Genomic DNA, 140164 nt, shown 5'->3' on the forward strand with positions numbered 1-140164 from the left:
TGTGTTCAACAAGGGCTCGAGTGTTTGGAACAACCTGGATGGCACTTATTTTTTCCGCCCTAATTTATATCCTCTTTTCCTTTTTCAATCTCCCCTACCGACCTTGTATTCTATTTTAAACGATTCATTTGTTCTTGTGACCTTCCCCGCTTCTTTTAGCTTAATGGGAAAAAAAAACTAGTAGTGATGAGAGAGCCCTGTTTATTATAAAGCCAGAGGGGTCTTATCGAGCTGCTGTGTGCAGTAATAGAAAACACTACACAGCGTTTAGTCGCAGACAGCTGCCGTGCCGGTGTGTCTACCTGTGTCGAGGTTTTCCATCTCTCTGTGTGCGAGTGAGGACTTCTGGTATTTCTCTCAGCTGTGTCCTTATCAGCTTATCTGACACTTTATTTGATGCTGGATCAGAGGACACTGCTCTGCATAACCTCACACACACTCAGGGCAAAAATAAAGTTGGTGTGTGTAAAGTGAACGAGAGTTACGTGCTTTCGTGTCAGATTTGTTGCAGTGTTGCTCAACTACTGCAAGTGCGTGTTAGTGTAAATGATTGACTTCAGACTATCCTCCCTTGTCTCTGACCACCCTGCTTTCCCACTTTATAAATGTGCGGTAAAAGCATTTCCACATTTTACACATTCTCCACAACCTTGACCTTTGTGTAGCTGCAAGAAACAGCCCTAACTGAAATACTTCCAAAGAAATTCAAGAAAGATTTCTTGTCCTCTGGTCATGACCTGGACTGAGATCTGTGAGAGGGCGTGCTTCTTTTCTGAGCCACAGGCTGCAGGGTAAGGGGCAGCCGGGTGGGGTAAGAAGGGCTAACATTCCTCACTAATTGTATGTGCTCTCTGTCCCTCCCTTTCCTCAGTATGTGTGTGTGTGTGTGTGTGTGTGTGTTTGTGCTTCATGGTGCAGGATAGTTTGGGAAATTTGCCGCCAAGACATGCATTTGTGAACTCGACCCTTGCAACATAAGATCAGAGCTGGGGTCAGGTTTTATGTTTCACAGGTTAGCTGTTAGGCTACATTAAGGCCAGGTCACGGGTCATAAGAGGAACATCTGTCCAACTGTGATTCAACTTCAAATGTAAGAATATATATTTCAAGATAATAATCTGTGACACTGCTCTTATGAATCACTGTTAGTTTTGCTCCATTGGCTCTATTGGAAAAAGATGAAGCGCTACATTGATTCAATCCATTCCCAGCTCAAAAAGAGATTTTACATTCGCCTGTCTTAGCCCTCTGGGGAGCGGCTCTTTTCAGGTAGAAATCCTTTGCTGCACAGGAAATTATGCATTTATCCGTGTAGTAGCGGCAGCTTGTTTAAAAAAGAAGAAGAAGAAGATGCTGGCTGTAAAGACAAAGTTGTTTATACTAATAAATCACATAAAAAGCCATCAGTATGAATGCAAAACGGATCATATTTAAGACACAACAAAGGCTTCAGTGGCACACAGAAAACGTTTAGATATGTTAAAGATACAACTCTCACTGATAAATAAAGGATTTAGTTGTTTATTTGACTTAAATTATCCTTTTCACAACAAGCATTACGTTTAGATGTATTTTAAACAACAAGAAGCAGCAGAGTCTGTTAGCTGCCCTGCTTAGAGATGTCCCGCACCTTAGCCTATAATATACTATGTGTTGGGGCGCTATCCAAATGAAGCACAATGTTACAAAGTGATGTCACTATGTTACGGAAGTAAACAAAGGAGTCCAATCGAGGCATTTCAGGCAGGGGGGGGAGTGTGCGGGAGAGAGACTCCAAAAAGGGCACCTTTAACAGTCAATAACCGGCTCCACGTTACTACTCACTTTTTTAAATGATTAACTCCCAAACTCCAAGAATTCCCAATATTATTTGCAACATATTCATTTCAAATCTCAGGAACCAAATCTGACATTCAAAACAAGACAACCTCCTCTGCACACAGATCATTCTGCCAGATGATTTATTGTTGATGCTTCACAGGCTATAACAAGACCACTGAGATGTGATACACCTTGACCAGCCAGCTGTTCACCAAACATACCTTTTGTCAACTCTCAGAAAAGCAGCACTGTCTGTGGCATTTTCATGACTTTTCTGCAGGCGGGGGGTTTCCAGGTGTGCAGTAATATATGAGTGTACTTCTCTCTCCCTGTGTGACACACCTATTATTCCCGGCTTAGTTTAGGGGAGTTTGTCAGGCTCACCTGGAGTTAGCGATGCAACATCTCTCTCTGCGTCTAGTTGTGTGTATTGAGAAACATACAGTATACATTCCATATTGCCAGATCAATGCCGTAAGCAGCAGCATTTTCCAACTGTGTATCCATTTGGGTAGGATTATGGGGTGTTTTTCTTTCTGTTTCCCTGAAGTAAAGTATGCCCCCAGGTGACACTTCTTTACTGCATTCCTCACACACTAACACTTTAGGACATGTTTATGTGCAGGAGAAAACCTGTTCTGGTATGTAGCTCGAGTGTTAACCACCCCATAGGGATCCCAGGTCTAACAGAGTAAAGAAAGATGCATTTTTTTCAAAATTACAGAGATGAAGCGGCGTGTATCCATGGTAACGGTGCCGGTCCATGGTGTTTTTAGAGAAGTGTGTGATGATTGCAAGAGAAGGCAAATGGATTCCCTGTGGGGTTTACCCCTTTGTAGCAGTGGCTCCTTTAAAAAAAAACATTGTGTGTGTGTGTGTGTGTGTGTGTGTGTGTGTGTGTGTGTGTGTATGTGTGTGTTTTCTCTCAATCCCACGTTTTTTTAAGCACAAAAGCACCATCACTTCCAAAGGTTGATTCCCATTCGAAACACAAAAATCAAGGTGTGCAAGAAATTGTGGCATGAAAGATTTTTTTTTTTAAAGTGGTGTTCCACTAGAGTAACCTCATCCCATGCTGAGCATTTTTTGAAACAGGGAGTGGGCCCTAAAGACAGTTTATTGCATGCGTTCTGCTATAAAACAGCAGAAAGGCTTCACTCCAGCATTGTCAAATCTCAAATACTTTTCGTAAAACATCAGCTGAATGATTTCTCAGCCGCCCTCCATCTTGGAATAATTCAGTTTCCTCTTCAGGATACATTCAACTAATTTAGAAATCTAGCTTAAGTTTTCAGTTGTTTTGCACTTTAAAGAATATAAAATCTATAAAGTAGAAATGGCTATAGTACAATGGATATTATTCTAATGTGTTATGTTAAACTGTGTCAGAGAGGGGTTGATGTTGTTGTTGCTCTATGCTAATTATTTCATCTGTAGATTAATATATATTGAGAGAAGCTATAGTGTGTAGTGTAAAATGTTCCCTTCATTGTGCCACCCCTCCTATATGTAAGCACTCATGCACTTTATAAGTGCATTTACTAAACAGCTTGGGTCCACTAAAGTGCACATGCTCATTTAAATTCACAGCAATTTCCAATATGAATGCATAATGCCTACCCCATCTCCATCTCTTTCTGTCTACCTCCCACACACACACACACACACACACACACACACACACACACACACACACACACACACACACACACACACACACACACACACACACACACACACACACACACACACACACACACACACACACACACACACACACACACACACACACACACTCTTAAAGGTTGGGCATGTCAGGTTACACACACAACCTGCTCAAATGTAGTGCTAATAATGATGATGTTGGAGAAAAGCAGTCTAAAACAGAATGTGTGTGGCTGATAGCCACAATAATAATGATCAGCTTCCATATAAACACATATGTTTTTTTTTTTTAAAAAGCATCATTTTAATTACATGTTCACTCACTCTCAGAGTCACATCCCACACCATTACCGTCAATGCGTCCCACATAGTTGCACAAACACGCACACATACAGCACACACTGCTGCCTCACAGTGCTATTAGGCTAGTATCGTTAAAGCTCTTGATTCTAATTATCTCCCCTGATCAGCCACAGGTCTCAATGGGCTGATGGGCAGAGATCTGGTGTGATTGACTTGGTTTGTGCTTTTCTCAATGAGCCATTAGCCCAGTGAACAGAAACACATACAGTATACACACACATACAGCACACACACACACACACACACACACACACACACACACACACACACACACACACACACACACACACACACACACACACACACACACACACACACACACACACACACACACACACACACACACACACACACACACACACACACACACACACACACACACACACACACACACACACACACACACACACACACACACACACACACACACACACGTAAGCCAGCTCCCCATATTCATTTACATCTCTGTGAAAAGACCTGTCAGTTATTGTGAAGACCAAGTGTGTGATGGAGGGATGTGTGTGTGTGTGTGTGCGATGTGCACTTTCTCTCTGTTTGTGAAGGTGCATTTGAGTGTGTGTTGGACACTTTTTCCTCTCTCTCATGAGCCAGGTGCCACAGGGGAATGCTGGGAATGTAAGCTGGTGATGAGTGATGGCGACAGTTTGCCAGAGAAACAGAGCGATGGAGGGAGGAGGCAGAAGGGAGGGAGATGCTTCGCGTTTACTCTACAGATATTGTACCAACCACTGATAAGCACTGTCGCACCGCATGAAAAATATTTCCCTCTATGGATCATTGTTCATTTTAATTCCCTCATTAATCAGTTCATGCCCCGGTGTTTGGGTGATCGGGGGTGATATTTGTTTTCCATGTGGGCCGGGCATGCATGAGTTATGAAAGTCTATACAGAAAGAAGGTTGAAGGGAGGACGTTTAGAAATTAGGAAATAATTTACAGTAAGTTGGAAGCAGGGAGTGAACCAGAAAGGAGAGGAGCGATGGTTAACCATTAATAAGTGTAAGCACATTATGACTAACCGGGCAGAGGGAGAGGATTTAACGGTTTCTATAGAAACAGTGATGCAGACGGATAGATCAGTTCAGATTGGTGGAGGGAATTTACTTCAGGGCATTGAAATCCCTCTGACCACAAAGGTCATCTTATCTTTACAACTTCTAATTATGTTGCTCCATTAAAGTGGGAGCTTAGGAAGATGCCTGTGGCCTCTACAGGTCCGGAAACAATGTCCAATTTAAAGGCTTCTGAGAAGAAACTATACTGCCTGTCAAGACATTCATCCGTTTCTATGATTTACCCATCCTAAAGAGCTTGGGACATATTTTTGGGCCAGAGAAATATTCAGCCAGGATCATTTAGACGACAATCCCTCTCGATGTAAGTTAGTCAATCTGTAGTAATTGTCAAACTAAGCGTAACTCCCTTTTCAAAAGCATTTATAACTAGTACAACTTTTTTAAATATAGCTTTTTAGCAGGCTGGCTCCTGGATGGCATGTCCCGCTGATGGTAGGTTCAAAGATTAGCTCCTGATTGAAATAGCTTAACAAACATGAGATTGGTTACATAAAATGTGGTACAGCCATTCATGGACCCCAGAAGATAAACCCTTAAGACTTCGATAGTCCCCTAACTTTTCCCATAACATCACCGTGTTGTCAAACTTCGGTATTTCCTTACCTTTTCTTCTTGTGCCATCATCTGGCGAAAACCCTTACGTTTAACGTTGTCATTGTGAGCATGTTAGCTTACTGACATTAGCATTTAGCAAGTGTCAACATCATCTTCACAGAGCCGCTAACTGTAAACTAACTGTCCTGGTGTCTGTTTCGCCTCTCCATCCAACGTTAATGTTTAACCTCAGCCGTGACTCGCTTTATTTGCAGAGGAAATTAAATGCTAAATTCCAGCGTACAAGAAGGAAATGGGCTGTTGTGTTTGCAGAAGCACATACGATAGCCCATTACTATCAACAGACAGCTTTGAGTGTAAATGATTAGGGAATTAGTCTAGATCTCCAAAGCAGCCTGGTAAATTAGAAACCACACCCTCAAATAACTAACTGCAGTCTTGGGATTCAGGTTACAATGAGACCGAGCATGTATTAAGGGGAAAACCCACATGATTTCAATCTTGTTGTAATGCTGCCTAAGGGAATGAGTAAGATATCTATTACAAAAAAGCTAGAAAATTACTCCCACAGTGGCCATTACGTAAAATTGGTTTAAGTCGACTCCCTCAGAAAAACAACAATGGCTATCCAAATGAAAAGGACAAACAAACAACAGCTAACACCTAACTAATATCACTGCTCTAAAGTGACGGTTACTAAAGTCGGCCCCCTGTGTCCGTCTCCCGCAGAGGTGGGAGAACGGGGGTTGAGGAGGAGAACCGGGAGAGAAATGCTGGGAACAGATGGTGGAGTGGCCCCTATGTTCAGCTGCCTGGGTGATTATGGACACAGCTGTCAGTCACTTTGCATGTACGTGTGTGTGTGTGTGTGTGTGTGTGTGTGCACATGTGTGTATTTGTTTTTGTGTATGTATGCAACGTCTGTGCGTTCAACTCCCCAATGTGTTCTCCAGCCTCTTTGTACTCACTGTGTCTCGGGGAAGTTGCATTCATTTTATGTGTTTATTGCTACGACATGTTTTCGGTGTCAGGGTGGAGATTAGAGCTCAAGATCTGAGGGTTCACACACAACCTCGCAAAGCATGCAAGGTTCATGTCACCTGTCCACGAGTGTCATGAGACCAAATCTCTCTCTATCTCCTCTCTCTAGCTCTATATCTTATGCTCTCTATCTCTCTCTCTCTCTAATATAGCTTCTCTCTCCGATCTCTCTCTATCTCTCTCTCTTCTACTCTCTTCTCTCTCTCTCTCTCTCTCTCTCTCTCCCTCTCTCTCTGGCACAATTTGTTTCTTTCTCATTGGGCTCTACCCCCATCTAGTGGTACTTTAGAGTATTGCTGCTCGCCCTTACTCTGGAAGCTTTTGCACCGTGCAGAATTCCCAGAAAAACCTCATCACTACTTTTTATATTCGACTTAATAGGACTACTTTTCTTAAATTAGTATGCAAGATATGATTTGTTAGTTTATAGCTTCTTGTTTACCAACTTTCTTACTCACTGTCAAACCGTTTGAAAATCTCACGACTACTTTTCCTTTTCATTCTCTAGTTTTTTTTTAATTATTTTAACTTATTATAGTTTATTTTTCTTATTGGGGGTATACATTTGTGTAATATATATTTTTGGGAAAAAAACAAATATATTAAATATATAGATACTTTAAGAAATATTATTATAATCTATCTTATTATCTATCTCGACAAAGTTGCCTAACAATGAAACATTACATTGCGTTACATTTCAAATGATTAAACCTGCACGTTGTTTCCTCTTAGGGACAGAAAAACAAGCTGTGATCTGATGAACTTCTGAGAGAGTAGTTGCTTATATACATCCAGGAAATGGAGCAACTATAATTAAATGCTGCTTAATAATGGTCTGCTGTTTGGGATTTGTTGCTGAAAACAGCTGCTTGCTAAGGGTGAAAATGACGCTTATGGGAGAGTGAATAAGTTAATATTAAATATAGGTCTGTAAAACAAAAAAAGTATCTTTAAAATATGCAAAAATGCGGGAGGGAATGTAGTCAATTGATCTATTGTAATATAAAAATGTTGATCAGAGCAGCTTTAATTACCCTTTTGTACATTATTTTAATTTAATGCTTTCCAGAAATACATCAACTTGTCTCACAAATTAGAAAACCTGCTAGTTATTTAATTGGTGGTCACATGCAGCATGTGTGAAATTATGATCTACTGCGAAAAAACATTCAGAGCTAATTAGCAGCAGCTATTAAGCAGCTGTGGAACGTTTTTTTACTGAGGCAAATGAGCAAAAGCAAATAACAGAGGCTGCACTAAAAATCATGAATAAAACATAGAGTCGCAACACTTGACATTTAATTTTTGTTTTGTTTTGTTTATACCTACAGTTTTGAGTATGCATACAGATTTCTGCTTTTGAGGCTGCTGCAGAATGTTTGTGAATACTTTTAGGTGTTTATGTCGGGTAATTTTACATATTTTCACTTTTGCAGAAGTGCTGTGTCATGCTCAATTGGCTGAAATGTCAACCCCTAAACTCTGGGCTAAAGCCTTTTTCACAACACAGAACTATCTCGGTAAAACAGTACAGTACATTACATTTAGCTGACTCTTTTATCCAAATCTACTCACAATAAGTGCACTTAACCATGAAGAAACAAACTAAATAAAGCAAGAATCCTGCAGGTGCATTAGCTATGCATAAGACAAACAATTGTCAGTGCTACTGCATTGGCTCCAAAGAGGCCAAAGTCTTCTAAGTGCTACGTACAGAACAGGAAATGATTATTATTTATGTTTCGGTCAAGGTGCGGTCAAAACAGGTGGATTTTCAGTCTGCGACGCACGGTAATCTCCTGATATCACAGAGCAATGTTTATTGGAGTGTTTCACAGTGTTTATATGATTCAGGGCTGTTAAAACATACTGATTTAATGGAATGACAGAATTTATTTATTGTGTACAGAGCAAAAAACGTAGTATTACAAGAAAATTACATAGAAGAAAATGTAACTTTAGGCATCAGTTTGCACAAACTATGTTAAAACAGAAGTATAAATCCGTAGCGTAGGTAAGAAATTTAAATTTTATACCAAATGATTTAAAGCAAATGTATAGAAAAACAATAGATGACAGGTAATTGATTTTGCTGATGGGAAATTGTTTTTTTTGTCACTATAAAAGTATGTTAAGCAACTGGCAGCAGTGATGACAGACCAGCTAATTTTGAGTAAGCAAGACTTTCTTCTCCCTGCTCCTTTCCATCATGGGCTTTATAAACTGCTCAATGTTTTGTGGATTATGTACCATGAGTGGAACAAAATAAATGAATTAATTAATTATTGTCCCTCTGCAGTCGTCATCCCTGGAGTGGTTTCGGTGGGCAGAGTGGACTCGTAGCGGTCCATCACATCGTTGATCCAGTCGTTGTACAGGCACAGCTTGGTGTAGACGCTGGGGTCGTCATGGTTACTGCAGCCGTGACTGAACCACTGAACCCCCTGCAGCCGGCCGTCACACACCATCACACTGCCTCTGTCCCCCTGGAGGGAGAGAGGGGAGAGAAAGGGAGACTGTGTCAGTGGTTTATGGGTAAATGTATGCAGAGGTGGGAAGTAGTGGAGTACAAATACTTTGTTACTGTACTTATACATTTTTCTGGTATTAGTTCTTTACTCCACTACTTATTTTTCTGAGGACTTTTTACTTTGACTTCTTACATTTTGAACACAAATACCTGAACTTTCTACTTCTTACATTTTCCAAACAGGCTGGTTACTTTAGTTTGAATGTGTGTTTGGTGGCGTGATCATTATTATTTAGAGTCATTGCGTGCCTATTGATTTGAACACGATCCGTGTATCCATCATCTCCTGGTCTTCTCTAAAGAAGAGGGACCAATGAAAACGTTGTCATGTTGCCGTTGTTCAGCATCGAAACATTCATTAGCTAACAATGACATTAGTGTTCTATTAATATAAAGGGAGGTCAGGTACTCTTTAAAACAGCTGCTAGTTATGGGTACTTTATACTTAAGTACATTTTGAAGCCTCTTTACTTTTACTTGAGTAAAGAAGTTTAGTCAGTACTTCTACTTTCACCAGAGTATTTTTAAACACGAGTATCTGTACTTCTACTTGAGTAAAGGATGTGTGTACGTTTGCCATCTCTGAATGTATGCGAGTCAGCAGGTAAGTTCAAACCAATAGTGGAATGTAATGAAGTACATTTACTGTCCGAGGTACAATTTTGAATTACTTTACCCGGGTATTTTGAATGTTATGCCACTTTTATTATATAATATCCTGCTTTACATTTTGTTTACTGTAAATTGGTATTTCAACATGTATATTTTTTACTTTTTTAATGCTTTTTTATTTCTATTTTGAGATGTTTGCATTTTAGAATTGTTTATTTATACCCTTTTAATTTCCCTTTTGTGCAATGCCTTGTCTTTGATGCTAATGCAACGCAAACATTTCCCAAATTGGGATCAATAAAGTACATCTTATCTTATCTTTACACTTCTATTCCTCCACTCATTTTGGAAGCCAATATTGTTCTTCTTTTTTAACCATACATTTGCTTAATAGCTTCCTAATAGCCGTAGCTTTTGTCACTTTACAGATTCAGATTAGTATCTAATATTGTTGGGAAAATACTGAATGTACTCTTCCAATATCAGAATAGCACATGATAACAAAGGCCCTACTTAGCTGTGTACATAACAGGATGTATGATTACCTAGAAGAGCATCAGGACTGTTTTAGGCATATGATAGCTATGTGATTAACATGATGATTCAGCCTCTATGGAGATAGACATATGACAAGCATGATCATTTCTGAGGTGGGCCTTAGCTAATCTGAAGTAAACATTGAATACTGCTTTGTATTCCTCCATCTTGTGACTGTGTAACTCCCTCTCTTGTATATCAGCATGTGAAGGACACTGTTCAGGAACTAGTTGATGCTCTGTATGTGATGACTACTTCCATTCTTGAGAGGATAATAAATACATGTATCCTGATATTGAAGCTCAAGCCGGTGACGAGTGATATTTTTCTATCAAATATCAATACAGTTTCTTCTTCCTCACCATGCAGTTGTCTGTGTTTGCTCGTCCAGCGCAGACCATGCCGAGGCTCCAGAACAGGAACTCTGGGAACGTGTTCATGCACGTCTGGTCATCCACAACAGGCACAGTTATACACTTCAGGTGTTGAGCTGGCTCATCTGTTTCCAAGAGAAAGAAGGCGGGTTATTACTCTGATTCAATCAAATGAAATACATCCAATTTCTCATCCCACTCTGTAACATAGGTACAAGTTTCCATTGTGATATATTCTGTCCCATCACTCGTCAATCCGCCACTCATTCCCTGACGAAACCTTTCCCCATTCCCCTCCTCAGGTTTATGGATTACTTCCCATTTGAATGCATTATCACTCCCAACACTGGAGCATTGAGGTCTAAACCTTGAGTAAATACTTCTTTCAAGGTCTAGCTCTTTTAATTAGTCCTGACTGAGCATTTTGACAAGCAATTAGAAACTCCACTGATTAAAAAAGAGAAGTTTTAGCCGTTATTAAAACAGAGTGTTCATGCCTTGTTAGCACTGCAATGACTAGAATATTGATGAGCTTTTCAGCAGGAACATACCCACCTGCTGATCACAAGCCAACATTTCCGTGACTCGCTGTGCAAATGTGCTTTTAATAGATGCACTTTTTGTATTTCTGTCTCTAAGCTCAAGTTTCCGATGGATGTTTCCTGCTGTGAAGTAAGTGGTTCCACTATTTCCATTGTTCCACTCTATTGGCATTTATTTGAAAGAACAATGTAAAAGCAATCAAAAGAAAATAAATAAGTATTTCAGCTTTCAATCAAGCACACACAAAGTAAATAACACTGCATTCATGCACTTCAGTCCAACTAAAATTAACTGTAGTTCTAAAAAACACCAGGACTAAAACACAGGATGTCAGTGTTTAGAAAACCACAACTCCAACTAATTAAAAATATGTGTTTTTGACAAGTTCATTTGGGGTATTATTTTGTTGTTAGACTTCATGCTTCGCAAATATTAACTTCTTTCCCCTCAAATATGTAATCTCTCCTCCCAGGCTTATTGAAGGGTCAGTTCACCTAAATTACTACTTAAATTACTTTTCTCTCTGTACCCTCTGGTGGTATTTATTAATGCAGATTGGTTGTTTTATGGTCATTCAAAAAAGGTTGGTGATAGTTTTCTTTCCTCCAAATATGGTAGGTTTGAAGATGACTGGAATATATTTTGTTGCACACACAATACAGTATAAGTAAAGGCTTTAAAAATAAACATATATTTTCGGAAAAACCCAAACCATTGGAGCAAAATAGATAATCCTCAAATGAACTGAATGATTTCTAATGAAGAAGCAGTCCTTATGAAACGGTCCACACTCAGGTCTGTGTAAAATTGCATCTCCATTGCATTGTAATTTATCTCTGTATTGCAAAGCAGGTTTCAGAAGATTCCAAAAAAGATTTAACAAATGAATTCAATGTTTTTCAGGCTTCATTTTGATGAGAAACACCAAACGTAGAACATCTGTTACAAAAAAGCTCTACATGAATCCTTTTGTTGGATCAGACATTTATATTTTAGAGTACAATAAGGGATAGTAGGATAGTGAAAATGTGTAGACTATATTAGGGAATGCTGGCTTTGCTTCAATTACATTCTAACATGGTGTCAATGAGTTAATGACAAGCAGGGCCATCCCTCCCTACAGGCCGATCATGCAGACTGCGTGGGGCCTCACCTTGCGGAAGGTGACAAGTTAATGATATATCTCTATATTGCAAAGCAGGTTTCACAAAATTCCAAAAAAGATTTAACAAATGAATTTAATTTTTTTTCAGGCTTCATTTTGATGAGAAACAGCAAACGTAAAGCATCTATTACAAAAATTAGTGAACATTTGTAGGCTTTGCTTTAATTACACTACATTCTAACATAGTGTTAATGAGTTAATGAGAAGTTAATGAGGTGTAAAAGCCACTGTCGCTCCTATAAATCCACTCACATTGATTTGGGACGGTGGACCCCCAGCCACTGACCTGGCAGGTCTCTCCGGGCCGGGGGCAGCGGACAGGCAGAGGGACGGGCTGCACGTCCTGGGTGAGGAGGGCGGGCTCAGCCAGGCGGACCATGGTGAGGCTGTGCAGGGGCGAGCGGTACGGACTGTGACGGATCACATCAGCAACGTAGATGTGTTGCTCGGTGCCCTCGTCCACCGTCACATCGTGCTCCCCAAGAGAGGCTACGGTCCTGTAGGATCTGCAGGGACAGAGTGAGAGAGACTTTCATTTATTAGATTTAATTTAGACTTTACAGAGCTCAGGCAGACACAGGTCCACGACAGAGGAACAGGAAGCTTTAATGAGAAATTAGCAGGTTATTGGATGAAGTTAAACAGGCCCTATTCTGATTTTTGGTGTTTTCCTTTTCCTGTAACGCCGCCCATGACACAGATCCTGTAGGTAGATCATTTGGACTTGGTCATTTTAAAAGTAGCTCCCTAGCTGAAAAAGTGTGGGCACCCCTGCTGTAGTGTGTTACATAGGTTTTTGTGCATGTAAATGGTCTACAAAGGCTAAAATCCCAAAGTTGTCCCCCCCCCCCCCCCTGCCTGAAACGCCTAAATTGGACTCCTTTGTTACTTCCGTAACATATTGACATCACTATGTAACACTAACACTTCTATTGGCTGGTTCTCCATAAAGCCTTTAAATCTTTAAATCTTGATATGATTCAAAATGCTAGCAAAGAAGGTCTAACCTACTCATGACCATCACTCATTTATTTCTTCAGGAAAATGCGCCAGATGTTGGGAAAGCTGAACACTGAAGGTCATACTGAAAAGGCGGCAGCAATTACATTTCAGGTAATGCTCTTTTTTAATTAAACACGTTTTATTCTAACAGAGCAGAAAGTATCCGGCACCTCAGCCAGGTTTTACCAAGCTTACATTTGATTTTACTGCTGATACTTTGGTGAAGTTGGATGCACAATAAATGTCAGTGTTTCTATTCGGATTCGGAACATACGGCATAACCAAAACAAATGCAGTTTTATCTTACATTACATTTTTAGTTTTGACCCTCAAAAGAGTCACTCTCAGGTCTTCTGCTTCCCTCCACCTCACTGCACCCCCCTTCCGTTTAACCACCATGGGGTCTAGACATAGACTGTATATATAAAGGTCTAGAGCAGGGCTTCTCAAACTCCGGACCAAGGTCCGGATCCGGACCGAACTGCAAATCAATCCGGACCAAACCCTGTGTCCCATTATAAAAATAAATTATTAAAAAAAAAAAAAAAAAAAAAATCTGATTCTGATAAATTAATGTACATCATCATGTACGCGCGTCTTGTGTCTGACGCGTTGTGAGAATGAACGTGCATATATATTTACTTGTGTGCGCGAGCGTGACACACATAGCAGACCGCAAGTTAACCGCAAGTTTACCTTGACATACTGGATGTATGTATTGAATGTGTGTGTGTATACAGGGGCGCCGTTTACCGACAGGCAAGGCAGGCAAGTGCTTGGACCAGAAGGGGGCCCCCAAAGAAGGTAGATTAACACTAGAACCGCCAATCGGGTCAATTTGACCCAGAGCTGTTTTTTATTGTGTGTAACTTTTTTTCAATAAAATATTAAAGTCTTCCAGTCCGTGACTTTTCCTGAAAGTGTGTTATGTAGCACCCTATGTTGTTAAAAATGGTCAATATGAAGTCAGATTGAAGAAATCGCCCCAAAAATTGCCATTTATACCTATTTCCGCCCAGCGGGTCATATTGACCCCACCCCTTTTCATATAAACATGACGTGTTGCTATAGCAACGCCTTTTGTCTACTGCGGTTCCTTATAGATTGAGAGATAGATTGAGAGAGAGATAGATGGATAGATATATTGATAGATAGTTATCTAGAGAGAGAGAGAGAGATAGAGACAGTCTGTAGTGAAGGAGTGCGCTCCCGCTCACGGGAGACTGCTCGCGCTGCGATCCGCAGCAAACAGCTGTGGGGCGAGTTGAAAGTACGTTATGCTGGCCGCGGTGTCTAAATAATGCTTCCGGGCCAGCGGGCCATTTATAATGTCGAGCCCTGTATGAAAAGCTGAGAGTCCACAGATTATATTGGTATACGTTTCATCCCTGTGCGATCAAAACTCACTGTTCAATAAAAGAACATTTTACCTTGAAAATCAATGCATTCTAATAGCGGGTCAATTTGACCCAGGTGGCGGTTTTAGGTATAAAAAATCTCTGGCGGTTCTAGTGTTAAGAAGGTCCACAGCAACGACAACATGAAACACCCTTTAATTTACTGCAACGACATGTCGGGAAACCCCCTCAAGGGGGCCCCATGCATAGAGCGCCAAGAAACTGCTTCTTAATTTCAGTTTCGTTTCTCCGCTCGGGGGACGACGACTTTACTGGCATTGATCCGGACCAGTGACCTTGTATAAAGTTCACAACTGGACCTTTAATAAAAAAGTTTGAGTACCCCTGGTCTAGAGCATGGATGTATAATAAGAACTGGATACAGCGTGGGAGGCGGGGCCTCATTCATTCCTATGAGAGTTGCTCATTCGCGCATGATGATAAAATGGCCCAACTTTTGAGAGAGAGAAACGTCACAGATTACCCGGCATGCCTGAGAAGTACCCGTATGTGCGCTCATAGCGCATGCGCAACTTTAACCATGCCCCCCAAAATGCTCGTTCACATCAAGCACGTCAATTTGCGTACACGTAACAGCACCGCACGTTCATGACAGCATGGTAATGGTTTGTTATTATGATAGATTTGATATTAACGAGGCGGCAGTTAGCAGCTAGCTTACCGTTGTCATACTTTATATATCTTAGCATATTAATACAACACACTGTTCATACTAGGCTAGGCTACTGTGTATATAGTGTATTCATACCCCTCACTGTTTATTCATCATTCAATTCATTCTATATTTTATTCTGTAGATTGTGTACATTACTTTTCACTTTACTGCTTTATGCACTCCTGGTTAGAAGCTAAACTGCATTTCGTTGTCTCAGTACCTGTAATCTGTGCAATAACAATAAAGTTGAATCTAATCTTGAGCAGGAACAAATGTATTTACTTAGTACATATCTGACATTAACGATTAAACACATTTGTCCATTCTTTATCAATCAATCAATCAATCAATGTTTATTTATATAGCCCAATATCACAAATGTTACAAAAAACCGAGAGAAGAAGAAGAAGAAGAAGAAGCCGACTCCGAGCTGTCCGACTTCAGGCGAGCTTTTTGAGACCTCCCCCGGCTGCGATCGGCTATTCTCGTCTACTTTCGAGGCGAGCCGCAGCTCGTCTCAAACAAGCCTATCGACTCTCTCCCCATTTTCAAATCACGTCTCAAAACATATCTCTTCACACTCGCATATCCACCCTGATCATTATCCATCACACATCCTCTGTTTTATTTGTCTTATTTTTTATATACTGCATTGTCTTGTTTAGGTTTCTTATGCTGGTGTTATGTATTGTGTATCTTGTTTTTTGTGTGTTTGTACGGCGACCTTGAGAGCCTTGAAACGCGCCTATATAAAATAAATGAATTATTATTATTAAAAATGTCCAATCACATTAAAACAAGAATTTATGCCAGTCGTACATTTTCATTCAGCACTAACTAGTACTTACTTGGGTGTACATTCAAAAGAGGTTACGATCCACCACGGGTCGATGAGCGCTCCGCTGCAGGACACTCCTCCCCCGTGCAGATACACCTGCCAGGGTCTGGAGTGAGGCTGGCATACCTTGAAGTCCTCCAGAGGAGACGCTCCTGTAACACATCAAGACCACAGAGAAACTGAACATCTACTCCAATGTTAATCTCTTTTATTTTACACACAACATAGTAAATATCTACCTGCGAGCCCCAAAGCAACCCCCAGTAGGAACAGATGCATGTTGTTTTTGTTGAGTTAGTCTGTATCTCTGACAGTGTGAGATCAGTCTGGTGTATTTATATCTACACACCTTTTTGAGGACAGTAGGAGGAACACACTGCTTTATTACTAACCAGCATAATTTCCAGTACAACCTTATCAGAGACAATTTGTACACGTCCGGTTAACACTATGTTATAGTGACACACCTTGTTTATAAGGAAGAAGAAAGACCCGTACTCATGGTACATAAAATAAATCGATTAGCCATAATAGATTGCATTTCACATTTTGGTGAAGTTCATTTCTTCTTAATCGCAAAAATCTGCTGTGCACAGATTCTTTTAGCTTTTTGGGATGTATTAAAGTTGTTATGGATAGTCTGTGCTAAGTAAGTGCACTTTATAATGAATGATTGTGTCATAGATACATGAACAAAGCTTTGTTGCACCACAAGTAGTAATGATGAAGAAGATAAGAGTGGAGATATTATACCCACTGCTGTTATAAAGTTAATATTTTACCATGATGCAATATTAAAGGCTTGTCTGAAAATATCACAGATTGCAAAGCTCTGCTGCTCTTTTGGGAAACCATAATATTTGATAATAGTATTCTCTTCCCCCCTCAACTGTTTAGGAAAATGTTTTCTTCCACTTTATAAATAATGACTTCTTGAATTATTATTCAGGCCAACATTTCACACGTTCAGTATTTTTATTGACTGAAGTACAAATGATGGTACTCAGATAGACCCTATCTATCTATCTATCTATCTATCTATCTACCTATCTATCTATCTATCTATCTATCTATCTATCTAGCTAGTCTATCTGATCTAGCGAGCTATCTAGCGAGCGATCGAGCGAGCTATCTAGCGAGCGAGCGAGCGAGCGAGCGCGAGCGAGCGAGCGAGCGAGCGAGCTGAGCGAGCGAGCGAGCGAGCGAGCGAGCGCGAGCGAGCGAGCGAGCGAGCGAGCGAGCGAGCGAGCGAGCGAGCGAGCGAGCGAGCGAGCGAGCTGAGCGAGCGAGCGAGCTAGCGAGAGCGAGCGAGCGAGCGATCGAGCGAGCGATGAGCGAGAGCGTAGCGAGCGAGCGACGAGCGAGCGAGCGATCTATCTATCTATCTATCTATCTATCTATCTATCTATCTATCTATCTATCTATCTTTATATAATATATCAAAAACTGTCCATAATCAAAGACTAATTTCCCTTCAGGTTGATAGCAAGCCACCCCAGATATTCATTCAGAGAATATTAGGACATTCTGATGTAGAGTTTCAAATAAAAGATCTTTGAAATCTCATAAATGAGTTATCTACATCGAAACAGCACATCAGAAAGTCCTTAATATGTTGATGTAAAATAGAGGGGACGTTCGCTCTTATATGAAATTTCAAAGATCAGAATGACCTGATACCTACCTTCCTAAAGATTCAGGTATACCAACAAATATTATTGTATACACACACTTCAAGTACCATCCATTTTAAGTGGGTAAGCTCTTAAAGGTGGGGTAGGTACGTTTGAGAAACCGGCTCGAGATACACTTTTTGTTATATTCCATGGAATGCTCTTAACATTCCGATAGCAATGAATATCTTAAGTGCTTTGACAAAAAATCCATACAAAAATGTCATCTGTGGAAGCCGTAGTACTGTAAAAAGCACGACCAATCATTTTAGCCGGTCCGGCTAAAATAACTGGATGGCCTACCTGCCTGTCAGCCTTCCATCTGTGCACAAACTTATCTCGTGCCCTGATTGGTCATGTGCGCGTTCGTGTGTGTTGGAGGAGGGGCTCTGTAAGGAAGTGGCAGATTTTTTCCGGCTGTGTATTTTCAAATTCTAGCGCACTCGAGCTGGTTTCTCCAAAATGACCTACCCCACCTTTAAAGTGTTAATTAATTATTAGAGACATAAATGCTCCCGAATCAAAACTGATAATATAATCAAATTAAACACATTTTGTAAAAAGCCAGACATGTTTAATGTTCTTCTCTTGCTGTATTATTTATGTGTGAATTTCTCTCTGTTTTGCAGCAGCTGCAGATGCCCTCAAATGAAATAACCTTAGTGTCAAAGCCAGATGGGATGGCAGTCAGCTGTTGATCAAAAACATTTTACACAAATACTGATATCAAGCAAACAGTACAATTTATCTCACTTTGATTTACATAACTACAGGGTCACTACACTATATCTGAATGATGATTATTAAATGAATTGTAAAGTAACAGTAGTAATGGTTTTTGTCCTATGTCTGTCTGAAACCATCATGTGGGGGAACAAATGAAAAAGATGGTGTTTTTAATCCTTTGTTGGTGTTGGTTGTAGCTTCAGACAAGCCACATGTTGCAGATGTATGCACTAATTAAAACATCACAGCAGTCCTGCATCACTACTTGTCAGAATCAACAGAAAGAAACCTCTCAGTCTTTGCTGTTTATGCATCTCTGTCAGTTTCTCCGCGCTCACATTTTACATGTTGTTCCTTTTCATCCATTATTAATTTGCAACACAAGCGTCTGTTCTGGTGCGGCCTCGGCTGATAAAAGCACTCATTGCAGATTTATTCAGACAAAATCACGTGATCCTTTCCATCAGTGAGATCAAAAGGAAAAGCCAGAGTGGGATATGAGAAATATGCACAATTTAAAACAGCAAAACAGTAAACCTAATTATCATTTATCCACAGGAGACACCAGTTTGTGTTGTATAAATATTTTATTTCAAGATATGACACTTTTTCAGAGGTGAAATAACTGAGAAGAAACCCATAGGTGGCGATATATTGTTGAATTATACGTGTTTGTTTTCCACCCAGGGAAAATGCTGTTGGTACAAGTTGACTCCAGATGCTCCAACTGGTTCTGTTCTTGTTCTTCTGTGCAAGCTGTTAGTTGTTTTCTCAAATGATTACATTCCTCTTTTGGTGGTTATCATCATATAGCAGCAGTACAGTGGCCCGAGTAAGCGCCACAGAGAGCAGGAAGTCAATTTTTGTACGTTTTTAGGCTTGTTTGAGATGTGAAAAAGCTTAAAATGTCAGATGAGGTTTTGACCTTTCTTGTGGAAAGTCCTCATGCTGTCAGAAATGCTACATGAGAAATCAGTTTCTGTTTACTTCTGGTACAGGCCGTGGTAAATCTGGTCTTGCATGATTCCAGCGTAGGTGGTCACGACGTTGGTGGTTTCAGTGTAAAGGGTCCTGTGGGAAACACAGTAACAGTTAGTTAACAGTTTTAACACACATGCCTGTACTTTCTACTTCTTACATTTTCAAAACAGGCTGGTTACTTTAGTTTGAATCTGCGTTTGGTGGGGTGATCATTATTATTTAGAGTCATTGGGTGCCTATTGATTTTAACACGATCCGTGTATTCGTCATTTCCTGGTCTTCTCTAAAGAAGAGGGACCAATGAAAACTCGGCTCGATTATTGTTCTATTTATATAAAGGGAGGTCAGTTACTCTATAAAACAGTTGGTACTATAGTTATGGGTACTTTTTACTTGAGTACATTTCGAGGCCCATACTTCTTTACTTTTACTTGAGTAAAGAAGTTTAGTCAGTACTTCTACTTTTACCAGAGTATTATTAAACACAAGTATCTGTACTTCTACTTGAGTAAAGGATGTGTGTACTTTTGCCATCTCTGCATTTAAAGGTCACCTATTGTGCAAAATCCACTTTTTCATGTCTTTTCTACATCAACATGTGTCCCCTCTGTGTAAAGAGATTCTGAAAGTTTCAGGAAGAAAGATTTGCTCACTTTTTGTCCTGATCCATTTATATAAAAACCTGTCTGAAAATGACTTTCACTTTATGATGTCATAACGATTTTTTGGCTTGTGTAACCATTAGCCAATAACCAACCAAGGTAACCCCCCCCCTTATCACCTGAATCTCCTCCTAGAGCACCATTGTGTTCTTTTTAATCTCTCTCAGAGGGGCGTGGGGAGTGGCTCCTTATTTTCATCTAAAGTAACAGAGAATCAGCACTTTTGAAACAGGGCTCAAACAGAGGGGATTATGGGATGCTGCAATGATCTGTTTGGTATTTCGAGCCAAACACTTCAGAGACATGTTCTGTATATATCTGAGACCTATATGGCTGAAAAACAGTATAATAGGGGACCTTTAAGATCTCTTACTTTGCTTTCTCCTCCAGCTTCATGCCCTTGATGTTCTCCAGGTATTCACTGGCTGTGTTGACAGCGTCGGAATAGTAGGTCTTGACGGAGTCTGTGAACTTGGCCAGACTGCCCTGCTCCTCCACTACCTCCGGCACCACCTCCGCCACCACCTCTGGCACCACCTCCACCTCTGGCACCACCTCCGGCACCACCTCCGGCACCACCTCCACCTCCGGCACCACCTCCGGCACCACCTCCACCTCCGGCACCACCTCCGCCTCTACCTCCGGCACCACCTCCGGCACCACCTCCTCCACCACTCCCTCAGTGTCCTCAGCCTGCCTCTTCACACGGAAGCTCTCAGCGTCTGCACAAAACAGAGGTGTCAAAGGGTGCCACATTTCATCAGGGAAGAAATACATCAATAACCTGTGTCACAGGCTCCTCCAACAGTGCAACACAATAACACAGATAATAGTACAAGTAAATAAATGAATAAAATATAATATAATATAAATAGTGCAGAATAGTCTATATATACAAGTAATTGGAATATTGATATATATAAGTTGCAAACAGATGAATGTTATGGATGTTCTTTCAAAAGTTCAGGTGTTCAACAGTCTTATGGCCTGTGGGATGAAACTGTCCATATTATCCATCTCAGATTCATCCTATTCTGACTTTAATTTAAAGATCTGATAAAAGGCTTACTGGGAGCAAGGAGTGCAACCAGCACGGTGATGACCAACAGCTTATTCATGGTGTCACTCGTAGCTGTGAGGGGAGAAGAAACGGGGTAAATCTTACAGCACTTTATCCACTAGGGTGAGACATTGTCATACATTTATCCATGTGTGTAATTAAGACTGTCTTTGAATGAAGCATCTTTTTCACTCTTCTAGCATAAGAATACAAGTTTTTTCCCATTAAAATCCTGTTGAACATGCATCTTATTCCTAAAACACTCAGTTGCCTTCAAAAATGTTCTCATATCTAACACAACATGCATGCTTTTCCAATACAGTTGCAGTCTATCCAATGTTTGAAGTGAAGTCAAAGTGTGGTTACTTACTGTATTCCTCTCCAGAAAACTGAGTAATAGGCTCCACTGTCCCAGCCTGTTTATATAGGAGCGTGAACGTGTCAACTTGTCGCTCCCGGAGCCAAAGTACACTCTGGGATAGATAAACGTGCGCGGTTGTCCGGAGTGTGTTTCTGGGACTTTGTGTGCCATTGTGTGTCTTGATTAATCAGACATCTGTGTTAACACAAGGATGTGAATAAAAGCATAGAAAGAGGCTTGAAACATAATCAAAAGCCACTGATTGGGTCTTATGAGCAAAGGGCCTGAAGGGGGGGGGGAGGTGGGGGGGGATCATCAGCTTTCATTTATTTTCATTTAATCGTTTATTTGACGAGGGACAGTGCACATTGATGAACATTTAAAACAAATAATGCTTTAAAAACGTAAACATGCCGGATTTTAGCTTTGAGCTAGTTTCCATCCGTAGTACCTCACATACAACATTTAAGAACATGACATTTATATACATAGCATATAATAAATACATGATATGCAGAAAGAGCATGAGCAGCATATAAGCATTTACCACATGGCAATACAATATAGCAGCTACGACATATAAAGTGCAGGAGAAGATAAAAGAGATACATAAAGTGCCAGAGGAGATACCCCTGTGTTAAAGTGCATCTTGCGGTGATTGCACGTCTGTTTGTTTCTCAACCATTCTTTGAGTTGACCTTTAAAACTATTCAAAGTGGGACAATCCCGTATCTCAGTTGGGAGGCTATTCCACAATGAGCTGATGATGACAATTGATAGAAAATGTTGACAGAAAGTGGCCCGTCTACGGTGGACTTCACAGTCTCCTCTGGTTTCTAACCTAGTGCAGCGTCCAGTGTATTTTCTGTGGATGAATTCTGGGGATGAATGCCCCCCCGCCAGTCCATGTAAAAATGTATTTAAAAAACACATACTTTTAAAAGACTTAAAATTGTCAAAACTCAAGAAATTGTGTTTTTCAAGGATGGTACAGTGGTGGTATGAATTTAGCTTTCTGTCAAACACCTTGATAGCTCTCTTGTATAGCTGTTCTATAAGTTTCAGGTTCCAAGTCACTGTGTGTGATGCAAACTTTGAATTCACTCAGATCAAATATTTCACATTGATTGCGTTAGTTCATCAAAGCAGCTTACACCTTGCCCTGTCAACAACCTCAGTGAGGAACTCTTGTGAGTTGCATAATGGTTACAATAGTCCTAAGTCCTATTAAGACGACCCTGAGTCTAAACTGTTGAACACGTCATCCTGCGACTTCAGGTTATGAAATATGTAGGCCAGATAGATTATCTTTATGTGTCTGCAGTTAAAAGACTCTGTTTCCTATCAGTGGGTTTTCTTAATGTAAAAACAACTGTTTGACCACATGATTTGTTAGAAAAGGGCGCCTAAAATGTTATGTTTTATATTACTATTATTTTTAATTCTGCTTGTGGTGTGGTCGTACAACTCTAATTTCGTTTTTAATAATTATAATACCTTGTTTTTCACACCATAACCAAAAAAAGAATTAATTTAATTTAATCTTTTATAGATTTTTCTGTTTTTTAGCCTTGAGGTTGGTCGATATTGTTGGCTGTTGTTAAAGGTGGAGTCATAGGTTTTGGAAACGATTGTAGATATTTCAACTGAACTCTCAGTTCAAATACAAATAAATAGATTTACCATCTCTGATGCTTCTCTCTTTGTACATCCTTGGCCTTTACCCCTGTTCTGTGTAGGAGTATTACGCCACCTGTAGCTGATTGGCTGATATAGAGAGTTGTCTAGCTCCGTCTGGCTTCATTTGTTTCATATTTCCAGAGCTAGGTCTCCAGTATTTTTAATTGTTCGTAGCACACTCAAACGAAAAGACAGTGGGACGTGAGGAAATATTATCTGAATTTGTCAAAGTGTATTGCATTTGATTTGATCACTTCACTTACAGTATGCCGTTTGCCGCAAAACATTTGTTCACAATGTAGTTCCAAAAAAGCAGACATTGTTTTATATACAGACAATGTTGGAAAGAAACTAAGTACATTTACTCAAGTTCTTCACTTAAGTACATTTTTTAAGGGTACTTGTATTTTACTTGAGTATTTTTATTTTATTCTACTACACACTTATAATCCACAAAAAATGTGGAAGAAAATATTGTGCTTTTTACTCACTCACACAATTTATTTGACAAGGTTTGCTTCTTGTGACTTTGAAAGTTCATTTTAAGAATCTCTAAAGTCTCTAAAGGTATCCCCAACAGATACAGATGATGTCCATATTACACAATGGATCGTTAATTAGAATCCAGCAATATAATATTAAGATAAGATATTATTCTTAAAAAAGGCCAATCTGCATAATGAGTACTTTTCAACAACTGTTTGACCACATGATTTGTTAGAAAAGGGCGCCTAAAATGTTATGTTTTATATTACTATTATTTTTAATTGTGCTTGTGGTGTGGTCGTACAACTCTAATTTCGTTTTTATTAATTATAATACCTTGTTTTTCACACCATAACCAAAACATTTTTTTATTTCATATAATAGATATTATTCTTAAAAAAGACCAATCTGCATAATGAGTACTTTTCAGTTTTGGTACTTTAAGTTCATTTTCATTGTTATACTTTTGTACTTAAGTAACATTCGAATGCCAGACTCTTGCTTGTCACAGAGTATTTCTACACCGTGATATTTTTACTTGAATAAAATATCTGAGTACTTCTTCCACCTCTGGACCACAAGTTTACAAAAGTCTTATATAATTTGTCTGTGAATTAAGAACATTTTTTTATCCTCTAATCAACAAACTTCCAAACCAGCATTGTTCTCTTTATTGCATCTCTTATTACAAAGACAGTGAAGTCTCAGCTTTGATCTCACGTTTTGGGTTTTAAGACCTCATTTTCTCTGTGAAGTCTACGTGTTGATCCAGGCCTGAGTAAACATGTCATGTTTGCCGTGGACCTGGGGACCCGGGGCGCTTTGAGGACAGCTGACAGTGGGATTCAAACTGTTCGAGAGATTGTGGTTTTGATTGAATCCAGCTCATTTAATGCTGTGATGAATGTACTCCGCTACGGTTGATATTAAGCTCCAAAATGACACTGCCGACAATGACAGTGTGTGGTGTCATGTCTTGAAATCTGTAGGGATATATCTATATCCAATAAAAAAATGGTCTGAGACATGAGATGAAAAATAAGAATGAGTTCATTCTGCTGCTCTCACTAAACAGGCCATTCACTGTAATCACACTGATCAATTGTCTTCAACACTTTCTTCCTATGTTAATAATAATCTGTGTGGTTTTGTTGTTTGATCATAAACATGTTGCTGATTTTCAAAATTCTGGAATCACAGTTTGCCTAAATTTGCCCAAAACTGAGCCTGAGCTACCTGTTCGAAATACAGTTCAAAGTGTGAGACAACTTTATCTCATCATTCATTGTATATGACAGTACCAATAGTATCGAACTGGCAGCTGATGATATAAACAAAACAGCTCCATAATGTTTGATTGAATGATCTTCATGTATGTAGCAATATATGTAATTGTTTCATTTGAAATAAAATGCATAGTACAACCCCGTGATTAGTGGAGTCTAAAACAATTCTTCTACTCTTAAAATAATATATTATAGCTCACGCCACAAACTAGGGTTCGGTATTGAAAACCATTTTGCTCTGTATCTGAACTATGTTAAAATGCTTCGTCCCTATGAACAAAATACATGATATTCAAAGTGAAGCTGTATGATATCAACTGTGAAAGTAAACGTTGCATGTCATGATGAAGAAGCACACTTTGCATAGTTTCCAGTTCATTTTAATGAACACACTCACACATATGCATACACAGTCAGACAGACACGTTGGTCAGTGTATCAAACACAAAATACTTTACATGCACAGTTGACATAGGGGATGTTCGCCTTGTTTGAAACACAAAAAGATAGTATTTTTTTTGCATTGTGCATTGCTCTTCTCAGCCTAAACGTGTGTTTGTTTCTATGATCTATCATCTCTAACAGGCTGCTGACACGAGGCTAGCTGCAGTTGGTCTTCTTTACTCTGCGGGCAAGTATTTGTCCAGGAAGACCTTGATGTTGTCGATGGCTTCGCTCAGCTGGTTTCCAACTTGGGGGCGCACGTGGTGTTCGTACAGACCCAGTAGTCCGGAACGGGCCTCGTCCACAATGGGAGATACCCCCTGTGCCAAGGCACTGCAAGTCAGGGAAGACATATTATTTAAAGAAAACTCATAAGAAGAGACATTCAGTATCTTAGTAGAGAAATCTCATTTTGGAATTCACTGCATATTTGTAGTGGATATGGATTTTAAACTAAAAGCAGTACAGAAAAGCTGTCCTTTTTTTGGTTAATAATGCAGGGTCTTCACAGGAAGCAAATTCCTTGTTGAAAACTTACGTGGCAACGTTAACGACGGCTTGAAACTCGGGCTTGGTCTGCAGGACCTCGATGTAGTCCTTGGCAGCCTGGCCACGCTCACTGGTTCCGGCATTCTCCACCATGGGAGCAGCGACAGCCTGCACTTTGCTGAAAGCGTTCAGCAGCCTCTGGTAGAAGACAGATCTCATGGCATCATACTTGTCAACAAGTTCCTGGGATGGTTGGGCAACCTCACACAGGCTCATGGAGACTGGAAGGAAATCAGAATGGTTGGACTGTTATGATAGGACCAGTGTTGCCAAAATCAAAACCAGATGAATTTAAGTCAAAAGAGCATCAAGAGATACTAAGTTGAAAAGTATATTCAGGAATCCTGCTTTGGAGGAACTATCGAAGAACCAACGAAGAGCTGCTTTGCATATCTTGGCTTTTCCCTTTTTGGCAATTCAATGACAGATTTCTTTGACTATTCAGTGTGTTGTTTTAAAAATCAATCTTTATCTTGCATGTACAGATAAATCAGAGCAGCAGCAAGCCATGCAAAAGTGTCTTTTTAAGTACTGCAACACAACACAATTACATGCACAATGCAAGAAAAGCAGAAGCATTTTCATCGCTTCAAATCTTTCTCTGTGTTTTAGTTGATATGTTCTACTTTACATGGTCACATAGTGGTTAAGCTTCAGTTAAAACATCGAATCCATACACTACAATTCTTCAGATCACATTGGTATTTGTGCCTTACCCTGCAGAGCCAGGATCAGTGCCAAAGTGTATTTTGCATTCATGTCTGAAACAAAAGAGAAAAATAAAACAATTAACTCTGTTTTGTCAATCAATATAAAACTGAATGCAAAAGTCAGATACCTAAATGTAGTACAGAATAAAAGCTGCAGTAAAAAGAGACGTTACCTGCGGTTGGGTTGGATGTACAAGTCCAAGAAGTGACAGTGTTCTCTGAAAGCGAGTTGTCTGTAACTGGGAGCTCACATCTGGACAGGATAATATAGGGGGGGACTGCAAACAAACGTCATCTGATGAGCATACACACACCTACACACACATGCGTGCACATGAGCACTCACACAAACACACATGTTCACCTACACAAAGTCCATTGTACATGATATTCCCCTTAAAAATCATATGTTGAAATATGAGTCAGTGGTTATGCAATGTTTCTCCAGTGTACGTTCATGTGTTCATGTGGCATGCACTTGGAGCCCTGCTGATAATACTGCATTAGTGGAGTGTTTGCGAAACCTCATGGTGCATGTGAGTCAAAATCGACGAAACACTTTTAAGGCAGCTTATGTATTGTTGCCAGCTGCAAAGAAATATATTTTTTAGTAAATTAACTCGAGCTAACCAACATTTTTTCACTTTAAAATGCCTGCTCAGATATAGATCAGAGTGAAATGGTCAGCAGGTCAATCAACCAGGACAGGTCTAGACACACTGTACTGTACCCAGAGCAATGCATGCTGGGATTACTGCCTTCACCTTTCACCTTAATTCCCTGAAATCGACTCCATGCAGAGTGATTTTAGGGACCGTTTTTATAATGGTTGATAGCTTTTTTATTCTGTATTTATTTATTACCTCTCTTTCTTTGCATATTTTTCCAGAACATTAAATCCTGCGACTTTAAATAAGTGCAATAAAACCATAACAAACAAACATCTGCAGTTCATTCACTTCAAGAAAGGCTTACATTCTTTGGTGCTGGTGCATTAGCTTTAAATGGGCTATACCTTTTAAATGCTACATTTATGTTTTGTGTAATGGCCAAGGTGCATTTTTGCATGACAAACTGTGTCCATACAGCACAATATACTCTTAAACAACATGTCTATATTGGACAGAACCAAATCTGTTCAGGATCAAGTGGTAAGAAATACAAATTCGTAATGTGGTAAGAATATTCATTTATTGCCAGATATTAGTTAGTTTTCCCGGGGTATCCATTGGATTAACTGCTTGCTCAATGGTTGTCTGGATCTTCTCCCACACGGAGCTCTTGACGCTAGAGGCCCATTGAAAGAAGCTGTCAGTCACTGGTTGGATGTGGTCTTCGTAGTAAGCGTAAAGAAAGCCCAGCAGTGGACGCCCATAACCCTGGATATTAGCGTTGACTTCCCTATGAGATGCACGAGTACACAGAGACCATGAAAAATGTTAACAATTCAGATATTATCTTTAAAATGGGTCCAAATTGCTTGCATTCATGACGGTGAGAGTGAGGATGATACCTGGCTTTCTGCGTCAGCCACTCCAGTAATCCTGGAGGGTTGGGTTGTCTTGGAGCCTTTGTCTCTACCAAAAGAGGTCCACATGCTGCAGAGGAGGATGTTTGTCAGTGCGGGAGGACAAGCTCAGAAATAAAAGGACTGAATGACTAGAAGAATTACTTTTAAAGTCATACCTTGCATTAGTAAGATGAGACCGAACACAAGCTCTTTGGTATGCATCTGTCATGAGGAACACAACCGTCAGAAGGCGTAATATAATTTCAATAATGCTGAAATGGTCAAGTTCAAATCTCAATCTTTATTTATTTATATAGCACATTGAAACAACCTCAAATAACATGTCACAACTACAAACGTTTTGTTATGAGCACATTATGTTAAAAAAGGTTTGCTCCTTTTTAAGCAACAAAACGTCAATTTATCAAATTGAATTCCCGATTTTAACGCTAATTGTTCGAATAATCATCGCAGCAAAGTACAAATGAGTGACAAAGTGTATCTTTACCTTTCCTTTGGCTCTGGTCAACAGAAGTTGAATCATACAAGTGCTATCAAGCCATTTTATGTGTATTAGGTCACCGCAACCGCATGTACGTTGGCCAGAGCGAATAATAATTCAACACGTTGTTTTTGTCTTTTTATTGACAGAATCTGAGAGATAGCAAAGCAACACTGAAGTGTTTCCAACAAACGCAAAGGGATTTATCTTTGTGTCTCTAAGACTGTAATCAAATAACAAAAAGCATTATTATATACATGCGAAGATAAATGGATTAAAAAAATGTAAAGAGAGAGAATTTAATTATGTAATCTTTTGCAAACATACATGATTTCATTGAAACCTAGATCACATACTTGCCATTGGTTCAGAGTGTCTCTTTTCACCGCTAAATGTTATTTGTGTTACAAAGTTAATGTGAACTCTTGGTGTCTTTTCAAGATCAACATTAGCTGAGTTCACTAACTGTCCGAGCGCCCTTTGGATCAGATATCTCAACACACTTATGTATACAGGCCAGTCAAAGTCTCTGTCTCTGATAAAAGTTTGTTTAGCCAAGCCAATGATCTGTTGGGCAGAGTCCACCTCAAAGTCAATGTAATCCTCTCATTACTCCGCTCTGTGCTCGCTGCGTGTTATGAATGAAAACAAATCAACACTAGTGTCGACATTAGAGTTCATAACTAGAATTACAAACCTGATCCCGCAGCTGTGTAAACAAATCTGAGTTTTGACCTGTTATTGGGTTGTGTGTTATGTTTTTGAACATCTGTGCTTTGCTGTACACTGCAAAAATGTAAAATCTTTCCAAGTATATTTGTCAAATGTCAGAATATGTCGTTACCCTTGATATAAGACTTAATAACTTAAGTCTTGTTTTTAGACAAGGCATCTTTTTAAGTCAAAGTCTCTTAAAAACATCTTATTTTATAGGAAATCTCCAACTAACATCAGAAAACTGTAAATGTCTAAACATTTCTGGCTTTTTTTGTTACAAATCCCCAAATTCTGGTCAAATATAGTTCAAAATAAGTTTCCCCAGCTAAATACAAGATCTCATTTATCTAATTATCCCATCTTTACTTCAAGAAATCTTACCAAGCTATTTTGTACTTGTTCTATTGACAGATTTGTTTACTTATTAAAAGCGAAAACACCTTGTTTTTATTATATATTTACTTGTTTTTGGAGAAGCATTTTTTCCAGTGTATATTTGTGAGTTTAAAAAGAGCATCTTTCCATTATGCAACAAATCATTTTAGAATGACAAACAAAAGTATATACACTTACATTTTAAAAATAATAATAACAATGAACATATATAGCTTCTTTCAGACTGAGTTACTTAACTGCTTTCACATGACTTATTAATATAAATACGGTATATGCACAGTCTGCCCCTCCATGTGAGGTTGGCCCAGACCCTAGGGGTCTTCACTGAAGACACACTTCTTCTCTCTGGCCTTCTAGTCAGAGCTGAGCATAACACCTGACATTTCTCTGTGTTTTGTCTTTATATTTCTGTTGTAAATTATTGTCTTTTCTATTTTTTTTTATTATGTTATTGTAGTGTGCTTTTATTACATGCATTTTGCTTTAATCAGTTTACACAGTCGATTTGTTACACCAAACGATCCACCATTTGAAGAGCAAACTTTTCTTAACAAGTCTATTCTCTGACCAAGAAGTCATTAAAACAAATTGACCCCAAAGGGATTTCAAGTAGATTTCCTCCCACTCATCTGATGCAATATGATCATAATCTGTGACCTCTGTTCTGCAGCTGCTGACCTCTATCACTCTGTTCTCTTCACAGGAACAGGATTCGTTGAACTGGGACAACTGGTGGATCATTAACCCGGCATAAACAGTGACTTTAGCCCGGGAGTTGTGAAATGCCTGAAAAGCAGCCATGTTGGCACTTGCCCTTTGGTACCAGATATTGACACAAATCAACTCTTACCTACCAGAAGCTTCTGTTGGTTAAGTAATCGGCTTCAGGGATGATATTGACTTTAGGATTAAGTAATCAAATTAATTATTAATCTAAGTTATTCATTATTTTAATTGGTCAAACGTTAAATCCTGTTGTGATCAGAAAGTGGACTGATGAATCTGTTTTTTAAGAATTCATGAGTTTTTTATCATATATGTCTCTAGATGTGACAAAATAAATTAACTTTTGCTACGGCTAATTTGCAAAGACTTCTACTTTATCAATATCCATTTACAGCTTTGGGTTGTCAACAAGAAAGTAATATCTTACATGTCAGCACTTTTCTCATAAAATGAAGAAACAAATCTCATTCATATTAGACTTTAATATCATTATAGATCAAATAATGATCTAGTGCCATACAAAACGTATGAATCTAGGTTTCATATAACACTGTCCTCTGATTACATGTCTAGGTGATTGACTGCAAGCCTGGAAACTGTTTACATCTGAATCCAGCCAAGGCCTCTTTTTATTTGTGATTATTCCAACTGTTTTTACATTGCCATTAGATTCGATGGTTTTCCCCAATTTGATAATCATTAACATTTGTGTTTGATAGCCTTTATATCATGTAAATATGGACTGTTTATTCAGTAATGTAAGAGTTTAGTTTAAAAACAGCTTTTATTCAAACAGCATGCTCTGTCTGTAAAAAGTAATATTTCAAATAAATACAGAAATAAATCTGACAAGTGTTTTGTGTTGTACGTCTGCCATAAGGTTTACAATGTCTAAAGATTAAAAATGTGTATCTATATAATTAGAAAACTGAGATCTTTTTCTAAAAATAATTGAGTCAGGTCATTTGAGTATAACCCTAGCCCCTCAATGAGTTGTTTCCCCTTATTATAAATGTAGAAATAAGTATATAACGATCTCATAAATCTGAAAACAATTAGAAATGACTTGCAGTGTTCTGTATAACATAAGGCGGCCACTCTGTGTGACACCACAACAACTGCTCATTTATTACACAGTTCAGTACATCTATTCCTATAGAAAACTACTAACGCTTAAACAGAAGATGTGAAAATTAAAGCACAGCTTTATTTTTTTTCCCAGTGTCTTTATTTGCAACTTTTCACAGTGGTTCTTCAAAAAGATTACATTGAAATTATTAAAAAAAAACATCTCTTTACAGAGAGGCAACATAGATATTGTGTCTGGTCAGCAGAGCAATGTGTGTCTTAGGATGGAGACAGGGACCATTTTACTGGGTGATTTCACTGATCTTCTGCTTCACTTTTTCCAACTGCTGCTCCAACCAGGCCCTGAGGAGGATACAAAAAAAACGAGCGTTACACGTGTGTGTGTGTGTGTTTGTGTGTGTGTGTGTGTGTGTGTGTGTGTGTGTGTGTGAGATCGCGTGTGTGTGAGAGAGAGAGAGCGCGTGCATGCGTGCGTGCATGCGTGCGTGCATGCGTGCGTGCATGCGTGCGTGCATGCGTGCGTGCGTGCTTACTGTGAGTTGGATACGATGTCGCTGTTCCTGATGACTTCTAAGGTTGCCTGGGCCTTGTCTGCCAGGTTCTTGCCCATCTCTGCCATCCCAGAGGCGGCCGCCTCCGCCTCCGCCTCCTGAGCCTCTGCAGGTTTGGAACAGAAACAGAACAAGTTACACAGCATGAACGGAAACGTAGCTTGGAGTTTATTTTCTTAAATTAACCCGAGACATACGTGTGAATGCGGCCAAAGCCAGCACCAGCATGGCAACTACGAGGTACAGTCTCATCTTGGCTGTGAATTTCTGAATGGGGGAAGAAAAAGACAGGCTACGGGTTATAAGAATTTCTTTTTTTTTTAAAGTGTAATGAGTCAAGGATACTAAATGACTCATTTCTTGTCTCAAAAAGCAGCGCATTCCCATCAGCACCACGGCGGCTGGATAGCTCCATTTACGTGCCGTTACGATGTAATGATTAACAACTACAAATACAATTATCCAGACTTAAGGTACAAAATTACACTTTTAACCATATTTACTCCGTGTAACACTCAGTCGTCAATATTAACAAACAAATCCCCTTAGGTATCAGCAAGGGTTTGCATAGAAACTTGAGGACGGTTTTTTAAAAGTGTTATCGTCCGTGTCCTGTAGTTTAGAAGCATGCAGCTATTTTTGTATGATTCTACCAGTGATGCAAATTAAATGTCAGACATACCTGTTGTTCGTCTCAGAGGAGGGAAACAATTGTGTTATTGAGAGTCTATGTGAGTTCCTCTTTATAAGCCCGCTGCGCTCTTGGAGGGTGACGCAGAAACAACAGACTTCAGTCACCATGTACACGTGGAGACCTTGCGGTGCCACTGCCCCCTTTGTTGACCAGCAGCGTGCAATTGCATTAAAAGATAGATGACTGATTATAGCCTACTGCATCATGATTATGTTATATGCAGCACACTGAAAAGGTAGATCAAGTCATCACTTTGTGCAGGATCTAATCATTATTGCAAAAAATGGGTCGTTAATCAGAGACTGTAGCGATCTATATGTGGAGGTATGGTGTGGACAAAGACCAGGAGAAATATGGGTTAATTTGATATGTAAATGATGATGTGATCAGTCTCCCCCTGCCACAAAGTGTGTCAAAGATGAGATGTGATGCAGGGGAACATAGTTCAGCCCTGATAGCATTACCTCCAACTGGTCTGAGCTCCTTTGGACCTTTAGTGTTGGCCATGCATGCCCCCTGTGTCAAAAAAAGGGTTGCATTTATTGGTCATAATGGCTAATTAAGATTTATAATACCATACCAAGCAACTGTACTGCTTGAAAATTGGATTTGTAAAGGCATGACCAAATAAAAGGTCGTTTTGTGAGGATGATGCACATTTTTCCCCAATTTGATAATCATTAACATTTGTGTTTGATAGCCTTTATATCATGTAAATATGGACTGTTTATTCAGTAATGTAAGAGTTTAGTTTAAAAACAGCTTTTATTCAAACAGCATGCTCTGTCTGTAAAAAGTAATATTTCAAATAAATACAGAAATAAATCTGACAAGTGTTTTGTGTTGTACGTCTGCCATAAGGTTTACAATGTCTAAAGATTAAAAATGTGTATCTATATAATTAGAAAACTGAGATCTTTTTCTAAAAATAATTGAGTCAGGTCATTTGAGTATAACCCTAGCCCCTCAATGAGTTGTTTCCCCTTATTATAAATGTAGAAATAAGTATATAACGATCTCATAAATCTGAAAACAATTAGAAATGACTTGCAGTGTTCTGTATAACATAAGGCGGCCACTCTGTGTGACACCACAACAACTGCTCATTTATTACACAGTTCAGTACATCTATTCCTATAGAAAACTACTAACGCTTAAACAGAAGATGTGAAAATTAAAGCACAGCTTTATTTTTTTTCCCAGTGTCTTTATTTGCAACTTTTCACAGTGGTTCTTCAAAAAGATTACATTGAAATTATTAAAAAAAAAACATCTCTTTACAGAGAGGCAACATAGATATTGTGTCTGGTCAGCAGAGCAATGTGTGTCTTAGGATGGAGACAGGGACCATTTTACTGGGTGATTTCACTGATCTTCTGCTTCACTTTTTCCAACTGCTGCTCCAACCAGGTCCTGAGGAGGATACAAAAAAAACGAGCGTTACGTGTGTGTGTGTGTGTGTGTGTGTGTGTGTGTGTGTGTGTGTGTGTGTGTGTGTGTGTGTGTGTGTGTGTGTGTGTGTGTGTGTGTGTGTGTGTGTGTGTGTGTGTGCAGTGTGTGTGTGAGATCGCGTGTGTGAGAGAGAGAGAGCGCGTGCGTGCGTGCGTGCGTGCTTACTGTGAGTTGGATACGATGTCGCTGTTCCTGATGACTTCTAAGGTTGCCTGGGCCTTGTCTGCCAGGTTCTTGCCCATCTCTCCGATCCCAGAGGCGGCCGCCTCCGCCTCCGCCTCCTGAGCCTCTGCAGGTTTGGAACAGAAACAGAACAAGTTACACAGCATGAACGGAAACGTAGCTTGGAGTTTACTTAAATTAACCCGAGACATACGTGTGAATGCGGCCAAAGCCAGCACCAGCATGGCAACTACGAGGTACAGTCTCATCTTGGCTGTGAATTTCTGAATGGGGTAAGAAAAAGACAGGCTACGGGTTATAAGAATTTCTTTTTTTTTTAAAGTGTAATGAGTCAAGGATACTAAATGACTAATTTCTTGTCTCAAAAAGCAGCGCATTCCCATCAGCACCACGGCGGCTGGATAGCTCCATTTACGTGCCGTTACGATGTAATGATTAACAACTACAAATACAATTATCCAGACTTAAGGTACAAAATTACACTTTTAACCATATTTACTCCGTGTAACACTCAGTCGTCAATATTAACAAACAAATCCCCTTAGGTATCAGCAAGGGTTTGCATAGAAACTTGAGGACGGTTTTTTAAAAGTGTTATCGTCCGTGTCCTGTAGTTTAGAAGCATGCAGCTATTTTTGTATGATTCTACCAGTGATGCAAATTAAATGTCAGACATACCTGTTGTTCTTCTCAGAGGAGGGAAAAAATTGTGTTATTGAGAGTCTATGTGAGTTCCTCTTTATAAGCCCGCTGCGCTGTTGGAGGGTGACGCAGAAACAACAGACTTCAGTCAACATGTACACGTGGAGACCTTGCGGTGCCACTGCCCCCTTTGTTGACCAGCAGCGTGCAATTGCATTAAAAGATAGATGACTGATTATAGCCTACTGCATCATGATTATGTTATATGCAGCACACTGAAAAGGTAGATCAAGTCATCACTTTGTGCAGGATCTAATCATTATTGCAAAAAATGGGTCGTTAATCAGAGACTGTAGCGATCTATATGTGGAGGTATGGTGTGGACAAAGACCAGGAGAAATATGGGTTAATTTGATATGTAAATGATGATGTGATCAGTCTCCCCCTGCCACAAAGTGTGTCAAAGATGAGATGTGATGCAGGGGAACATAGTTCAGCCCTGATAGCATTACCTCCAACTGGTCTGAGCTCCTTTGGACCTTTAGTGTTGGCCATGCATGCCCTCTGTGTCAAAAAAAGGGTTGCATTTATTGGTCATAATGGCTAATTAAGATTTATAATACCAAGCAACTGTACTGCTTGAAAATTGGATTTGTAAAGGCATGACCAAATAAAAGGTCGTTTTGTGAGGATGATGCACATCTGTTATGTATCAATTACATTTTTCTAAAACGTTTTTCACGTCTTGAATACCTTTGCATTACATAGTGGGATACTACACTTAAAACAATAATGATATATTGAACATTGCTTTAAACGTTGAGGGGGGAAATATCTCAATAGTGACAGTATACTTTAAAATCAGATAATTACAGTTCACAGTTAAAATGCAAAACAAATAAGTGAATTTGTACAAACATAAAATAGAAATAACATAAAAACTACTAGCATTGACAGAACCATTAATACAAATAAATAAATAAAATACATTGTGTACAGTGTAAAAATAAAATACAGAGTGCAAAATAGACGTGTGAATTAAAATAATATATATATAATAAAAATAAAAACGTGTAGCATTGACATTAATAATGAAAAGTGAAATTATGTGGTAACAATTTACAGTAAAAAGACAATAATGCATTTTTTTTTTTTTAAAGGGAGGTGGGGTAAGACAGATCTGTGTCACAATCCTAGTTTTCTGTCACATCTTAGTTGTCTGTCTTGTCATGATTTTATGTTGAAATTCTGTTCTCCCTGTGTCTTGTCTTCCTTCCTGTGTTTTCCCTCCTGTGTCTGATTGTCTGATTGTGTTCACCTGTTGCCCTTGTGTTTCTTCCTCCCCTGCCCAGCTGTGTCTTGTCCTGTGATTACCCCTCTTTGTATTTAGTCTTGTCTTCCCCTGTGTTCCTTGTCAGTTCATTTTCTTTCCTGTCTCCCTCCATGTTGGTCACGGTCAGTTTTTGCTTTGTTGCAACATGTGCTACCTGTTTGTTTCATGCCATGATTTGTTCATCAGCTTTTTTTTTTTAAATAAAGCTCGCTTTTTGTTCCTAGACCTTTTTACCTTTTTTGTATTCTGCATTTGGGTCCTACCTTTTTCCTCGAATCATAACAATCTGAGCCATTTGGAAGCTCCTTTGGACCTTTAGTGTTGGCCATGCATGCCCTCTGTGTCAATAAAAGGGTTGCATTTATTGGTCATAATGGCTAATTAAGATTTATAATACCATACCAAGCAACTGTACTGCTTGAAAATTGGATTTGTAAAGGCATGACCAAATAAAAGGTCGTTTTGTGAGGATGATGCACATTTTTCCCCAATTTGATAATCATTAACATTTGTGTTTGATAGCCTTTATATCATGTAAATATGGACTGTTTATTCAGTAATGTAAGAGTTTAGTTTAAAAACAGCTTTTATTCAAACAGCATGCTCTGTCTGTAGAAAGTAATATTTCAAATAAATACAGAAATAAATCTGACAAGTGTTTTGTGTTGTACGTCTGCCATAAGGTTTACAATGTCTAAAGATTAAAAATGTGTATCTATATAATTAGAAAACTGAGATCTTTTTCTAAAAATAATTGAGTCAGGTCATTTGAGTATAACCCTAGCCCCTCAATGAGTTGTTTCCCCTTATTATAAATGTAGACATAAGTATATAACGATCTCATAAATCTGAAAACAATTAGAAATGACTTGCAGTGTTCTGTATAACATAAGGCGGCCACTCTGTGTGACACCACAACAACTGCTCATTTATTACACAGTTCAGTACATCTATTCCTATAGAAAACTACTAACGCTTAAACAGAAGATGTGAAAATTAAAGCACAGCTTTATTTTTTTTCCCAGTGTCTTTATTTGCAACTTTTCACAGTGGTTCTTCAAAAAGATTACATTGAAATTATTAAAAAAAAAACATCTCTTTACAGAGAGGCAACATAGATATTGTGTCTGGTCAGCAGAGCAATGTGTGTCTTAGGATGGAGACAGGGACCATTTTACTGGGTGATTTCACTGATCTTCTGCTTCACTTTTTCCAACTGCTGCTCCAACCAGGTCCTGAGGAGGATACAAAAAAAACGAGCGTTACATGTGTGTGTGTGTGTGAGATCGCGTGTGTGAGAGAGAGAGAGCGTGTGTGTGTGTGCTTACTGTGAGCTGGCAACGAATTTGCTGTTTCTGATGTCTTTAAAGGTTGTCTGGGCCTTGTCTGCCAGGTTCTTGCCCAGCTCACCCATCTGGTTTGTGAACACAGCAAATTTCTCCTCCACGGTCGCCTGTGTGTGTGTGTGTGTGTGTGTGTGTGTGTGTGTGTGTGTGTGTGTGGTGTGTGTGTGTGTGTGTGTGTGTGTGTGTGTGTGTGTGTGTGTGTGTGTGTGTGTGTGTGTGTGTGTGTGTGTGTGTGTGTGTGTGTGTGTGTGTGTGTGTGTGTGTGTGTGTGTGTGTGTGTGTGTGTGTGTGGTGTGTGTGTGTGTGGTGTGTGTGTGTGTGTGTGTGTGTGTGTGTGTGTGTGTGCAGTGTGTGTGTGAGATCGAGCGTGTGTGTGAGAGAGAGAGAGCACGTGCGTGCATGCGTGCGTGCGTGCTTACTGTGAGTTGGATACGATGTCTGCCAGGTTCTTGCCCATCTCTCCGATCCCAGAGGCGGCCGCCTCCGCCTCCGCCTCCTGAGCCTCTGCAGGTTTGGAACAGAAACAGAACAAGTTACACAGCATGAACGGAAACGTAGCTTGGAGTTTACTTAAATTAATCCGAGACATACGTGTGAATGCGGCCAAAGCCAGCACCAGCATGGCAACTACGAGGTACAGTCTCATCTTGGCTGTGAATTTCTGAATGGGGGAAGAAAAAGACAGGCTACGGGTTATAAGAATTTCTTCTTTTTTTTAAAGTGTAATGAGTCAAGGATACTAAATGACTAATTTCTTGTCTCAAAAAGCAGCGCATTCCCATCAGCACCACGGCGGCTGGATAGCTCCATTTACGTGCCGTTACGATGTAATGATTAACAACTACAAATACAATTATCCAGACTTAAGGTACAAAATTACACTTTTAACCATATTTACTCCGTGTAACACTCAGTCGTCAATATTAACAAACAAATCCCCTTAGGTATCAGAAAGGGTTTGCATAGAAACTTGAGGACAGTTTTTTAAAAGTGTTATCGTCCGTGTCCTGTAGTTTAGAAGCATGCAGCTATTTTTGTTTGATTCTACCAGTGATGCAAATTAAATGTCAGACATACCTGTTGTTCGTCTCAGAGGAGGGAAACAATTGTGTTATTGAGAGTCTATGTGAGTTCCTCTTTATAAGCCCGCTGCGCTGTTGGAGGGTGACGCAGAAACAACAGACTTCAGTCACCATGTACACGTGGAGACCTTGCGGTGCCACTGCCCCCTTTGTTGACCAGTAGCGTGCAATTGCATTAAAAGATAGATGACTGATTATAGCCTACTGCATCATGATTATGTTATATGCAGCACACTGAAAAGGTAGATCAAGTCATCACTTTGTGCAGGATCTAATCATTATTGCAAAAAATGGGTGGTTAATCAGAGACTGTAGCGATCTATATGTGGAGGTATGGTGTGGACAAAGACCAGGAGAAATATGGGTTAATTTGATATGTAAATGATGATGTGATCAGTCTCCCCCTGCCACAAAGTGTGTCAAAGATGAGATGTGATGCAGGGGAACATAGTTCAGCCCTGATAGCATTACCTCCAACTGGTCTGAGCTCCTTTGGACCTTTAGTGTTGGCCATGCATGCCCTCTGTGTCAAAAAAAGGGTTGCATTTATTGGTCATAATGGCTAATTAAGATTTATAATACCAAGCAACTGTACTGCTTGAAAATTGGATTTGTAAAGGCATGACCAAATAAAAGGTCGTTTTGTGAGGATGATGCACATCTGTTATGTATCAATTACATTTTTCTAAAACGTTTTTCACGTCTTGAATACCTTTGCATTACATAGTGGGATACTACACTTAAAACAATAATGATATATTGAACATTGCTTTAAACGTTGAGGGGGGAAATATCTCAATAGTGACAGTATACTTTAAAATCAGATAATTACAGTTCACAGTTAAAATGCAAAACAAATAAGTGAATTTGTACAAACATAAAATAGAAATAACATAAAAACTACTAGCATTGACAGAACCATTAATACAAATAAATAAATAAAATACATTGTGTACAGTGTAAAAATAAAATACAGAGTGCAAAATAGACGTGTGAATTAAAATAATATATATATAATAAAAATAAAAACGTGTAGCATTGACATTAATAATGAAAAGTGAAATTATGTGGTAACAATTTACAGTAAAAAGACAATAATGCATTTTTTTTTTTTTTAAAGGGAGGTGGGGTAAGACAGATCTGTGTCACAATCCTAGTTTTCTGTCACATCTTAGTTGTCTGTCTTGTCATGATTTTATGTTGAAATTCTGTTCTCCCTGTGTCTTGTCTTCCTTCCTGTGTTTTCCCTCCTGTGTCTGATTGTCTGATTGTGTTCACCTGTTGCCCTTGTGTTTCTGCCTCCCCTGCCCAGCTGTGTCTTGTCCTGTGATTACCCCTCTTTGTATTTAGTCTTGTCTTCCCCTGTGTTCCTTGTCGGTTCATTTTCTTTCCTGTCTCCCTCCATGTTGGTCACGGTCAGTTTTTGCTTTGTTGCAACATGTGCTACCTGTTTGTTTCATGCCATGATTTGTTCATCAGCTTTTTTTTTTTAAATAAAGCTCGCTTTTTGTTCCTAGACCTTTTTACCTTTTTTGTATTCTACATTTGGGTCCTACCTTTTTCCTCGAATCGTAACAATCTGAGCCATTTGGAAGCTCCTTTGGACCTTTAGTGTTGGCCATGCATGCCCTCTGTGTCAATAAAAGGGTTGCATTTATTGGTCATAATGGCTAATTAAGATTTATAATACCATACCAAGCAACTGTACTGCTTGAAAATTGGATTTGTAAAGGCATGACCAAATAAAAGGTCGTTTTGTGAGGATGATGCACATTTTTCCCCAATTTGATAATCATTAACATTTGTGTTTGATAGCCTTTATATCATGTAAATATGGACTGTTTATTCAGTAATGTAAGAGTTTAGTTTAAAAACAGCTTTTATTCAAACAGCATGCTCTGTCTGTAAAAAGTAATATTTCAAATAAATACAGAAATAAATCTGACAAGTGTTTTGTGTTGTACGTCTGCCATAAGGTTTACAATGTCTAAAGATTAAAAATGTGTATTTATATAATTAGAAAACTGAGATCTTTTTCTAAAAATAATTGAGTCAGGTCATTTGAGTATAACCCTAGCCCCTCAATGAGTTGTTTCCCCTTATTATAAATGTAGACATAAGTATATAACGATCTCATAAATCTGAAAACAATTAGAAATGACTTGCAGTGTTCTGTATAACATAAGGCGGCCACTCTGTGTGACACCACAACAACTGCTCATTTATTACACAGTTCAGTACATCTATTCCTATAGAAAACTACTAACGCTTAAACAGAAGATGTGAAAATTAAAGCACAGCTTTATTTTTTTTCCCAGTGTTTTTATTGCAACTTTTCACAGTGGTTCTTCAAAAAGATTACATTGAAATTATAAAAAAAAAACATCTCTTTACAGAGAGGCAACATAGATATTGTGTCTGGTCAGTAGAGCAATGTGTGAAGAGGTCAGAGGTGAGGGGGTGGGGGTCTTAGGATGGCGATAGGGACCATTTTACTGGCTGATTTCACTGAACTTCTGCTTCATCTTTTCCAACTGCTGCTCGAACCAGCTCCTGAGGAGGATAACAAAAAAAAGAGCGTTACGTGTGTGTGTGTGTGTGTGTGTGTTTGTGCGTGAGATTGCGTGCGAGAGAGAGAGAGCGCGTGCGTGCTTACTGTGAGCTGGCAACGAATTCGCTGCTTCTGATTTCTTCAAAGGTTGTCTGGGCCTTGTCTGCCAGGTTCTTGCCCATCTCACCCATCTGGTTTGTGAACACAGCGAATTTCTCCTCCACGGTCGCCTCCGCCTCTGCCTCCTGAGCCTCTGCAGGTTTGGAACAGAAACAGAAAAAGTTACACAGCATGAACGGAAACGTAGCTTGGAGTTTACTTAAATTAACCCGAGACATACGTGTGAATGCGGCCAAAGCCAGCACCAGCATGGCAACTACGAGGTACAGTCTCATCTTGGCTGTGAATTTCTGAATGGGAGAAGAAAAAGACAGGCTACGGGTTATAAGAATTTCTTTTTTTTTTAAAGTGTAATGAGTCAAGGATACTAAATGACCCATTTCTTGTCTCAAAAAGCAGCGCATTCCCATCAGCACCACGGCGGCTGGATAGCTCCATTTACGTGCCGTTACGATGTAATGATTAACAACTACAAATACAATTATCCAGACTTAAGGTACAAAATTACACTTTTAACCATATTTACTCCGTGTAACACTCAGTCGTCAATATTAACAAACAAATCCCCTTAGGTATCAGCAAGGGTTTGCATAGAAACTTGAGGACAGTTTTTTAAAAGTGTTATCGTCCGTGTCCTGTAGTTTAGAAGCATGCAGCTATTTTTGTATGATTCTACCAGTGATGCAAATTAAATGTCAGACATACCTGTTGTTCGTCTCAGAGGAGGGAAAAAATGGTGTGTTTGAGAGTCTATGTGAGTTCCTCTTTATAAGCCCGCTGCGCTGTTGGAGGGTGACGCAGAAACAACAGACTTCAGTCAACATGTACACGTGGAGACCTTGCGGTGCCACTGCCCCCTTTGTTGACCAGCAGCGTGCAATTGCATTAAAAGATAGATGACTGATTATAGCCTACTGCATCATGATTATGTTATATGCAGCACACTGAAAAGGTAGATCAAGTCATCACTTTGTGCAGGATCTAATCATTATTGCAAACAATGGGTCGTTAATCAGAGATTGTAGCGATCTATATGTGGAGGTATGGTGTGGACAAAGACCAGGAGAAATATTGGTTAATTTCATATGTAAATGATGATGTGATCAGTCTCCCCCTGCCACAAAGTGTGTCAAAGATGAGATGTGATGCAGGGGAACATAGTTCAGCCCTGATAGCATTACCTCCAACTGGTCTGAGCTCCTTTGGACCTTTAGTGTTGGCCATGCATGCCCTCTGTGTCAAAAAAAGGGTTGCATTTATTGGTCATAATGGCTAATTAAGATTTATAATACCAAGCAACTGTACTGCTTGAAAATTGGATTTGTAAAGGCATGACCAAATAAAAGGTCGTTTTGTGAGGATGATGCACATCTGTTATGTATCAATTACATTTTTCTAAAACGTTTTTCACGTCTTGAATACCTTTGCATTACATAGTGGGATACTACACTTAAAACAATAATGATATATTGAACATTGCTTTAAACGTTGAGGGGGGAAATATCTCAATAGTGACAGTATACTTTAAAATATGATATGGTATTATCTGCTGATTAAACATCACTGATTTACTAAACATTTCTAAATAAGTGAATAGGGCAGAGGCCTCTGATCTGAAGCAGACTGCAACGTCCCATTGTGTTTTGGTGTGTTTTTCCATTTACTGCTCTACTGAAATAGTCCCTTGCCTAATTGATGTGTCTTTTATCCATAACCTTCCCTTTCTTAGAGGGGAAGTAAGTCTGACAAAGCCTCATGTGGTCTATCTTGCACGTTAGCATGCAATGGAAAACAGTACAGTCAGTTGAACTGCAGTAACCCCTCATTATGACTGTGACCTGAGATAGAGCCAGGAAGTCTGTGCGTGAGGTTTGAAGGCTTCATCACTGCTTAACATATCAGCTCTCACACCAAGTGGTCTGCTGCAAAGGGCCAAATGCCCATTTGTTGCTGATGACTTGGCCTATGAAGGCTATTGCTGTGGATGTAAAGCCAGTTAAATAAGCCTTCACTTGCCTCAACACCCACACATTACCTCTCCATCTTTTGTCATGAAGTGGCCAGTCGGTTTATGTATGAGCTTGTGCTTGCGTGCATTTAAGCTCCTCTTGAATAATTGCAGGAGACATAGGGCGTGAAAGTGCACGTCTTGCATGCTCCCAATTTGCAATAACAAGCTTACAAAAAGACTGTTTTTGTGTTTGGCCAAGTGTTCCTGTGGTGACTGATTGTGTGTGCCAGTTCTGAAGGGGAGGGACATGATGGGAAGAAGAGAGGGGGTTGTAATAGGAGGTAAAATCTCTGCATGTGGTGGTTTTGGAGGGGTTACTTGCAGTCACAGACAAGCTAACACCTGCTAGTTTGCTGGGACTTTTTTCTGTTGCAGGGCAGTACTCAGAGTGCAGCCTTCCTATAGGAGTAGACGGAGCAGAAGTGCTGAACGGGCAGAATGCTTGTGGTTTTCCTGTTTTTACCATCAGTGACTGATCGTTGCAACAATGGACAGTTTAATATAGAGTTTCGCTTGTCTGCTTTTTTCTAAATAAACACAGGTTCCTGAAAGGAGTGATATCATAGGAGACAAACACATAGTCATGGTGTTAGTCATTCTTTCACTTTGCATGCAATGCCCTTTAACACAGATAGAAAGGGTAAACATGTTTTCTTATAACACAAAGAGATCGTTTTGTAAATAATGAAAGCTTATATAACCAAATGTTGACCTTTCAGAGATATAACCCATGCACGTATTTGGTGTGTTTTGCATGTGTTTTAATTTTACAAATCGCCAAGAGATGTGTTAACAGCTCTTTCACTAACATACATCTCAGAAAGATGTGTGTTCTGCTCCCTAACTCAGAGGGAGTGTGTTTCTTTGTGAAAAGAAAACACAGCTGAATCTTCGTGCAGCACAAACTCAAGCAAAGGGTCAGACAAGAGGAGAGGAACAAGGGACAAATGGTGTCCTCTACTGGCCCCTGCTGAGGTTCATGAGCATAAGACTTTTTGAAAGTTTATATAGGAAAAGTGTGACCAACCTCAGTTTGGGTCAATGATGACCACGATAGGCAATAGTTGGTACACTTTCTGATAGGGACAGTTGCCTTTCTCAGGGGTTAGGTCATTTAACATATAAATAATGAACTAAATTGGCCTTTTTTAAAACAGCTGACAATGTGGAAACAGATAGGAAACATGGGGAAAAAGAGGGGTAAGACATGCATAAATGATCCTTTGTCAGAAACATTTTATTGATATGCATCTTACCCACTAGGCCACCTTGATGCACATGCTTGCAAAACACATACTGTACGCGCATGTTGGCACAAACAGTATCTGGCCCTGTTTGAATATCTCTTTTGGGCCAATCTGAGAAAACACATGTATAAAAAGTCACTAATGCATGGTTATAATTGTCTTGCACTAGTTTTTTGTGATTTATCTGTTCTATGTCCTATGTATATGTTGCACTGTTGGAGGAGCCTGTGACCTACGTTTTTCATTGCCATCTACACTGTATCTAATGTGCAAATGACAATAAAGCCTTGAAACTTGAAACTATATGTTAATATGAGCACAAACTAAAGTAGACATGATAGTGCAGCCTTTAAACGATACTATCAATGGCACAACATGTTCCCAAATACCGGTTTGGATGGAGAGAAAGGAACCTGGGATCAGATCTGAACAAGTCTGGACTTGCAGGGGTTGCTCTAATGGCAGGGCAAGAGAAGGGTGGAGAATTGGGGTAGCGTGCATGTGCAGAGAGAAGACTTTAAGATGTATTTCTTGTGGAGAATTTGATATAAGGCACCAATCAGCAAAGAAGTTAATCAGGTTGATAATCTTAGCACAACAGGGGTCCCTTTAAAACTGTATTAGGTTTTTATTTTTAAATAATCACCACTTTATTCAAACTGCTATACTGGTTAAATGTGTAATACTTATACAGTACATGTAATTTCAAGTTACTGAACCCTTGTCCTAATGATTGATTACTCTTTTATCAGAGAAGAACTCAATGGAAACAAAACACATTTTCTAAGTTCTTTATTTTCTCTCAGCACTGTTCAGCACACAGTGCACTTACAGTGAGCAGCATGGTGGGAACTACATCAGAGTAAAGAACGGACAGCGTTACACTCACTGATTATCAGAAAAGCATCAATTCATTTTTCATCCCACTTCTCTGTGAAGCACAACAACAAATACAGATAATACAGAAGGGCACTTTAGTGGTTCACTATCTTCTGATCATCATAACTCAGTGCATTATTTGAAATGAAAGACACGTGGGTGTGTATTTAGAGATGATACGGGTTAACGAAATGTACAAAACCTTGGGAGGACAGACAGAGCAGTTAAAAAAAATGAAGCATATAACAAAACTGTTATGAGTATTAATGGCAGTTATCGACCGGGGTGCTGGTGTTCAATGGTTAAGGGAGTTGATAAGATAAGAAGGGGTGACTATGCAGAAGAACTAACAGATGTGTATCTGCTGACTGTTCTGTATAGACAACCTCATCTTCCTTCATCTCTTCCACCCCCCTCACCCTGAACAAAAACACCCCAAAATGAAGATATGAACAGTAACTCTCAATTCCCCGCCTTCCTCCATCTTTGCCAGGGTATTAAGAAGTCTTTATGCAGAGGCCTCCTTGACCTTCCCCATGATGTTCTCAATCTGCTCACGGATCTGGGCGGCGTAGGGGGAGATCATCTCGGTCAGCTCGTCGATCTTGCTGTCCAGGGAGGTGCGCAGCTGCTGGGCGGTGTTCTCCAGCTGGGTTTTGATGCCCGCGGCCTGGGTCTCCAGCTGCTCGGTCAAGGTATCGGCCTGGCTCTTCAGGATGGTGGAGATGTCGCTCAGCTTCTTGCCTGCGACCTCGCTGGCCTGCTGGACGTAGGGCTCAACATTCTCCTTCACTGTCTCCAGGTTCTGGGAGGTGCGGGACTGGATCTCACCCATGTAGGTGGCGACGGTGCTTGGGTGGGGAAAGAAGAAGAAGAAAACATTTAGATTTCAAGAAAACAAAGACAAGAAATGGGTACGTTGGAGACCCTCCACCCTACTTACTTGCGGATCTCATCAGTGTCCTTGTTCAGGCGCTTCTTCAGCTTGTGGCTGTAGGAGCTGATGCGACCGCGAACGTCATCTGTGTTCTGCACCATCATGGTCTTCAGCTCGCCCAGGTACTCAGTGCTGCGCTCCTTGGCGTCCAGCATGTCCTTCTGGAGCTTGTTGGTCAGCAGCTGCAGATCCTCAGACATCTGGCCGGTGGAGCTTTCGGTGAAGGGAGCAAGTTTGGACTGGATGCTTTCTCTGTATACGGTCAACTCTGCCATGCTGTCTGAGATCAGAGTGCTGGATGGACAAGAAATTACAAATTAGGATTGGAGGCATAGGATGAGGTTACAGAGATGTATGAACAAGTAAGGAATTTAACTGAGAGGATTTGAAGTTTCAACAAAATATAAATGATTATGGTCCACTTACTCTAGCTCCCTGCTGAGCTGGGAGACCTTGATGTCCTGCACGACTCCATCAGCTTTCTCGTTCAGGTCAGAGACATACTGCCAGAAACGATCCACAGTTTCTTCCCAGTTTTGTGGGGTGGCATCAGCCTGGCGCACAACACGGGCATTGCAGCCTAATTTGAACAAAGGTGACAGGTTAGATAAATATACAACCATACAAAAACATTTTTAAATACTGGACCAGAGTTGCACATACCGGCGATGACTGCCAGAGCGAAGATCAGAGCTACAGCCTTCATGGTTGTTGGACAGATAGATACACCTAAGAAATAAAAAGAAGAAAACATGAGTATCAACAATGTATTGTTAACAAGCACAAATACTGCCCAGATGTTAAGCTCATATGCTAAGAGTTAAGAAAAACCACTTAAAAAAAGTCAGAAATACATTGAATGCATCCCAGCGTCCTTCCACTCACCTGAGGGGTTGAGATTCCTCCTTACTCCTGCACGGGGACTGAGGGTTTTTATACAGAGACAGTAGGCTGCTGCTGGGCGTGTTCGCGCGCGGGGGAGGGGGGCGCGTTCACATGCTAATGTTGATTTGTCTGCACAGATTCCTGTTTACCTCCACGCAACGTGCCACCAATACCGCGTCCGAAGTTCTCAAAGGTTTGCATTGTGTGAGGGGGGTTGAGCAATCCGTCGGTCACGAGAATAACGGGAGAAAATGCACATGTTCACTGACTTAAAAAATACGTTTCTACAGTAAGGTAGAAAGAAGCAAGTTCCATTTGCTAAGGAAGTTTTTCAATGCGCAACTTCTGTTCAAACTCAATTCATACCAAAATAATTGTATATGTGTACAAAATACCCCCCTTCTATTGGCAGAACACACATGTGAGTTAATAATGACATCGAACAAAGTTTCTGTCGGTTACGTTTTCTTTCAAAATTATGTGAATCTACTATAATCCCCTTTACTACACATGACACTTTATTCAATCATCTTCATAGTAGAAGTAGCCCCACTACAAAAATTAAATAATCCACTACAAGTAGGTTAGAAAACAGTAAACCGGTATGAAACAGTAAGCCAATTGCATTTTTTTTACATCTTAAAATTAACTAGTAAACATTGCTGCCAAATAAAGCAACAACGAATATGATTGGATTGTATAGCACAATATTTGCTTTTGAAACTAGTTGAGAAACGAAATAGCAGTAGAAGTAGAAATTGAACATTCAAATAAACTACAAGTAGCAATACATTAAACATGTACTTTGCTAAAATACTTGGGTAGACGTACACAGATATATTCCAGCAATACAACATTGTAATTTATATACTTTACATAGCTACAATTTGATTATTTTACTATACAAACTTAAGCTTTACTATTTTTAAAGTGGTGTTCCTACTTTAACTCAAGTTACTGATTTTAGTATGCACTGGTTATTGCCCGTTTGCTGTTAAATTACAACTTTGCAGCTTTTCCTTTGATTGTTATCAGCAAGTGGTCTCATCTGGATATAAATTCTCCTAGCACCAGGATGTAAATACGTCTTTCACACATGCACAGCAATCTCAATGGTCTGGTAGTGCTGACCATTGACTCCCCTGCAGACACACACATGGCAGCTTTGCATGTCAATGTCTTCAAGTGGAGAATGTAGGATGCTTGGATTCTTTTGTATAAAAAATGCATGCACCAAGTTGTATTTTCTATGTGCTGTACTGGCTGTTTTGTGTTGCTTCATTATGTAGAGCTGTAGATTAGTAAGGGCCTGTAATGCAAATAAAGCATCTGCACTACATGCTGGGCATGTTTGGGCTTGGGGGACACTCAGTTAAAGTGGGTCCACTTTACAAAAGCAGGATTAGAGGTAATACAATACAGAGAAAATAAACTATTTTATTACCTGCAGCTGGATAAAGAAAATTACACAGGAAACTAAGAGGAATAAAGACTGAAATCATATCTGTTTTCATGTTGGAGACATTTGAAGTGTTTTGCAATTGGAACAGGAAAGAGGATGTTTCATATGGATTGTTTTATATATCAGTTTATTGAGCAACTAAAATATGTATTAAGAGTCCAAACATAACTGTCAGGAACCCTGAAGTCACACAATCTTATGACAAATGGTGTAGTTGCATTGGCAAGAAAATAGAACTTCCCTATTCCCAGAAAAAGCATACCTCTAATCCATGTTGCTAAACATTGCTTGCTACATATAAAAATCAGTAGACATTGTTGATGCAGACATGACATTGTTGATTGTATTTATTTGTTGTTATGTTGTGGCGTGGTATTGACTCTTTATTTAATATGTTACTGTACTTTTGTTTTCTGCTTCTTGTTGCTCTGCATTGCTTCGGTATTGTCCTGAGAACGTCCGTATTTAGTTTCTGTCATTGTCTTTTTTGTGTTTTGAAGTCCTCTGTCTGTAAATCACTGGTTTTGATACATCAAATGCTCGGCTTACACTGTCACATTTACAGAAATGAAAATTAATACATGTTGTCATTTCCTTGTATTTTAGGTAGTTATAATTTAAATAAAACACTGTGCTTTTACAAAAAAAATATGCACTGCTACCAGTAATGACATATCAGTGTTTGTTTTAGCTGGCATTAGTTATGATGAAACACAAGTGTCATCACTGCCCTTTGCCCTTTAGGACGTGGCCTGGTTCTTGTCAATAAAAGAGTCCTATTTTCCACAGAAAATCCACTTTACACAGGAACAAAGTTTGAAGTGTTGTCCTGGTCAGATAAGTAGTGTGAGAACATGATAACATTAGTGTGTGATAACCCAAAAGGGTCAACTGTGTGTTGAGTAATTGGGAGACTGTACATAAATTATTAGATCAGCTGTCTTGTTTTGGTTAAAAATGTTATTTTCTCTGATGAAATGGAAATCCATTAGATGAAACAAGTTGATGCAATTTCAAGTACAGGCTGAGGTGTCACTTTTCTGTTAAAATACAAAAGACCTTTAACCTTGATATTCCACGACAGTAGCCGGTAGTGTGTCACTGCTGGAGGTGTGTCACACACAGACATATAATGCAGTTCAGTTAGATAGCAAGTCCAGTCCAGTTCAAACACAAACAAATCAAGATTCAAAATATAATCCTACCATTCTGCGTATAAAAAATGTCACGCAATTTCTGTTTTGTTTTAGGAACATGTCTAATCTTGTGTGACAATCAACCAAATAAGCTACTAAGATGCAGTTCCATTACAGACATAAATGATATATTTTGTGTTTATGTATTGCAGACGTGATGGACCACAGTGACCAAACTACACACATGTACCAACTAAGGTCACAGGCTGCAAAACCCCAAAATGCTGAGCCTCTCTTTGCTGAACCTCCAGGGTAAAGAGGCAGAGGAAGGACGGGGAAGTGAAACAGAGATTCAACTAGAAGCATGAGGTAATACAGTAAACTATCTGACACAACAGAGGAAGAGGTCATGTCTTATGTCTGTAAGGAGCCACTGTGACAGAGGGCATCTTCAGATGCTGTGAACGAAAGTGACCCCTGCCCCATTGTTGTTGTTCCCTGGAAAATGTCTTTGGTTAAGTTTGTATGATCTCATCCCTCCTAACAGGCAAACATCTGTTCAGACGAGTCAGCGAGGTTACTGCCGTTTGTCTGTGGGTCAACATTTGTTGAACTGGGAAGTGGAGTACACCATGGAGTGTTTTTCCTGCAACGTAACAACCATCACCTAGTTCTGAGTCAGAGTGCTATCAGCTGATGGATGATATATTGCCAACAGAGCCAGATGTCTGAGTTTATAGGCCTGTCTCAATATAATGAAGGAGTCAGGTTTTATAGCTTATGCATGTCCATCAACAAAAACAGCCGAGTGTCACATCCCCCTTTACCAAGCTCTGGGTAAAAGGTCATCGTATATTTTAAGGTTAAATGTCAAAAGCCTGATGAAGGAGTTTAAGCTGTGCAGAAAGTTGATTGGTTGTGAAAACAAGCTCCTAACTTAAGGATTAGCTTCACATGTTTAGAAGTATGTTTGTTGACACTCTTGCAGATGTATAAATAAAAAGATTGAGTAGTCTCAGACGCAGCCCTTTGTAGCCTTCTGTAGTAAACACAACTTGACATTTTTACAACTTGTTTATTTATACAGATCTAACCATCTTGATCCAACTTGTGTTGTTGGTTCCACTTGTGGACAGAGCCTGGCTAGCTGTGTCCTGTCTTCATATTTATTTGTGTTATAGATCCTCATGTAACCAGTTAGACGAGGCATTACTGCAAACGTACTGTATCTTCAGACAGATGAAAATATTTTATAAAGTTTGATTGATTCATGGGGAGATACAGAGCGACTCATTTATGAAAAACATGCCTGTCTCCTTTAGTATGTTCTTCTTTTAAAAATAACTTTCCGTTAATACATTCATAAATTGTTCAGAATGATGTCTGACAAATATATAACTGTAGATTATTTTGTTTATAAATACAATCATGAGTAAGAATGCATATTACACAACGTTTCTTCAGGACACTTTAGTCACCAAATGTTTTCACCTGCTTTGCTTTCACGAGTAATGATAGGGGATGCACAGTAAACTCATGAGCGTCAGTGCAGCTCATAATGTGTTTGCTGCTTCAATTTGCCTTTCTTCATTTTCCATGTCCACTTTCCCCAGTCTGATTGTACAATGCAGAAAAACATCAGTTTTTTTGCTTTTCAGAATCTATCAATCTATGTTCCCTTTTCATTAATTTACTAACAAAGTTAATCATGATTATTGACCCAGATTGATTTTGATTTGAAATACACACAAAACCTTCCAATTTAACTTCATTATAAATCAGGGCTGTGTGTGAGCTTGGATGGTTAACGGTGAGTGTGTGACAGCTGGGGGCAAAACACAGGAATGTTGTTTGCCGCGGGGTAAGGCAGCGTGGGAGCGACCTGGCAACAGGGATGGAGGCACAAAAGGAAAACTAAAAAACAAGGTGGAAGCACGAGGAGTTTCAGACTTACAGAGACAAATCTGAACATGCCCTCTCCCAGACCCATAACTGAATCTTACAAGGGTGTGGAAGGGGGAGCTAGATTTTGCAACCAGATACTGAACAAAGAAAGAAAGAAAGGATTTATTCTCCACTCTTTTTTATGTGGAGCTTATAGAGAAAGTCCCTCTTTATAACTGTCAAAAGTGAAATTCATGCATTAAAAAAGGCTGCTGTCCTGCATACATCTGTACAAGATAACATGCTGTGACTCTATATGTTCAGCAGGTGGCACTAATTCTCTTCAAAGAATAATTCTGAAGTAATACAAAAAGTCTATATAATGGCATGGAGAACCACCATGATACTTGTTTTAAAGTTGATTCATATAATCAAACCACATTAGGGTGGGTGAGAGTAACGACATTCGGCACATCGTTTCTATTTCCATTAAAACATTTAAACAGTCTTATTGTTGTGTTTTATTTTTTAGTTAAATATGAAGTAGATCAATTGTGGGTACTTGCCTTGGTTTGCAAGAAAACATTTTACATCATCAAACCTTACAGAAACTAATTTCACATCTTTGCAAAGAACACAAAAGACTTGCAAGTTTATGTTTCAAATGTTAACATTATTTCCATAAAATAGGAAGAGAACACAGTGTGTGGTCACAGACAACACTTAATATGACGTATTTATATTTTTAACATAATGTACTTCATATACTTAAAACATTTATAACTGGTTAGCTTGTGTTGTCGTTTTGTTCATTTTGTGTGCTAGGGTCAGATTATTGTGTTTCTGTTGATGCAGTTACTTTCCCTTTAAGGTGAGGGGGAGGTTGACTTATGTTGATTTGGCGCAGGCCTCGTAGAGGGAGGTGAGGCGGGCCTGGAGGTCTTCGGCGTAGGGCTCCAGCTTTACTTTCAGATCCTCAACGTATGGGGCGGCCATTTCTTGCACCTGATTGGCTCTCTGAATCAGCTGACGGTGAACCTGCAGGTCCTTCACACTCTGCTTCAGCTCCTCGCTCTTCTGCTCCAGGGTGGCTCTCAGGGCCTCGGTGTCAAGGGACTCAGCATAAGGGGCCAGCTCCTGTTTGAGCTGCTCCACTCTCTGATGGATCTGGACCGCCACACGCCCGATCTCTATGTCGACATAGTGGATGATGCCTGTAGGGGCAAGCTGGTGAAACACGGCGGAGGCAAAATCCGAGGCCGCCCTGTACCCGTATCCCAGAAGGTCACTAGAAAGGAGCGAGAACAATGGGATGTTACCTTTAATTCGAATTCAGTGAGGAGAAATTGCATATCAGTTTGCAATATACGTTTTTTTGTTTGCATCATTAGAATTTCGACAATGGTAACAATGGTCTTGTCTAGACTTACTTGACATGCTTGCCAAACTGTGATTTCTCGATCATCTGGAAGGTGTCATCAGCTGTCTCTTTTGCCTTTGCGACATAGTCATGGAAGGCTTCAGTCAGCAATTCAATCTGTGGCTTGGGTGCATCAGCATATAAGATGTTGGCATTGCAGCCTGTTGAACAGAGAGAAAAACATTTTGAAGAACAGTTGGAAGGTTAAAAATACTTCAGAGTTTTCAGGTATTTTAACCCAACAAATATTCCGAAGGAGGCAAAGTGGCACTATACTGAACTTCCAAATCCAAGAGGCATGTGTGGGTGCGTGTGAATGAGCATTAGGTTAGATGGTGAGCAGTCTGGCTCCTTATATGGTCACCATAGACTGTATATATAAATGGACGTAGGGTCCGTGACGTCACCCATAGGATTCTGCAGAGTGGCCGAGAAGCCCTTAGTAGGCGGAGTCGGCCACTAGCGGCTCGACAGTGATGTCAGAGTCTAACTCCCGCCTGCTCCAGCCTGATCCAAATAAGGGCAAAAAGGCGGAGCCGAGGCGGGACCTGCTGCTGAAGCACAAGGCGGGGCTCCAAGCTCCCGATCTAGCTGAAGCTACCAAGCTAGGCTAACATGCTCACATGCTCATGCTCACTTAATAAGCCTTGTTCAACATCATTTCTTTAGCTAATACTACAGCGGGCTGCAGGCGAACCAAGTCCGCGTTTCGTTGCATTCCTTGATCTCCAGTTATAACGCCGGACTCCACTGGGATAATTGGGTCCCCTTTTAACATTTGCTCCCGTTTAGCATTATGGGCGTCATAGCCATAGGCTATAAAAGTCTTACCCAAGGCTGAATCATAAACTAAACTGTATATATATATATATATATATATATATATATATATATATATATATATAACATGTATAAAGGGTTATGTCCTTAGCTGGCTAATAAACTATATAACAAGCTAAGCTAACAAGCACACAAACACCTGCTAACGGGGTTAACATGTATACTATTATCATTTTAGACTTCTTGGAAGTTCTGTTAGTACATTCAACCGCACAGCACAACATTTTAATTGTCTGGTATTTGTAACAACATTCCCTAAAAGGCACAATCAACACGAACACGGCTAAAGGGTCAAGTACAGTAACTACAACTAGCTAACGTTGTAGCCTAGCAGAGTGGACCAGTTGCTGTTAGCTGACAGTGAGGCACGTACCTGTCCATCAAAGTGACCACGCCCTAATTTATGCAAACACGTTAAGACCTAATATAAATAAAAGGGTTGCGTTATAAAACAATTCACTCAACAATTAATAATCCTTAAGGTGGAATCTAAATATATCCCGAATAATTTTTATTGCATCCAGGGGTAGAAACATGTTTATTTCTGCTGTAAAGTTGGGCATTTTAACATGGGGGTCTATGGAAATTCATCCTTTCTGCAGTCATCGCCTATCGGCCAATTGATGAACTGCAGTTTGTGGCACTTCCTTATTGGCGTCCCGGCTCTGCCCGAGATGTTTGCCGCTTGATGGTCACCCATACAAGGTCCATATCAGTACACATGTATTAATGTGTGTGTGAATCGGTTAATTTCACATCCAAGGAATTTCTGGGTGTTATTTAAAAGTGATTTGAGTGGTCCAAGAATCTCATAGCAATTCTATATTTGTCCTTGAAGTCTTTTGACTTGAGCGTCACGCTTCAAAACAAATAGGGATATTTTTCCACCATACTCACCAGTGAAAACGGCAAGGGCGAGCACAACAAGGACCTTCATGGCTCTTATATCTTAATAACAAGGAGATACAAAGTTAGCAAAGCATGTTCACTAAGATTTAGTTTAAAAAGAAAAAATACAGAAGCTACTCCGAGTCAATCCTTCATCCTCTCACCTGAGTTTGTTGTTGTATCTGCAAATCCACTTGGCACTGCTTGTGTTGAGCTGGTGAGGTTCTGCAGTTTATAAAGCAATCCGGACTCTAATGATCCCAAAGTACAGTGGCAAGTGTCTTGCTGTCACCTTGCCTCACCCTGCTATCCTCACATACACCCAGTGCCAGGCACCACGCAGCAATCATGCACAACTCCATATTGTTGCACCAATGCACAGACACACACCAAGCAAATCATTTATTTTAAACAGTTTCATATGTCAGTTATCATCTACCAAACAGTATTGATTTAGTTATGTGCCTTTTTATATTTATTTGGCCTAATTATGTGTGATTCCTCTGTGTTAGATTGTGACTTAATCCTCAGTAACCTTAAATGGACCTTGTCCTCAAAAGCCCTCCTGTCCTCAAAGGTATGTCAGTGACACAGCTCTTGCCTGGTTCGAGTCCTATCTCTCAAACCGGAAACACTTTGTCACCATCAGTGACTGCAGTTCCCCATCGACCCCAGTCAACCAAGGTGTACCTCAAGGCTCTGTGCTTGGACCCCTCCTCTTCACCATTTACATGCTCCCACTTGGTCAAATCATCTGCCACCATGGTCTCAGCTTTCACTCATATGCTGATGACACACAGCTCTATCTCTGCACCAAACCATCCACTCAGCTCCCCCTTCAATCCCTTGTCAACTGCCTACAGGACATAAAAAACTGGATGTCATCAAACCTGCTCAAACTAAACAGCAATATAACAGAGCTCATGATTGTGGTTCCCAAGGCGTGTGTGTGAATGAGCTCCGGAAGGTTGGAGATCTGCTCCTCTCCATTGACGGCTGCTCCATCTCTCCGTCCACTGAAGTCCTCAACCTGAGAGTCATCCTGGACACCACCCTCTCCTTCCAGGCTCACATCAAATCTGTCACCAAATCTGTTTTCTACCACCTCAAAAACATTTCCAGACTTCACGGCCTTCACTCTCTGACTCCGTGGCAGAAACACTCATACGTGCTTTCATCACCTCCCGCCTCGACTATTGCAATGGAGTCCAGTCCGTGGTTCCCATCAAAGCCCTGGAGAGGCTCCAATACGTCCATAACTCTGCCGCCAGGCTTCTCACCCGCACCAAGCCCTGGCAACACATCACCCCCACCCTCATCCACCTTCACTGGCTGCCGGTCAAGTCCCGGATTCAGTACAAAACACTCCTCCTCATTACATTACATTGCATTTAGCTGACGCTTTTATCCGAAGCGACTTACAATAGAGCATTCGACCAACAAGATACAAACTTGAGGAAAACAGAATCATATAAGTACATCAGGTTTCATAGAGCTAAAACATTTCAAGTGCTACTCAACTGGCTTTAGATAAGCCAGTCCTTTATTAGTATATAAGTGCTTTGTTTGTAATTCTTTGTTAGTAATTCTATCGCTCGAAGTGGAGTCGAAAGAGATGAGTTTTCAGTCTGTGCTGGAAGATGTGCAAGCTATCTGCTGTCCTGATTTCAATGGGGAGCTCATTCCACCATTTTGGAGGCAGGATAGCAAACCGACGTGTTTTTGCTGATGGGAACTTGGGTCCCCCTCGCAGTGCTGGTGCAGCGAGCCGTTTGGCTGATGCAGAGCGGAGTGCACGTGCTGGGGTGTAGAGTTTAACCTGTTAAGCCCCAAGCCTGTTTTTCAGGTCTCAGGCTCGAAAATGACATTCCCAGAACAAATGACCATATCTTCCCTTCTAAAAGGGGAAAATTAATAATCTTTTTTCTCAAAGTAATGATAAACCTGTGAGTTGGATGTAGAAAAGTCAGAATCAATATAGATGTTTTTTATTTTAAAGAAAATTCAGATTGAACATAGTAAAAAACTGTAAATGATAGTGTCCGTCCACAAATTCTTTTTTACTTATAGTGAAAACCACCCTTAAATGATGGTATGGTAGACTAAAAGCTTTAGGAATCCAAAGTACAACATATAATGTACCCTGTATCAAGATTGATGCAAAACAAGTGACATTTGACCTTTTTACAGAGGTTTAGCAAAACAAACTCCACCTCTGGTGTCATTTGGGTGGAAATGGGCGTTTTTGCCGTTTCTCTGGAACCCATTGGTCGATTTTGATGATTGACATCTCTTTTTAACCGTTAGAGCCAATAGAATCGAAGGGGCATTTCCACATACACACCAACGTTACTATTGAGAAGTGGGGACTATGCGCAGGCAGTTTGCCCAAAACGAAAGCTGTCTTACGCTCTGAAATCTGAAAACTGAAAACTAGTTTTTATTGCTGATGGATTATCAGAAATCATTTCAAAGTGACACAGACACATTGGATTAACCTATGGATTAACCTTCAGCAGCGTATTTATCGTTTTAATGCCATTGAAGACAACTTTTGATCAGACAACGACAAAGGTAAGACATATTGCCGTTTTGGCTACCTAATGCCACGTGTTGTGATGTCTGTTTTTGTTTATAATGTCGCGAGTTCTGATCATGGAGTGATGCTATGGATACCTATCGATTCTGTGTACTCTCACAATGCTAATCGATATGTTGGATGTGCAGTTACGATAAGTAATAAGGGTGTTATACCGTGTGTTCTGTGCTAACGGAGTTAGCATTTTTTCGCTCAGGGCTAATTCAGAGGCTCAGTGTTAGCCTTGTGTTTTGTTTTGCTAAAAATTGTTCATATCATCAGTTAGCTGAGTTTCTTCCCGTTACATGGATATGAAACATTTATAGTTGATTAAATATTAAGAAGCCCTCAGACGCTGTTTCCTGCAGATGATGCATTTTCCCGCCCGTTCAACAGGTTAACCATGTCCCGGATGTAGGAAGGGCCAGATCCATTCGCAGCATGGTACGCAAGTACCATTGTCTTGAACTCACTTACAAGTCTCTCCATGCCCTCGCCCCCCAGTACTTATTGGACCTCCTCCATCCCTACACCCCTTCCCGGAGTCTGCGGTCCTCAGACATTGCTCTCCATTCCCCGCTCTCGGCTCCGAACTGTTGGTGACCGGGCGTTCAGTGTTGCGGCCCCCACCATCTGGAATGCACTTCCTGCCGAGATCCGCAATGCTGCTTCCCTGGACATCTTCAAGTCATCATTAAAAACTCACCTGTTCACCATGGCCTTTGACCCCTAACCCATCACAGTCCCCCTGCTTCCACTCCTACTGCTATTTAATTCATTTAAAAGGTTTTACTTTATTATTTGCCCCTTTTGTTTGTTTGTTTGTTTGTTTGTTCACCTTGTAAAGCGGCATTGGGTCCCTTGAAAGGCACTATACAAATTGAATCTATTATTATTATTATTATTGTAATCACTTTTATGTTATTTCTGCGTCGCCACAGATAACACTTTGCCAAGAATGGCAAAATCCCTCTCCTTATGTCTCTGATGTCCAGCTCTGATTAGATTTACAGTGGTTGATTTATTGTCACTATTAGCTTGCCATGTTGGCAACCAACGTCACAGTAGTTTATGGTTCTAGTCTGTGTCATGCTATGAGTCCAATGAGTCAGTTTGGCCAAAGGTCTGCAGACGCCAACACCGTCAGCTTTCAGAGGACAAAGTAGCCTCAGTTTCACACAAGGCATACTATATATGCAACATTTTAGTTTCATCTATTTTTTCTATAGACAGGATAAGGTCCTACTCACAATGACTAAGACTTGAAAATGTAACATTTTAATGAAACGATTGTTATCATTTTGCCATGACAGTATTCTAAGACTTTTATACAAGTGGGCTAAACTTGATATGTATATATCTTCTGCTTCTTTTGGTATTCAAAATATGTATAGTGCCCATGCAAAACCGGCCTTAGTCTATATAATTGCTGCTTGAACAACTCGTAGAAACAACTTAACCCTCGACACTGCCTTCTTTTTGAGTCCTTATTATAAGTTGTGGCTTTTTGCATTTCTAAATGAATGTTTGTATCGGGTTCCAAAAAGAGATAGACACTGGCTTTGAGATAACTGGTTATAAGGTAAATCAAGAATTTAATTAGCTTGCACATTTTGCCTTTAGAAATGCCCTTACTTTTGGTCCATCGTCTCAACGCTGCTGCACATATTTGAAACACATTCCCGTATCAATGTTGATGTCATATCTCGTTGTCTAAAAACTCAAACTTCATGGGAAATAAAGTATTTTGTTCATAGTGTAATAGGTTAGAACAGCAAACTTGTGAAGTTGGGTTGTAATATTTGTATATCCAGCAGCTATTGTGACTGAACTAGGTGGGTAATAGCCTGCTGCAGACGCGATGACATGATCATCAAGAAAATTGAACTACAATTTCCCTATTCCCAGTAAAAGCTTACCACTTTATCTAAAACTGGCTCTAATCCATGTTGCCTGGCTGTGTTGTGTTGCTAAACATTGCTTGCGACATGTAGAAATTAGAAGACATTGTTGATGCAGAGGTGACATTGTTGATTGTATTTATTTGTTTTAATGTTGTGGCCTGGTATTGACTCTTTATTTAATATGTTACTGTACTTTTGTTTTCTGCTTCTTGTTGCTCTGCATTGCTTCGGTATTGTCCTGAGAACGTCCGTATTAGGTTTTTGTCATTGTCTTGTTTGTGTCTTGAAGTCCTCTGTCTGTAAATCACTGGTTTTGATACATCAAATGCTCAGCTTACACTGTCACATTTACAGAAATGGTAATTAATACATGTTGTCATTTCCTTGTATTTGAGGTAGTTTTAATTTAAATAAAACAATGTGCTTTTACAAAACAAATATGAATTGCTACCGGTAATGACATAATCTAAGGATTAGCTGCACATGTTTAGAAGTACGTTGGTTAGCACTCTTGCATATATATAAATAAGAAGATTAATACCACTCTCATCATGCATGGGTTTTAAAATGATGCTACAGTACAAAGTCTGAAATCAGGGATAAGAACTATCCTGGCTCCGTCAAGACTTTAAAAAACAATACCTACCAGAAACTCTAAACCTTGCTAATTAAGTCTCAGACAAAACCCATTGTAGCCCTCTGTAGTAAACACAACTTGATATTTGTACAACGTCTTTATTTATACAATCTTGATCCAACGTGTTGAGTATGTGTTGGTTTCACTTGTGGAAAGGAGATACAGAGTGACTAATTTATGAAAAACATGCCAGTCTCCTTTAGTATGTTCTTCTTTTAAAAATAACTCTCTTTTCATACATTCATAAATTATTCAGAATGATGTGTGACAAATGTATAACTGCAGATTCTTTTTTTTATAAATACAATCATGAGTTTCTTACTTAAAGCTCCCATGTCATGCTTTTCCGGTTATTACCCGTCCCCTTGTGTGTTATGAAGGTTGTTATGCATGTAAACGGTGTGCAGAGTCAAAACCCTCAAAGTACACCCTGTAGCGAGTAAAACTCTAACACAGAAAATACCTTCCCAAAACGCCTCGTTGGAGATACGTCACTGCCCATTTGAGTCTTCCATTTAGTTCCGGGTACGGCCTGATGTCATGCGGTACCCGGAACGAAATGGACCAATCCCGAAGAGCTATGGTCACACCCAGCGGCGCTGGCCGCACCCTCTGCCAGCCTAACATTTACTGTTGGAAGCTCTGGTTCAGTTCACAATCATCCAGTCATACCACTGCCAAGGACCTGTTTCCTGAAATGTGAGGAGAAATCTGAGCTGTTTGTCCTACAGACGGAAGAACCACGACGAAGTCAGTGGTTGAAATTTCTTTTTAACACTGTTCCTTCAGAGGTTCGAAGAAACGGCATTTCACAGACGAAAGCTTCCAAAACATTGCCCAGTTTGAGGCCGGATATGCACAGCTTGTTTGGACCGTTTGGAGCAGGGGAGATCCGGGTACACAACCTGTAAGTTTGCATTGTTATTTGTGTATTTATCAAACAAGACTGTTTAAATGTGTAAACTGTGTTGGACTGCTAAGCCATTGACACAGTGCTAACTGTGCTAACTAAGTTGCTAGCGTTTCCATATATCAACTCTAATATCAGCAGATGGCCTTGCATACATGTATCTCATAGCAGAAGAATGTCTGCATTCACACACAAAATACCTATTGACAGTATACTCCGGGTGATTTGCCGTGCGGTCAGTCGCGAAACGTAATTACATTATAGCTGGCGTAGCGTGTATGCTACCGATCTAACCCACGGAGCTAGACCTAAGGTTTGGTCGGAAAAACATTTTTGTTATGCTACGTTGCTAGCGTTTAAATATATCAACTACAATGTCAGCAGATGGCCTTACATCAGGGCTATTCAATTAGTTTGGAATGGGGGCCGGTTGATGAAAATGATCCAAAGCAAGGGGCCGGGAAAAAGATGGCTTGAAATATGAGCAATCATATTTAAGAGCTTCAGATACAGTAAATACTACAACAGCATAGTGGAGTGCATATATTGTGTTCAATTCAATCAAACAACATAGCCCCAAGGCCTTTATAGATCTAAATGGCAAGTTCAGAACTCAGTAGGCCTACATGTTTCATTTGATTTCATTTAGGTGAAATGATCTAATCATTCACGCAGAGATACAATCAATGACAGGAGTTGTCACTACAGTATAGGTGGGTTCGAAACCCGAGCCCGTCGAAGTTTTCAGGCATTGTCTACCCCTCTATCTCTCAATGTAACACCCTCTCAGGAATAAAGGCACTATGGCACAAAAAAAAAAAAAAATAAATAAAAAAAAAAAAAAATTGATGACTTTTTAACATTATACTCAAAGGGCCAGTAAATATCACCCCGGGGCCGGATTTGGCCCGCGGGCCGCCAATTGAATAGCCCTGCCTTACATGTTTGTCATGGCAGGAGAATGTCTGCAGTCACACACACGGAATACTCATACAGTATACTCCGGGTGATTTACCGTACATTGTGACAGTACATATACTGCATGTATAGCTAACGAGGCTAGCTGTATGCTAGCGCAAAACAATGTATTCATGCAAGTTACATTGTATGACCGAACGTAGCAGAATACCCGTATACGATTGCAATTATAAACACGTTATTGCTAGCCTAATATGAACCACTAGCTTTTGTTCATAGTAGTTTTATTACACTGCATTATAGTTGCCGTTCCTCCAAGCTAACGTTCATATCGTGTTAGCTACCAAGGTAAACAAAGCTAGGTTAGCATATTAGCAGGCAAGCTGTTCATTACACTCCTACCACAACTACTACTAACGAATCTAAAACAACTAAGTTTCTCTAATATTTTGTGATTTGCATTTGATTTCGTCCAGCCAGATCCTGGCGGACAATCCATGACGGGGACGGGACTTCTACTACTACTGAGGCCTCGTGCTAAAAGGCACCGGCTGCGCCCAGGCAAGATGCGGGGAGGAATGGATGATATACCGTGTATATATGTATATTTATGTTCATTTTGTACATTTCTAAAAATAAAGTTTAATGGAAATACTTAGTAGGCCTATCCTTTCTTCCCTGAATGATTTGTTCCTATAACGTATCATTCATATATAGCAAACCATGATTTGATTTCTCATCAAACAGTAGTAGTTTATTACAGGTAAAAATAACTTACTCTTTGTTATGACCGGCTCGTAGGCCACAACGGAAAGGCAAGGAGACATACACGAGTTTACAAAACCACGGCACATTTATTGTGGTAAATGCAGAGATAGGTGTTCGGGGAGAGAATCGCCGGGCCGCTGGGATTAATAGCACCGGCTACGGAGGTGTCCGTGATCGCGCTGATTACCCTCTTCAGCTCCACCCCACCGTAAGACCTGCAACACACCTGCACAAAGGCCCTGGGGCCGTCACACTCTTCTATAACAACAGTTGTAGGTTCAGTTCGGTTAGTTAGCGTATAAAATATCAGCTGTACCGACGCCATTATTACACTGATGTTCCCCGAAAAAAGCGGGCGGAGCCTCTCTGGTGGTTGACTAATCAGAACAGAGTGGCCGAGCTGACCAATCGGAGCACACTAGGCTCACAGGGAGGGGGGGGCAAGAGCTCCAACAAGTCGTTTAGTGGAGAGAGTGAATACTGCTGAATACACATGCTTGACAGAGATGCTGTATGCGAAACCAATGTGAGTTTGGAAAATTGCACAGTATAAATCTATTTTAGTATACCTCAACAATGTAATTATGATCAGTGGAAATGGCCATGACATGGGCCCTTTAAGAATGCATATTACACAACATTTCTTCAGGACACTTTAGTTACCAAATGTTTTCACCTGTCTTGCTTTCACGAGTGATTATAGGTGATGCACAGTAAACTCATGAGCTTCAGTGCAGCTCATAATGTGTTTGCTGCTTCAATTTGTCTTTTTAGTTTTTCATGTCCACTTTCCCCAGTCTGATTTCACAATGCAGAAAAAACATCTGTTTTTCTGATTTTCAGAATCTACCAAGGTATGTTCCCTTTTCATTAATTTACTAACACAGTCATTAACCCCCAAGTCATTATTTTCTTAAAACATTTATAACTGGTTAGCTTGTGTTGTCGTTTTGTTCATTTTGTGTGCCGGGGTCAGATTATTGTGTTTCTGTTGATGCAGTTACTTTCCCTTTAAGGTGAGGGGGAGGTTGACTTATGTTGATTTGGCGTAGGCCTCGTAGAGGGAGGTGAGGCGGGCCTGGAGGACCTGGGCGTAGAACTCCAGTTTTACTTTCAGATCCTCAACGTATGGGGCGGCCATTTCTTGCACCTGATTGGCTCTCTGAATCAGCTGACGGTGAACCTTCTCGGTCACCGGGGCCACGCGCTCCTGGAAGTCCTGCAGGTGCTGGTCCACCTTCAGCTTCAGGTCATCGGTGTAGGGCCCGAGCTGAGTCTGCAGGTCCTTCACACTCTGCTTCAGCTCCTCGCTCTTCTGCTCCAGGGTGGCTCTCAGGGCCTCGGTGTCAAGGGACTCAGCGTAGGGGGCCAGCTCCTGTTTGAGCTGCTCCACTCTCTGCTGGATCTGGACCTTCATGTTAACGGTGTAGGGCTTCAGGGCAGCGGTCAGCTCCCTTTCCACACGCATGGTCTCTCTGTTGACTTTGTGGATCATGTCCTTAGCTGTAGGGGGAAGCTGGTCCTGCACGGCGGAGGCAAAATAGAAGGTAGCCATGAACGCGCCTCCCAGACGGTCACTAGAAAGGAGCGAGAACAATGGGATGTTACCTTTAATTCGAATTCAGTGAGGAGAAATTGCATATCAGTTTGCAATATACGTTTTTTTGTTTGCATCATTAGAATTTCGACAATGGTAACAATGGTCTTGTCTAGACTTACTTGACATGCTTGCCAAACTGTGATTTCTTGACCATCTGGAGGGTGTCATCAGCTGTGTCTTTTGCCTTTGCGACATAGTCATGGAAGGCTTCAGTCAGCAATTCAATCTGTGGCTTGGGTGCATCAGCATATAAGATGTTGGCATTGCAGCCTGTTGAACAGACAGAAAAAACATTTTGAAGAACAGTTGGAAGGTTCAAAATACTTCAGAGTTTTCAGGTATTTTAACCCAACAAATATTCCGAAGGAGGTAAAGTGGCACTATACTGAACTTCGAAATCCAAGAGGCATATGTGGGTGCGTGTGAATGAGCATTAGGTTAGATGATGAGCAGCCTGGCTCCTTATATGGTCACCCATACAAGGTTCCATATCAGTACACACCAGTGTATTAATGTGTGTGTGAATCGGTTAATTTCACATCCAAGGAATTTCTGGGTGTTATTTAAAAGTGATTTGAGTGGTCCAAAAATATCATTGCAATTCTATATTTGTCCTTAAAGTCTTTTGACTTGAGCGTCACGCTCCAAAACAAATAGGGATATTTTTCCACCATACTCACCAGTGAAAACGGCAAGGGCGAGCACAACAAGGACCTTCATGGCTCTTATATCTTAATAACAAGGAGATACAAAGTTAGCAAAGCATGTTCACTAAGATTTAGTTTAAAAAGAAAAAATAAAGAAGCTACTCTGAGCGAATCCTTCATCATCTCACCTGAGTTTGTTGTTGTATCTGCAAATCCACTTGGCACTGCTTGTGTTGAGCTGGTGAGGTTTTGCAGCTTATAAAGCAAGCCGGACTCTAATGATCCCAAAGTACAGGGTCTAGTGTCTTGCTGTCACCTTGCCTCACCCTGCTATCCTCACAGACACCCAGTGCCAGGCACCACGCAGCAATCATGCACAACTCCATATTGTTGCACCAATGCACACACACACACCAAGCAAATCATTTATTTTAAACAGTTTCATATGTCAGTTATCATCTACCAAACAGTATTGATTTAGTTATGTGCCTTTTTATATTTATTTGGTCTAAATATGTGTGATTCCTCTGTGTTAGAGTGTGACTAAATCCTCAAGTGTAACCTTAAATGGACCTTGTCCTCAAAAGCCCTCCTGTCCTCAAAGGTATGTCAGTGACACAGCTCGAGTCCTACCTCTCAAACTGGAAACACTTTGTCACCATCAATGACTGCAGTTCCCCATCGACCCCAGTCAACCAAGGTGTACCTCAAGGCTCTGTGCTTGGACCCCTCCTCTTCACCATTTACATGCTCCCACTTGGTCAAATCATCCGCCACCATGGTCTCAGCTTTCACTCATATGCTGATGACACACAGCTCTATCTCTGCACCAAACCATCCACTCAGCTCCCCCTTCAATCCCTTGTCAACTGCCTACAGGACATAAAAAACTGGATGTCATCAAACCTGCTCGAACTAAACAGCAATATAACAGAGCTCATGATTGTGGCTCCCAAGGTGCAGCTCTTGACGGCTGCTCCATCTCTCCGTCCACTGAAGTCCGCAACCTGAGAGTCATCCTGGACACCACCCTCTCCTGCCAGGCTCACATCAAATCTGTCACCAAATCTGCTTTCTACCACCTCAAAAACATTTCCAGACTTCACAGCCTTCACTCATACGCGCTTTCATCACCTTTTTTGCACGTCTGTCCGTCCTGTGAGAGGGATCCCTCCTCTGTTGCTCTCCCTGAGGTTTCTCCCATTTTCCCCTTTAAACTGTGGGTTTTTCTCTGGAAGTTTTTCCTTGTACGATGTGAGGGTCTAAGGACAGAGGGTGTCATATTGTCATACTGATATTCTGTACAAACTGTGAAGTCCACTGAGACAAATGTAACATTTGTGATATTGGGCTATATAAATAAACATTGATTGATTGATTGATCACCTCCCACCTCGACTATTGCAATGGAGTCCAGTCCGGGGTTCTCAGCAAAGCCCTGGAGAGGCTCCAATACGTCCAGAACTCTGCCGCCAGGCTTCTCACCCGCACCAAGCCCTGGCGACAAATCACTCCCACCCTCCTCCACCTTCACTGGCTGCCGGTCAAGTCCCGGATTCAGTACAAAACACTACTCCTCACCTACACGTCTCTCCATGCCCTCGCCCCCCAGTACTTATAGGATCTCCTCCTTCCCTACACCCCTTCTCGGAGTCTGCGGTCCTCAGACACTGCTCTCCATTCCCCTCTGAACTGTTGGTGACCGGGCGTTCAGTGTTGCAGCCCCCACCATCTGGAATGCACTTCCTGTAGAGATCTGCAATGCTGCTTCCCTGGACATCTTCAAGTCATCATTAAAAACTCACCTGTTCACCTGGCCTTTGACCCCTAACCCATCACAGTCCCCCTGCTTCCACTCCTACTGCTATTTATTTAATTTAAATTGTTTTACTTTATTATTTGCCCCTTTTGTTTGTTTGTTTGTTTGTTTGTTTGTTCACCATGTAAAGCGGTATAGAAATTGAATCTATTATTACTATTATTATTATTATTGTAATCACTTTTATGTTATTTCTGCGTCGCCACAGATAACGCTTTGCCAAGAATGGCAAAATCCCTCTCCTTATGTCTCTGATGTCCAGCTTTGATTAGATTTACAGTGGTTGATTTATTGTCACAATTAGCTTGCCATGTTGCCAACCAACGTCACAGTAGCTTATGGTTCTAGTCTGTGTCATGCTATGAGTCCAATGAGTCAGTTTGGCCAAAGGTCTGCAGACACCAACACCGTCAGCTTTCAGAGGACAAAGTAGCCTCAGTTTCACACAAGGCATACTATATTATGCAACATTTTAGTTTCATCCATGTTTTCTATAGACAGGATAAGGTCCTACTCACAATGACTAAGACTTGAAAATGTAACATTTTAATGAAACGATTGTTATCATTTTGCCATGACAGTATTTTAAGACTTTTATACAAGTGGGCTAAACTTGATATGTATATATCTTCTGCTTCTTTTGATATTCAAAATATGTATAGTGCCCATGCAAAACCGGCCTTAGTCTATATAATTGCTGCTTGAACAACTCGTAGAAACAACTTAACCCTCGACACTGCCTTCTTTTTGAGTCCTTATTATAAGTTGTGGCTTTTTGCATTTCTAAATGATTGTATGTATCGGGTTCCAAAAAGAGATAGACACTGGCTTTGAGATAACTGGTTATAAGGTAAATCAAGAATTTAATTAACTTGAACATTTTGCCTTTAGAAATGCCCTTACTTTAGGTCCATCGTCTCAACGCTGCTGCACCTATTTGAAACACATTCCCGTATCAATGTTGATGGCATATCTCTTTGTCTAAAAACTCAAACTTCATGGGAGATGCAGTATTTTGTTCATAGTGTAATAGGTTAGAACAGCAAACTTGTGAAGTTGGGTTGTAATATTTGTATATCCAGCAGCTATTGTGACTGAACTGGGCGGGTAATAGCCTGCTGCAGACGTGATGACATGATCATCAAGAAAATGTAACTACAATTTCCCTATTCCCAGTAAAAGCTTACCACTTTATCTAAATCTAGCTCTAATCCATGTTTTGCCTGGCTGTGTTGTGTTGCTAAACATTGCTTGCTACATGTAGAAATTAGTAGACATTGTTGATGCAGAGGTGACATTGTTGATTGTATTTATTTGTTTTAATGTTGTGGCGTGGTATTGACTCTTTATTTAATATGTTACTGTACTTTTGTTTTCTGCTTCTTGTTCAAATCAAATCAAATCAAATCAAATCAGGTTTTATTTATATAGCACATTTAAAAGCGATTTTTGGTCGAGCCAAAGTGCTGTACATGTAATAAAAACACATTACTACAATCACAATAAACGACAATAAATTACAACAGATATATCTTAAAAACAAAATAAAAATAAAACACATGGAAAAGTCGGGAGTCGTGCTCCGCTCTAACTAGAAAGCCAGAGAGAAGAAGTGTGTTTTTAGTTTAGATTTAAAAACCCCTAGGGTCTGGGCCGACCTCACATGGAGGGGCAGAGTGTTCCAGAGCCTAGGGCCAGCTGCTGCGAAGGCTCGGTGCCCTCTGGTTTTTAGCCTGGTCTTGGGCACTACCAGCAGCAGCTGGTCAGCAGACCTTAAAGCTCTGGCTGGGTGTAGCGCTGGAGCAGTTCAGCTATATAGGCCGGAGCCAGCCCATTTAGTGCTTTAAAAACAAATAAAAGGATTTTAAAATCAATTCTGAACCGAACTGGAAGCCAGTGTAGTGAGGCCAGAATAGGGGTGATGTGGTCACGCTTTTTGTGGCCAGTCAGCAAACGTGCAGCAGCGTTTTGGACTAGCTGTAGGCGTTTAATTGAGGCCTGGTCCATACCCACATACAGAGCGTTACAATAGTCCAGTCTCGAGGTTACAAAGGCGTTAATAACCCTTTCTAAGTCATTAAAAGATAAATACGACTTGGTTTTGGCCAATAGTCTTATTTTAAAAAAGCAGGATTTTACTACGGTGCTGACCTGCTTGTCGAATTTAAAAGTGCTAGTGAAGGTCACTCCAAGGTTCATGACCGAGGGGAGGATGTTTTTTTTGATAGAGCCCAGAATATCAACCGGAGAGGCTGGAGGTTGCGGTCCAAAAAAGATGACCTCAGTCTTGCTCTCGTTGAGGTTGAGAAAGTTTTTGCTCAGCCAGGATTTTATCTCTGCTAAGCAGTCCATCAACTGCTGTAGTGAGTGTTTGACATTTGCTTTGAGAGGCAGATAGATCTGTACATCGTCGGCGTAGCAGTGGAAGGGAATGTTATGTTTTGTGAGATTTGAACCTAGGGGCAGTATGTACAGTAGAAAAAGGATGGGGCCCAGAATCGAGCCTTGGGGAACCCCACAGGTAAGAGGGGCTTTGGCAGAGGAGAAGGCACCTAGCTGCACTGAGAAGCTACGGTCTGTCAGGTAGGACCTGAACCATGCAAAGGCAGAGCCTGTGATGCCAGCGGACTGTTCAAGCCATGACAGCAGGATGCTATGGTCCACAGTGTCAAAGGCAGCTGTCAGGTCTAACAGCACCAAGACAGCTGGGCTACCTGAGTCGGCGGCTAGGAGCAGATCATTAAAAACTCTTAAAAGGGCTGTTTCAGTGCTGTGCATGGGTTTGAAGCCAGACTGAAACTTTTCATGGATTCCATGGATGGTTAAAAAAGACTGCAGCTGGGCGTAGACTACTCGCTCCAGGGCTTTTGATAAAAAAGGTAGCTGGGAGATGGGCCTAAAATTTGCGAGAATGGAGGGGTCGAGATTTTTCTTTTTAAGGAGTGGCTTAACCACGGCATGTTTGAAGGCAGCTGGGACACATCCTGAGGTAAGAGAGGTGTTTAAAAGTAATAAAATACTTGCTCCAACTGAATCAAAAACATCTCTGAGAAGGCGAGAGGGAATGCTGTCTGACGTGCAGTTTGTCGGCCGCAGGTGCTTGACCACATCCGAGAGAGAAGAGAGGGATACAGGCTCAAAGTGGTCGAGGACAGCAGGGCACAGAAAAGGAGCAGGATCTGGGGTAGCACTAGTGTGGGCTAGCCTAAGAGCAGATACCTTTTCAATAAAAAATGTAAAAAACTTATCACAGAGAGTAGTCGATGGGACAATAGAAGAAACATCACAGGGATTAATGATAGAGTTGAGGACATTAAAAAGAACCTGAGGTTTATGGCTGTTTTTGGAGATTAACAGAGAAATGTGCTCTGTTTTGGCTGCTTTGACTGCCGTCTGGTAGTCAGAAAGGCAAGCACGAAGGATTTCTAGGGAGACATGGAGTTTATCCTTTTTCCATTTTCTCTCTGCACGCCTGCAAGCGCGTCTGAGAGCACGAGTACAGTCATTGAGACACGGCTCTGATAGAACTTTGGTGCATCTAAGCGTAAAAGGAGCAACAGAATCCAGTATTAGTGTGCATGTCGAGTCAAACATGGAGATAAGCTCATCAGCATTAAAAGCACAGTTCACATCTAATTTACAGATCGGAGAAGCATTAAAAACATCAGAGAACTGTGAGGCAGTCAAGGGGTTAATCGAACGCAGACGACGCGCCGGGGCACGTGATTCGACTCCTGCGGAAGGGATGGAGGTTGTAAACAGAACCGGTAAATGGTCTGAGATACGCGTTGCTGCACATATTTCATCCACAGATACAGACAGTCCAAACGATAATACTAAGTCCAAAGTGTGTCCTTTTTCGTGTGTTGGGCCAGCCACGGACTGAACAAGACCAAAGAATCAAGGAGATTTAAAAAGTCCCTAACCAGAGGTTTGGACTCGCAACACACATGGACATTGAAGTCTCCGGAGATCAAAACACGATCATATTTCACCATGATCCCGGACAGAAAGTCAGAAAAGTCATTTATGAAATCCTTATTACACTTTGGCGGACGATACACGACTGCGCAGAGTATAGGCGAGGCCGGGTTCAGTTCAAAAAGCTGCAACTCAAAGCTGGCATAGCTAGTTACAGGGTGAAGCAATCGGCATTGGAGGCTAGCTCTAAACACTGATGCTATGCCCCCACCATGGCCAGTGGCACGGGGGGAGCTGAAGAATGTACAGTCAGGAGGAAGAAGTTCAGAGAACGGTGTATACTCGCCAGCGTGGACCCAGGTCTCCGTCAGGAACATAAAATCCAGTTCACGAGAGGTGAAGAAGTCGTTTAGCAGGAACGTTTTGTTTGCTATCGACCTAGCATTTAGCAAAGCCATGCAAAGTTTTCGCTCCGGGCTTGCCGAAGGTGTAGTGCGTCTCAGCTGACGAAGATGTGCGTGTTGAACGCCGCGCGGGCCGGGAGCAGTCAGTCGGGCAGGAGGAGCTGCCAGCGGGCCCATCAGAGTCCGCAACTCCGGAAAAACGGGGCGAATCCACCGATCCCTCACATGGCGTGCAGCGGGAGGGCCATGACATCCGAGGCGTGGATAATTCACAGAAGAAGCCGTCAGGTATGCCTTAAGATGGACCAGTGCACCACCACGCTTTCCCCGTCGTCGAAAGCGCTTTCGGCGAGGCAGGATGCAGGGCGACCGGCGCAGGTAGGTGGGAATATCCGACAGTAGAGGGGGGTGGGACGATTTATGGTTGCCAGATGTAGGTTTGGGCAGCAATATCAACTCCAGTGAGGGTCTGAGGTGGAGGAGAGCTTGGCGATCATAAACGAGCAGAGCAGAGACATTCTGACAAACATAAAACAAAAACAGGATAGCTAAAGGTAGAGAGCTGAGCGAGCGGCGAGCCGACACAAGCGCTATTGAATCACGTCACGTCACTTGATTTTTCCCTACCTCCAGGCCTGAAGGATCCAGTCTGTCAAACAGTCCTCTGTGATGAAGCCAACATTCATCATGAACTTGTTGCTCTGCATTGCTTCGGTATTGTCCTGAGAACGTCCGTATTTAGTTTCTGTCATTGTCTTTTTTGTGTCTTGAAGTCCTCTGTCTGTAAATCACTGGTTTTGATACGTCAAATGCTCGGCTTACACTGTCACATTTACAGAAATGGTAATTAATACATGTTGTCATTTCCTTGTATTTGAGGTAGTTTTAATTTAAATAAAACAATGTGCTTTTACAAAACAAATATGAATTGCTACCGGTAATGACATCTAAGGATTAGCTGCACATGTTTAGAAGTACGTTGGTTAGCACTCTTGCATATATATAAATAAGAAGATTAATACCACTCTCATCATGCATGGGTTTTTAAATGATGCTGCAGTACAAAGTCTGAAATCAGGGATCAGAACTATCCTGGCTCCGTCAAGACTTTGAAAAACAATACAGAACCTCTAAACCTTGCTAATTAAATCTCAGACAAAACCCTTTGTAGCCCTCTGTAGTAAACACAACTTGATATTTGTACAACGTCTTTATTTATACAATCTTGATCCAACGTGTTGAGTACGTGTTGGTTTCACTTGTGGACAGGAGAGAGTGACTAATTTATGAAAAACATGCCAGTCTCCTTTAGTATGTTCTTCTTTTAAAAATAACTCTCTTTTCATACATTCATAAATTATTCAGAATGATGTGTGACAAATATATAACTGTAGTTTCTTTTTTTTATAAATACAATCATTAGTTTCTTACTTAAGAATGCATATTACACAACATTTCTTCAGTACACTTTAGTTACCAAATGTTTTCACCTGTCTTGCTTTCACGAGTGATTATAGGTGATGCACAGTAAACTCATGAGCTTCAGTGCAGCTCATAATGTGTTTGCTGCTTCAATTTGTCTTTTTAGTTTTTCATGTCCACTTTCCCCAGTCTGATTTCACAATGCAGAAAAAACATCTGTTTTTCAGATTTTCAGAATCTACCAAGGTATGTTCCCTTTTCATTAATTTACTAACACAGTCATTAACCCCCAAGTCATTATTTTCTTAAAACATTTATAACTGGTTAGCTTGTGTTGTCGTTTTGTTCATTTTGTGTGCCGGGGTCAGATTATTGTGTTTCTGTTGATGCAGTTACTTTCCCTTTAAGGTGAGGGGGAGGTTGACTTATGTTGATTTGGCGTAGGCCTCGTAGAGGGAGGTGAGGCGGGCCTGGAGGTCCTGGGCGTAGGGCTCCAGTTTTACTTTCAGATCCTCAACGTATGGGGCGGCCATTTCTTGCACCTGATCGGCTCTCTGCATCAGCTGATGGTAAACCTTCTCGGTCACCGGGGCCACACGCTCCTGGAAGTCCTGCAGGTGCTGGTCCACCTTCAGCTTCAGGTCATCGGTGTAGGGCCCGAGCTGAACCTGCAGGTCCTTCACACTCTGCTTCAGCTCCTCGCTCTTCTGCTCCAGGGTGGCTCTCAGGGCCTCAGTGTCAAGGGACTCAGCGTAGGGGGCCAGCTCCTGTTTGAGCTGCTCCACTCTCTGCTGGATCTGGACCTCCATGTTGTCGGTGTCGGGCTTCAGGGCAGCGGCCAGCTCCCTTACCACACGCCCGGTCTCTCTGTTGAGTTTGTGGATCATGTCCTTAGCTGTAGGGGGAAGCTGGTCATGCACGTCGGAGGCAAAATAGAAGGTAGCCATGAACCCGTATCCCAGAAGGTCACTAGAAAGGAGCGAGAACAATGGGATGTTACCTTTAATTCGAATTCAGTGAGGAGAAATTGCATATCAGTTTGCAATATACGTTTTTTTGTTTGCATCATTCGAATTTCGACAATGGTAACAATGGTCTTGTCTAGACTTACTTGACATGCTTGCCAAACTGTGATTTCTCGATCATCTGGAGGGTGTCATCAGCTGTCTCTTTTGCCTTTGCGACATAGTCATGGAAGGCTTCAGTCAGCAATTCAATCTGTGGCTTGGGTGCATCAGCATATAAGATGTTGGCATTGCAGCCTGTTGAATAGACAGAAAAAACATTTTGAAGAACAGTTGGAAGGTTCAAAATACTTCAGAGTTTTCAGGTATTTTAACCCAACAAATATTCCGAAGGAGGTAAAGTGGCACTATACTGAACTTCAAAATCCAAGAGGCATGTGTGAGTGCGTGTGAATGAGCATTAGGTTAGATGATGAGCAGTCTGGCTCCTTATATGGTCACCCATACAAGGTTCCATATCAGTACACACCAGTGTATTAATGTGTGTGTGAATCGGTTAATTTCACATTCAAGGAATTTCTGGGTGTTATTTAAAAGTGATTTGAGTGGTCCAATAATCTCATTGCAATTCTATATTTGTCCTTGAAGTCTTTGACTTGAGCGTCACGCTCCAAAACAAATAGGGATATTTTTCCACCATACTCACCAGTGAAAAGGGCAAGGACGAGCACAACAAGGACCTTCATGGCTCTTATATCTTAATAACAAGGAGATACAAAGTTAGCAAAGCCTGTTCACTAAGATTTAGATTAAAAAGAAAAAATAAAGAAGCTACTCTGAGCGAATCCTTCATCATCTCACCTGAGTTTGTTGTTGTATCTGCAAATCCACTTGGCACTGCTTGTGTTGAGCTGGTGAGGTTTTGCAGCTTATAAAGCAATCCGGACTCTAATGATCCCAAAGTACAAGGTCTAGTGTCATGCTGTCACCTTGCCTCACCCTGCTATCCTCACAGACACCCAGTGCCAGGCACCACGCAGCAATCATGCACAACTCCATATTGTTGCACCAATGCACACACACACACCAAGCAAATCATTTATTTTAAACAGTTTCATATGTCAGTTATCATCTACCAAACAGTATTGATTTAGTTATGTGCCTTTTTATATTTATTTGGCCTAAATATGTGTGATTCCTCTGTGTTAGAGTGTGACTAAATCCTCAAGTGTAACCTTAAATGGACCTTGTCCTCAAATGCCCTCCTGTCCTCAAAGGTATGTCAGTGACACAGCTCGAGTCCTACCTCTCAAACCGGAAACACTTTGTCACCATCAATGACTGCAGTTCCCCATCGACCCCAGTCAACCAAGGTGTACCTCAAGGCTCTGTGCTTGGACCCCTCCTCTTCACCATTTACATTCTCCCACTTGGTCAAATCATCCGCCACCATGGTCTCAGCTTTCACTCATACGCTGATGACACACAGCTCTATCTCTGCACCAAACCATCCACTCAGCTCCCCCTTCAATCCCTTGTCAACTGCCTACAGGACATAAAAAACTGGATGTCATAAAACCTGCTCAAACTAAACAGCAATATAACAGAGCTCATGATTGTGGCTCCCAAGGTCCAGCTCTTGACGGCTGCTCCATCTCTCCGTCCACTGAAGTCCGCAAACTGAGAGTCATCCTGGACACCACCCTCTCCTTCCAGGCTCACATCAAATCTGTCACCAAATCTGCTTTCTACCACCTCAAAAACATGGCCTTCACTCATACGCGCTTTCATCACCTTTTTTGCACGTCTGTCCGTCCTGGGAGAGGGATCCCTCCTCTGTTGCTCTCCCTGAGGTTTCTCCCATTTTCCCCTTTAAACTGTGGGTTTTTCTCTGGAAGTTTTTCCTTGTACGATGTGAGGGTCTAAGGACAGAGGGTGTCATATTGTCATACTGATATTCTGTACAAACTGTGAAGTCCACTAAGACAAATGTAACATTTGTGATATTGGGCTATATAAATAAACATTGATTGATTGATTGATCACCTCCCACCTCGACTATTGCAATGGAGTCCAGTCCGGGGTTCTCAGCAAAGCCCTGGAGAGGCTCCAATACTTCCAGAACTCTGCCGACAGGCTTCTCACCCGCACCAAGCCCTGGCGACAAATCACTCCCACCCTCCTCCACCTTCACTGGCTGCCGGTCAAGTCCCGGATTCAGTACAAAACACTCCTCCTCACCTACACATCTCTCCATGCCCTCGCCCCCCATTACTTATCGGACCTCCTCCTTCCCTACACCCCTTCTCGGAGTCTGCGGTCCTCAGACACTGCTCTCCATTCCCCTCTGAACTGTTGGTGACAGGGGGTTCAGTGTTGTGGCCCCCACCATCTGGAATGCACTTCCTGCAGAGATCTGCAATGCTGCTTCCCTGGACATCTTCAAGTCATCATTAAAAACTCACCTGTTTACCATGGCCTTTGACCCCTAACCCATCACAGTCCCCCTGCTTCCACTCCTACTGCTATTTATTTAATTTAAATTGTTTTACTTCATTATTTGCCCCTTTTTTTTGTTTGTTTGTTTGTTGACCATGTAAAGCGCTATACAAATTGAATCTATTATTATTATTATTATTATTATTGTAATCACTTTTATGTTAGCTCTGCGTCGCCACAGATAACGCTTTGCCAAGAATGGCAAAATCCCTCTCCTTATGTCTCTGATGTCCAGCTTTGATTAGATTTACAGTGGTTGATTTATTGTCACAATTAGCTTGCCATGTTGCCAACCAACGTCACGGTAGCTTATGGTTCTAGTCTGTGTCATGCTATGAGTCAGAGATGGAGTACTCGAGTCCTGGACTCTGACTCGAGTCGGACTCCAGTGTCGATTTTCGGGACTCGTGACTCGACTCGGACTCGCGCACTGATTGACGCGACTCGGACTTGGACTCGTGAATTCTCGCGCACAATGACTTGGACTCGGACTCGGACTCGTGAATTCTGGCGTACGATGACTTGGACTCGGACTCGTGAATTTTTCCCCCCACGATGACTCGGACTCGACTTGTACATTGACGCTCCGACTTGGACTCGGACTCGAGCAAGTTTTCTCTGGAGTCTGATGTCCTCTATCCTGGCGTGTGCACCTCGAGGCGAGTTCACGTTCTGGGCCCCGCTATTCCAGTCTAAAGATGTCTAGAGACACACCCCGCATCGTGCTGTATGCTTTCACACATTCTGCTTCCACATTGGAAAAGAGCAGCGCAAAATGCTCGTTATGTGGAAAAAATATTGAAGAGAAGGATCGAGTTCAGACATATAGGCTGTCTTGAACACTATCATCAGAGTAACGTGATCTAATCAATAAATAAAGATTCAGCCGATAACACAAAAACACATGGCTACTTTTGCATGCTAAGTAGCCATGTGCTTTCTGGGGCTTAATCTTCATCAGTTCACCGATTTAACCGGTAAAAGTTCCTTCAAAATAAGAGTCCCGATCTTATTACTATCAAAATAAAAGTGCAAAACGAAAACTTTACCTTAGGAAAATATTGGCATACAAATATAATCACTTCTCTAAAAGGTTACTCATTTTAAATATAGTTAGACATATTATAGGTCATTTACAATAATAATAATAATAATATTAATATTAGTAATAAGCTTTATATTTGTATAGCACCTATTACAAGAATTGTAGCCAAACTCGCTTCACAGCAGTTCAATAGACAGATTAGTATAAAAGCAATGTAGAGGAGCAGCTACATTACAACACCTATATCCACAAAGATTAATACATGAAGACTTGTGACTCGGACTTGACTTGGACTCTTCTTAGGTGACTCGGACTTGGACTCGGACTCGAGCACAGGTAATGATGACTCGGACTCGGACTCGACTCGGACACTCCTTGGGTGACTCGGACTCGACTACGACTCTCCCTTGGTGACTCGGACTTGGACTCGGACTCGAAGAGTGGTGACTCGAGAGTGACTTGGACTCGTGAATTGGTGACTTGATTACAACACTGCTATGAGTCCTATGAGTCAGTTTGGCCAAAGGTCAGCAGACACCAACACCGTCAGCTTTCAGAGGACAAAGTAGCCTCAGTTTCACACAAGGCATACTATATATGCAACATTTTAATTTCATCCATTTTTTCTATAAACAGGATAAGGTCCTACTCACAATGGCTAAGACTTGAAAATGTAACATTGTAATGAAACGATTGTTATCCTTTTGTCATGACAGTATTCTAAGACTTGTATACAAGTGGGCTTAACTTGTATATATATATATATATATTGTACATATCTTCTGCTTCTTTTGGTATTCAAAATATGTATAGTGCCCATGCATAACCGCCCTTAGTCTATAGAATTTCTGCTTGAACAACTCGTAGAAACAACTTAACCCTTGACACTGCCGTCTCTTTGAGTCCTTATGATAAGTTGTGGCTTTTTGCATTTCTAAATGAATGTATGTATCGGGTTCCAATAATACCCCATTCACACCAACGGTGTTTCGGGGCCGGTTCGGTGCTGGTGCTTGAAAAGCACCGGGTTTTCCTGTTCGCACCGCAGCGGAGCAGCCTCTAAACTCCGGAATCCGATTCGTTTCGAGCACCAAAAAGTTGTCCGTCTAGAAGCAAGAACCGCATACGTCACGCTTACGTCGGAGGGGGGCGAGATTAACCTGAGCTAACAGTTAAGGCGAGTACGGCAAATAAAAGTTGTAACAAGCAGTAGTGCTGAGCAAAGTGACTAGAACGCAACCACACACTTGTTAAAAAAAAACACACTTTATAAAGTCAGGCAACACTAACCAGGCTTTGTGTGATTCTGTTTATTTGTAACTTACTTTGACCATCCGTTCGCTGTTATTGATCATTGTGGAGAGCAGGCAGACGTTTTGTTTGTTATTATAGCAGCTATCGGATGGAATCAATACATGGGCTGCACAGGTTGTCATGTCCGACTATCACAAGTAGAATCATAATGAAAAATACGTCGGTAAAAAGTGGCTGGAGAAAACGGCTTAGCAAGTAGTCAGTTTAGGTTGCTATGCTAACATCACCCATGTTATACCAGAGAAACTTTCATAACAGCGTTGTGATGCCAAACAGCGTCAATTCAGACTGACACACATTCACTTAACTATATATGTCAATTTATTGAACATGTCAGAAACAAAACATACATCAATACTAATAATAATATATATTGCTTCTTCCTTTTCTTCCTTCTCACTCATAATAATAATAATTATACCAAAGTACAATAAAATAAATAATAATGATAATGCAAAAAAAAATAAAATAAAAAGAAACAACAACAATAAATCTTAAATTAGTCTCTGTCGTGTTCAACAGGGGCAAGAAGAAGCTTAAAAAACTTTTCTGGTCCTACCCCTTCTAGCGTACATTTTCCTTCCAGTATAAATGAAGTAATTAGGTCATCGTCATCAGCGACATGTTTGTCTTGATACTTTTTTACAAAAACAATCAGGAAGTAATTACTTTTACAATTACAGGAAATAACAAAAGAATTTTTACAGGTACTGTTCATAACCACTAATGGTTTGGCTCTTGAATAATACTTTCATTTTATATAAAGTTGTACAATTTTTTAGTGCATCACTACATTTATTCCACAGACTAACACCTTTTGATGAGATGCAATGAAGTTTGGCATTTGTACGTACGGGTGGTTTTTTGAAAATGCAGTTTCCTCTCAACATGTGCATGCCTTCTCTCCGTGTAAAAAGTCCCTGGACACCATGAGGCAAATGATGATTTGCGGCCTTGTACATAATTTGAATGGTTTTATAGTCAACCAGGTCTTGTAGTTTTAGTGTTTTTAGTTTGATAAATAATTTATTTGTTGGTTCTCTGTACGAAGTTTTGTGTATAACTCGTATTGCTCTTTTTTGCAAAGGGAACTGGGGATATGTATCAGCTGCTTGTGTGACAGTCAGACAGTGAATACTTTAGAGCCGTGTGAGCTAACCCGGAGCTAACGGGAGAATACACTCGTGGAAGAGCAGCAGCACTGCAGCGGTCGGTAAATGCCGCTGAAACACATTAATAAACAATGAACCACGGCACTCTGGAGAAAAGTATAAGGTTGGAGAAGTCGTTATTTAATTTAATCTGGCTTCGTATGATTAAAAGCAACGCAGTCCCCGGCCCGTTGTTGTTGTGAGGTGAGCTCCGTTGGGGAGAAAATCAGCGACGTAAACTGTGACGTCATGACGCAGCAGCGGCAGCACCAGTCGGGCTCTGAGCGGTGTGAAAAGAGCCGGAGCTAAACCGAAGTACCGGTTCTGAACCTGAAAAGCTCTAGCACGGAGCTTGAACCGGAGTTGCGTTGGTGTGAAAGGGGTATAAGAGATAGACAATGGCTTTGAGATAACCGGTTATAAGGTAAATCAAGGATTTAATTGGCTTGAACATTTTGCCTTTAGAAATGCCCTTAGTTTAAGTCGATCGTCTCAAGGTCTGCTGCACCTATTTGCAACACATTCCCGTATCAATGTCGATGTCATATCTCTTTGTCAAAAAACTCAAACTTCATGGGAGATAAAGTATTTTGTTCATAGTGTAATAGGTTAGAACAGCAAACTTTCCGAAGTTGGGTTGTAATGTTTGTATATCCAGCAGCTATTGTGACTGAAGTACGTTGGTTAGCACTCTTGCATATATATTAGGGCTGTCAGTCGATTAAAATATTTAATCGCGATTAATCGCATGATTGTCCATAGTTAATCGCGATTAATCGCAAATTAATCGCACATTTTTTATCTGTTCTAAATGTACCTTAGAGGGATATCTTTCAAGTTTTTAATACTCTTATCAACATATGAGTGGACAAATATGCTTTATATGTTTGTTTATTATCATTTGAACAATGACAAATATTCTCATGAATATTAAACACAACAACCTCTGAACATTACAAATATTCGCCTCAATTCAACCTGGAACCTCTCTCATACAATAATACTGTGTGTGTGTGTGTGTGTGTGTGTGTGTGTGTGTGTGTGTGTGTGTGTGTGTGTGTGTGTGTGTGTGTGTGTGTGTGTGTGTGTGTGTGTGTGTGTGTGTGTGTGGAGACACTGTGATGGATCGTTGAGCTATGTGCAGCTCAAGGCAGATATGCTCGAATGGGAGCTGCCTGGACGCTGCAATAATGTTGCGCGTACTATCCGTGCTGAGTGCGCTGACTTTTCGTACAATGTCCCACTGTCTGGCTAACTGCATAAAGTCAAGTGCTCGGCGCAGTTGTCGGCAAAATGTCATTGAAACAGCTCCTTATATCCGTTAGCGCAGCTAGCTAGCACCAGATGCTAACAACAACAACACGTAAGGTGTGCCTCGCTCGCGCGAGTCGCGCCACACATACACACTCCCTCCCGGTCCTCCCGATGGCCAGTCCGGGCCTGCCAGTGAGCGTGGAAGTGTGGTCTGCCACAAGCGGGCGGCAGGAGCGGGGCTGTCAGCATCAGCTTGTCGATGGTATTTTACACTCGATGCGCTCTGAAACTACGGCGGCCGAGGACAAAAAATACACATGCGTTAATCGCGTTAAAATAATTAGTGGCGTTAATTTTTTTTTGCGTTAATTATTATTATAACGCGTTAACTTGACAGCCCTAATATATATAAATAAGAAGATTAATACCACTCTCATCATGCATGGGTTTTAAAATGATGCTACAGTACAAAGTCTGAAATCAGGGATCAGAACTATCCTGGCTCCGTCAAGACTTTACAAAACAATACCTACCAGAAACTCTAAACCTTGCTAATTAAGTCTCAGACAAAACCCATTGTAGCCCTCTGTAGTAAACACAACTTGATATTTGTACAACGTCTTTATTTATACAATCTTGATCCAACGTGTTGAGTACGTGTTGGTTTCACTTGTGGAAAGGAGATACAGAGTGACTAAGTTATGAAAAACATGCCAGTCTCCTTTAGTATGTTCTTCTTTTAAAAATACCTCTCTTTTCAAACATTCATAAATTATTCAGAATGATGTGTGACAAATGTATAACTGTAGTTTCTTTTTTCTATATATACAATAATTAGTTTCTTACTTAAGAATGCATATTACACAACATTTCTTCAGTACACTTTAGTTACCAAATGTTTTCACCTGTCTTGCTTTCACGAGTGATTATAGGTGATGCACAGTAAACTCATGAGCTTCAGTGCAGCTCATAATGTGTTTGCTGCTTCAATTTGTCTTTTTAGTTTTTCATGTCCACTTTCCCCAGTCTGATTTCACAATGCAGAAAAAACATCTGTTTTTCTGATTTTCAGAATCTACTAAGGTATGTTCCCTTTTCATTAATTTACTAACACAGTCATTAACCCCCAAGTCATTATTTTCTTAAAACATTTATAACTGGTTAGCTTGTGTTGTCGTTTTGTTCATTTTGTGTCCCGGGGTCAGATTATTGTGTTTCTGTTGATGCAGTTACTTTCCCTTTAAGGTGAGGGGGAGGTTGATTTATTTGGATTGGGCTAGGCCTCGTAGAGGGAGGTGAGGCGGGCCCGGAGGTCCTGGGCGTAGGGGTCCAGCTTTACTCTCAGATCCTCAACGTATAGGGCGGCCATTGGATGTTGTCGGTGTATTGCTTCAGGGCAGCTGCCAGCTCCGTTTCCACACGCCAGGTCTCTCTGCTGACTTTTTGGATCATGTCCTTAGCTGCAGGGGGAAGCTGGTCGTGCACGGCTTCGGAAAAATTGAAGGCCTGGTCTTGCACTTCAAAGGCAAAATAGAAGGCCGCCTTTAACCCGTCTCCCAGACGGGCACTAGAAAGGAGCGAGAACAATGAGATGTTACCTTTAATTAGAATTCAGTGAGGAGAAATTGCATATCAGTTTGCAGTATACTTATTTTTGTTTGCATCATTAGAATGTCGACAATGGTAACAATGGTCTTGTCTAGACTTACTTGACACCCTGGACAAACGGTGATTTGCTGATCATCTGGAGGGTGTCATCAGCTGTCTCTTTTGCCTTGGCGACATAGTCCCAGAAGGCCTCATTCAGCAATTCTATCTGTGGCTTGGGTGGGGCCATTTCTTGAACCTTCAGCTTCAGGTCATCGGTGTAGGGCCCGAGCTGAGCCTGCAGGTCCTTCACACTCTGCTTCAGCTCCTCGCTCTTCTGCTCCAGGGTGGCTCTCATGGCCTCTGTGTCAAGGGACTCAGCATAAGGGGCCAGCTCCTGTTTGAGCTGCTCCACTCTCTGCTGGATCTGGACCTTCATGTTGTCGGTGTAGGGCTTCAGGACTTCCTGGGCAGCGGCTAGCTCCCTTTCCACACGCCCCTTCAGCTCTTCGGCCTCTGTGATTACTTTGTGGATCATGTCCTTAGTTGCAGGGCGAAGCTGCTCGTGCATGGTGAGCGCAGAATGGGCGGCCACATATTTAGTTTGATCCAGACGGGCACTAGAAAGGAGCGAGAACAATGGGATGTTACCTTTAATTCGAATTCTTTGAGGAGAAATTGCATATCAGTTTGCAGTATTCTTTTTTTAGTTTGCATCATTAGAATGTCGACAATGGTAACAATGGACAATGGTCTGGCTAGACTTACTTGACACCCTGGCCAAACGGTGATTTCTTGATCATCTGGAGGGTGTCATCAGCTGTCTCTGTTGCCTTGGCGACATAGTCCCAGAAGGCCTCAGTCAGCAACTCCATCTGGGGCTTGGGTGCATCAGCAAAGAAGATGTTGGCATTGCAGCCTGTTGAACAGACAGAAAAACATTTTGAAGAACAGTTGGAAGGTTAAAAATATTTCAGAGTTTTCAGGTATTTTAACCCAAAAAATATTCCAAAGGAGGCAAAGTGGCACTATACTGAACTGCCAAATCCCAGAGGCATGCGTGAGTATGTGTGAATGAGCATTAGGTTAGATGATGAGCAGTCTGGCTCCTTATATGGTCTCCCATACAAGGTTCCATATCAGTACACACCAGTGTATTAATGTGTGTGTGAATCGGTTAATTTCACATCCAAGGAATTGCTGGGTGGACCAATAATTTGAGTGGTCCAAAAATCTCAATGCAATTCTATATTTGTCCTTGAAGTCTTTTGACTTGAGTGTATCAGTTGATGTCACGCTCCAAAACAAATAGGAATATTTTCCCACCATACTCACCAGTGAAAACGGCAAGGACGAGCACAACAAGGACCTTCATGGCTCTTATATCTTAATAACAAGGAGATACAAAGATAGTTAGCAAAGTATGTTCACTAAGATTTAGTTTAAAAAGAAAAAATACAGAAGCTACTCCGAGCCAATCCTTCATCATCTCACCTGAGTTTGTTGTTGTATCTACAAATCCACTTGGCACTGCTTGTGAGGTTCTGCAGCTTATAAAGCAATCCGGACTCTAATGATCCCAAAGTCCAGGGGCGAGTGTCTTGCTGTCACCTTGCCTCACCCTGCTATCCTCACAGACAGCCAGTGCCAAACACCACGCAGCAATCATGCACAACCCCATATTGTTGCACCAATGCATAGACACACCAAGCAAATCAGTTATTTTAAACATATTCATTTGTCAGTTATCATATACCAAACATTATTGATTTAGTTATGTGCCTTTTTATATTTATTTGGCCTAATTATATGTGATTCCTCTGTGTTAGAGTGTAACTAAATCCTCAAGTGTAACCTTAAATGGACCTTGTCCTCAAAAGCCCTCCTGTCCTCAAAGGTATGTCAGTCACAAAGCTCGAGTCCTACCTCTCAAAACGGAAACACTTTGTCAGCATCAGTGACTGCAGTTCCTCATCAGCCCCAGTCAACCAAGGTGTACCTCAAGGCTCTGTGCTTAGGCCCCTCCTCTTCACCATTTACATGCTCACACTTGGTCAAATCATCCGCCACCATGGTCTCAGCTTTCACTCATACGCTGATGACACACAGCTCTATCTCTGCACCAAACCATCCACTCAGCTCCCCCTTCAATCCCTTGTCAACTGCCTACAGGACATAAAAAACTGGATGTCATAAAACCTGCTAAAAATAAACAGCAATATAACAGAGCTCATGATTGTGGCTCCCAAGGTGCAGCTCTTGACGGCTGCTCCATCTCTCCGTCCACTGAAGTGCGCAACTTGAGAGTCATCCTGGACACAGCCCTCTCCTTCCAGGCTAACATCAAATCTGTCACCAAATCTGCTTTCTACCTCCTCAAAAACATTTCCAGACTTCACGGCCTTCACTCTCTGACTGCGTGGCAGAAACACTCATAGGCGCTTTCATCACCTCCCGCCTCGACTATTGCAATTGAGTCCAGTCCGGGGTTCCCAGCAAAGCCCTGGAGAGGCTCCAATATGTCCAGAACTCTGCCACCAGGCTTCTCACGCGCACCAAGCCCTGGCAACACATCACCCCCACCCTAATCCACCTTCACTTGCTGCCGGTCAAGTCCCGGATTCAGTACAAAACACTCCTCCTCAATTACAAGTCTCTCCATGCCCTCGCCCCCCAGTACTTATCGGATCTCCTCCATCCCTACACCCCTTCTCGGAGTCTGCGGTCCTCAGACATTGCTCTCCATTCCCTTCTGAACTGTTGGTGACCGGGCGTTCAGTGTTGCGGCCCCCACCATCTGGAATGCACTTCCTGCAGAGATCCGCAATGCTGCTTCCCTGGACATCTTCAAGTCATCATTAAAAACTCACCTGTTCACCTGGTCTTTGAACCCTAACCCATCACAGTCCCCCTGCTTCCACTCCTACTGCTATTTATTTAATTTTAATTGTTTTACTTTATTATTTGCCCCTTTTGTTTGTTTGTTTGTTTGTTTGTTTGTTTGTTCACCATGTAAAGCGCTTTAGAAATGTAATCTATTATTACTATTATTATTATTATTGTAATCACTTTTATGTTAGCTCTGCGTCGCCACAGATAACGCTTTGCCAAGAATGGCAAAATCCCTCTCCTTATGTCTCTGATGTCCAGCTCTGATTAGATTTACAGTGGTTGATTTATTGTCACAATTAGCTTGCCATGTTGCCAACCAACGTCACGGTAGCTTATGGTTCTAGTCTGTGTCATGCTATGAGTCCTATGAGTCAGTTTGGCCAAAGGTCTGCAGACACCAACACCGTCAGCTTTCAGAGGACAAAGTAGCCTCAGTTTCACACAAGGCATACTATATATGCAACATTTTAGTTTCATCAATTTTTTCTATAGACAGGATAAGGTCCTACTCACAATGGCTAAGACTTGAAAATGTAACATTTTAATTAAACGATTGTTATCATTTTGCCATGACAGTATTCTAAGACTTTTATACAAGTGGGCTTAACTTGTATATATATATATATTGTACATATCTTCTGCTTCTTTTGGTATTCAAAATATGTATAGTGCCCATGCAAAACCGGCCTTAGTCTATAGAATTGCTGCTTGAACAACTCGTAGAAACAACTTAACCCTCGACACTGCCTTCTCTTTGAGTCCTTATGATAAGTTGTGGCTTTTTGCATTTCTAAATTAATGTTTGTATCGGGTTCCAATAAGAGATAGACACTGGCTTTGAGATAACCGGTTATAAGGTAAATCATGGATTTAATTGGCTTGAACATTTTGCCTTTAGAAATGCCCTTAGTTTAAGTCGATCGTCTCAAGGTCTGCTTCACCTATTTGAAACACATTCCCGCATCAATGTTGATGGCATATATCTTCGTCAAAAAACTCAAACTTCATGGGAGATAAAGTATTTTGTTCATAGTGTAATAGGTTAGAACAGCAAACTTGTGAAGTTGGGTTGTAATGTGTGTATATCCAGCAGCTATTGTGACTGAACTGGGTGAGTAATAGCCTGCTGCAGACGTGATGACATGATCATCAAGAAAATGGAACTACAACTTCCCTATTCCCAGTAAAAGCTTACCACTTTATCTAAAACTGGCTCTAATCCATGTTTTGCCTGGCTGTATTTAATATGTTACTGTACTTTTGTTTTCTGCTTCTTGTTGCTCTGCATTGCTTCGGTATTGTCCTGAGAACGTCCGTATTAGGTTTTTGTCATTGTCTTTTTTGTGTCTTGAAGTCCTCTGTCTGTAAATCACTGGTTTTGATACATCAAATGCTCGGCTTACACTGTCACATTTACAGAAATGGTAATTAATACATGTTGTAATTTCCTTGTATTATAGATAGTTTTAATTTAAATAAAACAATGTGCTTTTACAAAACAAATATTCATTGCTACCAGTAATGACATAATCTAAGGATTAGCTGCACATGTTTAGAAGTACGTTGGTTAGCACTCTTGCATATATATAAATAAGAAGATTAATACCACTCTCATAATGCATGGGTTTTAAAATGATGCTACAGTACAAAGTCTGAAATCAGGGATCAGAACTATCCTGGCTCCGTCAAGACTTTAAAAAACAATACCTACCAGAACCTCTAAACCTTGCTAATTAAGTCTCAGACAAAACCCTTTGTAGCCCTCTGTAGTAAACACAACTTAATATTTTTAAAACTTGTTTATTTATACATTCTCGATCCAACGTGTTGAGTACGTGTTGGTTTCACTTGTGGAAAGGAGATACAGAGTGACTAAGTTATGAAAAACATGCCAGTCTCCTTTAGTATGTTCTTCTTTTAAAAATAACTTTCTTTTCATACATTCATAAATTGTTCAGAATGATGTGTGACAAATATATAACTGTAGATTCTTTTTTTTATAAATACAATCATTAGTTTCTTACTTAAGAATGCATATTACAGAACATTTCTTCAGTACATTTTAGTTACCAAATGTTTTCACCTGTCTTGCTTTCACGAGTGATTATAGGTGATGCACAGTAAACTCATGAGCTTCAGTGCAGCTCATAATGTGTTTGCTGCTTCAATTTGTCTTTTTAGTTTTTCATGTCCACTTTCCCCAGTCTGATTTCACAATGCAGAAAAAACATCTGTTTTTCAGAATCTACCAATCTATGTTCCCTTTTCATTAATTTACTAACACAGTTCGTAACCCCCAAATCATTATTTTCTTAAAACATCTATAACTGGTTAGCTTGTGTTGTCGTTTTGTTCATTTTGTGTCCCGCGGTCAGATTATTGTGTTTCTGTTGATGCAGTTACTTTCCCTTTAAGGTGAGGGGGTGGTTGACTTGTGTTGATTTGGCGTAGGCCTCGTAGAGGGAGGTGAGGCGGGCCTGGTGGTCTTCGGCGTAGGGGTTCAGCTTTACTCTCAGATCCTCAACGTATGGGGCGGCCATATCTCGAACCTGAATGGCTCTCTGAATCAGCTGATCTTGAACCCGCTCGGTCACGGGGGCCACACGCTCCTGGAAGTCCTGCAGGTGCTGGTCCACCTTCAGCTTCAGGTCATCGGTGTAGGGTCCGAGCTGAGTCTGCAGGTCCTTCACACTCTGCTTCAGCTCCTCGCTCTTCTGCTCTAGGGTGGCTCTCAGGGCCTCGGTGTCAAGGGACTCAGCATAAGGGGCCAGCTCCTGTTTGAGCTGATCCACTCTCTGCTGGATCTGGACCTTCATGTTGTCGGTGTAGGGCTTCAGGACGTCCTTGGCAACAGCCAGCTCCCTTTCCACACGCCCCTTCAGCTCTTCGGCCTCTGTGATGACTTTGTGGATCATGTCCTTAGTTGCAGGGGGAAGCTGCTCGTGCATGGCGAGCAAAGAATGGGCGGCCACATATCTAGTTCCTTCCAGACGGTCACTAGAAAGGAGCGAGAACAATGGGATGTTACCTTTAATTAGAATTCAGTGAGGAGAAATTGCATATCAGTTTGCAGTTTACTTTTTTTTGTTTGCATCATTAGAATGTCGACAATGGTAACAATGGTCTTGTCTAGACTTACTTGACACCCTGGCCAAACGGTGATTTCTTGATCATCTGGAGGGTGTCATCAGCTGTCTCTGTTGCCTTGGCGACATAGTCCCAGAAGGCCTCAGTCAGCAATTCTATCTGTGGCTTGGGTGCATCAGCATAGAAGATGTTGGCATTGCAGCCTGTTGAACAGACAGAAAAAACATTTTGAAGAACAGTTGGAAGGTTCAAAATACTTCAGAGTTTTCAGGTATTTTAACCCAAACAATATTCCAAAGGAGGCAAAGTGGCACTATACTTAACTTCCAAATCCAAGAGGCATGTGTGAGTGCGTGTGAATGAGCATTAGGTTAGATGATGAGCAGTCTGGCTCCTTATATGGTCTCCCATACAAGGTTCCATATCAGTACACACCAGTGTATGAATGTGTGTGTGAATCGGTTAATTTCACATCCAAGGAATTGTTGGGTGTTATTTAAAAGTGATTTGAGTGGTCCAATAATCTCATTGCAATTCTATATTTGTCCTTGAAGTCTTTTGACTTGAGCGTCACGCTCCAAAACAAATAGGGATATTTTTCCACCATACTCACCAGTGAAAACGGCAAGGACGAGCACAACAAGGACCTTCATGGCTCTTATATCTTAATAACAAGGAAATACAAAGTTAGCAAAGTATGTTCACTAAGATTTAGTTTAAAAAGAAAAATACAGAAGCTACTCCTAGCGAATCCTTCATCATCTCACCTGAGTTTGTTGTTGTATCTGCAAATCCACTTGGCACTGCTTGTGTTGAGCTGGTGAGGTTCTGCAGCTTATAAAGCAAGCCGGACTCTAATGATCCCAAAGTCCAGGGGCGAGTGTCTTGCTGTCACCTTGCCTCACCCTGCTATCCTCACAGACACCCAGTGCCAGGCACCACGCAGCTTTCACTCATGCGCCGATGACACACAGCTCTATCTCTGCACCAAACCGTCGACTCAGCTCCCCCTTCAATCCCTTGTCAATTGCCTCCAGACATAAAAAACTGAATGTCATCAAACCTGCTCAAACTAAACAGCAATATAACAGAGCTCATGATTGTGCCTCCCAAGGTGCAGATCCGGAAGGTTGGAGATCTGCTCCTCTCCATTGACGTCTCCTCCATCTCTCCGTCCACTGAAGTCCGCAACCTGAGAGTCATCCTGGACACCACCCTCTCCTTCCAGGCCAACATCAAATCTGTCACCAAATCTGCTTTCTACCACCTCAAAAACATTTCCAGACTCCGGCCTTCACTCTCTGACTCCGTGGCAGATACACTCATACACGCTTTCATCACCTCCCGCCTCGACTATTGCAATGGAGTCCAGTCCGGGGTTCTCAGCAAAGCCCTGGAGAGGCTCCAGTACATCCAGAACTCTGCCGACAGGCTTCTCACGCGCACCAAGCCCTGGCAACACATCACCCCCACCCTAATCCACCTTCACTGGCTGCCGGTCAAGTCCCGGATTCAGTACAAAACCCTCCTCCTCACCTACACGTCTCTCCATGCCCTCGCCCCCCAGTACTTATCGGACCTCCTCCACCCCTACACCCCTTCTCTGAGTCTGCGGTCCTCAGACACGGGCCTGCTCTCCATTCCCCGCTCTCGCCTCCGAACTGTTGGCGACCGGGCGTTCAGTGTTGTGGCCCCCACCATCTGGAATGCACTTCCTGCAGAGATCCGTAATGCTGCTTCCCTGGACATCTTCAAGTCATCATTAAAAACTCACCTGTTCACCATGCCCTTTGACCCCTAACCCATCACAGTCCCCCTGCTTCCACTCCTACTGCTATTTATTTAATTTAAAAGGTTTTACTTTATTATTTGCCCCTTTTGTTTGTTTGTTTGTTCACCATGTAAAGCGGCCTTGGGTCCCTTGAAAGGCGCTATACAAATTGATTCTATTATTATTATTGTAATCACTTTTATGTTATTTCTGCATCGCCACAGATAACGCTTTGCCAAGAATGGCAAAATCCCTCTCCTTATGTCTCTGATGTCCAGCTTTGATTAGATTTACAGTGGTTGATTTATTGTCACCATTAGCTTGCCATGTTGCCAACCAACGTCACGGTAGCTTATGGTTCTAGTCTGTGTCATGCTATGAGTCCTATGAGTCAGTTTGGCCAAAGGTCTGCAGACACCAACACCGTCAGCTTTCAGAGGACAAAGTAGCCTCAGTTTCACACAAGGCATACTATATATGCAACATTTTAGTTTCATCCATTTTTTCTATAGACAGGATAAGGTCCTACTCACAATGGCTAAGACTTGAAAATGTAACATTTTAATGAAACGATTGGTATCATTTTGCCATGACAGTATTCTAAGACTTTTATACAAGTGGGCTAAACTTGATATGTATATATCTTCTGCTTCTTTTGGTATTCAAAATATGTATAGTGCCCATGCATAACCGCCCTTAGTCTATATAATTGCTGCTTGAACAACTCGTAGAAACAACTTAACCCTCGACACTGCCTTCTCTTTGAGTCCTTATGATAAATTGTGGCTTTTTGCATTTCTAAATGTATGTATGTATCGGGTTCCAAGAAGAGATAGACAATGGCTTTGAGATAACCGGTTATAAGATAAATCAAGGATTTAACTTAGTTTAAGTCAATCGTCTCAAGGTCTGCTGCACCTATTTGCAACACATTCCCATATCAATGTTGATGGCATATCTCTTTGTCACAAAACTCAAACTTCATGGGAGATGCAGTATTTTGTTCATAGTGTAATAGGTTATAACAGCAAACTTGTGAAGTTGGGTTGTAATATTTGTATATCCAGCAGCTATTGTGACTGAACTGGGTGGGTAATAGCCTGCTGCAGACGTGATGACATGATCATCAAGAAAATGGAACTACAACTTCCCTATTCCCAGTAAAAGCTTACCACTTTATCTAAAACTGGCTCTAATCCATGTTGCCTGGCTGTGTTGTGTTGCTAAACATTGCTTGCTACATGTAGAAATTAGTAGACATTGTTGATGCAGAGGTGACATTGTTGATTGTATTTATTTGTTTTAATGTTGTGGCGTGGTATTGACTCTTTATTTAATATATTACTGTACTTTTGTTTTCTGCTTCTTGTTGCTCTGCATTGCTTCGGTATTGTCCTGAGAACGTCCGTATTTAGTTTCTGTCATTGTCTTTTTTGGGTCTTGAAGTCCTCTGTCTGTAAATCACTGGTTTTGATACATCAAATGCTCGGCTTACACTGTCACATTTACAGAAATGGTAATGTATACATGTTGTCATTTCCTTGTATTTTAGGTAGTTATAATTAAAATAAACACTGTGCTTTTACAAAACAAATATGAATTGCTACCAGTAATGACATATCAGCGTTTGTTTAAGCTGCCATTAGTTATGATGCTTCAACAAGCTTCATCACTGCCCTTTGCCCTTTAGGACGTGGCCTGGTTCTTGTCAATCAAAGTCCTTTTTTCCTCAGAAAATCCACTTTACACAGGAACACAGTTTGAAGTGTTGTTCTGGTCAGATAAGTAGTGTGAGAACATGATAACATTAGTGTGTGATAACCCAAAAGGGTCAACTGTGTTTTGAGTGATTGAGAGACTGTACATACATGAGTAGATCAGCTGTCTTGTTGTGGTTAAAAATGTTATTTTCTCTGATACAATGGTAATCCATTAGATTAAACAAGTTGAAGCAATTTCAAGTACAGGCTGAGGTGTCACTTTTTTGTTTTGTTTTAGGAACATGTCTAATCTTGTGTGACAATCAACCAAATAAGCTACTAAAATGCAGTTCCATTACAGACATAAATGATATATTTTGTGTTTATGTATTGCAGACGTGATGGGCCACAGTGACCAAACTACACACATGTACCAACTAAGGTCACAGGCTGCAAAAACCCAAAATGCTGAGCCTCTCTTTGCTGAACCTCCAGGGTAAAGAGGCAGAGGACGGACGTGGAAGTGAAACAGAGATTCAACTCGAAGCATGAGGTAATACAGTAAACTATCTGACACAACAGAGGAAGAGGTCATGTCTTATGTCTGTAAGGAGCCACTGTGACAGAGGGCATCTTCAGATGCTTTGAATGAAAGTGACCCCTGCCCCATTGTTGTTGTTCCCTGGAAGATTTCTTTGGTTAAGTTTGTATGATCTCATCCCTCCTAACAGGCAAACATCTGTTCAGACGAGTCAGCGAGGTTACTGCCGTTTGTCTGTTGGTCAACATTTGTTGAACTGGGAAGTGGAGTACACCATGGAGTGTTTTTCCTGCAACGTAACAACCATCACCTAGTTCTGATGGATGAGGTTTTGCCAACAGAGCTAGATGTCTGAGTTTATAGGCCTGTCTCAATATAATGAAGGAGTCAGGTTTTATAGTTTATGCATGTCCATCAACAAAAACAGCCGAGTGTCACATCCCCCTTTACCAAGCTCTGGGTAAAAGGGTATCGTATATTTTAAGGTTAAATGTCAAAAGCCTGTTGAAGGGGTTTAAGCTGTGCAGAAAGTTGATAATGCCTAAATTACATCTAATCTAAGGATTAGCTGCACATGTTTAGAAGTACGTTGGTTAGCACTCTTGCATATATATAAATAGGAAGATTAATACCACTCTCATCATGCATGGGTTTTAAAATGATGCTACAGTACAAAGTCTGAAATCAGGGATAAGAACTATCCTGGCTCCGTCAAGACTTTGAAAAACAATACAGAACCTCTAAACCTTGCTAATTAAGTCCCAGACAAAACCCATTGTAGCCCTCTGTAGTAAACACAACTTAATATTTGTACAACTTGTTTATTTATACATTCTCGATCCAACGTGTTGAGTACGTGTTGGTTTCACTTGTGGAAAGGAGATACAGAGTGACTAAGTTATGAAAAACATGCCAGTCTCCTTTAGTATGTTCTTCTTTTAAAAATAACTTTCTTTTCATACATTCATAAATTATTCAGAATGATGTGTGACAAATATATAACTGTAGATTCTTTTTTTTATAAATACAATCATTAGTTTCTTACTTAAGAATGCATATTACACAACATTTCTTCAGTACACTTTAGTTACCAAATGTTTTCACCTGTCTTGCTTTCACGAGTGATTATAGGTGATGCACAGTAAACTCATGAGCTTCAGTGCAGCTCATAATGTGTTTGCTGCTTCAATTTGTCTTTTTAGTTTTTCATGTCCACTTTCCAGTCTGATTTCACAATGCAGAAAAAACATCTGTTTTTCTGATTTTCAGAATCTACCAAGGTATGTTCCCTTTTCATTAATTTACTAACACAGTCATTAACCCCCAAGTCATTATTGTCTTAAAACATTTATAACTGGTTAGCTTGTGTTGTCGTTTTGTGTCCCGGGGTCAGATTATTGTGTTTCTGTTGAAGCAGTTACTTTCCCTTTAAGGTGAGGGGGAGGTTGACTTATGTTGATTTGGCGTAGGCCTCGTAGAGGGAGGTGAGGCGGGCCCGGAGGTCTTCGGCGTAGGGGTTCAGCTTTACTCTCAGATCCTCAACGTATGGGGCGGCCATTTCTTGAACCTGATTGGCTCTCTGAATCAGCTCCACCTGGGCCTTCTCGGTCACGGGGGCCACACGCTCCTGGAAGTCCTGCAGGTGCTGGTCCACCTTCAGCTTCAGGTCATCGGTGTAGGGTCCGAGCTGAGCCTGCAGGTCCTTCACACTCTGCTTCAGCTCCTCGCTCTTCTGCTCCAGGGTGGCTCTCAGGGCCTCGGTGTCAAGGGACTCAGCATAGGGGGCCAGCTCCTGTTTGAGCTGCTCCACTCTCTGCTGGATCTGGACCTTCATGTTGTCGGTGTAGGGCTTCAGGACGTCCTGGGCAGCGGCCAGCTCCCTTTCCACACGCCCCATCAGCTCTTCGGTCTCTGTGGTGACTTTTCTGATCATGTCCTTAGCTGCAGGGGGAAGCTGCTCCTGCACGGCGACGGAATAATGGGCAGCCACAAACATAGTTTCTTCCAGACGGGCACTAGAAAGGAGCGAGAACAATGGGATGTTACCTTTAATTAGAATTCAGTGAGGAGAAATTCCATATCAGTTTGCAGTATACTTTTTTTTGTTTGCATCATTAGAATGTCGACAATGGTAACAATGGTCTTGTCTAGACTTACTTGACACCCTGGCCAAACGGTGATTTCTTGATCACCTGGAGGGTGTCATCAGCTGTCTCTGTTGCCTTGGCGACATAGTCCCAGAAGGCCTCAGTCATCAACTCCATCTGGGGCTTGGGTGCATCAGCATAGAAGATGTTGGCATTGCAGCCTGTTGAACAGACAGAAAAAACATTTTGAAGAACAGTTGGAAGGTTCAAAATATTTCAGAGTGTTTTCAGGTATTTTAACCCAAAAAATATGCCGAAGGAGGTAAAGTGGCACTATACTTAACTTCCAAATCCCAGAGGCATGTGTGAGTGCGTGGGAATGAGCATTAGGTTAGATGATGAGCAGTCTGGCTCCTTATATGGTCTCCCATACAAGGTTCCATATCAGTACACACCAGTGTATTAATGTGTGTGTGAATCGGTTAATTTCACATCCAAGGAATTTCTGGGTGTTATTTAAAAGTGATTTGAGTGGTCCAATAATCTCATTGCAATTCTATATTTGTCCTTGAAGTCTTTTGACTTGAGTGTATCAGTTGATGTCACGCTCCAAAACAAATAGGGATATTTTTCCACCATACTCACCAGTGAAAACGGCAAGGGCGAGCACAACAAGGACCTTCATGGCTCTTATATCTTAATAACGAGATACAAAGATAGTTAGTAAAACATTCACTAAGTTTAGTTTTAAAAGAAAAAATACAGAAGCTACTCCGAGCCAATCCTTCATCCTCTCACCTGAGTTTGCTGTTGTATCTGCAAATCCACTTGGCACTGCTTGTGTTGAGCTGGTGAGGTTTTGCAGCTTATAAAGCAAGCCGGACTCTAATGATCCTAAAGTCCAGGGTCTAGTGTCTTGCTGTCACCTTGCCTCACCCTGCTATCCTCACAGACACCCAGTACCAGACACCACGCAACAATCATGCACAACTCCATATTGTTGCACCAATGCACAGACACACCAAGCAAATCATTTATTTTAAACAGTTTCATATGTCAGTTATCATCTACCAAACAGTATTGATTTAGTTATGTGCCTTTTTATATTTATTTTGCCTAATTATGTGTGATTCCTCTGTGTTAGAGTGTGACTAAATCCTCAAGTGTAACCTTAAATGGACCTTGTCCTCAAAAGCCCTCCTGTCCTCAAAGGTATGTCTGTAATCACTTTTATGCTAGCTCTGCATCGCCAGAGATAACACTTTGCCAGGAATGGCAAAATCCCTCTTCTTAGCTTCCAGCTCCCTCTTCAAAGCTGGACAAAGCTGATGTCCAGCTTTGATTAGATTTACAGTGGTTGATTTATTGTCACTATTAGCTTGCCATGTTGCCAACCAACTTCACCGTAGCTTGTGGTTCTAGTCTGTGTCATGCTATGAGTCCTATGAGTCAGTTTGGCCAAAGGTCAGCAGACACCAACACCGTCAGCTTTCGGAGGACAAAGTAGCCTCAGTTTCACACAAGCCAAACCATAGTATCAGCATTTTTTTTTCTTCCATTTTTTCTATAGACAGTGTCCAACTCACAATGTCTTAGACTTGAACATGTAGCATTTTATAGAAACGATTATTCTCATTTTACCATGATAGTATTCTAAGACTTTTATACAAGTGGGCTAAACTTGATATGTATATATCTTCTACTTCTTTTGGTATTCAAAATATGTATAGTGCCCATGCAAAACCGGCCTTAGTCTATAGAATTGCTGCTTGAACAACTCGTAGAAACAACTTAACCCTCGACACTGCCTTCTTTTTGAGTCCTTATGATAAGTTGTGGCTTTTTGCATTTCTCAATGTATGTATGTATCAGGTTCCAAAATGAGACAGACACTGGCTTTGAGATAACCGGTTATACTGTAAGGTAAATCAAGGATTTAATTAGCTTGAACATTTTGCCTTTAGAAATGCCCTTAGATTAAGTCAATTGTCTCAAGGTCTGCTTCACCTATTTGAAACACATTCCCGTATCCATGTTGATGGCATATGTCTTTGTCAAAAAACAAAGTTCATAGTCTAATAGGTTAGAACAGCAAACGTGAGAAGTTGGGTTGTAATGTTTGAATACCCAGCAGCAATTGTGACTGAACTGGGTGGGTAATAGCCTGCTGCAGACATGATGACATGATCAACTCAGTATTCAGAGCCCTGAACTCCTGACCTGCTCCGGCCCAGAGTCCTGTTCATTTGTTTGTTTTCTATAATATTGGACATGTCCTATTTGACCCTCTTCGACACTTTACAATCCGAAGCATTACATCTGTAAAGTGTGAAGAAGGTCAGATAAACTGTTCTTGAGGAATGGGAAAGAATACCAACATACAGATCCCTTGCTTTATATTTACAACGCATTTTAAGAGGCAGTTTGGTACATTTATTACAAACTACTTATTCCAATTATTCCCCTCTGTCAGTTTAAAGCATTTTTTAAAAGGCCACAATTTGATTTAAAGCTAACTTAAATCACCTCAACCGCATTACCAAGGAAAATTGATACCAAGATGACTTTGGATATTTTGGCTTCTCACTATGCATATTTTATTCACGTTGCTTGCCCCTAACACAAAGTCCACCAGTCCAAGCATATTGAGGTTATCTGGAGTTATCTGAGGACACTTTTACCACTGGACAACGTGGACAGTTACTATTTCCTAGATGCTTTCTAAAAAGGGGTCAAACAAGAACTATTGCAATATTCATGGTCAGGTACATTGGTTTTATTGTTCCAAAAGCCATATTGCCTGTGAAAACTGTAAAGGTTGTGTCAGTGCGCCTGCGTTGGAGGCTCATTAGCTCATGTGATAGTAGTGCGGAAGCAGAGGAGTCAGGAGGAGAGTCATTGTGACAACATGGAACTTGACTCCTGGACTTTGAGCTCTTGACTACAACTGTTCTGTGCTTCAGTATATATATACATGGAAGCGCCAGTCTGTCATTCACAAACACGCTTAACTCTGAGAGAGGCACAAGCCAAAAGCAGGTGAGAATTACACTACATTTCAATACATCACATGACACAATAATGCAGTCTGAAAGCTAACAATCTCATAACTGTCTTTCAGCAATCATGAAGGTATTCCTTGTACTCGCCATTGCCGTACTGTCTGGTAAGTTGTTTTTGCTTTCTCAAGTGTCTTTTCTACATCACTCAGTATGGTTTACCCAACTAAGAGCTATTAATATGAACTGCATTTATAAAGCTACTTCTGTGTCCGTCCAACAGGCTGCAATGCCAACATCTTTTATGCTGATGCACCCAAGCCACAGCTTGAAGTGCTGACTGATGCTTTCTGGGACTACATTGGGAAGGCCACCCAAACAGCTGATGACACCCTCCAGATGATCAGGAAATCAGAGTTTGGACATGAAGTCAAGTAAGTAGTGTGAAACACAGGAACCATGGTGACTATTAGTGGCATGTGTGGTTGGCATGGTATTACACAAAAACGTCTGATTGTCTAACCTTCACCCTGCGTGTCTTCCAGTGCCCGCCTGGCCGACAGCACTGACATTGCCAGCCAGTATGCCGTCTCCCTGCAGGAGCAGCTCCCCCCTGCCGCCCAAGACCTGATGACCAAGATCACTGCAGAGGCTGATGTGCTGAGAAATGTTCTGACCAAGGAGCTGAGCACTGTCAGGGGCAAGCTGGAGCCCTACACCGACGACATGAAGGTCCAGATCCAGCAGAGAGTGGAGCAGCTCAAACAGGAGCTGGCCCCCTACGCTGAGTCCCTTGACACCGAGGCCCTGAGAGCCACCCTGGAGCAGAAGAGCGAGGAGCTGAAGCAGAGTGTGAAGGACCTGCAGGCTCAGTTCGGGCCCTACACCGACGACCTGAAGCTGAAGGTGGACCAGCACCTGCAGGACTTCCAGGAGCGCGTGGCCCCCGTGACGGAGAAGGTCCAGGTGGAGCTGATGCAGAGAGCCAAGCTGGTGAAACAGATGGTGGCCCCCTATGCTGAGGACCTGAAGGAAAAGTTGGACCCGTACGCCCAGGACCTCCAGGCCCAGCTCACGTCCCTCTACGAGTCCTTTATCAAGGGCAACTAAGTCCACCTCCACACCTGCTCCATCGTTCATCAGGATGCCGACCTCTGTTGGAAGCATGTAATATACTGTAAACCAAATTAAACTAATATTTATTACAAGTTGCAAAGCTCTGCACTTGGCGAAATTGTAAATATTTGTGATTTGAAGTTGGAAACTGTGACTTTTTTGTAATCTCTGTTAAGTTATCAAAAATAAATACTTGCATCTGCAAACAATACTTTTGTATTTCTAGTCGATTACAGATTATGTAAATCTACAATAAATCTAATCCTAAAAAAACCATTAAATATATATTTTGTATTTACGCTGTTTTAGAGCATACAGTGAATTATCAAAACATCTCTAAAACAAACAAATGGTTACTACATAAACATAAACAGGGACTGCTGTGGTCACAGTGGGGCATGTGCTGCTTTTTTCATAGGAGGTAACTTGTATTTATTCCATGTCTTAACATGTCCTGGCTCCTGTCACAGTTTCGTCTCAATCTTTATCCAGAGGCAGAATTATTTTCCTATTCAGATACTTGTCAATGCTTGCAATGAAACTGCACCTTCCTGTTTTCAATACTCAAATTGGGAAATGTTTTCAAAAACATGGATGACCAAGGTACTGTGAGAGAGGCCTAGATAAGTCAGGTATTGATTTATCCCATTAGATTTAATTTTTTTAAAAGCCCTAAAAATCATGTGAATCTGCATTTTATTCAATTTTATTTTAATGCTACTTTGGAAACAACAAAAATACTTCCAGGGTGGAAAAAATTGTGCAATGTCTTATAGTTGTAAATATCCAAAACAAAGCGTTATCCACCTCTAGTGACGCTGCCGGCATCCAACGTGGAGGTCCAGAGTCCAAATACAATACTAACTTTACACTCATACACATGACACACAAGCAATGCACATTGTTCCCAGGTGAATAACGTGGAAAAGTGTGTTATTGAGTTATCTAGATATATCAGGCCAAATCATTAATTACAAACATCACCCTTGAAGATTAAATACCTTTATTTTGACAGGGAAATAACTTGTTTCTGACTGATTCTTTATGAAGCTTCAGTGAGTAAATGCACTTATAGCATGAGGCCAAAGTTTATACTTATTTTCTCAAACTGTGAGTCCCACAAAATATATCTGCCCTAATTGTAACTGCAGAACTTCTAAGTGTAACATTCATTACGACTATTCAAACTACTGCAAAGCTCTATAAAACTTTACAAATGCAAATCTGATGTTCATGCTCCAGCCTGTTTTTACACCTGATTAGCATTTGTGCTGGCCCCAAGCAGAGCCATTCACACTCCATTATCAGTCAAAACAGCCAAAAGGCACCATTAAGGTCTTGATCCTAATGGCTACTTCCTAAAGATACGAAGTCTGTCTGTCTGTCTCACTCCACTCTACGACGCAGCCCATTGAGAGGAGGAGGGAGGTGTTGTTTGACACACACAAGTTTCTTTGAACAAGACACATCTTGCCTTTACGACCTTGGTTACAAACAGAGGTTCACAGTTGTTTTGATGTAGATAGGAGGTTGTTACTAGACTCTTGCTGCTGGTTTGATAAGCAGATAGGTGCCTGTGGAGATGAGAAGATGGCTGTCTCCTGTCGTTTGGTCATTGTAAATGCTATCAGAGCAGGCTTTGTTGTTTGCTCCAGCTTGTTGTCCACTATCAGCTGGTCTGGTTTTAGAGCAGGATGGTCATGAGGAGGACAACTTGAATATAATACAATCCAATGATGCTGTAAGAAATATGAGAAGCTGCTGTTTAAACTGTGTGAACTTAGTCTCTTTCTTTACACTGATTTCCTCAAAATGGTATACATTTAATCAAAAGCTTGAGATTGACTTCTGTAAGTTTACAAATGTAATATTACTTTAAGAGCATATGTATTTGACTGCACAAGAAATAAGGCAAAATGTATCTGTTTTTCAGGTGAAAAGTAAGAAAGCATTTCATATCAAAAATGGCTTTGGTGAACCCACTTCAGTCATTGTCTTTTAATTGGAAAGTGACTATGTTTGGAGTACTTCTATTTTATGCTAATTTATACTTCTACTCCATCACATTTCAGAGGGAGTAGCATTAACGTCGCTACATTTTATTAACATCTATTCTTTCTTTTATATTAAGACTTAACATACTTAATGATCAGTCAGTATAATATATGTTAAATGTTTTAGAATAGCTATTATTAGGAATCAGTGAAAATTAGCTTCACCCTGACCAAGTATATTTTAAATGTTAAATGTTAATGCATATGAATAATCCCTTTATAACACGAATACTAATAATGCGTTGTTAATATTTATAATAATGTGTAGCAAATACTTCCAATTTTACAACTTAAGTAAATGGTTTTGCGAGTAATATTAGCACAGCTTTGTTGCTAATTTTACTTTTTAAAGTAAAGGAATTGGTTTTAGACCTAGAGACAGAAGCCTTTGATAAATCGTCGTCAATACAATTGTTAGTTTTATTTTATGTTACTTTAGATTCTCCTCACAGTCACCAATATAGTGAAGAGGATGTTGTGTTGTAGATTTAACTACTTAAAAGTATTTAATGCACATGGCATTGATATACTTTTTGCATACATTACATTACATGTCACTTGTTAGATGCTTTTATCCAAAGCGTCTTACATACACAATACTGTGGACAATCCCCACAGGAGCAATTTGGGGTGAAGTGTCTTGCCCAGGGACACAACGACATGCTGACTGCAGTGGGGTTTGAACCTGTGCTCCCCTGATCTGAACACCAACGCACAACCCACTGCACCACACGCCTCCAATGATATAATGATGAAATAGTGACGGGCCCTTCTGACCAATGATTACTTTTTAATATCATTTTGAGTACAGAATGCTTTTTGCTTAGACTTGTGGATTTTAAGTGAAACCTTGAATTCAGTACTTTTAGTATTTTTATTGTAAGCTTTCACTAGTTTAATTTAAGTAAATGACTTGTTTTTTTTAAACCACCACTCAGTGATGCATCATGCAACTCAGGGGTGTCATAGTCGCTTTGCCGATAGAAAAGTCTACACTACCACCAAGTGGTGAAACTGAGCCTAATGTGTGTGTGAGGGATTCAGGGAACTGTAGACACATCAAGTGGGTAAAGGGTCAGTTCACCTGTTCGTCCACTTCAACAAGTCACGTGATAGTTTGTGCAATAACATGTCCTGTATTGTGATTATTCAAGCTCACTATAGCCACTTGGCCACCTTGTTGAAATGATGGCGTGTGGTGCAGTGGATATAGCCTTGGTGTTGGGATCAGGGGGTCACAGGTTCAAACCCCACTGCAGTCAGCATGTCGTTGTGTCCCTGAGACACTTCACCCCAAATTGCTCCTGTGGGGATTGCCCACAGTATTGCAAACATGTAAGTCGCTTTGGATAAAAGCATCTAACAAGTAACATGTAATGTAATGTAATGTAATGTTATATGGTACTTTATTGATATTGTACTGAAGAAACATCCCACAAAATAAATATCGAATCATAATGTATTTGTAAAGATCATTCTGATATAAATCTTTTTGTTTTACTGTCTTTCACTTGTATCTTGATACCAAGGAAAATTGATAAATGAGCCTTAAACTAGTGTGGTAAAATATAAAGAATAGTACATTTAATTATTTATTCAGCTCACTTATTGCATTACTTTGATTTAGATAAAAACATTAAAATACATGTCATCATAATTTCAAATGTTTTACTGTTTCTATCTTGTCATAGAACATCTTTATGAGCTTTGTCATATGTTTTACTTTGAACCTTTGCACATTTCTCCAATCATTGTGCACATTTGTGCCCAAAATTACAACAACATTTACATAAAGATGTATAAAGGTTTTAATAATATATAACTCTCTGAATAAATATTAAATAAGTAATAGGAATGTGTGACTGCAAGGACGTTACTATATCTCCAAGGAGACAAGTTGATCTTACAGTGTTTCCTATTTTCAAGAAATTAAGGTGAATCACGACACATTTCTCAGTTTGATGTTTCGGAAACAATCAATCAAGTTTTATTTATAGAGCACATTGAAAACCGATTTTTGGTCGAGCCAAAGTGCTGTACATGTAATAAAAGCACAGTACAATAACATAAGAAAGAAAAGACAAGAATTTACAACAGAAATATAAAAACAAAACACAGGGAAATGTCAGGTGTCGTTTGACAATGGCACAACAGTTTGCAAAAGACAAAACAATAGTCTCAAAGGTGGAAATGTCAGTATGATTAAATGAACAAAAGACGTGTGTGATAACATATGTCTAACACGTTAAGTCTAATTAGCATTCACATTCTCACGCCTGTCAAACCGGGCTCCTGTCAAAGTGCAAATGTCAAGCAAACAAAAATAGTTTTATGTAAATTCCATTTACTGATCCTATCTTTTGTGAATGTAACATTATCTGCTTCCTCACATCTCAGTTGAAAAGGACAACATGTGAATAGATTGTGCATAACAGATGTATGACTTCATTAACTAAGGCAGTGAAATTTAAATAATGAATTTAATTGACACTTATTTCTATATTTCTCAAGTCTTTACCTGAGACACCTGACCAAGGCTGTAATGTGTCTGACTTCATCAATTACATGCAGACAGATAACCATGCCTAAACCAACTGTAAGAGATGCAGCTGACAGATGGACATTTAGATGAAAAGTACACAGTAAAAAAAGAACGTGTTGAAAGATTGACTGAGTCACATAAGACCGTATGACAAAGCATTTGGAAAAGCCCGTATGACAAAACTCCCCTTACCTCTTCTGACAGAATAGAAAACAGTAAAAAAAAATCCCTCAATTATCACGTTCCTGTCAGACAACATGTCTACAATGCAAACATTGTATTTCTAAAAGTACAAAACTTAAGTTGTATTTCATAAAACTTAATACCTCTCTACCGTTAAATATTGTAATTTCCACTTCGCACACACATTTCCATACCCTTCCAGTAATTTGCATTTCCACATTTTATTTTGTCTAACATACGGAAGAAAACTAAACAAGTATTTACAAAGAATGATCCCCAGAAGAGCTGAATCTGACCCGGATAATTATATTCTATGTAAGTTATATTTGAACTGTATCAGTCCCTTTGTGTTCATTGTTTTATCAGTGTGGTACTGCCTGATATTATCTACTGTAAGTGTATTGTCATTGCTTAAAAACTGATATATGACTTGTTTTAGTTGTCAGCAAAAGAAAAGTACACATTAGTTCCCAATTGGCTTCTATGCACGATATCTATGATACGTTTATTTTGATTTACTAAGACTTTATTTAAGTGGTCTACAATCAAAAACTGTAGATACACTGGATATTTGATGTATCTGCTTGTATTCTAACCCATGGTGTTTTTAGGACTGTAGTATTACATCAAATGGAAAACATTTAAAAAAAAACGTCCCTAAAACTTAGCCTTCAAATTAATTTATATGTGATATAATCTTCACAAATAACGTTTTATTTTAATGTTTCACTCTTCCTGACATAATCCCTAAAACTATTAGTTATTATAACACTCAAAAAGGCAACACTTATAAATATTTGTATTTATAGAATGATCAAATCTCCCACTGAGTGGCTGAGACCTGCATCAGGTGTTGCCAAACATCAGCCATGTGACTCATATAATGAAAGATGATAAGAGAACTTCTCTTAAACCAGCTGTAAGTGATGCAGCTGACATGTACCCACATCGAATCCTGTCTGACTTCAATCAAATCCTGGATGCAACACAACTTCCTCAAACTCAACAGCAATAAAACTGAACTCCTCCTCATCGGCTCCAAATCCACCCTCAGCAAAACCCCCAACCTGACACTCACCAGTGATGGCACCCCTGTTTCCCCTTCCACACAGGCACGCAAACTTGGCGTTATATTTGACCCCACCCTCTCCCTCGAGCCCCACATCCGCCAAGTTGTCAAAACCTAATTTTTCCACATCCGCAATATTGCCAAACTCCGTCCCTCTCTCACCCGCCCTGCAGCTGAGCGACTCATTCACGCCTTCATCTCCTCTCGCCTTGACTATTGCAACTCACCCCTCTACGGCATCAGCACTACATCCCTCAATAGACTCCAGCGTGTCCAGAACGCAGCCGCCAGAAACTCCTCACCCACACCAAATCATGGCATCACATCACCCCGGTCCTCAAAGAACTCCACTGGCTCCCCGTTTCACACCGCATCCATTAGGTCCTCACTCACAAAGCCCTCCACCATCTGCCCCCCCCCCCCCTACCTCACTGACCTCCTCGTCCTCTACCAACCACCCCGGTCCCTCAGATCCACCTCAGCCGGTTTGCTTTCCATCCCCAAGGCCAAACTCCGGAGCTTTGGGGACAGAGCCTTCTCTGTGGCAGCCCCGAAGCTCTAGAACTCCCTCCCCCAAGACCTCCGTGAGTCTGAGTCCCTCACCCTGTTCCAGTCCCGCCTCAAAACCCACCTCTTCAACTCTGTATATCCATAAGCCCCCCCCTCTCAACCGACTTCCTCCTGACTGCTTTTTCTGTTTTTTTGTTTTGTTTTGTTTAGTTTAGTTGTTTTTGTTTGTTTTTGCCTGTCCTTGTTTGTCTACCCTCCCTCATAATGTAAAGCGTCTTTGGGTTCAAGAAAAGCGCTATATAAATATAATTTATTATTATTATTATGTATTGAGAGGAAAACACAGACACAAAAGAATATGTTGAACGTTTTAGAGACACTGTGTCCATCTGCGACTGCATGTCAAAGAATGTGGAACGGCCTGGTTTACAAAACAAACCCTCACTCTTCTGACAGTTTGGAAAACATCAAACCACCATCCTTCCATTACTACGTGCATGACTGTGTCAGACTTCCTGTCTTAAACACAAATAGTACCTAACTCAAGTCTACTACTTAAAATACTACTACTTGTATATTTCTGCTTTTCCACAATGTCATATATTGACATATTGAATAATATTGAAACGTCACTAAAGTCATTACAAGTCATGCTGAGTGGAACATGGATGTACGGAGTTTCATGGCTAATCATTCATCCAAATATGTTTTTGAACAATTCCTTAAAAAAAACACAAACCTAATGAAGAAAAGTAATTTTTTCTCCAAAGTCATTAAAAAAACATCTTCAGGGAACCATAGATAGCTTCTCTATCAATGCTAGAATTTAACAAAGCCTCACCAAATGTACATTCCTTGTGAAGTTGTATTTGTCAGTTTAGATCAAACATCTGTCTTCATGTTGTGTAAAAGGACAACATGTCATCACTGTGTCTGCTCTATTGTGTTATAAGAGAGTGGAATGTGGATAGTTCTGTTTGACAGTGACTAAAAGCTTCTTCTTCTTCCTTGTGTCTTGTTTCACTCAAAAATGTTTACATGCAGTTTTTCCACTTGTACACGGGTATTTCTACACCGTCGATGCATTACTTTCCGAAAGGTGATCTGATGTGTCATCCTACTAGTACAATTCTGCATTGATTATAAGTCATGGGGTCATATTACATGGAAGCTGTTGAAGAAAATGAGAAAGCTTTTGATATAAATCAACAGGTTTTTTATTTAAAAAAACTGCTTGATTTCATAAAAACATTCGTATAAAATCCCCAAAAAGAGGTGTGTCCTTATCCAGTGTATTAGTTACATTTGGTATAGATTTTGAGTATTTAGGTCACATGATATTACAACCATCACCTATTTCATGGCGTAGTTGCAGGGGAGGGGTCTGCACCTTGGTACGCTGAGGATTTAATTGCTGATTTTTGCCGAGGAAGTAGTTCTGATGGCATTATCAATTAGCGACCTTCAGCACTAATTGGATTAAATACATGTCATCATAATTACAAATGTTTTACTGTTTCTATCTTGTCATAGAACATCTTTATGAGCTTTGTCATATGTTTTACTTTGAACCTTTGCACATTTCTCCAATCATTGTGCACATTTGTGCCCAAAATTACAACAACATTTACATAAAGATGTATAAAGGTTTTAATAATATATAACTCTCTGAATAAATAATAAATAAGTAATAGGAATGTGTGACTGCAAGGACGTTACTATATCTCCAAGGAGACAAGTTGATCTTACAGTGTTTCCTATTTTCAAGAAATTAAGGTGAATCACGACACATTTCTCAGTTTGAAGTTTCGGAAACAATCAATCAAGTTTTATTTATAGAGCACATTGAAAAACGATTTTTGGTCGAGCCAAAGTGCTGTACATGTAATAAAAGCACAGTACAATAACATAAGAAAGAAAAGACAAGAATTTACAACAGAAATATAAAAACAAAACACAGGGAAATGTCAGGTGTCGTTTGACAATGGCACAACAGTTTGCAAAAGACAAAACAATAGTCTCAAAGGTGGAGATGTCAGTATGATTAAATGAACAAAAGACGTGTGTGATAACATATGTCTAACACGTTAAGTCTAATTAGCATTCACATTCTCACGCCTGTCAAACCGGGCTCCTGTCAAAGTGCAAATGTCAAGCAAACAAAAATAGTTTTATGTAAATTCCATTTACTGATCCTATCTTTTGTGAATGTAACATTATCTGCTTCCTCACATCTCAGTTGAAAACGACATAATGTGAATAGATTGTGCATAACAGATGTATGACTTCATTAACTAAGGCAGTCAAATTTAAATAATGAATTTAATTGACACTTATTTCTAGATTTCTCAAGTCTTTACCTGAGACACCTGACCAAGGCTGTAATGTGTCTGACTTCATCAATTACATGCAGACAGATAACCATGCCTAAACCAACTGTAAGAGATGCAGCTGACAGATGGATATTTAGATGAAAAGTACACAGTAAAAAAAGAATGTGTTGAAAGATTGACTGAGTCACATAAGACCGTATGACAAAGCATTTGGAAAAGCCCGTATGACAAAACTCCCCTTACCTCTTCTGACAGAATAGAAAACAGTAAAAAAAAATCCCTCAATTATCACGTTCCTGTCAGACAACATGTCTACAATGCAAACATTGTATTTCTAAAAGTACAAAACTTAAGATGTATTTCATAAAACTTAATACCTCTCTACCGTTAAATATTGTAATTTCCACTTCGCACACACATTTCCATACCCTTCCAGTAATTTGCATTTCCACATTTTATTTTGTCTAACATACGGAAGAAAACTAAACTAGTATTTACAAAGAATGATCCCCAGAAGAGCTGAATCTGACCCGGATAATTATATTCTATGTAAGTTATATTTGAACTGTATCAGTCCCTTTGTGTTCATTGTTTTATCAGTGTGGTACTGCCTGATATTATCTACTGTAAGTGTATTGTCATTGCTTAAAAACCTGATATATGACTTGTTTTAGTTGTCAGCAAAAGAAAAGTACACATTAGTTCCCAATTGGCTTCTATGCACGATATCTATGATACGTTTATTTTGATTTACTAAGACTTTATTTAAGTGGTCTACAATCAAAAACTGTAGATACACTGGATATTTGATGTATCTGCTTGTATTCTAACCCATGGTCTTTTTAGGACTGTAGTATTACATCAAATGGAAAACATTTAAAAAAAAACGTCCCTAAAACTTAGCCTTCAAATTAATTTATATGTGATATAATCTTCACAAATAACGTTTTATTTTAATGTTTCACTCTTCCTGACATAATCCCTAAAACTATTAGTTATTATAACACTCAAAAAGGCAACACTTATAAATATTTGTATTTATAGAATGATCAAATCTCCCACTGAATGGCTGAGACCTGCATCAGGTGTTGCCAAACATCAGCCATGTGACTCATATAATGAAAGATGATAAGAGAACTTCTCTTAAACCAGCTGTAAGTGATGCAGCTGACATGTACCCACATCGAATCCTGTCTGACTTCAATCAAATCCTGGATGCAACACAACTTCCTCAAACTCAACAGCAATAAAACTGAACTCCTCCTCATCGGCTCCAAATCCACCCTCAGCAAAACCCCCAACCTGACACTCACCAGTGATGGCACCCCTGTTTCCCCTTCCACACAGGCACGCAAACTTGGCGTTATATTTGACCCCACCCTCTCCCTCGAGCCCCACATCCGCCAAGTTGTCAAAACCTAATTTTTCCACCTCCGCAATATTGCCAAACTCCGTCCCTCTCTCACCCGCCCTGCAGCTGAGCGACTCATTCACGCCTTCATCTCCTCTCGCCTTGACTATTGCAACTCACCCCTCTACGGCATCAGCACTACATCCCTCAATAGACTCCAGCGTGTCCAGAACGCAGCCGCCAGAAACCCCTCACCCACACCAAATCATGGCATCACATCACCCCGGTCCTCAAAGAACTCCACTGGCTCCCCGTTTCACACCGCATCCATTAGGTCCTCACTCACAAAGCCCTCCACCATCTGCCCCCCCCCCCCCCTACCTCACTGACCTCCTCGTCCTCTACCAACCACCCTCAGATCCACCTCAGCCGGTTTGCTTTCCATCCCCAAGGCCAAACTCCGGAGCTTTGGGGACAGAGCCTTCTCTGTGGCAGCCCCGAAGCTCTAGAACTCCCTCCCCCAAGACCTCCGTGAGTCTGAGTCCCTCACCCTGTTCCAGTCCCGCCTCAAAACCCACCTCTTCAACTCTGTATATCCATAAGCCCCCCCCCCCTCTCAACCGACTTCCTCCTGACTGCTTTTTCTGTTTTTTTGTTTTGTTTAGTTTAGTTTAGTTGTTTTTGTTTGTTTTTGCCTGTCCTTGTTTGTCTACCCTCCCTCATAATGTAAAGCGTCTTTGGGTTCAAGAAAAGCGCTATATAAATATAATTTATTATTATTATTATGTATTGAGAGGAAAACACAGACACAAAAGAATATGTTGAACGTTTTAGAGACACTGTGTCCATCTGCGACTGCATGTCAAAGAATGTGGAACGGCCTGGTTTACAAAACAAACCCTCACTCTTCTGACAGTTTGGAAAACATCAAACCACCATCCTTCCATTACTACGTGCATGACTGTGTCAGACTTCCTGTCTTAAACACAAATAGTACCTAACTCAAGTCTACTACTTAAAATACTACTACTTGTATATTTCTGCTTTTCCACAATGTCATATATTGACATATTGAATAATATTGAAACGTCACTAAAGTCATTACAAGTCATGCTGAGTGGAACATGGATGTACGGAGTTTCATGGCTAATCATTCATCCAAATATGTTTTTGAACAATTCCTTAAAAAAAACACAAACCTAATGAAGAAAAGTAATTTTTTCTCCAAAGTCATTAAAAAAACATCTTCAGGGAACCATAGATAGCTTCTCTATCAATGCTAGAATTTAACAAAGCCTCACCAAATGTACATTCCTTGTGAAGTTGTATTTGTCAGTTTAGATCAAACATCTGTCTTCATGTTGTGTAAAAGGACAACATGTCATCACTGTGTCTGCTCTATTGTGTTATAAGAGAGTGGAATGTGGATAGTTCTGTTTGACAGTGACTAAAAGCTTCTTCTTCTTCCTTGTGTCTTGTTTCACTCAAAAATGTTTACATGCAGTTTTTCCACTTGTACACGGGTATTTCTACACCGTCGATGCATTACTTTCCGAAAGGTGATCTGATGTGTCATCCTACTAGTACAATTCTGCATTGATTATAAGTCATGGGGTCATATTACATGGAAGCTGTTGAAGAAAATGAGAAAGCTTTTGATATAAATCAACAGGTTTTTTATTTAAAAAAACTGCTTGATTTCATAAAAACATTCGTATAAAATCCCCAAAAAGAGGTGTGTCCTTATCCAGTGTATTAGTTACATCTGGTATAGATTTTGAGTATTTAGGTCACATGATATTACAACCATCACCTATTTCATGGCGTAGTTGCAGGGGAGGGGTCTGCACCTTGGTACGCTGAGGATTTAATTGCTGATTTTTGCCGAGGAAGTAGTTCTGATGGCATTATCAATTAGCGACCTTCAGCACTAATTGGATTAAATACATGTCATCATAATTACAAATGTTTTACTGTTTCTATCTTGTCATAGAACATCTTTATGAGCTTTGTCATATGTTTTACTTTGAACCTTTGCACATTTCTCCAATCATTGTGCACATTTGTGCCCAAAATTACAACAACATTTACATAAAGATGTATAAAGGTTTTAATAATATATAACTCTCTGAATAAATAATAAATAAGTAATAGGAATGTGTGACTGCAAGGACGTTACTATATCTCCAAGGAGACAAGTTGATCTTACAGTGTTTCCTATTTTCAAGAAATTAAGGTGAATCACGACACATTTCTCAGTTTGAAGTTTCGGAAACAATCAATCAAGTTTTATTTATAGAGCACATTGAAAAACGATTTTTGGTCGAGCCAAAGTGCTGTACATGTAATAAAAGCACAGTACAATAACATAAGAAAGAAAAGACAAGAATTTACAACAGAAATATAAAAACAAAACACAGGGAAATGTCAGGTGTCGTTTGACAATGGCACAACAGTTTGCAAAAGACAAAACAATAGTCTCAAAGGTGGAGATGTCAGTATGATTAAATGAACAAAAGACGTGTGTGATAACATATGTCTAACACGTTAAGTCTAATTAGCATTCACATTCTCACGCCTGTCAAACCGGGCTCCTGTCAAAGTGCAAATGTCAAGCAAACAAAAATAGTTTTATGTAAATTCCATTTACTGATCCTATCTTTTGTGAATGTAACATTATCTGCTTCCTCACATCTCAGTTGAAAACGACATAATGTGAATAGATTGTGCATAACAGATGTATGACTTCATTAACTAAGGCAGTCAAATTTAAATAATGAATTTAATTGACACTTATTTCTAGATTTCTCAAGTCTTTACCTGAGACACCTGACCAAGGCTGTAATGTGTCTGACTTCATCAATTACATGCAGACAGATAACCATGCCTAAACCAACTGTAAGAGATGCAGCTGACAGATGGATATTTAGATGAAAAGTACACAGTAAAAAAAGAATGTGTTGAAAGATTGACTGAGTCACATAAGACCGTATGACAAAGCATTTGGAAAAGCCCGTATGACAAAACTCCCCTTACCTCTTCTGACAGAATAGAAAACAGTAAAAAAAAATCCCTCAATTATCACGTTCCTGTCAGACAACATGTCTACAATGCAAACATTGTATTTCTAAAAGTACAAAACTTAAGATGTATTTCATAAAACTTAATACCTCTCTACCGTTAAATATTGTAATTTCCACTTCGCACACACATTTCCATACCCTTCCAGTAATTTGCATTTCCACATTTTATTTTGTCTAACATACGGAAGAAAACTAAACTAGTATTTACAAAGAATGATCCCCAGAAGAGCTGAATCTGACCCGGATAATTATATTCTATGTAAGTTATATTTGAACTGTATCAGTCCCTTTGTGTTCATTGTTTTATCAGTGTGGTACTGCCTGATATTATCTACTGTAAGTGTATTGTAGTTACTTAAAAACCTGATATATGACTTGTTTTAGTTGTCAGCAAAAGAAAAGTACACATTAGTTCCCAATTGGCTTCTATGCACGATATCTATGATACGTTTATTTTGATTTACTAAGACTTTATTTAAGTGGTCTACAATCAAAAACTGTAGATACACTGGATATTTGATGTATCTGCTTGTATTCTAACCCATGGTCTTTTTAGGACTGTAGTATTACATCAAATGGAAAACATTTAAAAAAAAACGTCCCTAAAACTTAGCCTTCAAATTAATTTATATGTGATATAATCTTCACAAATAACGTTTTATTTTAATGTTTCACTCTTCCTGACATAATCCCTAAAACTATTAGTTATTATAACACTCAAAAAGGCAACACTTATAAATATTTGTATTTATAGAATGATCAAATTTCCCACTGAATGGCTGAGACCTGCATCAGGTGTTGCCAAACATCAGCCATGTGACTCATATAATGAAAGATGATAAGAGAACTTCTCTTAAACCAGCTGTAAGTGATGCAGCTGACATGTACCCACATCGAATCCTGTCTGACTTCAATCAAATCCTGGATGCAACACAACTTCCTCAAACTCAACAGCAATAAAATTGAACTCCTCCTCATCGGCTCCAAATCCACCCTCAGCAAAACCCCCAACCTGACACTCACCAGTGATGGCACCCCTGTTTCCCCCTCCAAACAGGCACGCAAACTTGGCGTTATATTTGACCCCACCCTCTCCCTCGAGCCCCACATCCGCCAAGTTGTCAAAACCTAATTTTTCCACCTCCGCAATATTGCCAAACTCCGTCCCTCTCTCACCCGCCCTGCAGCTGAGCGACTCATTCACGCCTTCATCTCCTCTCGCCTTGACTATTGCAACTCACCCCTCTACGGCATCAGCACTACATCCCTCAATAGACTCCAGCGTGTCCAGAACGCAGCCGCCAGAAACCCCTCACCCACACCAAATCATGGCATCACATCACCCCGGTCCTCAAAGAACTCCACTGGCTCCCCGTTTCACACCGCATCCATTAGGTCCTCACTCACAAAGCCCTCCACCATCTGCCCCCCCCCCCCTACCTCACTGACCTCCTCGTCCTCTACCAACCACCCTCAGATCCACCTCAGCCGGTTTGCTTTCCATCCCCAAGGCCAAACTCCGGAGCTTTGGGGACAGAGCCTTCTCTGTGGCAGCCCCGAAGCTCTAGAACTCCCTCCCCCAAGACCTCCGTGAGTCTGAGTCCCTCACCCTGTTCCAGTCCCGCCTCAAAACCCACCTCTTCAACTCTGTATATCCATAAGCCCCCCCCCCCCCTCTCAACCGACTTCCTCCTGACTGCTTTTTCTGTTTTTTTGTTTTGTTTAGTTTAGTTTAGTTGTTTTTGTTTGTTTTTGCCTGTCCTTGTTTGTCTACCCTCCCTCATAATGTAAAGCGTCTTTGGGTTCAAGAAAAGCGCTATATAAATATAATTTATTATTATTATTATGTATTGAGAGGAAAACACAGACACAAAAGAATATGTTGAACGTTTTAGAGACACTGTGTCCATCTGCGACTGCATGTCAAAGAATGTGGAACGGCCTGGTTTACAAAACAAACCCTCACTCTTCTGACAGTTTGGAAAACATCAAACCACCATCATTCCATTACTACGTGCATGACTGTGTCAGACTTCCTGTCTTAAACACAAATAGTACCTAACTCAAGTCTACTACTTAAAATACTACTACTTGTATATTTCTGCTTTTCCACAATGTCATATATTGACATATTGAATAATATTGAAACGTCACTAAAGTCATTACAAGTCATGCTGAGTGGGACATGGATGTACGGAGTTTCATGGCTAATCATTCATCCAAATATGTTTTTGAACAATTCCTTAAAAAAAACACAAACCTAATGAAGAAAAGTAATTTTTTCTCCAAAGTCATTAAAAAAACATCTTCAGGGAACCATAGATAGCTTCTCTATCAATGCTAGAATTTAACAAAGCCTCACCAAATGTACATTCCTTGTGAAGTTGTATTTGTCAGTTTAGATCAAACATCTGTCTTCATGTTGTGTAAAAGGACAACATGTCATCACTGTGTCTGCTCTATTGTGTTATAAGAGAGTGGAATGTGGATAGTTCTGTTTGACAGTGACTAAAAGCTTCTTCTTCTTCCTTGTGTCTTGTTTCACTCAAAAATGTTTACATGCAGTTTTTCCACTTGTACACGGGTATTTCTACACCGTCGATGCATTACTTTCCGAAAGGTGATCTGATGTGTCATCCTACTAGTACAATTCTGCATTGATTATAAGTCATGGGGTCATATTACATGGAAGCTGTTGAAGAAAATGAGAAAGCTTTTGATATAAATCAACAGGTTTTTTATTTAAAAAAAACTGCTTGATTTCATAAAAACATTCGTATAAAATCCCCAAAAAGAGGTGTGTCCTTATCCAGTGTATTAGTTACATCTGGTATAGATTTTGAGTATTTAGGTCACATGATATTACAACCATCACCTATTTCATGGCGTAGTTGCAGGGGAGGGGTCTGCACCTTGGTACGCTGAGGATTTAATTGCTGATTTTTGCCGAGGAAGTAGTTCTGATGGCATTATCAATTAGCGACCTTCAGCACTAATTGGATTAAATACATGTCATCATAATTACAAATGTTTTACTGTTTCTATCTTGTCATAGAACATCTTTATGAGCTTTGTCATATGTTTTACTTTGAACCTTTGCACATTTCTCCAATCATTGTGCACATTTGTGCCCAAAATTACAACAACATTTACATAAAGATGTATAAAGGTTTTAATAATATATAACTCTCTGAATAAATAATAAATAAGTAATAGGAATGTGTGACTGCAAGGACGTTACTATATCTCCAAGGAGACAAGTTGATCTTACAGTGTTTCCTATTTTCAAGAAATTAAGGTGAATCACGACACATTTCTCAGTTTGAAGTTTCGGAAACAATCAATCAAGTTTTATTTATAGAGCACATTGAAAAACGATTTTTGGTCGAGCCAAAGTGCTGTACATGTAATAAAAGCACAGTACAATAACATAAGAAAGAAAAGACAAGAATTTACAACAGAAATATAAAAACAAAACACAGGGAAATGTCAGGTGTCGTTTGACAATGGCACAACAGTTTGCAAAAGACAAAACAATAGTCTCAAAGGCGGAGATGTCAGTATGATTAAATGAACAAAAGACGTGTGTGATAACATATGTCTAACACGTTAAGTCTAATTAGCATTCACATTCTCACGCCTGTCAAACCGGGCTCCTGTCAAAGTTTAAATGTCAAGCAAACAAAAATAGTTTTATGTAAATTCCATTTACTGATCCTATCTTTTGTGAATGTAACATTATCTGCTTCCTCACATCTCAGTTGAAAACGACATAATGTGAATAGATTGTGCATAACAGATGTATGACTTCATTAACTAAGGCAGTCAAATTTAAATAATGAATTTAATTGACACTTATTTCTAGATTTCTCAAGTCTTTACCTGAGACACCTGACCAAGGCTGTAATGTGTCTGACTTCATCAATTACATGCAGACAGATAACCATGCCTAAACCAACTGTAAGAGATGCAGCTGACAGATGGACATTTAGATGAAAAGTACACAGTAAAAAAAGAATGTGTTGAAAGATTGACTGAGTCACATAAGACCGTATGACAAAGCATTTGGAAAAGCCCGTATGACAAAACTCCCCTTACCTCTTCTGACAGAATAGAAAACAGTAAAAAAAAATCCCTCAATTATCACGTTCCTGTCAGACAACATGTCTACAATGCAAACATTGTATTTCTAAAAGTACAAAACTTAAGTTGTATTTCATAAAACTTAATACCTCTCTACCGTTAAATATTGTAATTTCCACTTCACACACACATTTCCATACCCTTCCAGTAATTTGCATTTCAACATTTGATTTTGTCTAACATACGGAAGAAAACTAAACTAGTATTTACAAAGAATGATGCCCAGAAGCAACCCTGTCTCCTAAAAATTACGTTCCCACAGAACTAAACTGCATTCTCAATTACGTTTAGCTAGAAACGTATTTTCTCACACGTTACGTTTGTTATGAACGTATCTCAAATACGTTTATTTTCTACATATCTTTGCCATTTATTGTCTTGCTTATAATAATGATAATAGTCATTTATAAATATCATTTTAGAGCACACATTTGAAATCGACGATCGGGCTCGATATCCTATGGTTAAATTAAAATCAGTAGGCGAGGCTGTAATTTCGCCAGCTGCGAGGCAGAAAATAATAGTTTTAACATGCCAAAAAGCTGCTGTGTCGTTTATTGCACCTCAAACACCTCAAACTTCCTCTAAGAAGAAAGGACAGTAAGAGAAGAGCTCTGTGGCTTCAGGCTTGATCGCCGTTCAAATGACAGCGTTGGTTTCCCCAAAAGTGGGCGGAGCTGTAAAGTGACGTAGATTTTACTCTCATCTATTATTCAAAACCATTCTATTTATTCTAACGTAAATTACATGACAGTGTTTTATCTTTTTATTTAGCGATTTGTTTCTGTTGTTTAACTGGGAATGTTTTCACATTGAACCGGAAGTACGTCACTTCACTTCGTCTTCTTCGTCCCTTTTACGTTCTAGACAATGCATGGCTCAGTGTAACAGACTGAACAGCCACCCCAGGTGTGTCTACATTGGAATTACATCTTCATTACTGAAGGAAAAATACTTTACCTAGTGTTTGTTAACTGGGTTTTTAATGCAGTTGGCTTTTCTTAATGGTTACAATATTGCTATGAGTTATATCTGAAGCAAATTATGTTTCAATTCCACCCTTCAATGTAGCATAAATGTGAACTCTCATTACAGGAACAATACCGGAAACAGACGTAGGAAAGATCCTCAGCTCGCTGATTGGATGTTTTAGCCGCAATGCACGTTGGGATATGGTGTTTATGCGATGTGAAATCCGAAAACATAAAAAAAAAAAATAATAATACTTTATTCCGAGTGTTCTTGCTTTTCTCTTTGAAAGTCATCACATAACGGCATTGTAATACACGGTTCGGCTGCATTAAATATTACACATCTAGTAGTGTAGTTCTTTATTTATAGAGCCCTGATGAGAAGACTTCTGGACAAACAGGAAGCACTGCCGCCAAAACTGAATACGTGACGTGGATCATAAATATATCAACAATTAAACAATATCTTACATTTATTTTCACACAATACGTCTCCTTGCAGTATCAATAATAATTCGGCTGACTTTTATATTTGATCCAATTGGTAGATAGGTTATATTTACACCATAACGGTGCACAGCTGATAGAAAAGGACTTGTAGTTTTTAAAGATATTACTGATTTTCTTTGAATATAAGAATGTAAATACTGAGTTGAGAGAATAGTCAGGGGATTTGGGTGATGGGAGACACATCTATGGAATCACAATTTCAATAGCTTACCATCAAATGACGGATATACCTTTCTCTCTGTGATGTTTTACAAATCAGATATTAATGTGTAGAAGTAAAACATGAGAAATAATATAGCAATATCCTGTACAATTATGTAAAAACATGAATACAACTACACATCTTCAGATGTTATACATACATAAGTGTCCTACACTAATAATACAAAGTTATTATTAGCATGCTGTGTGTACCTTGTGTGCACCGCCTAGTGGTTAACGCACGTTATTTAATCATTTTTGTTGAATAATGTTATTTTTGTTGAATAATGTTATTTGATGAAAAAATATTAAGAGTACATACTTTCATAGGGGGAAATTAGAAGGTCAATGATAGAAATATAGAATATAAAAAATCAAGAAGATACTGTAAGTGATCTCCACAATAAAACAGTTTAGTGCCGGATGTACAAAGATATTAATAGGAGGATGTGCAAAACAGACAAACTAATTAACCTTTATTAACACATTAAAGAATACTTTAGGTTAAGGTCTTCTTTCAAATAAGAAAAAAGCTTTGGGGGTATCTATCTACAGATACATATTAAGCCTGACAAAGTACTTAACGTCTAATATATTGCTTTCCTGCAATGTTAACTGTGTTGAAGCACTTATTTTAACTGATATTATACACATTAATTATACTCTTATGTATGTAGATAGTATAAGAAATGTGCAGAATTTGACAGTTTAATGGTGGAGGTATACACACATATTGATAGATGTCTTGTAATGCACTGTTGAGGAACCTGTGACCCAAGTTTTTCATTAATTGCATAACTTCAACATAGTTGTGTATGATATGTCAATAAACCTTAGAAAATCTTGAAAGGGATATGCAAAATAGCCATTATATACAGTTTTTAATGAACTATTAGTAGAGAATAACGAGTAATGAATATACTTTATAGAGATCTGCAGATAAATGTTTAGTCTTCTCAAGCACCAACTAATATCTCGCCTGATTGTTGGCACTTGACAATCACCTTTCCCTGAATTTTACTCAGGTGTAACTAAAGTCTGCTTTAAGAGTTGTTTATATTTCACATCATTAATCAGAATCTGCAAAGTAACTAAAATAAATGTAGTGGAGTAAAAATACCAGGTTAACCTCTGAATTGTAGTGGAGTAGAATTACAAAGTAACAATGAGCTGGCATGTGGGTATATATTAATGCTTCCCATTATGGACACAAGCGATTTTCACCCATTTATTAATTACATGTTTTACATTTGTACACACCAATTTGTTTCCTATCCCCTAAACCTCCAGGGCTGTACACAGTTTAATACTGTCAACTTCTAATTTTGGGAAAAACAAAAACGTCTTTTAAAACTACAATTCCCAGTAGAGACGTGCCATAGAACATATTGCGAAACACAATAGCCAGCATGTGTAGTTCTGGGGGGGCTTTCGAGTCCAGTTTTGGAAAGTCTGCCGTGGTTTCGTTCCATTTCAAAGAGCTGTTTGGCGCTTGGCGTAACCTTGGCGCACTGCCACTCCAACATCCAATCCCAGAGCTTTGAAGATTAATCACGGGGTTTGTCAACGGGACTGTAGTCCCAAACGATAGCTGGGGATTATGGGTAGTGTAGTGTCTTCGGCCATCCTAAACTCTGCATTTTTTTTCGGATATCATATCGCATTAACACCATATCCCGACGTGCATTGCGGCTAAAACATCCAATCAGCGAGCTGAGGATCTTTCCTACGTCACTTTACAGCCCCGCCCACTTTTGGGGAAACCAGCTGTCATTTGAACGGCGATCAAGCCTGAAGCCACAGAGCTCTTCTCTTACTGTCCTTTCTTCTTAGAGGAAGTACAGAAACACGTAACTCTGGATTTGTTTTAATGTTTGAGGTGCAATAAACGACACAGCAGCTTTTTGGCATGTTAAAACTATTATTTTCTGCCTCGCAGCTGGCGCAATTATAGCCTCGCCTACTGATTTTAATTTAACCATAGGATATCGAGCCCGATCGTCGATTTCAAATGTGTGCTCTAAAATGATATTTATAAATGACTATTATCATTATTATAAGCAAGACAATAAATGGCAAAGATATGTAGAAAATAAACGTATTTAAGATACGTTCATAACAAATGTAACGTGGGAGAAAATATGTTTCTAGAAGATATGTAGAAAATAAACGTATTTGAGATACGTTCATAACAAACGTAACGTGGGAGAAAATATGTTTCTAGAAGATATGTAGAAAATAAACGTATTTGAGATACGTTCGTAACAAACATAACGTGGGAGAAAATACGTTTCTGGCTAAACGTAATTGAGAATGCAGTTTAGTTCTGTGGGAACGTAATTTGTAGGAGACAGGGTTGCCAGAAGAGCTGAATCTGACCCGGATAATTATATTCTATGTAAGTTATATTTGAACTGTATCAGTCCCTTTGTGTTCATTGTTTTATCAGTGTGGTACTGCCTGACATTATCTACTGTAAGTGTATTGTAGTTGCTTAAAAACCTGATATATGACTTGTTTTAGTTGTCAGCAAAATAAAAGTACACATTAGTTCCCAATTGGCTTCTATGCACAATATCTATGATACGTTTATTTTTGATTTACTAAGACTTTATTTCAGTGGTCTACAATCAAAACTGTAGATAGACTGGATATTTGATGTATCTGCTTGTATTCTAACCCATGGTGTTTTTAGAACTGTAGTATTACATCAAATGGAAAACATAAAAAAAAACGTCCCTAAAACTTAGCCTTCAAATACATTTCTATGTGATATAATCTTCATAAATAACGTTTTATTTTAATGTTTCACTCTTCCTGACATAATCCCTAAAACTATTAGTTATTATAACATTCACATTTACACAAAAGGCAACACTTATTAATATTTGTATTTATAGAATGATCAAATCTCCCACTGAATGGCTGAGACCTGCATCAGGTGTTGCCAAACATCAGCCATGTGACTCTAATAATAATAGATGATAAGATAACTTCTCTTAAACCAACTGTAAGTGATACAGCTGACATGTATTGAGAGGAAAAAACAGACACAAAAGAATATATGTTGAACGTTTTAGAGACACTGTGTCCATCTGCGACTGCATGTCAAAGAATGTGGAACGGCCTGGTTTACAAAACAAACCCTCACTCTTCTGACAGTTTGGAAAACAACAAACCACCATCCTTCCATTACTACGTGCATGACTGTGTCAGACTTCCTGTCTTAAACACAAATAGTACCTAACTCAAGTCTACTACTTAAAAATACTACTACTTGTATATTTCTGCTTTTCCACAATGTCATATATTGACATATTAAATAATATTGAAACGTCACTAAAGTCATTACAAGTCATGCTGAGTGGGACATGGATGTACGGAGCTTCATGGCTAATCATTCATCCAAATATGTTTTTGAACATTTCCTTAAAAAACACAAACCTAATGAAGAAAAGTAATTTTTTCTCCAAAGTCATTAAAAAAACATCTTCAGGGAACCATAGATAGCTTCTCTATCAATGCTAGAATTTAACAAAGCCTCACCAAATGTACATTCCTTGTAAAGTAGTATTTGTCAGTTTAGATCAAACATCTGTCTTCATGTTGTGTAAAAGGACAACATGTCATCACTGTGTCTGCTCTATTATGTTATAAGAGAGTGGAATGTGGATAGTTCTGTTTGACAGTGACTAAAAGCTTCTTCTTCTTCCTTGTGTCTTGTTTCACTCAAAAATGTTTACATGCAGGGCTTCCACTTGTACACGGGTATTTCTACACCGTTGATGCATTACTTTCCGAAAGGTGATCTGATGTGTCATCCTACTAGTACAATTCTGCATTGATTTTAAGTCATGGGGTCATATTACATGGAAGCTGTTGAAGAAAATTAGAAAGCTTTTGATATAAATCAACACATTTTTTATTTGAAAAAACTGCTGGATTTCATAAAAACATTCGTATAAAATCCCCAAAAAGAGGTGTGTCCTTATCCAGTGTATTAGTTACATCTGGTATAGATTTTGAGTATTTAGGTCACATGATATTACAACCATCACCTATTTCATGGCGTAGTTGCAGGGGAGGGGTCTGCACCTTGGTACGCTGAGGATTTAATTGCTGATTTTTGCAGAGGAAGTAGTTCTGATGGCATTATCAATTAGCGACCTTCAGCACTAATTGGATCTGTTCGCAGCCGAGTGTGAACACTGGAAAAAATGCTGCTCCAAAAACAAGTTAAACAATAATGAAAACAAGGTGTTATCCCTTGAAATAAGTAAAATAATCTGCCAATAAAACAAGTGAACATTTGCTTGGTAAGATTTCTTGAAATAAGAAGGGATATTTAGATAAATCAGATCTTGTAATTAGCTGGGAGAACGTATTTTGAACTATATTTTACCAGAATCAGGAAATGTTGATACAATATAAGCCGCAAATGCTCAAAAGTGTTCTGTTTTTCTGATGTTAGTTGGGGATTGTTCAATAAATATGAAAAAAATAATTGTTTCATCTAAGATACAACTCAAAATAAGATTATTTGACTTAACAAGAGGATGCATTGTCTAAAAACAAGACCCTATATCTCACTGCATTGTTACTTCTGAAGTTATTATGTCTTATAGCAGGTGTCAAGACATATTCTGATTAGATATTAGACAAATATACTTGGCAAGATTCTGAGTTTTTGTAGTGAAGCGGCGGGGATAAGGATCAGCAACTCTAAATGTGAGGTAATGGTTCTCAGCAGAAAAAATAATGGTTGGTTAACTCAGAGTAGGGAACGAGTCTTTACCCCAAGTTAAGGGGTTTAGGTATATCTGGGAGTCTTGATCTTGTGTGAGGTGACAATGGAGCATGAGATGAGCCTGAGAATCGGAGCAGGGGGAGAAATGCTTAAGACACGTGGGAGGAGCATGGGTGGATGAATGGATCAAACTAAATAATCATGCATTTTCATAACATTGTTCATATATAATAGAAGAAGCCCCAGAATCCAGAACATAAAGGTGTGTTTTATTTGTCCAGTGTAGTTATACAGTACAATGCTTGATTTGGAATCCCTGGATTACATGACAGTGAAGCTATTAGAAGAATCAATAAACACTCATAGATCATAGAACAAGCACTAAAACCAACAAAAATATCCGGGTCTTCTCTGTGTAGTGTAGTAATATATCTCATCAAAATGAGAGTTTTCTACATGCTGAATTTCCCTAAAATATTAATATACAATTGAAAAAGCTCTATTAAATCAGAAGAAATGTACGTGTTGTTGTTTTTTGCATAGTTGTAATATCTGATATCGGTTTGGAGTTAAGTGATGCTGCAGTAGATATATTAAACTAAAGTGCAAAAGATAATGCTCCACTGCGTTTAAACCGGATCCTCAATTAACAGATTGACAGCTGAGACACAATGTAACGGTTTAAGAGTTTGCTTTGCTTCACGGCATTGCAACCACAACATCAATTGTTAAGTATTCGGAAAGAATGTAAAAGAATTGTCTGAAGTTAAAACCTGTTCTACTTTGTTTTCGTAGATGGGCATGATGATTTACACACATATATAAACTCATACTGTATAGCCAAAACCTTCATGTTTAGAACAGACAATCGAGCTGGCAGAAGGTAAACGCAGATGAGCATTTTCTGTCTTCTTTAAATACTGCATTTTCAGATTAGTGAATAGGACACAATAATGTATAGTAACTTTATCGTGTTTTGAGAGGTTTACGATTATATTTGTTCATATTATACAAATATATTACCATATTTTTGAATTTATCATGCTTATTAATATTGATCTTGTTTATATTTCCAGTTTGTTTCAAGACACAAGGATGAAAGGCTACATTTTCCTTGTTGTGATTTTGACCGTTTCATCATCATTCTCCAAAAGAACAGTAAGAGTTACTTTATTGTTGTAACTTTCCTTAATTTATAATGTATTGGCTTGCTGTCGATTTCCTAACATTTCATACAGGAATTAATGAATTACTTTTTTTTCATAAAAGTTGAGACTCAAGCATATTTAACTGCATCCGAAAAAAAATAGATGGAATGCGAACATGTTATTTGTATATCATGTTGTAAATTATATATTATAGTTTTACTCTTATTTATCTCCGCAAATGTAATTGTTCACAGGTCAAATTGGAGATAGTGGGTAAGTTGTAGTATTTCATATTTTATCTTTTATTTCATAACATATATAATATTTAATAATTTAATTCTCAATGTTACTTCATAAGGCAACCTCTTATCTGTTTTTGTAGACATTGGTGCAAGCAAGAGCATTCAAGAGGCAAACAAAGGTAAAGTTAAACATTTTCATACCATTAAATGGACCTTTTGGTAATATTGTTCTGTCAAGTTCATTTATAACCAAGTAACTTATTCATTGTATCGTTATTGATATTCTGTTAAAAAACATCCCCTTTTATGTGTTATCTTAGATTCTTTTCAGGATGATATCCTGAAGGTGGGTTTAGCATTTTTAGGCAAATATTCAAATGATAAACATTTGTGTGTGTGTGTCACATGATACAGTTTCTTATAATTCTTCTCAGGACCCACCAAACACAGAAAGGAGTGCCACTACTAATGAGAAAAGACTGTGGACATCCCCAGTCCCATATGTTTTGAATGAAGACCTTGGTGAATATTAGTTTTCGTGCATTAACCAGAATATTTGTTTTAGTTATGGAGGCCTATGCAACATGTTAAGGAGTTAGTTACATAATTGAACAGACAGAAGTTCAATAGGAACACAAATTTGTGAAATTCATACCAACAATGTATACAAGCGAGAATACCTCATCTGTTCTTGTCATTTACAATGCCATTTCTTTGTTCTTCCTTTTTGAAAAATGCCCATGCACAATGGAAGAGATGAATGCTAAAGGAGTCATCCTGAAAGCCTTTGACCAGTTCAGGTTGAAGTCATGTATTGACTTCAAACCAAGGGACTCTGAGGAGTATTACATCAACGTCAAAAAGTTAAGCGGGTACGTTTTCAAAATATTTAAAAAATCATTAGAAAAAATATCCATTTCTTTCTTGCTCGCTACGTTTATCCCCAAAAAGCAAATTTTTTGATCATTTTTTGCTATTGTTTGTAAATTTGCTTGTGAGATTTATTGTTCTTTGTGTACCTTTGATAAATATACATTTTGTTTGTATCTACAGTTCCTTTGCACATTTTTTAAATTGCTCTATATGCTTTTCATAAATTGATGAGCTGATGACTGCTCTTTCTCATTTTAGATGTTATTCATATATTGGGAAAGTAAAATCCAACGGACAGGACCTTTCCATCGGGTCTTACTGTGATTCCATCTCAACGGTTGAACATGAGTTCCTCCATGCTTTGGGCTTCTACCATGAACAGTCCAGATATGACAGAGATGATTATGTGACCATTGTTAACAAGAACATCCGAGAAGGTTTGTTAAGATTTTCATTGTAATATTTGATATGTGTTTAAGAACTTTTTTAATTGTACATTTGTATCATTTATCATTTAAGACTAAAGAGATCAATATGAACATGTGACACTTGTGACCGTTTTTAATAGTATGGTTAAGAAAATATTTAGCTGTCTAGATCAATAATATGTTAGTTATGCTTTAAAGGTCACCCATTATGCAACATCTTTTTTGTGTCTTTTATACATCAACATGTGTCCCCTCTGTGTAAAGAGATTCTGAAAGTTTCAGGAAGAAAGATTCTCTCTCTTTTTGTCCTGAGCCATTTATATAAAAACCTGTCTGAAAATGAGCTGATCAGATTTTGGCCACTATATGATGTCATTTTTTGGCTTGTGTAACCATTAGCCAATAACCAACCAAGGTAACCCCCCCCCCCCCCCCCCTACCTTATCACCTGAATCTCCTCCTAGAGCACCATTGCGTTCTTTTTAACCAAATATCTCTCAGAGGGGCATGGGGAGTGGCTCCTTATTTTCATCTAAAGTAACAGGCAGAGAATCAGCACTTTTGAAACAGGGCTGAAACAGAGGGGATTATGGGATGCTGAAATGATCTGTTTGGTATTTGGAGCAAAACACTTCAGAGACATGTTTTGTATATAACTGAGAACTATAATATGTTGATGAAAAAGAGTATAATAGGGGACCTTTAACCATTTATTCAGCTCTCAAGGTTTAATACAAATATACATTATGCTGTGTCATCTAGGTTTCGAGCGTAATTTTCAAAAAGGGAGCAATAAAAGCACCACCACCCAGGGAGTCCCGTACGATTTCTGGTCAGTGATGCACTATGGCGAAAATAGTTTCAGCAATGGCAACGGGTCAACAATTCTAACCAAAGACCCAAAGTTCCAGGATGTGATTGGTCAAAGACTGGAAGTGAGTCCCAAAGATGTTCTGGAGCTGAACCTCCTCTACAAATGCAGTAAGTGTTTGTTCCAGTGACTAAAATCAGTCCATTTACTGTGAACATAATATGTCATTAAAGTCAGAACCAGGCAAGCAACCATTTCAATGTACATTTTGTGTTACTTAGTTACTTTAATTGTGTTTAACTAGAGTAATCAGTTTTCAGATGTATCATTGATTACAACACAACCAGGAACTAAAGCTTTAATTAATTTAATCCAATCAAAACAAGTTTAGGGTTTCCCTATGCTCCATATCTAACTGATAAAGATTCAAATGAATAACTTAATACGTCTTCAATCCTGTGCTCTTTATTTTACTCTACAGAGTCAACCATTGCATTTCAGATGCAATGCAGCTTCCCTGATGAGACCATGTGTCAAATGACTAGCTGTTCACAGAGTGGGCTTGGCTGGGAAATGGTAACTAAGGTTAAAGGGGGTCCTGTGTCTGACCACACCAGTTTACCTAGTGGCAGTGGTGAACAAGGTAAGATTTATGAATCAAACATTTTCAGTTGTGTACTACTAAAAATATGGCCCTGACCATGCACTACAATATTCTCTGTTTGTATATCTTGTTACCTTTGAACTATCAAGTATCTAATAAGTGCATACACCCCCACACATTTATTCTTTTATAAAGTACAAATGAAACACACAAAATGTTATCACAATCTTAAGACAGATTTATGCATTCTAGGTGAAGATGCAGGTTACTTCATGCATGTTAGCACGGCATCAGGTGAGGAGGGAGACTCGGCCTGGCTGGAGACCCACAGGATGAGTCTCAATAGGGAGCATCATGTCCAGTGTCTGCAGTTCTACTATTTCCACAGTGGGAACATGTCAGACCACCTCAACATCTGGATCAGAGAGTTTCAGGATGAATTGGACCTCAAGGGAACCCTACGCCTCATGGGACAGATCACTGGTATATATGGATCTGGTGTCATCTTTTGTACATGTTATTAGAACCTAATCTTTGAAAGCTACACTCTTCCTCTAGGTGAGCCAACAAAACACTGGAAGCTCCATCATGTGTCCCTGAATGCCACCAAGCACTTCCAGGTGGAGTTTGAGGTTCGTAAAGGAGCAGGAAGCTCTACAGGCGGCTTCTCCATCGATGACATCAATCTGTCAGAGACCGAATGTCCACATGTAACCATGCAGCTTGATGACTTTGAGCAAACCTTGAGCTCTAGCAAATATGGCACCACTATTTACAGCCCTCGGCAATACTCCAGCGGGGGCTATGCTTACAGGGTTGGGGTTTTGTTGTATAATTCATATTTTGGATTGTTTGTGCAACTCGTGTCTGGTGAAAAAGATGACCGGCTGGAGTGGCCTTGCCCACAAAGGCAGGTGACCTTCAAAATGCTGGACCAGAACGCAAACATCCAGGTGCAGATGTCCAAGCAATTAAGTATCACCAGTGATCTAAGCACATCCTCTGGTGGTAAGTCTAAAAGTACATTACAAAGTATATTTAAAAATATATATTATCTCTGGAATGAGATAATAATCTAATGTTCTTGTTGGTTACTTATAGCTTTGATGATGTATATGCTTTCTATATACAGGCAGCTATCTTTGGGGCAATCCTCGTAAAGTTGGAACTCCATACGTAGATGAGAATAATGAGAATGCATTCGCTGGAACTCTGCTTGGCAGATCGTATTTTGCCAAACAGAAGGATATGAAAACCAGAGAGTTCCTCAAAGGAGGAAGTGTCGCTTTTGTTTTCAGCTTCCAAGGCAGGCTGAGAAAATATTTGTATTTCTGCTAAACTTGACTGTTCTGGTTGTAATTCTAATACAAATTGAAGTTTTCTGCACATTATAGCTAAATGGTTATTATTTTCTAGATATCACCCCGGTAGTCACTGGAAGTGCCCTGCCAAGTCCTCAAGTGGGACCAGTGGAGATCAAATATCCTCCGAAAGATCTGAATGGAGGCCCCTGCTCATCACGGTAAGTCATTGTCTTATCAAACTAGGTTTAATTGTCAGAACTGAAACCAATTCTAATTTTAGACACAACTTAATGAAATAGATTGTATTTTAAGATGTCTTTCAAATGATACAATTCTTTCTACAGAATCTCACCAACCACCACCCACTCAACTCCCAAAACAACGGATGAGAGGTATTCACACTGACTCCCACATGTTACATTTGAAGTAATTTGTAAGTGGTAAAATAGCTTGATGCCCTTGAGGATAATCAGCAAGTAATATATGTGTTTCTATGTTCATGTTAAGCAAAAAAATAAATAAAAGAAAATAATAATTTCTTTTAAAACAAAAATGAAAGAAAGCAAGTAGATTTTGACATGCCTTTCAAATAATATTTTTACGGCACCACCACCCTTAAACCTCCTAGAACCTTTGAAAAATATGATCTCAGATTTCACTAGCAAGGACCACGCCACAACACTATAATGTTTGTAGGTTTAATGAAGGAGTAACAATGAATTGATATGGAGGGGGTTATTAAAGGTGGGGTAGGTACGTTTGAGAAACCGGCTCGAGATACACTTTTTGTTATATTACATGGAATGCTCTTAACATCCCGATAGCAATGAATATCTTAAGTGCTTTGACAAAAAATCCATAAAAAAATTTCATCTGTGGAAGCCGTAGTACTGTAAAAAGCACGACCAATCATTTTAGCCGGCCCGGCTAAAATAACTGGATAGCCTACCTGCCTGTCAGCCTTCCATCTGTGCACAAACTTATCTCGTGCCCTCATTGGTCATGTGCGCGTTCGTGTGTGTTGGAGGAGGGGCTCTGTAAGGAAGTGGCAGATTTTTTCCGGCTGTGTATTTTCAAATTTTAGCGCACTCGAGCTGGTTTCTCCAAAATTACCTACCCCACCTTTAAGTGATGGTGGCTAATGACGTCTGTTGCTCTGGTCTGGGAGGACGTGCTTTGGTCCAGGCAGAGGGAGACTCAGAGTGGGGGTTCAGTCCCCGGCATGTTTCCGCAAAATATGCACGAGTTGAATATGAATGGAGACAGGTGGAGAGGATGAGGGGATGAAGGGATGTAGGGATGTAGGGATGTAGGGATGTAGGGATGTAGGGATGAAAGGACAAGGTATGTCGGGATTAAGGGATAAGGGATGGAGGGATGAAAGGATTAAGAGAGTTCGGGATGAAGGGATGTAGGGAGGAAAGGATAAGGGATGTCAGGATGAAGGGATGAAAGGACTAAGAGATGTCGGGATGAAGGGATGGAAGGACTAAGAGATGTCGGGATGAAGGGATGTAGGGATGGAAGGATAAGGGATGTCAGGATGAAGGGATGTCAGGATTAATGGACTAAGAGATGTCAGGATGAAGGGGTGTAGAGAGGAAAGGATAAGGGATGGAGGGATGAAGGGATACAGGATGGAGGGATAAGGGATTAAGGGATTAAGGGATGAAGGGGTGTCTGAATGTCAGGATGATGGAATTTCAGGCTCTGCACTTTCCCTCTTCACCTCATACCTCAAAGACCGTACCTACAGGGTAACTTGGAGAGGGTCCGAGTCCGACCCTTGTCAATTAACTACAGGGGTCCCTCAGGGCTCTGTTCTTGGTCCCCTCCTCATCTCTTTGTACACAAACTCGCTCGGATCAGTCATTAGCCCGCATGGTTTTTCATACCACTGCTACGCCGACGACACCCAATTAATTCTGTCCTTTCCCCGCTCAGAGACCCAGGTCGTCGCACGCATCTCTGCTTGTCTAGCTGACATCTCTCAGTGGATGTCTGCTCACCACCTCAAGCTCAACCTTGACAAGACTGAACTGCTTTTCCTTCCAGGAAAAGATTGTCCCACTCTTGACCTAACAATCAACATCAGCACCTCTGTTGTTTCCCGACTCAGACTGCAAGGAATCTGGGTGTGACCCTAGATAACAAACTGTCCTTCACTGCAAAAATCGCTGCTACAACCCGCTGCTGCAGATACACTCTTTACAACATCAGGAGGATACGTCCCCTCCTGACCCAGAAAGCGACACAACTTCTGGTCCAGGCTCTCGTCATCTCACGCCTAGACTACTGCAACTCCCTCCTGGCTGGTCTACCTGCATGTGCCATCCGACCTCTGCAGCTCATCCAGAATGCAGCGGCTCGTCTGGTCTTCAACCTTCCAAAATGTTCTCACACCACACCACTCCTCCGCTCACTTCACTGGCTTCCAGTAACTGCTAGAATCCACTTCAAGACAATGGCACTTGCGTACCATGCTGTGAATGTATCAGGCCCTTCCTACATCCAGGACATGGTTAAACTGTACACCCCAGCACGTGCACTCCGCTCTGCATCAGCCAAACGGCTCGCTGCACCCGCACTGCGAGGGGGACCCAAGTTCCCATCAGCAAAAACACGTCGGTTTGCTATCCTGGCTCCAAAATGGTGGAATGAGCTCCCCATTGAAATCAGGACAGCAGAAAGCCTACACATCTTCCGGCGCAGACTGAAAACTCATCTCTTTCGGCTCCAGTTCGAGCGATAGAATTACTAACAAATAATTACTAACAAAGCACTTGTATACTAATAAAGGACTGGCTTATCTAAAGCCAGTTGAATAGCACTTGAAATGTTTTGGCTCTATGAAACCTGATTCTGTTTTCTTCAAGTTTGTATCTTCTTGGTCGAATGCACTTATTGTAAGTCGCTTTGGATAAAAGCGTCAGCTAAATGCAATGTAATGTAATGTAAAGTAATGTAATGTAATGTAATGAAGGAATAAGGGATGGGGAGATAAGGGATGTTGCGATGAAAGGGTCGATGGTTGGAGTGATGAAGGGGGTTTGGCTAAGGATGAGGTAGAAATAGGAATGTATAAGTGGAAGGGAGCAGGAGGGTGGGTTGAGAGAATGTAGACAAGCGATGGCCGGATCTTTGGCCGGATCTTTGGCCGGATATACATAGACTTAGCCTTGATTAGCGATGGCATTGAGGCATGGCCATGCTCCTGAACCTGAGTTAACAAATTAATTGTATTTAAAGAAAGCAATTCACTTTTCTAATCAAGCTATGTGTCACGGTTTTGGATTGTTTTCATTTTCCACCTTTTATTTTGAAATGTTTTCCTCCTTGTGTCTTCTCTGTTCCTTCTTCCTGTGTTTGCCTTCCTGTCATTAGTTTCCCTGGTGTGTCTGATTGTCTGATTGTGTTCACCTGTTGCCCTTGTGTTTCTGCCTCCCTTACCCCAGCTGTGTCTTGTCTTGTGATTACCCCTCTCTGTATTTAGTCTTGTCTTCCCCTGTGTGCCTTGTCGGTTCATTGTCTCTCCAGTCTCCCTCCATGTTGGTCACGGTCAGTTTTTGTAGTACCTATGTGTTTCATGCCATGTTTTTGTTCAGCTTTTAAAATAAAGCTCGCTTTTGTTTCTAGACCTTTTTACCTTATTTTGTAGTCTGCATTTGGGTCCTACCCTTTCCACGAATCCTAACACTATGCATTTTACAGCACCACCACCCTAGAGCCTCCCAGAACCACGGATGAAAGCAGGTATTCACATTTACACTTTAAGTCATTTGTAAACTGTAATACGTTTGTAAGTGGTAAAATAGCTTGATGCACTTGAGGATAATCAACAAATAAAATATGTATGTGTTTCTATGCTCATGTTAAGCAAAAAAGGTTTATTTCTTTTAAAACAACAATTGAAGAAAGCAAGTAGATTTGTATATGTCTTTCAAATAATACTATGCATTTTACAGCACCACCACCCTTAAACCCCCTAGAACCACGGATCACAGGTATTCACTATTACTCACACACATTACATAAAATCTTATCTTAATGCTCCTGAACCTGAGTTAACAAATGTATTTCATTTAAAGAAAGCAATTCGCTTTTCAAATCATGCTATGCATTTTACAGCACTACCACTCTTGAGCCTCCCAGAACCACGGATGAAAGCAGGTATTTACATTTACACACACACTAACGATACATTAACTAGTAGACTTTAAAAGTAAAATGTAATGCTGTTGAGGGTACTTTACTTTTTATAAAATATAATTTTGAATGTTAATATTAAACTAAATGTTATCAAGCAATATGGGACATGTGTGAAAAATCCTCTTATTTAAATTAATCAATCCATTCCTTTCTTCCGGCTTCAGCATTTTTGGCTTCTCTCCTGGTTTGGTGTGTTCTCCTGTCCTCACCCTCCTGCTAGCTTTGATGCTTTTGATAACTTGAAGCACATCTCGACTCAGCTCATGACGGGACCAGTAAATGTGCCACATGCAGAGTAATTCAGCAGATTTTACATTTATTAACTTTTTTTGTTATAAACACAAATAAAAAAAGTGGTACACAAAAGGGTAAAAACGATTGGTGGATACTTTATACTGGTGGGAGTTGTTGTATCACAACTTAAAACAGCATGTGTAAGAACGTATGAAATACCTGTAATACTGTGATGTTTGGTGTTGTGACCAAATGTTTGTTAGTACCAATGTTAGGGATCATGTATGTCAGGGTTAAACTGATCACTACGCAATTGATTATTAAAACTACATTTTTATTCTATTGACTAATTTTTCATGACATTAACCGTTTACATACATTTACAGCAACAGATAGTCACACTATTTACTGAATTTGAGTTAATGTATTGATCGATTTCCAAGGTGTTTCAAATGTCTGTGTTGTGTAAATGTACACTATACAGTGAAGCACCTACTGTAAATAAAAGATGGTTTACTGTAGTTAAAACTAGAATTAGGTTTAAGTCTATAACAGTATTGTGCTGTTTACCAATACAGTAATATGAGTAGTGCAAAAACTTGCTGATGGTTTTAGTGCATTACTACATTTTTAACAAGCCTGGAAATAAACGTTAGGGCATCAATTCCTAATATCATCCTTATATTTTAAATATATACAGTATATGTTTAAATATATATTTTTCCATTTAGAGTATTGTATGAAAATAACCAAAAAAATGAGCAAATTATTGAAAAAACAATTGTTTAGTGTGGTCAAAGTTTTGATCCATAAAGGTGTTTGATCACTGTAATCATTATTATAGAGGGGTCAGGGTTAGTTTCCAATGTATGTTATCTTTTGTGGGCTTATCTTGAAATGTTACTTTGATTTCTAATAGCAGTGCACTCTCAAATAAATACAAAATACTTATTTTATAACTGGCTAATAAAAAGAAAAGTTGGTGTGAGACATATTTGTGTGTACCCTAGTCTTTCATTCACAACAATATCATTTTGAGAGTGTAATCACATGCATATAACACGGTTTGTTTTGTTTTCATTAGACATCGCTTATTAGGCAAGGTACTGTAAGGCAAGGCACGTTTATTTATATAGCATCTTTCAACACAAGGCAATTCAAAGTGCTTTACAAAAATGAAAGACAATAAGAGCATTAGTATTATGGATTAGATTGTACAGGAAGTATGTAGAAGATGCAAACTCACTGAATGAAAGGAAGTGTTCTTTGCAACTCTAACGTGGCAAAGAAACAATATCAGGTTGCTGTTTAGTAAAATAAACATGACTTTAAGGAAAAGGGGCTTCATTCTGTTAAAGTAATACAAACTTGGCAAACTTGCTAGAAACACTTGCTTATAGTTCGAGCAGATAACGAGAATGTTGTGACATGTCTTATGACTTCATATATACATTTCTGTTATACAACTCAATAACTTTTTTATTTTTATGGAAATGTATGTGAAAGAACACATTCGGTTAATTATTCAAAGAAACCAATAGTTTATAATTACAAAACTGTTCATTCTTTCATTGAAATCCTTAATTCTATCAACAATAATGTGTAGTACTTGTGGTAATACAATGCCAAATACATTTGGGGTCATTGGGTTACATGACTTGAAAGCTATCGTCAAGAAATTAGACTTTTCAATAAAGTGTTGAATCTTCATAAAGATATTCATAATAGAGGAAGCACTAAAATCCAATCCCTGCTTTTCCAGGGCAGAAATACAAAGTTGCATTTATTTGCAGTCACTGGGTTACTTGACATGGAAACTTTATTAATAAAAACTCAAGACTTTTCACAAAAAAACTGTGTCATTTAAAGGTCGCTTATAATGCTAAATCCACTTTTCATGTCATTTATACAGAAATATGTGTCCCCTCTGTGTAAAAAGATTCAGAAAATGTTAGGAAAAAAGTTTTTGTCGTGATTCATTTATATAAAAACCTGTCTGAAAATTAGCTGATCAGACTTCGGCCACTTTGTGATGTCACAACAGTTTTTTCGGTTGTGCAACCATTAGCCAATCACCAACCAAGGTAACACCCACCCACCTTATCACCTGAAACTCCACCTAGAGCACCATTGTGTTTTTTAAAACCAAACACTTCCTCACAGGGGCGAGGGGAGTGGCACTTAAATTGCTTTAAAAGCTACAGACAGAGAATCAGCAATTTTGAAACAGGGCTGAAACAGAGGGGTTTATGGGATGCTACAATGCATGATCTGTTTTGTATTTCGAGCCAAACACTTCAGAGACATGTTTTGTATATATCTGAGACCTATGATACATTGTTGAAAATTAGTATCATAGGGGACCTTTAACCCTCTGAGACCCACATAGGACATTTCCTTATAACTTGTCCTTTCTTTGCAGTATAATCAAGTTTTACACATCCCAGAAATCAGCACAACCTCAGCTAATGATATATGTCACTCATTAGAGACGTATTTACACTATAATAGGGGATATTTGCCCATAAATAAAAAATAAATAAAAACTTATTTCATTAAAAATAACTGCTTACCATAACATTGAAAGAAACATTCAACAGAGACATTTGCACACATTTATTATCATTGTATCAGAACTGATTAGAAGATTCTAACTTAATCTGTTAATTATTATGACCATTCTTTTGGGCAGTGTCCATGGGCGTTCTTTTGCCAGGAATTGTCATTTTTTGTCCTGCCAATTTTGAAGACTACACATGATATATGGCAGTTCCTGTCCACAATCACACATGGCATGCTGAGCAGATTCGTCTGATTTTTCATTGATATTGTCACCTTGAAAAATCAGCTCCAAAGCCTCAGCTGTAGTAAACTTCCTTGCCATTCCTCAGTCTACTTTTAAGACACTAAAAGAAGAGTGCATCCACTCAGAGTGTCTGATTCAGAAACGTGACTCTTACACTCTTTACGTCACAAACAAAGATGGTGGATGACAATAGATCTATAAAACAAACAGAAAACGATAATCAATGCGCCAGAATCAAGGTGAGACTATCCGCATCTTTCAAAACTTCACGCACATTCGTTTCACCAAAATAAGTAAACGCCTCTCAATGGAAAATTGAATAGAGTTGTTTATTGGCGTTTCTGTAGTTTAAGAGGAAAAACCAACACACTCTCATTCCCTAAACGTCCAGGAGCGATGCTTGGTCAGGGTCCCGTGGCGTGCAGTTGGGACGCGCCGAGGCTCCTTCAGCTTCATAAACGGACGCAAAGAGCTTTCAACTGATTGCAATGTATTCCCATCGGCGGCGGTATTTGACGCTCATGGAAGCACCGCATCCGTTTATGTCGGCGGCTGTTTAAAGGCAATGTGAGCGTCCATTCCCATTGGATAACGGAGGATTTTACACCCGGAAGTAACTATTCTCCTTACTGTCGATTGATTTTACAGTGATATCTGCACTACTCATCAACTAAAAAACACCAGATTATCCTTGTTAATTACACAATATTGATTGGTTTAAATTGTGTGCAATGCTTTTGTATTTTCCCCCTTCGATTCGGAGAAACAAATATTTTTTCGGAGTATAGATGGCAGAAGACACTACACTACCCAGAATCCTCAGCTATCGTTTAGGACTACACCTTGTGCTTTGTTTGACAAACCCCGTGATTAGTTCTCAAGCTCTGTGATTGGTTGACCTCCAACTGCATTCCATATGAAAAAAAAAACGTTTCGTAAAAGATAAAATCATACTTTATTCAGCAGTGCTTGCTTTACTCTTTGAAAGTCATCACATGAATGCATTGTAATAAATGGTTCGGCTGCATTAAATATTGCACATCTGTCGTAGTTCTTTATTTATCTACAGAGATCGGGCCTCAGAATAGACCGGAAACTATTCTTTTACCGTTCTGTTTTAATTTCACAATAAAGTTAGTAGTAATATTTTGTTTTGATATTATTGTTTTTTATTAACTACTAGACCGCTGGGTCATGTTAAGACCATCTTGTCTGTGTTGCTGTGCGTTTTTTCCATCGCTTTTGTGTTACAAATATCAAAACAATAACAAAATATATCCGTCGTAAACTAAACCGGAAACAGCAGTATATTTTATTTTGTTAACACTGTAAACTTGACAGCTTTTTAACCCAAACCACCTACTGGTTAAAGCACGTTATTACACGTTTAGAGTAATTGCAATGCAGGTAGATTGTGTTGCTTTTTAATGACTGTTTAAAATGTCTTTTTCTTAATGTCTTTCATTTTTGTAAAGCACTTTTGAATGTGTTATATTTTATGAAAACATTTAAATATTAAGAGTATATACAAAATAGGAGGAAAGTACAAGGTCAATGATAGAAATATAGAATAGAAAGTATCAAGAAGATACTGTAAATGGTATCTAGAATAAAACAGTTTAGTGCCGGATGTACAAAGATATTAAGAGGAGGATGTGCAAAACAGACAAACTAATTAGGCTTTATTTAAACATTAAATAATACTTTAGGTTAAGGTCTTCTTTTAAATACATGTAAGCAAAAAGCTTACATGGGGTATCTATATTAAGCCTGACAAAGTACTTAACGTTTAATATATTGCATGGTTTGTTTTGGGACTTGACAATCAACTTTCCTGCAATGTTAACCTCTTCGAGTCGAGGCTCCCCCCAGTGGACCCCCCCCAATGTTTTTTTTTCGAGACTGTGTCTCAGGGCTTCTTAACATTTATGAAACTATTAATATGTAGCACCAGATTAACGGGAAGAATCTCAGCTAACTGAAAATACGAACCATTTTTACCAAAACAAAACACAAGTCTAGAAGAAGAAGCGTCTAAATGACCCCTGAGCAAAGATATTCTAACGCACGTTGGCACAGAACTCAAGATAAAGATACCCTTATTACTTATCGTAACTGCACATACAATATATCAGATTAAAGCTGAGACTCCACAGATTATATAGGTATAGTATCATCACTGAGTGATCCGAACTCACGACAGGGGAAGCAAACACAGACATCACAACACGTACCTTTACGGAGCTTTTACGGGAGATTGTCTCACTGTAGCTGTCAATCTGATCAAAAGATGTGTTCAATGGCATTAAAACGAGAAAAAACAAGGCTGAATAGGTTAATCCATAGGTTGATAATGTGACTGTCGGTTTGAAAGAATTATTTATAATCCATAATTCCATTTTCATGTAAAAATCGGAGCAAATAAATTAGCTGCTAATGGTAGCCACCAGAGTGTATGCAGCTTCCGGTTTTGGCCACGCGTCACTCTCACTCCTTATTTGGTAACGTGTTTGTGTGTGTAGAACTTTCCCTCGATTCCATTGGCTCTAGCGGTTATAAAGAGATTTCATTCATCAAAATCGAGATATGGAAAATCCACCCAAATGACCCCAGAAGTGTTTTTGTTTTGCTAAATCCCTCTAAAAAGGTCAAATTTCAATTGTTTTGCATCAATCTTGATACAGGGTACTTATTATATGTTGTACTTTGGATTCCTAAAGCTTTTAGTCTACTAACCCATCATCCAAGGTTAGTTTTCACCATAAGTAAAAAAATAATTTTTGAACGGACACTATCATTTACAGTTGAATTTATCATTTATCATGTTCAATCTGAATTTTCTTTAAAATAAAAAACATCTATATTGATTCTGACTTTTCTACATCCAACTCACAGGTTTATCATTACTTTGAGAACAAAGATTATTAATTTAACCCTTTTAGAAGTGAAGATATGGTCATTTGTTCTGGGAATGTCATTTTCGAGCCTGAGACCTGAAAAACAGGCTCAGTGCTTAACAGGTTAACTATGTTGAAGCACTTATTTTAACCGATATTATACATATTTATTATACTCTTATAAGATGTATGTAGATAGAATAAGAAATGTGCAGAATATGACAGTTTAATGGTGGAGGTACACACATATTGATAGATCTCTTGTTGAAGAACCTATGACCCAAGTTTGTCGTCATTGCATAACTACACCGTAGTTGTGTATATGATATTTCAATAAACATTTGAAAATCTTGAAAGGGATGTGTAAAATAGCCATTATATACAGTTTTTGATGAACAATTAGAGAATAACGAGTAATGAATATGCTTTATAGGGATCTGCAGATACATTTTTTGTCTTCTCAAGCACCAACTATCAAATATCTCGCCTGATTGTTTACACTTGACAATCACCTTCACAGAATTGTACTCAGGTGTAACTAAAGTCTGATTTAAGGGTTGTTTATATTTCACATCATTAATCCAAATCTGTAAAGTATCTTGAATAAATGTAGTAAAAATACCAGGTTAACCTTAAAGAAAGCCCTCAGGATTATAAAAGACCCCCATCACCCCTAGCCACAAACTGTTCTGTCTGCTGCCGTCTGGCAGGCGGTACCGCAGCATCCGGACTAAAACCACCAGACTCAGGGACAGCTTCATCCCACAGGCCAGAAGACTATTAAACACCTGAACTTTGAAACAACATCCATAACATTCATCTGGCTGCTACTTAGAAATTATTTGTCTAATATATCATATTCCAATCACTTGTATATAGACTCTTATTGCACTATTTAACTTTTTACAATTTTTCTTTTTTTTACTTGCACTATTTTTTCTGTGTATCTGTTTTATTGTGTTGCACTGTTGGAGGAGCCTGTGACCTAAGGGGGGGGCGGGGGGGGGTAGGATGCGTTCAAGTCTTGATTTGGATAGTGTGCCGTCGATGGGTTTCATTCCATTTCAAAGTGCTGTTTGACGCGGTGTAAACTTTGCGCACTGCCATTCCAACATCTGTGGAGGAAACTTCTGTGTAGCAATGCATGGAGTCACCGACTCAGGAAGGAGACACGGTGAGAGTTGGAGCTTTGATGTCAAACACTGATGGGTTTATTCAGAGTATTCGGCCGGAGGATTCACATCACAAATCAAAGAGTCAGAGGTTCTGACTACACGGTAGAGTTGCCACGTCAATTCTGAAGAGCCTCTCTCTATGCTAGACCTTTTAACGGGTTCACAGAGAGAAATCAACATCTCTGAAGGAGTAGACTAAACAGCTGGGAACACTGAGCCACCTGCGTCCGACACTCATGGCCTCAAGGATTTCACATCTTAGAGTCCACAAACACCGATAAAGAAGTGCCTCAGTGTTCTCACAACAATTACCCTTCGTGCCAGACAAGTTGACCGGTCACAAACTGGTGACAACAACACATATGGCACCAAGGCCTTTCCTTAAAGGAGATAACAGACGTCAGAGTAGATCATAAAATGTCACAGAGCAAAAGGTTAGATATCTAGAAGAATTATTCCTTAACAACATCCAATCACAGAGCTTGAGAACTAATCACGGGGTTTATCAAACAAAGCACATGGTGTAGTCCCAAACGATAGCTGAGGATTCTGGGTAGTGTAGTGTCTTCTGCCATCCTAAACTCCAAAAAAATATTTGTTTCTCCGAATCGAAGGGGAAAAATACAAAAGCATTGCACACAATTTAAACCAATCAATGTTGTGTAATTAACAAGGATAATCTGGTGTTTTTGAGTTGATGAGTAGTGCAGATATCACTGTAAAATCAATCGACAGTAAGGAGAATAGTTACTTCCGGGTGTAAAATCCTCCGTTATCCAATGGGAATGGACGCTCACATTGCCTTTAAACAGCCGCCGACATAAACGGATGCGGTACTTCCATGAGCGTCAAATACCGCCGCCGATGGGAATACATTGCA

General features: G+C 39.9%; 13 protein-coding genes and 1 long non-coding RNA gene across 22 annotated transcripts; 3 read left to right on the plus strand and 11 right to left on the minus strand.

The window, feature by feature from the left end:
- Nucleotides 1-8327: 8327 nt before the first annotated feature.
- On the minus strand, nucleotides 8328-16568 carry LOC117474459 (trypsinogen-like protein 3). Its single transcript, XM_034120257.1, has 5 exons — nucleotides 16459-16568; nucleotides 16230-16371; nucleotides 12559-12812; nucleotides 10587-10723; nucleotides 8328-9031 (listed from the first exon to the last, which is right to left on the minus strand). Exons 1-5 carry the CDS (start codon nucleotides 16496-16498, stop codon nucleotides 8828-8830), a joined length of 777 nt encoding a protein of 258 aa, XP_033976148.1. The 5' UTR covers nucleotides 16499-16568; the 3' UTR covers nucleotides 8328-8827.
- Nucleotides 16569-19184: 2616 nt separating this feature from the next.
- On the minus strand, nucleotides 19185-21780 carry apoc2 (apolipoprotein C-II). Its single transcript, XM_034120205.1, has 4 exons — nucleotides 21692-21780; nucleotides 21331-21393; nucleotides 20635-20983; nucleotides 19185-19689 (listed from the first exon to the last, which is right to left on the minus strand). Exons 2-4 carry the CDS (start codon nucleotides 21377-21379, stop codon nucleotides 19602-19604), a joined length of 486 nt encoding a protein of 161 aa, XP_033976096.1. The 5' UTR covers nucleotides 21380-21393; nucleotides 21692-21780; the 3' UTR covers nucleotides 19185-19601.
- A 3718-nt stretch (nucleotides 21781-25498) lies between these two features.
- apoa2 (apolipoprotein A-II) lies at nucleotides 25499-27152 on the minus strand. Its single transcript, XM_034120858.1, has 4 exons — nucleotides 27011-27152; nucleotides 26844-26888; nucleotides 26117-26348; nucleotides 25499-25911 (listed from the first exon to the last, which is right to left on the minus strand). The coding sequence occupies exons 2-4, from the start codon at nucleotides 26884-26886 to the stop codon at nucleotides 25755-25757; spliced, it is 432 nt and encodes a 143-aa protein (XP_033976749.1). The 5' UTR covers nucleotides 26887-26888; nucleotides 27011-27152; the 3' UTR covers nucleotides 25499-25754.
- Nucleotides 27153-28006: 854 nt separating this feature from the next.
- apoc4 (apolipoprotein C-IV) lies at nucleotides 28007-28908 on the minus strand. Its single transcript, XM_034120867.1, has 4 exons — nucleotides 28856-28908; nucleotides 28524-28569; nucleotides 28351-28435; nucleotides 28007-28238 (listed from the first exon to the last, which is right to left on the minus strand). Exons 1-4 carry the CDS (start codon nucleotides 28889-28891, stop codon nucleotides 28028-28030), a joined length of 378 nt encoding a protein of 125 aa, XP_033976758.1. The 5' UTR covers nucleotides 28892-28908; the 3' UTR covers nucleotides 28007-28027.
- A 2963-nt stretch (nucleotides 28909-31871) lies between these two features.
- On the minus strand, nucleotides 31872-33171 carry LOC117474949 (apolipoprotein C-I-like). Its single transcript, XM_034120985.1, has 4 exons — nucleotides 33011-33171; nucleotides 32526-32595; nucleotides 32311-32434; nucleotides 31872-32119 (listed from the first exon to the last, which is right to left on the minus strand). The coding sequence occupies exons 2-4, from the start codon at nucleotides 32578-32580 to the stop codon at nucleotides 32059-32061; spliced, it is 240 nt and encodes a 79-aa protein (XP_033976876.1). The 5' UTR covers nucleotides 32581-32595; nucleotides 33011-33171; the 3' UTR covers nucleotides 31872-32058.
- Nucleotides 33172-34190: 1019 nt separating this feature from the next.
- On the minus strand, nucleotides 34191-35426 carry LOC117474958 (apolipoprotein C-I-like). Its single transcript, XM_034120997.1, has 4 exons — nucleotides 35336-35426; nucleotides 34851-34920; nucleotides 34640-34763; nucleotides 34191-34435 (listed from the first exon to the last, which is right to left on the minus strand). Exons 2-4 carry the CDS (start codon nucleotides 34903-34905, stop codon nucleotides 34375-34377), a joined length of 240 nt encoding a protein of 79 aa, XP_033976888.1. The 5' UTR covers nucleotides 34906-34920; nucleotides 35336-35426; the 3' UTR covers nucleotides 34191-34374.
- A 5913-nt stretch (nucleotides 35427-41339) lies between these two features.
- apoc1 (apolipoprotein C-I) lies at nucleotides 41340-42580 on the minus strand. 2 transcript variants are annotated; one of them, XM_034120210.1, is made up of 4 exons: nucleotides 42437-42580; nucleotides 41952-42021; nucleotides 41717-41864; nucleotides 41340-41613 (listed from the first exon to the last, which is right to left on the minus strand). In XM_034120210.1, exons 2-4 carry the CDS (start codon nucleotides 42004-42006, stop codon nucleotides 41553-41555), a joined length of 264 nt encoding a protein of 87 aa, XP_033976101.1. In that variant the 5' UTR covers nucleotides 42007-42021; nucleotides 42437-42580; the 3' UTR covers nucleotides 41340-41552. The 2 variants fall into 2 exon arrangements, with proteins under 2 accessions (XP_033976101.1, XP_033976100.1); XM_034120209.1 differs by having other exon boundaries at nucleotides 41717-42021; nucleotides 42437-42537.
- Nucleotides 42581-45765: 3185 nt separating this feature from the next.
- Nucleotides 45766-47874, minus strand: apoeb (apolipoprotein Eb). The gene is made up of 5 exons (XM_034120590.1): nucleotides 47691-47874; nucleotides 47469-47534; nucleotides 47232-47385; nucleotides 46812-47099; nucleotides 45766-46719 (listed from the first exon to the last, which is right to left on the minus strand). The coding sequence occupies exons 2-5, from the start codon at nucleotides 47509-47511 to the stop codon at nucleotides 46377-46379; spliced, it is 828 nt and encodes a 275-aa protein (XP_033976481.1). The 5' UTR covers nucleotides 47512-47534; nucleotides 47691-47874; the 3' UTR covers nucleotides 45766-46376.
- A 4801-nt stretch (nucleotides 47875-52675) lies between these two features.
- LOC117474655 (apolipoprotein A-I-like) lies at nucleotides 52676-84310 on the minus strand. Of its 6 annotated transcripts, none has more exons than XM_034120622.1 (6): nucleotides 84158-84306; nucleotides 83999-84049; nucleotides 83432-83582; nucleotides 82962-83283; nucleotides 64219-64311; nucleotides 52676-53210 (listed from the first exon to the last, which is right to left on the minus strand). In XM_034120622.1, the coding sequence occupies exons 2-6, from the start codon at nucleotides 84036-84038 to the stop codon at nucleotides 53061-53063; spliced, it is 756 nt and encodes a 251-aa protein (XP_033976513.1). In that variant the 5' UTR covers nucleotides 84039-84049; nucleotides 84158-84306; the 3' UTR covers nucleotides 52676-53060. The 6 variants fall into 6 exon arrangements, with proteins under 6 accessions (XP_033976513.1, XP_033976502.1, XP_033976530.1 ...); XM_034120611.1 differs by having other exon boundaries at nucleotides 64219-64272; nucleotides 82923-83283; nucleotides 84158-84302; XM_034120639.1 differs by lacking the exons at nucleotides 82962-83283; nucleotides 83432-83582; nucleotides 83999-84049; nucleotides 84158-84306 and adding exons at nucleotides 64755-64905; nucleotides 65316-65366; nucleotides 65471-65609 and having other exon boundaries at nucleotides 64219-64612.
- LOC117474689 (apolipoprotein A-I-like) lies at nucleotides 72613-95677 on the minus strand. Of its 3 annotated transcripts, XM_034120678.1 has the most exons (5): nucleotides 95540-95677; nucleotides 95387-95437; nucleotides 94812-94962; nucleotides 94483-94669; nucleotides 72615-73651 (listed from the first exon to the last, which is right to left on the minus strand). In XM_034120678.1, the coding sequence occupies exons 2-5, from the start codon at nucleotides 95424-95426 to the stop codon at nucleotides 73274-73276; spliced, it is 756 nt and encodes a 251-aa protein (XP_033976569.1). In that variant the 5' UTR covers nucleotides 95427-95437; nucleotides 95540-95677; the 3' UTR covers nucleotides 72615-73273. The 3 variants fall into 3 exon arrangements, with proteins under 3 accessions (XP_033976576.1, XP_033976569.1, XP_033976562.1); XM_034120685.1 differs by lacking the exons at nucleotides 94483-94669; nucleotides 94812-94962; nucleotides 95387-95437; nucleotides 95540-95677 and adding exons at nucleotides 73960-74110; nucleotides 74520-74570; nucleotides 74675-74761 and having other exon boundaries at nucleotides 72613-73817; XM_034120671.1 differs by lacking the exon at nucleotides 72615-73651 and having other exon boundaries at nucleotides 93460-94669; nucleotides 95540-95642.
- LOC117474682 (apolipoprotein A-IV-like) lies at nucleotides 87340-89468 on the minus strand. Its single transcript, XM_034120658.1, has 4 exons — nucleotides 89410-89468; nucleotides 89256-89306; nucleotides 88695-88845; nucleotides 87340-88552 (listed from the first exon to the last, which is right to left on the minus strand). The coding sequence occupies exons 2-4, from the start codon at nucleotides 89293-89295 to the stop codon at nucleotides 87955-87957; spliced, it is 789 nt and encodes a 262-aa protein (XP_033976549.1). The 5' UTR covers nucleotides 89296-89306; nucleotides 89410-89468; the 3' UTR covers nucleotides 87340-87954.
- Nucleotides 95678-97681: 2004 nt separating the features above from the next.
- Nucleotides 97682-99065, plus strand: LOC117474710 (apolipoprotein A-I-like). Its single transcript, XM_034120697.1, has 4 exons — nucleotides 97682-97780; nucleotides 97863-97907; nucleotides 98024-98174; nucleotides 98286-99065. The coding sequence occupies exons 2-4, from the start codon at nucleotides 97868-97870 to the stop codon at nucleotides 98848-98850; spliced, it is 756 nt and encodes a 251-aa protein (XP_033976588.1). The 5' UTR covers nucleotides 97682-97780; nucleotides 97863-97867; the 3' UTR covers nucleotides 98851-99065.
- A 25625-nt stretch (nucleotides 99066-124690) lies between these two features.
- LOC117474579 (meprin A subunit beta-like) lies at nucleotides 124691-128368 on the plus strand. The gene is made up of 9 exons (XM_034120436.1): nucleotides 124691-124815; nucleotides 125075-125253; nucleotides 126007-126225; nucleotides 126537-126698; nucleotides 126912-127142; nucleotides 127218-127667; nucleotides 127792-127965; nucleotides 128076-128181; nucleotides 128308-128368. Exons 1-9 carry the CDS (start codon nucleotides 124691-124693, stop codon nucleotides 128366-128368), a joined length of 1707 nt encoding a protein of 568 aa, XP_033976327.1.
- Nucleotides 128369-131489: 3121 nt separating this feature from the next.
- Nucleotides 131490-132746, plus strand: LOC117474831. The gene is made up of 5 exons (XR_004555116.1): nucleotides 131490-131521; nucleotides 131675-131716; nucleotides 131929-131967; nucleotides 132092-132133; nucleotides 132337-132746. It is a non-coding gene; the product is annotated as an uncharacterized LOC117474831 (long non-coding RNA).
- The last annotated feature ends 7418 nt before the right edge of the window (nucleotides 132747-140164 follow it).

This window comes from Trematomus bernacchii, unplaced genomic scaffold (assembly GCF_902827165.1).
Source record: "Trematomus bernacchii unplaced genomic scaffold, fTreBer1.1, whole genome shotgun sequence".
Lineage (NCBI taxonomy): Eukaryota > Metazoa > Chordata > Actinopteri > Perciformes > Nototheniidae > Trematomus > Trematomus bernacchii.

What these genes read in the sequence shown, in the direction of transcription:
- LOC117474655 (XM_034120601.1), bottom strand. Translation starts at nt 84,038, where the DNA reads ATGAAGGTCCTTGTTGTGCTCGTCCTTGCCGTTTTCACTG. An exon ending in CGTCCTTGCCGTTTTCACTG is followed by an intron (nt 83,583 to 83,998) that starts GTGAGTATGGTG and finishes TCTGTTCAACAG; the next exon opens with GCTGCAATGCCAACATCTTC. An exon ending in CCGTTTGTCCAGGGTGTCAA is followed by an intron (nt 82,644 to 82,785) that starts GTAAGTCTAGAC and finishes GCTCCTTTCTAG; the next exon opens with TGCCCGTCTGGGAGACGGGT.
- LOC117474459 (XM_034120257.1), bottom strand. Translation starts at nt 16,498, where the DNA reads ATGCATCTGTTCCTACTGGGGGTTGCTTTGGGGCTCGCAG. An exon ending in GGTTGCTTTGGGGCTCGCAG is followed by an intron (nt 16,372 to 16,458) that starts GTAGATATTTAC and finishes GATGTGTTACAG; the next exon opens with GAGCGTCTCCTCTGGAGGAC. An exon ending in TCTTTTGAATGTACACCCAA is followed by an intron (nt 12,813 to 16,229) that starts GTAAGTACTAGT and finishes CTGTCCCTGCAG; the next exon opens with ATCCTACAGGACCGTAGCCT.
- apoc4 (XM_034120867.1), bottom strand. Translation starts at nt 28,891, where the DNA reads ATGATTCAACTTCTGTTGACCAGAGCCAAAGGAAAG. An exon ending in TCTCATCTTACTAATGCAAG is followed by an intron (nt 28,436 to 28,523) that starts GTATGACTTTAA and finishes CCTCCTCTGCAG; the next exon opens with CATGTGGACCTCTTTTGGTA. An exon ending in TGGCTGACGCAGAAAGCCAG is followed by an intron (nt 28,239 to 28,350) that starts GTATCATCCTCA and finishes TGCATCTCATAG; the next exon opens with GGAAGTCAACGCTAATATCC.
- LOC117474949 (XM_034120985.1), bottom strand. Translation starts at nt 32,580, where the DNA reads ATGAGACTGTACCTCGTAGTTGCCATGCTGGTGCTGGCTTTGGCCGCA. An exon ending in GGCTTTGGCCGCATTCACAC is followed by an intron (nt 32,435 to 32,525) that starts GTATGTCTCGGG and finishes CCAAACCTGCAG; the next exon opens with AGGCTCAGGAGGCGGAGGCG. An exon ending in GACATCGTATCCAACTCACA is followed by an intron (nt 32,120 to 32,310) that starts GTAAGCACGCAC and finishes TATCCTCCTCAG; the next exon opens with GGCCTGGTTGGAGCAGCAGT.
- apoc1 (XM_034120209.1), bottom strand. Translation starts at nt 42,006, where the DNA reads ATGAGACTGTACCTCGTAGTTGCCATGCTGGTGCTGGCTTTGGCCGCA. An exon ending in GAATTCGTTGCCAGCTCACA is followed by an intron (nt 41,614 to 41,716) that starts GTAAGCACGCAC and finishes TATCCTCCTCAG; the next exon opens with GAGCTGGTTCGAGCAGCAGT.
- LOC117474579 (XM_034120436.1), top strand. Translation starts at nt 124,691, where the DNA reads ATGGAAGAGATGAATGCTAAAGGAGTCATCCTGAAAGCCTTTGACCAG. An exon ending in GAACCTCCTCTACAAATGCA is followed by an intron (nt 126,226 to 126,536) that starts GTAAGTGTTTGT and finishes TTTACTCTACAG; the next exon opens with AGTCAACCATTGCATTTCAG. An exon ending in GGAGGCCCCTGCTCATCACG is followed by an intron (nt 128,182 to 128,307) that starts GTAAGTCATTGT and finishes TTCTTTCTACAG; the next exon opens with AATCTCACCAACCACCACCC.
- LOC117474682 (XM_034120658.1), bottom strand. Translation starts at nt 89,295, where the DNA reads ATGAAGGTCCTTGTTGTGCTCGTCCTTGCCGTTTTCACTG. An exon ending in CGTCCTTGCCGTTTTCACTG is followed by an intron (nt 88,846 to 89,255) that starts GTGAGTATGGTG and finishes TCTGTTCAACAG; the next exon opens with GCTGCAATGCCAACATCTTC. An exon ending in CCGTTTGGCCAGGGTGTCAA is followed by an intron (nt 88,553 to 88,694) that starts GTAAGTCTAGAC and finishes GCTCCTTTCTAG; the next exon opens with TGACCGTCTGGAAGGAACTA.
- LOC117474958 (XM_034120997.1), bottom strand. Translation starts at nt 34,905, where the DNA reads ATGAGACTGTACCTCGTAGTTGCCATGCTGGTGCTGGCTTTGGCCGCA. An exon ending in GGCTTTGGCCGCATTCACAC is followed by an intron (nt 34,764 to 34,850) that starts GTATGTCTCGGG and finishes CCAAACCTGCAG; the next exon opens with AGGCTCAGGAGGCGGAGGCG. An exon ending in GACATCGTATCCAACTCACA is followed by an intron (nt 34,436 to 34,639) that starts GTAAGCACGCAC and finishes TATCCTCCTCAG; the next exon opens with GACCTGGTTGGAGCAGCAGT.
- LOC117474710 (XM_034120697.1), top strand. Translation starts at nt 97,868, where the DNA reads ATGAAGGTATTCCTTGTACTCGCCATTGCCGTACTGTCTG. An exon ending in CGCCATTGCCGTACTGTCTG is followed by an intron (nt 97,908 to 98,023) that starts GTAAGTTGTTTT and finishes TCCGTCCAACAG; the next exon opens with GCTGCAATGCCAACATCTTT. An exon ending in GAGTTTGGACATGAAGTCAA is followed by an intron (nt 98,175 to 98,285) that starts GTAAGTAGTGTG and finishes CGTGTCTTCCAG; the next exon opens with TGCCCGCCTGGCCGACAGCA.
- apoa2 (XM_034120858.1), bottom strand. Translation starts at nt 26,886, where the DNA reads ATGAATGCAAAATACACTTTGGCACTGATCCTGGCTCTGCAGG. An exon ending in ACTGATCCTGGCTCTGCAGG is followed by an intron (nt 26,349 to 26,843) that starts GTAAGGCACAAA and finishes ATTTCCTTCCAG; the next exon opens with TCTCCATGAGCCTGTGTGAG. An exon ending in GCCGTCGTTAACGTTGCCAC is followed by an intron (nt 25,912 to 26,116) that starts GTAAGTTTTCAA and finishes CCTGACTTGCAG; the next exon opens with TGCCTTGGCACAGGGGGTAT.
- apoc2 (XM_034120205.1), bottom strand. Translation starts at nt 21,379, where the DNA reads ATGAATAAGCTGTTGGTCATCACCGTGCTGGTTGCACTCCTTGCTCCC. An exon ending in GGTTGCACTCCTTGCTCCCA is followed by an intron (nt 20,984 to 21,330) that starts GTAAGCCTTTTA and finishes TGTTTTGTGCAG; the next exon opens with ACGCTGAGAGCTTCCGTGTG. An exon ending in AAGCTGGAGGAGAAAGCAAA is followed by an intron (nt 19,690 to 20,634) that starts GTAAGAGATCTT and finishes TGTTTCCCACAG; the next exon opens with GACCCTTTACACTGAAACCA.
- LOC117474689 (XM_034120678.1), bottom strand. Translation starts at nt 95,426, where the DNA reads ATGAAGGTCCTTGTTGTGCTCGCCCTTGCCGTTTTCACTG. An exon ending in CGCCCTTGCCGTTTTCACTG is followed by an intron (nt 94,963 to 95,386) that starts GTGAGTATGGTG and finishes TCTGTTCAACAG; the next exon opens with GCTGCAATGCCAACATCTTC. An exon ending in CCGTTTGGCCAGGGTGTCAA is followed by an intron (nt 94,670 to 94,811) that starts GTAAGTCTAGAC and finishes GCTCCTTTCTAG; the next exon opens with TGCCCGTCTGGAAGAAACTA.
- apoeb (XM_034120590.1), bottom strand. Translation starts at nt 47,511, where the DNA reads ATGAAGGCTGTAGCTCTGATCTTCGCTCTGGCAGTCATCGCCG. An exon ending in CAGCTCAGCAGGGAGCTAGA is followed by an intron (nt 47,100 to 47,231) that starts GTAAGTGGACCA and finishes TTGTCCATCCAG; the next exon opens with CACTCTGATCTCAGACAGCA. An exon ending in GACACTGATGAGATCCGCAA is followed by an intron (nt 46,720 to 46,811) that starts GTAAGTAGGGTG and finishes TCCCCACCCAAG; the next exon opens with CACCGTCGCCACCTACATGG.